The sequence below is a fragment of the Phocoena phocoena genome, chromosome 4 (genome assembly GCF_963924675.1).
Source record: "Phocoena phocoena chromosome 4, mPhoPho1.1, whole genome shotgun sequence".
NCBI lineage: Eukaryota > Metazoa > Chordata > Mammalia > Artiodactyla > Phocoenidae > Phocoena > Phocoena phocoena.
In genome coordinates, this window is record NC_089222.1 from 12,327,198 (window position 1) to 12,449,093 (window position 121,896).

Genomic DNA, 121,896 nt, shown 5'->3' on the forward strand with positions numbered 1-121,896 from the left:
GGTATACATTTCACAGAACTAGTTAACTTTTCTTTGTTACTCTAATAGAAATTAGCTCCTGAGCTCCGGTTCTGCTTGCTGTCTTACGTGTACAGCTCAGTGAATTGCTCAGTGAATTGTTATGTAGGTGTGCGTCCATGTAAGCCCTGCCCAGGTTGAGATATTTAACACTTCCCCCCAGCAATCCAGAGGGCTCCCTCCTGGCCTTTCCACCTAACCCTACATCCCCCAGAGGTAACTGTGCTCTAACTTCTTTCACCAGAGGGTAACACTCAAGTCTCCTTTGACTAAGTGCTTCCTCTCATTGAGGTTCACGCCTCTCCCCGGGCTGCTTCTTCCCTGAGGGTGATCTAGGTCTCCCATCAGAGGAGAGGTCTGCTTCAGGCATGGCTGTTCAGTAATCTATTTATGTATCACAGACCATCCCCAAATGTAGTGGGTAAACACAAGACATTCTCTCTCACAGTTTGGTGGGTTGATGGGGCTCAGCCGATTCTTCTCATCTCACCTGAGATCTCGAGCAGCTGCGGTCTGACAGCAGCTGCACCTGGGTCCCAGAGGCCCCGCTGAGCTTGAAGGTCTGGGTTGCCTTCTCTTTCTGAGAAAGTAAAAATTAGCTCTGGCTAAGAATGTAAAAATCTGCTCAGCCTTTCATTCGGCTGGAGTATGAGACACGGATTGAATGATATGCAGAACTGACAGAATATATTCCATCCAGGGACTCACTGCAAGGGGAAAGGCCTAACAACCATCTTTGTGATTCCTGAGTAACTTTGTTTTCTAAAATCATAGACTATCAGAAACTTTCATCAGTAAGAATGACACGCCCCGATTTTGCCCAGAGGAGCCAAGTCACTTGGACACAGAGAAAAAGCCTTGGTTTGTTTCTGGGCAAACCTCAGATGCACCTCCTCAGGTGCAGAGTTTCTGGACACGGCATTTTCCGTCTATCATAACCCTTTAGTGTCTGAGGAAACACGACCCTGGCATCCATCTCACAGTCCTGAGCAGATGTGGAATCCTTTACACGGAGCCTGCTTTGCTTTGAGCCTATCAAAACTTTGATTCAGTACCATAATCACCGAATTGTATACTCTAAAATGGTGAATTTTATGGTATGTGAATTTTGGGCCTGTGGAATACGGCATCTCAGTTTTAAAAATGATAGACAAGCCCTTGGCATGGAAAATTGTTGGCTCTTAATGCCACTTTACACTGAGTTTCTTTGATGACCTCAGTTTAGTAAACTGGTTTTTCAATTAAAAACAAACAAAAATCTCAGCTTCATTTGTATTCCGCTAAACCCCACCCTTCCCCCAAACCTTATGCTAACTCTGCTTTACTTTTGTTGGTGAGATGCCCCATGGTTCCTCTGGGGTGTGGTCTGTCTCTGCAGTGGCTCAATACACCTGGCTTTGTCAGGCCAGTTTGTACCTGACAGTCGTAAGCTGTCAGGAGGACAACCCTGGTGCCTTGGCACTCCTCCACATGGCCTCTCTCCACCGGTGGTGTCTTCCCCTCTAGGGCCTCTCCACGGGCTGCTCTCTCCAGCAGGGGACCTGGGCTTCTCACACGGTGGCTGACTTCCACAAAAACTAGAGTAAAAGCTGCCAGGCTTTCTTAAGACTTACGCCTGGAGCTGTTACAGCATTTCTTCGTTTGCACTCTGTCGGTTACAGGGAGTAACAGGCCAACCCAGATTCAGCGTGGGAGGGGACAGCACGGGGGCCATCTTCGGAGGCCAGCTGCCACCACTGTCCTCTCTTCTCATGGAGTTCCATCATTAGGCTTCATCTGCCTTGTGTTTCAGCCTCAGGCCCTGCTAATCTGCAGATAGCGTCCACTCTCTACAGACAGCCAGAGCTCTTCCAGTTTGCCCTCTGCTCAGTCCCTTCGGCTTCCCTCCGGGACCATGGGGAGTTTCTGGCCGCATTCCCCACACTGTGCTGGGATGCCCGGGTCTCTGCAGGCCTCTCTCAGGCCCAGCTGCCTGGGCTTCTCCCTCAGACCTTGTAATGCTACCACCAGGTGCCATGCTGGATGTGGCTTCTCATTGGGGTCTACATTCTGGGGGTTCAGGCCCCTTGTGCTGGGGATTCCCCAGGACTGGCAGACTTACCCATCCTCTGAGGTAGTGAATGCCACTGACTGAAGGAATGGGGGGCTTTGGGAAAACAAGAAAAAAATGCGCAAGAGAAAATAGATAAAATCTAAGTATTTAGTATAACTTTTCTAGGAAATCTGCAACAGTGAGGGCTGTTCTGTTTTAGTCAGCTATTAATAAGGTTTTTTTTCTTTTTAATTCAATTTTTTTTTTTTTGGCTGTACCCTGCAGCTTGTGGGATCTTAGTTCCCCAGCCAGGGATCGAACCTGGGCCCCTTGCAGTGGCAGCTCTGAGTCCTAACCACTGGACCGCCAGGGGATTCCCAGGCGGCATTAATATTGATTATCGGTATTGTTTTGATCTGAATTTGAGGTAATGATAATCAAGTTTACATAACTCTTAAGAACGTTCATACATATAATTTATTTCATCTTCACAGCAATCTTTTGAAAGGAGGGATTATTATTATTCCCATATTACAGATTATCTGTAATTCCCATATTATGGATAAGGAAACAGACTCAGGGAAATCAAGGGACTTTTCCAAGGTCGCATATTGTATGGTTTTATCTTGAAGGGACAATTTTAAAAGAAAAAAGATTTGAAAGAGAACCAATGGGCCTGTGAATTTAAATGAGAATGTTTTGATTTTTCCATTTTGATTATCTTGCAAAATACTGGGCTTTTAGGGGAGAAAAACCTCGGGATTCCTAAAGAACAATAATGGCAGAGTATGGAGAACAGTTGTGATAAAGTGAGAAAGAAATAGATCACTCAGTACCATTCAGTTCGCTAACCCTGCGTGTGGAAAACGTGAGCCTCTGGATTCCTCATCTGAGAAAAGATACGAGACGCAGCTCGAGCCCTGGACCCGCTAATGGGGCCGCCAGGCTGACTTTGGGCTGAGGTTTGAGGGTTCAGGGCCCTGAGCGACAGGCACCTGAGGATAAATCCAGCTCCTCAGCTCCTCCGCATGGCCGCGTGTTTGAGTGTGAGCAGCTGAGGCTGCTCCACAAATTCCTGTATAAAGGAACTCACCAGAACAGGACATGGCGTTCATGAGACCTGCAGACGTGGGGGAGGAAGGGCTCCTCAAAGACCTTGGCTTTGGGGCCTTTACTTGGAAAATTGCCTCCCAGTAGGTCTTTTAATACATAGTGATCCTGCCTCTAAGTCATTATGTAATAAACGCTTTACATTCATTATTCTTTCAAAGCTGGACTCCATTTTAAAAAAAAATAGACTGGAGACAAGAGAGGTCACTGACTGAAAAATAGTATATATTGGCATGGCTTTATTTTCCTTTTTCTCTAAATGTGTTTATAATTGCACACCAGGACAAACAAGTTTGAGCTCTTTGAGTATAGACCATTTAAGCTTTCTTTGACAGTGTGACTCAACTTGGGCAAATAGGGTTGAGAACGATCCACAGAAAAATAAAACAAATTGGCAACTTATGGAGCCACCTACTAATGGAAATGGAAATGCTTTTAGCACAAGTTCTTTCCAGGAATCTCCCAGACTGACTGAAATAGGGCAGGAATAAAAATGGAAAACTGGGCTTCCCTGGTGGCGCAGTGGTTGAGAGTCCGCCTGCCGATGCAGGGGTGACGGGTTCGTGCCCCGGTCCGGGAAGATCCCACATGCCGTGGAGCGGCTGGGCCCGTGAGCCATGGCCGCTGAGCCTGCACGTCCAGAGCCTGTGCTCCACAACGGGAGAGGCCACAACAGTGAGAGGCCCGCGTACCACCAAAAAAAAAAAAAAAAAGGAAAATTACTTTAGAACGTTATTTGAATATTGGATTCTACCACTTATCAGTTGCCTTGAGTTTGTGAAGTTCCTAATTCAAGAGCTGTTCACTTTTATAAAGACAATTGAAACTGATATATAAGGCGGGGGGTGGGGGGATGGTAAAAGAAATTTGGAGCATGTAAGAAAGGCCAAAAAGAAGTAATGATATATATTTTAAACTGACCTCAGTTCAAAATATGTTTTTGAATTTGCAAACCACAGGCCTCTTCCAGAGTGCCTCAATTCTGAGAATCTGTACTCTGATGAACTGAAATATAGTTACAAACGGAAATCTTAAAACATGGTTATGTATGCTTTTAAGGTGGATGTGATGTTTAAAGGGAGGGCAGGAACGTAGGGAGAAGATAAGAGACCAGAAGAAGACTGCCACAAAGTAGAATTTTCCAAGGAAGTTGTAAGTTTATCCAAATTTCCCTGTGGAAAACAGTCATCTGAGTAAGTATACCCTAATAATTCAGTCACTGAAGATACACTTATTTTGCTAACTTAACCCTTAGACCAGTGGTTCTCAAAGTGTGGTCCATGGACCAGCAGCAGCACCTGGAAACATAAGAACTGCAAATCCCCACCCAACTTCCAAGACTTCTGAGTCTTGGAAACTCAGAAATCTGTGTTTTAACAAGTCCTCTGGGTGGTCTGACGCACGCTCACGTTAGACCTGTTTACCCCAGATTCATAAGCTTTTAGTTCCAGGCATCCAAGAGAGGAAACTTGGCCCGTTTATCTGCTATTCAGGTGTGCCTCGTTTCCAAAACACAGGGTGTCAGGAGGGGGAAGACGGGTGTGAATTGGTTCTGGGCGACAATGTCACATAGTTGGAGAAAGAGTGCTAAGCTCAAGAGAAGGACCAGCTGTGTGCCCCCTGCAGATTCAGGGCGGAGAGCTGGCGAGGATGCATAAGGAACCAAGAAGCCTTCTGAGAAGGAAAGAGCAGGTTGGAAAGCACAGGCTCGACTCAAGAAGAGCAGGTAGTGGGGGAACGGACACAGTTCTTTTGGTGCTCTGCCTTCAAGAGGTGGAGCTTAACTCTCCTTCCTTTTACTGTGACCTGGACTCAGTGACTTGCTTCCAGTGACAGTGTGTCACTTCCAGGGCTAGGTCACAAAAGGCTGCGGCCTTTTCCTTTTTCTCACTCTTGTATCGCTCATTCTTGGGGAAGCCTGGTGAGGTGTCACGAAGACACAAAGCCTTGTGAAAAAGTCTGTGTGGCCAGGAACTGAGGTCTCTGAAGAGCCTCCAGCCCCAGCCAGGCCTTCAGATGACTGCAGAGACTGGGCCCCCTGCACCGCCCCGCCCTGCCCCACAGTGTGACTCAGATGGCCCTGGCCTCCGCCCTTTACCCCTCCCATCACCCACACTTGCACTCGAGCCCTCAGAAGAGGAGGACCTTAAATCACTGGGGTCTCTGTGTGTTTCCCCCTCTTTCGACTACAGCCCACCCCTGCAGGGGCAGAGGGAGGAGCGGTGGGAATAGATACACGCGTGAGCATGACAGGGGACCTCTCCTTGTGGCCTGGCACTACGGCACCAAAAATGCCTGTACTCAGAGCTGGAAGGGCAGTGGTGAGCAGGAACACATCTCCAGCCCCGTGTGAGGATGCATCAGGATTAACAGGTTAGGGCCATCTGAATATAGACTTGAACAGGCGGGGGCGGTGGTGTGAGAACACTTAAGATCTACTCCCCTAGCAAATTTCAAAAAGTATACAATATAGTATTGATAATATTAGTCACCATGCTGTACATTAGGTCTTTGGAACTTATTCATCCTGTGTAATTCTGCAGCTTTGTTCCCTTTGACTAACATCTCCCCATTTACCCCACCCACACCCCCTGGAAACCACCATTCTACTCCTTGCTTCTATGAATTTTGACTTTTTTAGGTTCCATATATAAATGAGGTCCTGTAGTATTTGTCTTTCTTTGCCTGGCTTCTTTTATTTCATTTAGCGTAATGTCCTCCAGGTTCATCTGTTGCTGTGATCTGAATGTTTTTGTTTTCCACAATGGCTGTACATTACATTCTCACCAACAGAGCACAGGATTTTTTTCTCGTCAGCACTTCATCTTTTATTATTTTGATAATAGCCATTCTGACAGGTGTGGTGTGATATCTCACTGTGGTTTGATTTGCATTTCCCTGATGATTAGTGATGTTGAACACTTTTTCATATACCTGTTGACCATTTGGGTGTCTTTGGAAAAATATCTACTCAGGTTCTTGCCCTTTTTAATATCAGATTATTTGTATTCTTGCTTGAGTTGTTTGAGTTCCCTATATATGTTGGATATTAATGCCTTATCAGATGTATGGTTGGCAGATATTTTCCCCATCCCATAGGTTGTTCCTTCACTGTTCCTTGTTTCCTTTGCTATACAGAAGCTTTTTAGTTTAATACAACCTCATTTGACTATCTTTTTTTCATTACCTATGCTTTTTGCAGTCTTATCTAATAAAGGATTGCACACACCAATGTCAAGAAGCCTTTCCCCTATGTTTTCTTCTAGTATTTTTATAGTTTCAGATCATATGTTTTAGACTTTAATCCATTTGAGCTGATTTTTGTATATGGTGTGAGATAAGGATCCAATTTTATTCTTCTGCTTGTGGCTATCCAGTTTTCCCAACACCATTTATGGAAGAGACTGTCCTTTCTCCATGTATGTTGTTGCACTTTTTTGAAATCAATTGACCATAAATGTGTGGATTTTATTTCTGGGCTCTCTGTTCTCTCTTATTTGTCTACATGTCTGTTTTTATGGTAGTCTCGTACTATTTTGATTAATATGACTTTGTAATATATTTTGAAATCAGGTAATGTAATACCTCCAGCTTTGTTCTTCCTGTTCAAGATGGCTTTGGTTATCAGGGTCTTTTGTGGTTCCATATAAATTTTAGGATTGTTTTTTCTACTCTTAAAACTGCCATTGGAATCTTGATAGGGATTGCACTGAATCTTTAGATGGCCTTGGGTAGCATGGAAATTTTAACAATATTAATTCTTCCAATCAATGAACACAGGATATATTTCCATTTATATGTGTCTTCTTCAATCTCTTTCATCAGTGTTTTATAGTTTTCAGTGTACAGATCTCTCACTTCCTTGGCTAAATTTATTCCTAAGTATTTTATTTTATTTTATGCAATTGAAAATGGAATTGTTTTCTTAATTTCTTTTTCAGATATTTCATTGTTAATTCTAAAAAGGCAACTGATTTTTCTATGTTAATTTTATATCCTGCAACTTTACTGAACGTGTTTATTAGTTTCAATAGCTTGTTTGTGTAGTCTTTAAGGTGTTCTCTATGTAATATCATGTAATCTACAAACAGAGACAATTTTATTCCTTCTTTTCCAATTTAAATGCCTTCTATTACTTTTTCTTGCCTAATTGCTCTGGCTAGGACTTCTAGTGGTATATAGAATAGAAATGATGACAGTGGGCACTCTTTTCTTGTTCCTGATAGTAGAGGGAAAACTTTCAGCTTTTCACCATTTAGTATGACATTAACTGTCGGCTTGTCATATATGGTCTTTATTTTAACACACTTTTTAAAAAGTGCTTTGTAAGAGATTTTCTGTGGAAAATTGGTAAAATCAAGTGAGATATAAGGTTTTATTCAAAGGGGAAAACTCAATTAAGAGAATGCTTTAAATTGACCCTTGTGTTGTGGGAAAAGTTGAAAGATCTGAATCTTTGGTACTTTGAGGGGTATTAAGGGACATAAGACAACAAAGATACAAGAAATAACAAGTACTAATAACCAGGTTTAAAATTTTTTTTTAATATTTATTGATTTATTTATTTGGTCGCGCCAGGTCTAGGTTGCAGCAGGTGGGCTCTTTAGTTAAGGCTCATGGGCTCCTTAGTTGCAGCTCACCAGCTCCTTAGTTGTAGCACGCAGACTCCTTAGTTGTGGCATGCGAACTCTTGGTTGGGGCATGCATATGGGATCTAGTTCCCTGACCAGGGATCGAACCTGGGCCCCCGGCATTGGGAGTGTGGAGTCTTAACCACTGCACCACCAGGGAAGCCCCTAACCAGTTTATTGAAAGATTTAAGTTCCTTTTTTTTTTTTTAATATTTATTTATGTTTTTGGCTGTGCCAGGTCTTAGCTGTGGCATATGTGATCTTAGTTGTGGCATGCGGGATCTAGTTCCCTGACCAGGGATTGAACCGAGGCCCCCTGCATTGGGAGTGCAGAGTCTTAACCACTGGACCACCAAGGAAGTCCCAGAAAGCTTTAGGTTCTTAAACAAGCTCTATCACATCCCCCTTTCACAGATCCCAGGCAATAGCTCAAACAGGAATCATAGCTTTTGCTGTCAGTTTCAGGTATAAACGAACTCTCATTTTCAGGCTTTAGAAAGTCCAGCTCAATCTATACCAAAACTTTAACCTCTCATCCAGTTCAAATGCCAAGGGGTGTTAGGTGCCCACACCTAAAGAGAGTTACTGATGCTCTCTTATATGCTTGACACCTGATCTGTTTCCTGTGCCCTGCACCATCACAGTGGTAGGAAAACGTCCTAATGCATCTGCTCTGTAGCAGCCTTCTTTCTTCATGGGGTACTACAGGGCTAAAAGAAGTCATGAGCAGTCCTCTCCTCCCACCCCACCAGGTCCATAAGCAACATGTCTTGTATATACAAGAGTCTAAACATTCCCACATATAAGCTGAGAGGGAAACCAGCATTCCTTAAGCACCCGCTGTGTGCCAGGCACTTGCCACATGGTAATTCCTTTCATTCTCACAAAACCCCGGAGCCCAGTTTGCAAATGAGGAAGCAAAAGCTCAGAGAGGCTTAGCAACTTGCCTATGATCACACAACCAGGAAATGGACTTGAATCCAGATCTTCTGAATTGTATCCACTCCCAAATTTATATCCTGAAGCTATAACCCCCAGTACTTCAAACTGTGACTGTATTTGGAGATAGGGCCTTATGGCTGGGCCCTAATTCAATCTGACTGCTATCCTTATAAGAAGAGGATATTTGGACACATAGACAACAGGGATGTCCATGCACAGAGGAAAGGCCATGTGAGGATGCAGCTGGAAGGTGGCCATCTACAAGCCAAGGAGAGAGGCCTCAGAGGAAACCAAACCTGCAGACACCTTGATCTTGGACTTCTAGCCTCCAGAACTGTGAGAAAATACGTTTGTTGTTTAAACCACCTAATCTGTGGTCTTTTGGTTATGGCCGCCCTAGCAAATGAATATACTGGACTAATGCATTTTCCAGACAGCATGTGCAGAATCACAGACTGTAATTGAGGATATGTCAGCATCTTCTCCTCTGAAGACTATTTTTCAGGAGTTGTTGACATGGCATTGAGGCCTGGAAGCCAGAGCTGGACAGAGCTAGTTGTTTTGTTCCCGGCTAGGTGCAGGCCTGATGTGGGAGGTGTCTGGCACGTGGTGGAGAGAGCCTGGGGGAGGTGGGGGGAGAATGCATTCGCCCAGCCCTCACCTTACACAGGGGGCTCTGGAACCTAACATTTATAGGCCAGACTGTGTGAAAGTGCCTTACACATGTCATTTCATTTACAGCTAAGGCCTCTGCAGCTGCAAACTTGCATTTCCCTTGGCAAGAGGCAAGTCTGTTCTGAGACTTTGCAAGGGGAATCTTGACCCAGGCTGAATTACTCTCAGGGATTTTGGACATCTTGCAATGGAGTTTACCATTTTGCGTATACCATGGAAATCTATTCATTAGTTCATTTAACGCTTATTGAACATCTACTGAGTTTCAGATTTGACACTTGGGCGGATAAAGAGAAGGACCAGTCATGGGCCTTGTGTTCAAGGAATTAATAATCTACTCAGAGAAATAAGACATGTATCAAAATAACTATATTGCAAGGTTGAAAGCACAGAGTAGAACTCCCTTTATATTAGCACATATACATACACACGAACATAAGTATTCTTCTTTTTGAATAGTTTAAATGTCTCCTCCACATGGCAAGGCATTGTATAAGGCATTTTAGAAGTGGTACATTGAGGGACTTCCCTGGCGGCCCAGTGGTTAAGAGTCCACGCTCCTAATGCAGGGGGCAAGTGTTCAATCCCTGGTTGGGGAACTAAGATCCTGCATGTTGCATGGCGTGGCCAAAAAAAAAAAAAAAGGATAGAAGTGGTATATTGAATCCATAGTGTGGAAGAGGAGACCCCTCTCCCCACACTTATACCCTGGGCCACCCCTTCTAAGGCCATGTGCCCATGCCCTCCAAAAAAAAGGAGTTATCGGTCTGATGGGTCAGAACCCAGGATCCTCACAGGGCCGTGTTGCTCATGGGTGGGCTCACTCTGCCTTAAAGATCAGCTCTGTGGCCTCCTGAGAATTCCTAGGGGCTGCTCACCAGGTCTGGCCTTGTCCCCCCAACCTCTCATTCTTGTCTCTGGAGGGGAGGGGAGCAGAAGCCCAAAGAAGGGCTGGTCGTCTCAATTCCCTGGAGAGGAAGCCTCTGTGGCTTCCAGGTCTGACCCACATTCCCCAGCTCAGCCTTTGCCAGAATCCATCTTGGTTGTTACCACAATTAACAAAGTGTCCCCAGTTCCCACTTGGGCGCTGAGACTTGCATGCAGCCCCCTAGTCAGGTCCTGAGTGGGGAGAGGTGAATCCCGAGGTTGGCTGTTCCTAGTGCAGGGAATCTCAAGGTTCATCCCCGACCCTTCCTCAGAGCCCCATAAGGGATGTTATCTCTCCTGAGCTCTGAGAAGTTTCCTCAGCTGGTGAGTGGCCAAGCCGGGATTCCAACCAGCTACCATTTGACTTGAAACCGTAGTGCTGTTGCCACCATGCACACTGCCCTCTAAGTGCAAGAATGAAAATGAGGGAACAAGCGGGGACGGTCCCAGGAGCAAATGCATCCCTCCTGGCAGAGTTTTCATGGAGGAGGGAACATTTAAACTTGGGAGATCTGGGAGGATTTGGACATGCAGGGAGGGGGCCTTTCCCAGTGGGGGGGAGAGCAGGGATTCTGGAATAGGTGGAATAGGAGAGAAACGTGAGGCCAGCTTTCCCTGCTGGCAGCTCGCAGCAGGAGCTGAAATGCCCTGCACACATGGAGAATCTTCCCCCATCGCCCAGCCGTTCACACTGGGAAGCGACCGCCTGTGTTCCAGGCCACCAAGATCTGCATCCAGCATCTTAGCTTGTTTTCTTTCCTTTGAGGACTCTCTGGCCATGAGGCCCTGCCACTGGCCCCCGAAGGGCCATGGTCACACCCACCCTGTGCCCGGGCTGGTCCCCTCAGGTGCCTCCCCATTCCCTGTGGTGTCTGAACTGGGGCTGGTGGTGTATAGAATGCAGGCTTCGGGGTACTTGTGTTCTAGCTCTGTGGCCCTGGGCAGGTCACCTAAGCTGCCTCCATTGGCCTCTGTTTCTGCATCTGTAACATGCAGGGAGTGACAGCTACCTCCCAGAGTTGCTGTGAGGCAACCTGCCGATGCAGGGGATGTGGGTTCGTGCCCCGGTCCGGGAAAATCCCACATGCCACAGAGTGGCTGGGCCCGTAAGCCATGGCCGCTGGGCCTGCGTGTCCGGAGCCTGTGCTCCGCAACAGGAGAGGCCACAACAGTGGGAGACCCGGGTATGGCAAAAAAAAAAAAAAGAAAGAAAAAGAAAGAAAAGAAAAACAGGCGTGCAAGTATAATAGGTGTTTGATGACAGGTGATTGGCATCAGTGTTTTTATCCCTTAAGATCAGAAAGGCCTCAGAGTCTTCCATGAATCCCTCCCTGAGAACTACAGTCATATCTCACCTCTTACCTTCCTCATCGGCTCTGGCACGCCTCCTGCCAAATTCCTATAATCTAGACAGTGGTGGGCCCTCCCCAGATCAACTCTGACCCCGGTTCCACAGTCCTGGTCACTCCAAGTCTCCTCAGCACTTCTGCAGATTCCGAGGAAAGGCTTTTCTATCCTGCCCAGTCTCTACTTTGTCCTACACCAGTCCAGCATCTGTGAGAAATGTGCCCTTCATCGGTTCTAGTAACTTTATAAAGACCTGGGGGGTGGGGAGGCCTTTGGCTGGGGCCAGTGTGATGTGAGAAAGATAGAGCCGTCCAGAGGGCTGAGGAGAGGCTCGGGGTCCGGGCTCAGCAGAGGTGTGGCAGCATCACACTGTAACGAGGAGGTGTAGGACGTGTGCAGATTGGTGCAGCCGCCTGGGGAAAACACAATCGGCCACACTCCACCCAATCTGGTCGTTATTCACTGTCTCCCTCATCTCCACCTTCAGGACCCTCCTAAGGGGCCTCCTGCATCCTCCCACGTCCATTTCTAAGTCCCTTTCTTGCCATTTGCCAGGGTGATCCCGTTAAAACAAGAGTCAGAGCTTGTCGCTCCTCTGTTCAAAACCCTCCACTGGCTTCTACCTTAAAACAAGCCCAGACTCTACATGACCTGGCCCCTGTGGCTTCTCCCACCCTTTCTCCCTCACCCACCCCTGCTTATCCTACTCCAGCCACAGGGGCCTCCTTTCCGCACCTGAGACACACCACGTCCCCTCGGGTCCCTGCCAAGATGTCACCTCCTCAGGGAGGCCCTCCCTGATTAGTTCTCTCTCCATTCTGCATCACACTGAACGCCTGGACTACGCCTGGACTATACTTCTTGTCTGTCTTGACACTTTCACTAGAGTGCAATTTCCTGAGGGCAAGGAATTTTATATATTCAGTTCACGTTAAATCCCTAACTCTTATATCTTTGCATGGGACACAGCAGGAGCTCAGTAATTATTTGTTGAATGAATGAACCCTCTGACCTCTCTCTTACCTTCCTGAATCATTTTTTTTCCATTTCCATCTTCTCCAGTTTAGCCTTGTCCATCCACCTCCTAAGGACACGTATGTTTGCAAAACATTCGGTAACTGTATATAAGGAAACAGGTTATCACATAATCCATGGTAACCACATGGAACATTTTTTTTTTAATCTCTCTAGTGCTTAAAAAAAAAAAAAAACCAGTGCTCTCTTAACCCAGATTGTGTAGGTATATATTTTGGCCTTGCAGTTAGCCCTTTCCCTGTGGGTGAGCATTTTTAAAGCACTTTAAGACTTTAAGAAGGGGATTAAATACGGCACGTGCTGAGGCCCCGGTTTGCACAGTTTGTTCCCACACAGCCTGCAGGATGGGGAACCTCCTGGTTGCACGAACCACAGGGCCTCACTGAACGCAAACCCCAAAGCGGCGAGGGGCTGCCATGCCTGTGTGTGTTCTGCTCTGTCTCTCAGGTTATTTTTTCCTAAAGTCTGTGGTTCTCAAACGTCCCTCAGCAGCTGCTGGTATTGCTTGCATTGGCCAAGATGTCCCTTCCCACAACAGGGGTGGGCATATGCATAATTTTACAGAGCTGGGGCCGTGCTCCTTTCCCACCCTGTGGAGTCCTGGGCAGCCCTGGCCTAGCAGTGTGTTAGGAGCGAGCCGTCCTGTTCCAGGGCCTCAGCGAACAGCACAGCCCCACGCCCTCGATCTCCACCTTCAGCTGCACAGAGACTAGATCCAAGCTTTGAGCCCGATGCTTTGCCTTTACCTTGGGCCAGGTCAGATTATGGCATGGCCTTCCTCCCTACCCCGACCAATCTCTTGGAATCCAAGGTGGGAGAGTATTGGTGCTGGGGAAGGGTGTGAGGTGAGGTCGGAGAGGTGATGGGGTTGGGAATGATAACGTTCTCGCAATAAAGGTACCATAGGCAGTACAGACAGTAAACTAGGAACATGCATTTGGTCTGGTTAGAAGACGATGAAATATGTCAGCTATGTTTTCGAGGGCTCACCCTCTGGGAAACCTCAGGCAGACTCACCACCCCACCTGCGAGAGTGGAGCTGAGGTCTGTTGTGTAGGTATGTATTTTGTTACGTGTAAGCCTTTGGCGGCTTAACAATTGTTTTGAGCTCTTTTATTTCTGTGATTCTTGAAATATGTAACATCAGGAAACTGGCTTTGCTCCGGATTCACGATGTTTTCCCTGCCTGTGGGCTTCAGTTCAAGCTCCATCCATCCTTGGTTGTCACAGACGATTTGGGGGTCTCCTCCGGCATCTCGAGCCCTCTCTGACTTCCTGTCTTAAAGCTGTGACCTTCCCATCTCCCTACCAAGCATGTGGTTTCCCCTCTTCATAGCTGAATGATTCTTGGACCCACAGCATTTCTGAGTCTGGTGGAGACGAGGTTGACTGATGATATTCCCTTGGGGAGCAAGTCTGGCCTGAGGCCTTGGAGCAACCGTGGCATCTGGCTCGGGTGTCAGCGTGAGGGGTTCAGGTCCAGTCTTGCCAGTGATCGCTCCGCCTGCCGGACAGTGGCCTGAATCTCTGCTGCTGCCCCTGAAGCCTCACAGAAGCCTCAATTTTCTCATCTGTAAAACAGGAATTATTAACTTTAGTCCTGCTGCCTTGCTCGTGACCATCAAATGAAAAAAAAAAAAACTGTAAACAAGATTTTATAAAAAGTAAATCCCTGGGACTTCCCTGGTGGCACAGTGGTTAAGAATCCGCCTGCCAATGCAGGGGTCATGGGTTCGAGCCCTGGTCCTGAGGATCCCACATGCCATGGAGCAACTAAGCCCATGCGCCACAACTACTGAGCCTGTGCTCTAGAGCCCGTGAGCCACAACTACTGAGCCCACGTGCCACAACTACTGAAGCCCACATGTCTAGAGCCCATGCTCTGCAACAAGAGAAGTCCCCACAATGAGAAGCCCACGCACCGCAACAAAGAGTAGCCCCCGCTGGCCGCAACCAGAGAAAGCCCGTGGGCAGCAACGAAGACCCAATGCAGCCAAAAATAAATAAATTTATTATAGAAACATTTATATATTCACTTTAAAAAAAAAAAAGTAAAGCCCTACATCACAATTATTTATTTAGCACACCAGTGACATGTTTATTGTATAAAACAGAAGTAAAAGGGGGGATTAAATAATAGGAATTAAATAAAAATAGATTTGGGGTCAAGGTCCTTTTAGGGGAAAAAGCAAAGTAAATGGGTTTCTTTTCTGCTGAACTTCCCAGGGGCTTTGGTATGCTAGTATATAGTATACATTGCCAAGAGGGACATACAATAGGCCGCATTTCTCAATTTATTTAAACTCGTCTGCTTTTTAAAAACGGAGTTAGAATTGGTGCACCTCCAGCTCAGCTTGGGGGAAGGCTGTGTTGTAAGGTTATTGTCACTGCTGTGACTGCACTCCAGGTTCAGTGGCTCAAGGCCCACCCAGTGCAAATCTCTTCCCTGAAAGTGAGGGCACCCACACCTCCTGCCCTGGAGAGGACCAGCGGGCTCACGGCCTGGGGGAGTCCGGCTAGGCGCCTTAGACTTACTAGCAGCTTTCTCAGCCGAGCTTTCCATTGCGCTGCGAGGCTCCATCAGTTCTGGCTCCGACTTCAGCCTTTGCTGCGGGACAGGGCTGTGAGGAAGGGCTCTCTCGGGCTTCCCAGCTGCCCTGTCTTGTCTGCCTGCTGCTGGCGCAGCTGCTGGTGGGGGTGGCTGGGACCTTGGTGTAAGTGAATCATCCTTCATGATGGGCCAGAAAGACCAGGCTCACAGCTCTGTTCTCTGCCAGGACCAGACAATAATGGTCTGTCTGCCCTGCTCAGCACATCGGCAGGGACTTCTTGGACCTTGGACATGCAGGAAAGACACCTTTTCCCTTTCTTCTTTCTTCTGTACCCCTAAGATAGCCAAGACTTTGATTTCGGGGAAAAAATCCTTTTATTTTTAAACTGCAAAGTAAGTAATGCTCACTGTAAAACTTTCCACTAATACAAATATGATTTGTATAAGGTTTAAAAGGTATAGAAGGTTAAGAAGGTGTTATTTGTATAAGATTGAAAAGGAAAGTTTCCCTCTTTTTCCCCTTAGCCCACATGCTTCCATCCCCAGGTGTGTAGTATACATTGTTCTAGGGTTTCTCTTTGCCTTTCTCTTTGCACATATACATAATTGATAAATAGATTTGCTTTTTTGGTCAGATTCACTGCAACTTTCCAGTTTCACTCAACATGGACAAGCTTCCATGTCAGTGCATAAATGGGAACTATCTTTTCCTTATTTTTTTTATTTTTATTTTTTTGCGGTATGCGGGCCTCTCACTGTTGTGGCCTCTCCCGCTGTGGAGCCCAGGCTCTGGACGCACAGCCTCAGTGGCCATGGCTCATGGGCCCAGCCACTCTGCGGCACGTGGGATCCTCCCGGACCGGGGCACGAACCCGTGTCCCCTGCATCGTCAGGTGGACTCTCAACCACTGCGTCACCAGGGAAGCCCTCTTTTTCTTATTTTTTAAAGTCACGTTTATAGAGGGAAAATTTTTTTTTTTTTTTGGCTGTGACACTTGGCTTGTGGGATCTTAGTTCCCCAACCAGGGATCGAACCCATGCCCCCTGCAGTGGAAGTGCAGAGTCTCAACCACTGGACCGCCAGGGAAGTCCCCTACTGGGGGAAAATTTACATAAAGTAAAACTTACTGTTTTTAAGAGTACAGTTTGCTGTGTTTTGACATAGGAGACAACCACTCCAATCAAGATAGAGAATACTGCTGTCATCAACAAAAGTTCCCTTTGCAGTCAACTTTCTCCTCACAACCCTAACTCCTGGCAGCCACTGATCTGTTCTCCATCCCTAGAGTTTTCTGTTTCCCAGAAGGCTGTGTACATGGAATTAAGCAGGATTAGCGTTTTGTGTTGGCTCCTTCCACTTTGCATGATGCGTCTGAGATTCAGCCATGTCCCTCGTTTCGGCAGTTCATCACATGTTACTGACTACGGTTGCCTTGTACACAGTTTGTTTATCTAGTCACCAGTTAATGGCCACTTGGGTTGTTTCTAGCTTTTGGTTATTACAAATAAAGTGGTTATGAACATGCACATACATACTAGTCTTTGGGTGGAAATATGTTTCATTTCTTTTAAACAAACACCAAAGAGTAGAATTGTTGGGTAGTGTAGTAAGTGTATATTTAACTTTATAAGAAACTGCCAAACTGTTTTCCAAAGTGGTTGTGCCATTTTGCATTTCCACTAGCAACTAGGAGTGTTCCAGTTGCTCCACAACCTCACCGACTCTTGGAATTGTCAGTCTTTTAAATTTATCCCTTCTAGTAGTATGTACTGGTATTTCACTATGGTTTTCATTTACATTTTCCTAATGACTCATGATGTTGAGTATATTTGCGTGTGCTTGTTTGCCATGCATGTATCTTCTTTGGTAAAGTATCCATTCACACCTTTGCCCATTTATTCTAATTGGGTCATTTCATTATTATTGAGTTGTAAAAGTTCTTTATGTATTTTGAATACAAGTCCCTTATCATATATGTGTTTTGCAAGTGTTCTCTTCTAGTTTTTGGCTTGTCTTTTCAATTTAACATTGTCTTTTGAAGAGCAGAAGTTTAAAAATTTTGATGAGTCCATGAAAAATTTTTGTCTTTTATTGTTTGTGCTTTTTGTGTCCTATTTAAGAACTCTTTTTTCACAGAAGCAGGGATGGTCACTAGGGGTGAGGGGGGGAATGGGAAGATATCGGTCAAAGGGAACAAAGTTTTAGTTATGTAGGATGAAAAAGTTCTAGAGTTCTAATGCACAGCATGGTGACTATAGTTAATAATACTGTAGTGTACACTTAAAATTTTCTAAGAGAGTACTTCTTAAGTGTTCTCACTAGAAAAAAAATAACCATGTGAGGTAATGAATATGTTAATTAGCTTGACTGTAGTAATCATTTCACAATGTATATGTACATCAAAAAAATCATGTTGTTTCACCTTAAATATATAGAATTTTTTTAAAAAGAGAAATATTTGCCTAATCCAAGGCCACTAAGATTTTCTCCTGTTTTCTTCTAAAAGTTTAACGATTTTAGCTTTTACGTTTAGGTCTGTGATCTACTTTGAGCTAATTTTTATGTAGGGGGCAATGTAAGGGTTATGGTTCATTCTTGTTTGTTTTGCATATGGAAGACCAATTTTCCAGTATCATTTGTTGCCGAGACTACCTTATTCTTTGTAATGACTGTATAATGTTTCACTGAATGGAGTGAAAGCCTGTTTCAAATCTGAGGCTGTGATGAATATCGTTGCATCTAAACCACTGGGCAGTTGAATGAGTATTTCTGTGGGATCTCTGGGTGAAATGGCATGTGCATGTTAAGTGTTAAGTGATGGGGACCCCAGATTGTTTCTTAGTATCCCCCCCCACCTACAAGGCTTGGGGTGGAAGGCTCTAACTTTGATTGGCTTTATTGGTGTAAACCTTTCACAAATCTCAGATAATTTCTTTCTGGAAAAATCTAATAGCTTGTGTTATTAGATTCTGAAAGGTTCAGAGCCCTTCCAGAAGGGTTTGAAGAGAGATAATAATTTCTGCCTCAGTCAGTTAAGGTCACCTGATGTGAAATAGGCTCATAAAACACATGGTCCATGGGACACGGAAATTTACAAAACACGATTTAATAAATATTGGGGGCTTATAAATACCTCTGTGCTGGGGCCTCCCCAGAGGGTAGAGGTTCCTGTCGTAACTTTACATCAGTAGTGACTTCCCCCCGGTGGCCTGAGTGTACATTCAGCCTTCTGTATGCAGGCCACTGTCCACAGTCTCCACACTCGCCCCAGCCCTCCCTGGACAAGGCCCTGGCCCACAGCTTAGTATGGCTGGAGCATAAGTTTATGTCACTTTTCCTACTTTCTTTTCATCTTACAATGGTGTGATTGGATCACATTAACTGACATTGTTGAGGATCTATTAGGTGACGAGGACGGTCCTGGGGCCTGCAGGGGTGCACAGAGCTCTGGAACAGTCCCCCATATATTTTTAAAAAATATTTATCTATTTATTTGGCTGTGCCGGGCCTTAGTTTCGGCATGCAGGGTCTTCATTGTCGCGTGCAGGATCTTTAGTTGTGGCACGTGAACTCTTAGTTGCGGCACGTGGGATCTAGTTCCCTGACCAGGGGTCAAACCCGGGCCCCCTGCATTGGGAGTGCGGAGTCTTAGCCGCTGGACCACCAGGGAAGTCCCAGTCTCTCATCTTTAGAGACGTTAACACAGGTTAAATAGCAACATACGATGGTTTAGAAGCAGTTCAAAAACAATACCAGCAGGTGTCACGGGCAGGACATAGTGACATAATCTGTGCCAACTGCACGGTCAGTGGTGAAATCTGGGCGCTGAGAGAAGGAGAAATCCCTTTGCTTCTCACAGGAGGAATCAGAGCTGGACAGTAAAAGTTCAGATTCGGGCACCAAGTTACTCAAAAGTTACCTTCCCACTACGTAGCCTGCATCTTCTCCTAGCCATCCAAAGCCCACTGCTGGGGCCAGAGGTTTCCAGAGTTAATGAGAACAAGCCTGAGAATTCCCTGGTTGGACTTGGCCAACAATCACGATCCTTCCGTTAAAAATTTTGGGAACAGTGACACGGCGTACCCCCTCTTTAAACTGCCCTGTTAATTTCGAATGTAACTCAAGTATATTCTTCATGCTTTTCTTATAAATCCTGTACCAGTTAGCTGTTGCTGCATAACAGATCACCTTATGACCTAGTGGCTTCAGGACACTGAAGGCAAAAACAACAGCCATCTCATTTGCTCATGAATCTGTAATTTGGGCTGGTTCATCTGTGTAGTTCTTCAGTTGGTCTCCCCTGGTCACTTCTGTGACTGCCATCATCTGGGGACCTGAATGAGGCCAGATGATCCAAATTGACCTCACTCTCATGTCTAGTGCCTCTTCTGAGATGACCAGACAGCCAGGGGCCTGCTGCTTCCCCCTCCCTGTGGCCTATTCAATAGTCCAGACTTTTTAATGTGGCAGCTGGTTTCTAAGAAAAGGCAAAAGCAAAATCTGCCAGACCTGTTAAGGCCTAGGCCTGGAAATGGCACAGTGTCACGTCAGCCACATTCTGTTGGTCAAAGCTAGTCACAAGGCCAGCCTAGACTGGACGGGAGGGGAAACAGACCCCGCCTCTTGTTGGGAAGAGTGGAGTATACATACAGGGATGGGAGAGATTGTTGGTGGCCATATCTGCCGCCCATTTACCGTGGCTCCGTGGGTTTCATTTTGGCTGTCTCTATACACAATTTTAAATTCATGTATGAGTCATCCCGCGTTACCTAATTTAACCTTTCCAACAAGGCTTTAAAGGGGAACGCCTCCATTGTATGAGAAAACTGAGGCTTAGAGAGATCAAGCAATTTGTCCACGGTCACAGCAGAGCTGGAATCAAGCCCCTCTGGTGCCGGCGCTGTGGGTATCGCCTCATCCTATGCTTTCACCCAACCCCACCTTCCCCCAGAGTGAGGCTCAGCTACTGGACCCCAGAGTCAGGAGCTACCACACCATTTCTGAATTAGCTCCCATGAGGCCCTGGGAGTATGTTATGTAGATCAAAGCAAAATGTGGGTTATTCTTTTAATTATTTATATAGAAAGACCTAAGGATCTCTATAACAGTCTTTATAAACTTGTAAGAGGATTCATCGAAGGATGTGACACTTTTTATTTGAAGAATTTTGTCTAGCCAAAGGTCAAGTCAATGATGCTGTTTCCCAAATGCAGCTTGATCAATAATCATTCACTTTGCAATCCATTGACTCTTTTCATTTTTCATGCACTGCTTTGCATGGGATAAAGGCTGCAAATTCTGGAGAGAGATAAACACTTTTTTATGGAGAAAGCTGTTTTGGAAACTATAAAATCTCCCCACCCACACCTCCGCGTTTTATTGGATGATTAAAGAAAAAAAAAATCCAGGGTCAGCTTTACATTTGTCCCCCAGTGGGTAAAAATGTCACAGGCTGACAGCAGAAGGAATTGTCTCCACGGAAATTCAGTTTGAATCCAGAGGTTCGAATGGATTCTGTGATGCTGCTGGACACCGCAGCTGCGAGGCGATAGGCACTGGTGAATGATCAATGAGGAAATCTGTCTGCCCTTGAGGACTGCTTCTAGTGGACATTCGAGATCTGGCTGCCTTTTTAATCACCTCTTCAATGGCCTCTTACCTCAGTCACCAAAGAAGAAAATTCAGATATCTTAATTTTAATGAGGGCATTTGATCCAGTGCTCAAGATAAATATAACCCTGTGTAGTACGGAGAAGGTTTAGTGGGAAATGGTTGGCATTCTTTCTTGGTAAAGGCATGGGGAAAAAGAGAGAGAGGGGGAGAGAGTGAGGGAGAGAGAGAGAGAGACGGAGAGAGAGAGGCAGAGAGAGTGAGGGAGAGAGAGAGGGAGAGAGAGGCAAACAGCGTGGGGAAGACAAAGCACAGATAAGCGAGGCTCCTTGCAGCCCTTCGTTGAGAACTTGACACTTTCCACACCACAGCCAGCATGGTTGTCCTGAATCCAGTGACCCTGGGAATTTATCTTCAGCTTTTCTTCCGTTTCATCGTGTCTCAGCCCACCTTCCTCACCAGCGTGCTTCCGATTTCAGCAGGTAAAGCAGGACCACAACTTCCCTGTCTCCCCAGTGTCTGGCAGGAGGAGGGAGAAGGGCTATTCTGCAGCCGTTCCCCTCGGGGTGGAGGGAGGCTGGGAGGGAGCCGGCCCCAGCAGCCTCCGGTCACCCGGCCAGCCCCCGTTGGGACGCCCCTTCTGTCCTTGTCCCCGCCCAGCTGCTCAAAGCCAGAGACCCTTGAACACACTGTTTCTTCCCCTCACTGGCTGCAGGGTTGCGTTTGGGTCGGGAATTGTGGGGAGCTTAACAGAGGCAGAGAGGAAGGCAAGTGAGTCGTCCAGACATTTCGATAAACACACCCCTGAACCCTTCGCGGCGGGCTCGGCCCACAGGGGATGCTGTGCAGTGTGCTGACCGGGAGGGAGTCCCGTTGGTTGTGCCGGGTCTGGGGGCCCCTGCAGCCTCAAGACCAGGTCTCCGTCTCTCCGGCCCCGTGGGCTTTCCTGCTGGGCTTTCTCCCCGAGGTGGGCTTCTCTTCGGCCTCAGCGAAGAGGGGAGGTGGAAGGGCTGCAGGGGGCAGGTGGGCCCGGAGCTGGGCGTAGCGCTGGGGGTGGGGAGAGGGCTCCTTCCGCCTCAGCCTGGCAACCTCTCCTGAGGGCTCCAGGCTTTGCCCTTGTCCTGCCCGACCCCGGGCAGGGGAAGTATTGGGTTACCGGCACGGCTTCTTTAAAGCTTTCTGAGGAAACTCGGATGTTTCCGGAGGGCTTGAGGGGGGCGGACAGACCCCAGGCTTGGCAGCCGGTCCCATCACAGACCCCCTCAGTTCTCCTCGGTCACCCCTGGCTCTCCCCAGAAAAAGCTGTTTCCGTCACACCCTCCAGCACGCAGCTCCGAGGTACTTGAATTGAGGCAGAAGTTTCACTCCCACCGCCTTTGCTGGGCGCAGGCTCTCCAGGAGGGAGGGCACAGCTCTGGATGCAGTCCCCAGCCCTCTCCATTCATAAGAATGGCTCAGTGTGACCTGTGGAGCTGCCAGCATCTGTGGGCCCTGAGGGAGGGACGCAGAGGAGGGCGTGGGGCTAATTATAAACGTGTGACGGGAGGGAGGAGTGCAGGCAGTTTGCGGAGAATGTTGGAGGTGGGGGGCAGGAAAGGTGGACAGTCGGCATGTCCCACCCCCGGTTCAGGCTGAGAGCGCCAAGCTTCTGGGAGTGAGTGGGTCATTATTCAGGGGGGGAGCTTCATAGTTAATTGGGTCTGCTTGGTGGTTCTTAACCTTGTTTGGGCCATAGCTTCCTTGGAGGATCTGCCAAAGGCTCAGGACTCAAAGAAACTCAGTCTTCTGGTCCCAGCCCTGCCTCTGGCGGGCTCTCTGGCTTCTGGCAGGTGGTTGGTGGTAGACTGTAAGCACCACACGGGCAGGGACTGTGTCTGTCTTGGCCATTATCACTAGTTACGTGGGGGAATATCGGGTAGATGCCCAGTAAATAGTTGGTGAATGGATGAGTGCATGAAGGAATGAAAACTTTTCTCATCTGTAGATTGGAGTCTGCCATCATTTTGTACCACTTAATTTAGATACAGCCACAATGGCTAATGAGTTCTGAAAGCTGGAGAGAAGAGGACCTCTGATTTTCTTTGAGCTCCTTGCCCTCGAGAGAGCCTCGGCATAGTTTAGACATCTCTTAGGCAAGACGTGGTACAGACTGTTCCAGTCAGGGTAACAGCAGGAAGGAGAAGTAACTCCGATGGTTCAAGAAAAGACTGGAATGAGGGGCCCGCTTTCAGGGGTGTGGGTGGGCTTAGGGGCGCCAAGAAGGAAGGTTGAGCAATGAGCAGCTGAGGGAAGACTTTACCACCCCGGGGCTTGAGGAGACAAGAGGACCAAGTGGGGAACTGGATCCTGGGGAGATTTGGGACCTTGGAGGAGGGGCGGCTGAGAGGAGCCTTGGTCCCAAAGGGACCCAAAGCAGAGAGCAAGCGCAGAAGACCGCTCTCCCCTCCAATCCGACCACCTCTTGGCAATGCCTCTCACGGCCAAACCCAATCGGAAGCCAGGGCAGGGGAGCCCCTGGATGCAGTCGTGGGGGTCAGCCCCTGGCTGAGTGAAGGGAGAGGGAACTGAGAAGAGGTGGCCCACCTGTCCATAGGCACTTCTTGGTAAACTGCTACATCCAGGTCTTCTGGTGGAGAATGTGCCCTTTAAACATTTGGTAAAACAGTGGGGTAGCTCTGGGGGGAACCACTAAGGTGGCAGCTCAACAGAGCAAAAAAGACATCTGCTTCCTCCTGCTTTCTCACTTTGCTTTGTCCCCTTCTTCTTGTCACCAGGGCTTCCTGATAGCACAGTTCAGAAATAAACTTATGCCCTGAAACGGGAACTGTTCCTTAACACGGGAGAACTTTAATCCTTTCAAAGTAGTTTCCCACAATCTGATGTGAAACAGTCTGTATTCAGAAGCTCACACATTCTTAGCTCTTCTGAAGAAGCCCAGCCCTGTGCACATAGTGAAAAGTGCCACCAGCAAGTCTTTTCATCCCACCCACCGTAGCTTAGTGAGCGCCTACTGTGTGCCTGGCACTGTGCGAAGCGGCTGCAGGGGACACAAGACAAGCAGGATGCATAGCGCAGGCCCCAGAGACGGGCTGGGACGGAGGAAGCGCTCTTACAGGCCTGTGGGCTGCTTCTTTCCTTCACTCTCTTCAGAAGAGACTGGATTCCAGCAACGCTAGACACAGCCCAGCTCTCTGGGTCAGATGTTCATTGCCTGGCAGCCTCCACTATCGGGTCCCCGAGTGGAGGAGGGAGCAAAAAGCATCATAGAGACCAAAATTGATGATAGCAATCCCAGCACTAAAGCACCTGCCCTGGATACAGAGAAAACTAGCTCAGGCCCTCACTCCAAGCCTGTGAACTCTTACGTGGGACATCGTCCTCGCAGGCTCAGTGAGCAGGCTTCTTGAGGGTGGTGACGTAGCCGCAGCACAGTAGATTGGGGAGGGGACTGCTGTTTAAGATAGACACGGTGACAACAAGAACAACAAAGGCAGCTGATAAAACTGATTACAAGAAAAATGGCAGAGAACCAGGGAATAGTTCTGAGATGGGAAAGGATAGCCGATTGGAACTACTTCTAGAGCCTCCATTCTGTGTGTATCCCCTGAAGGCACCACTGACTTACCGCTCGTTGACTGGTTTGCACTGTGATGAGCGGAAATGACCCAGTGAAGACAGACTTGTACTCACTTCATTTTGCCTAAGAAGGCAGAGATGTGTCATATATATTAATTTCTACTGAACATGGCCCTAAGATTTAAAGTGTCCGGAGCCCTAACTTTGGTGTCTTTTAACCCCTGCCGGGCGATACACCACCCTAACGCTCAGTGGCTGAGCAACAGTTGTTTATTGTTGAAGTTCATGTGTCTGTGGATCAGCTAAGGGTCAGCTGATCTGGCCTGGGTTTGGCGGGCCTGGCTGGACTCGCTGCGGTCTGTGCACTGACTCAGCCCCAGGGTCCATCCACGGATGTGGCTCCGTTTTCGTACAGTTTCTAGAATGTGGTGGCACAGACCCAAGGACAGTGATATTTATAGAATGAAAGGCCTTCTGCACACTTCAGTCTCTCACAGCACCCAGGATGGGGGTGGCCTCACTCCCGATTTTCAGATGGAGAAATGAAGGCTCAGAGAGGTTAAGTGACTTGCCCAAGATGGCACAGCTGGTGTGGGGAGAGCTGGAGACTGGAACCCTGCCCGCTGACTCTAAGTCCAGGGCTCTTACCAACGTAGACCAAATTTGCTATGGCCATGGATAAACAGTGATAGTAGCTTTTAAGATCCTGTACCCCAGCCTCCAAAAACCCAGCTTCAGGTCTTTATCCTCTGCACTCTCCTGCCTTCTCCTCAGGACATCAGTGCCTGAAGCTCTCAGCAAACGATTGAGACAAGGACTTCACACTAAAGGGTGCACGACTTGCCAGGGTACTGGTTTATCTTTCTTTGGAGGTACTTGTGTTGTAACAGGAGTTAAAGATCTAAGCTAAAGGAGGCTCTAGTGAGATGAGCTTCAACCTGCGCATTTTGGGGAATGAGGCTTCCTGGATCCAGGGGAACCCCATTTCACAGACGTTGTCTTCAGGGGTGAGAGCCAAACGACCCTATGCCCACAGACACACGTGGCTTCCCTTCTCCAACATGCGATTTCTCAGGCAGGCAGGAACTCTCCCGATGATGTTTGGGTCCAGGGCTCAGGACAGGATGGAGAGAAGACCCACCTCCAGTCCTGGAGAGTGAGATCTTGTGGAAGCTTATGAGTTCTGTCTGGGTGCCGCAATCTTCTCCTGTGGGTGCTGGGACGTGACCGGGCAGGCGTTTTGTGGCCTATAGTACGTGGTGTCCGGCCCTGCACTCCCCTGACTGGAAGCCAGCCAGGCCACTGCTTGGGACCAATCATGTTCTTGGCAGTAGATTATGGGCCATTTATTTGTGTCTGATGCTGGTCGGCTATTGTTTAATGTTCTGTAATGTACTTCCCAGCCATCTCCTCTGATTTAGCTCCCCACATTTCCTCTGGATAATATAATCAGAGAGGCTTCTTAAATTAAAGGGCCCTCCAGGGGTCCCAGCTTGCCCACTTCGCCCCACCCCAAGCCTCTGAATGAAGCAGTGGACCCCTCTCCAGCTCACAGAGGGGTGGGTATGAGAGACAAGGAATTTCTTTCCAGAGATCCAGGCCAAGCACCGACACTGTCACTCACCACACCCAAGCCTTCCTTCCTCAGACCCACGACCATACAAAAACAACACAGATCCAGAAGGAACAGAAACCCCTCTGACTTGTGTGAGTCACCAAGTAGGCTGGGGACCCGTCTTCCTGAAACGCAGTTCACGTCATAACTACTGCTCGCATTGCTCTTATAATTGGTACCAAGTGCCCCCAAACCCCTTATCTTGCCAAGCTTTTTCATAGCTGCAGTGTATTTGCTCTTCACAGTTGTCCCTGCTGTGGGAGCCCTGGGTCTAAATCCTGCCTCTGGGTGATTGTGGGACGCTCACACCGTAACTGTGGTGTGAGTCTCGACTCCCTCATCTGTAAAATGGGTATAGTAGTCTCACAGGATTGCTATGAGCACTTATTCATTCAACAAACACTTAGTAAGTCCCAACTCTGGTACCTGGAACTGGGATGCAGCAGTGAGCAGACAAAAACATCCTGCCCACATGGAGTTCCTGTCATCACCCTGAGAAGACTAGTCTGCTGGGCTCAAGGGGTGAATGAAAGACCCTTACAGTAGAGCTGGAGCTCGCAAACCAGCTGCCCAAGGACCGAGTCCAGTCTTCATGTGGAGCTGTACTCAGCCATCATGTTGCAGTACTTAAAAAAAAAAAAGAGACAGAGAAAACTTTTTAAAATTGCCTTAGTTGCTAACATTTAAAACTCAAGTGATTTAACAAATTTTTACAATATATTTCTGATGTCTCTTAAAAACCAAAAAACCTCTTGGAAAAAAGGGCAACCTGGCAGTCCTGACCCACACCACAGCGACTGTTTGGCATGGTGCAGCTCCCGAGTCCCCACTTCACGCTCCCGTCTCACATCTGGGCTGCCTTCCTCGTTACCTCTGCCTATCTGGACCATCTGGGTCAGAAGCCCTGCTGGTTTGGACCCTGCCTCCTCCTTCTTTAGCAGTCTAGACATTTTTCCAGACTTCCCAAGCTCTGCAAAGCTCAGTTTGAAACTTAATGTTCTGGATAAGTGGTTCTCAAACTACAGCACTGGTTCTCAGCTCTGGAGAGACGAGAATCACCTGGGATGCTTTACAGGAGCCCAGCGTCCAGGCTGAACAGACCAATTTCATCAGACTCTGCAGGGCATGGGATCGGGCACTGAGAGTGTTGAGAGCTCCCCAGGTGATTCTAACGCCGTGCCTTACCATTATAGCACCCCCAGACTGTGGCTTTCTTACTTTACTGTGACTCGGGGTTTCTTCAAGTGTTTGAGGAAGTATGAGGGGCCTCTATGAGGGGCCTGCCAGGAAGGTTTGTTAAGACAGACTGCTGGGCCCGCCCCCAGAATTTCTGATGCAGTGGGTCTGGAGCGGCGCCCATGAGTTTGCACGTCTAATAAGATCTCAGGCACTGCTGATGCTGCAGGTGGACGGGCCACGCTTTGAGGACCACTGCTCACGGTCACCCCTGAGTTCCTGTATTAGTTTCCTACGGCCACTCAGTGGTCACACTGTCTTCTTCTTCCGTGTCAGTCTTCCTCTGCCTCTCTCTTATAAGGACACTTGTGAGTACATTTAGGGCCCACCCAGATAATCTCCCCCTCCTAAATATCTTAATTTAATCCCACCTGCAAAGTTCTTTTTGTTGTATAAGGTAGCCTTTACAGGTTCCAGGAATTAGGGTCTGGACCTCTTTGGGGGCCATTAATCAGTTATTCTCCTACAGTTGCCTTTTGCACTGGGTCAAGTGTCCCCCGAGTGCTTTCTTTAAGGACATCAGGATCAGAGGCACAGGCATGAATACTGTCGTCATCTGGATCCCTTTCCAGAGCAGACCCTGAGACAAGGATTTGGGCGCAAGTGGTGGGCTTGGGAGGTGATCCCAGTAGGGCACTGGGAAACCGAGGCAGGGAAGGGGAGGCCATCAGTCCTGGGGGAGTTCACGAGCCGATTCCTGCTGTGGGCAGCTGGGGCTCAGATCTCCTGGGACCCCAGGGAGACAGGGGACTGGGATATTGATCCACCAGCTCCTGGGGACATGCTTCCCCAGGCAACTTCCACGACGGGGGAAGCTTTCTGGCATAGGTACAGGTGCTTGTGACCGGAGCTGGCAGCCCACGGGGCCTGGCGAGTGCAGAGGCCTATGGCAGGGAAGCAGCAACATCTCCCAGCAGCTGTGGTCCTGCTGGCCCTTTTTTTTTTTTTTGCGGTACGCGGGCCTCTCACCGTTGTGGCCTCTCCCGCTGCGGAGCACAGGCTCCGGACGCGCAGGCTCAGCGGCCATGGCTCACGGGCCCAGCCGCTCCGCGGCATGTGGGATCTTCCCAGACCGGGGCACGAACCCGTGTCCCCTGCATTGGCAGGCGGACTCTCAACCACTGCGCCACCAGGGAAGCCCTCTGCTGGCCCTTTTGCAGTTGCTTGCCCACCCACCCCTTCTGGGCAGCAGCGGTTACAGCTCGGCACCCCCCTGCTGTGATACCAGAGCTGGGGTCCAGTAGCTAAGGGAGCCCCCACTAACACTAATAAAGTTACCTTGCATAGAGCACTGCTTATTTGCTAGACTCTACGTACCTGACTTCTAATCTTCACAATTTCACAAGACATTAGTACCCCAGTTTTACCAAAGAGGGAACTACCATTCAGAGAGATGCAGTCACTTGCCTGAGGTCACATAGTACCAGGGCCAAATAGCCAAATCAGGACTCTCTGCACCCCAAATTATTGCAGAGGCAGAACAGCCTATTGATTAGAAGGGGGACCTCTGGGTTCAAGTCTTGTGTCTCCCTTAGCTTTGTGATGCTGGGCAGGCAAAGTGCCTTCTATGTGCCTCAGTTTCCCCACCTGTAAAATGGGGCTCAGAGTAGGGTTTCACTCACAAAGCAGTTGTGAAGATTAAGTGGGCTAATTATGAACACAAAGAACTGTAAAAAAGTGCCTGGTGTGTGATGTATAAACCTTTTCTCTCATTATGTTCAGGACCCCACGCTGTCTCTACACATGCCGGGAGGTCATGATTTCCCCTAAGGTGCATTGGTGTCAAAAGGCAAAAATCCCAAATACAATACAGACAGTAACTTTTTGCTTAAAATATCCAGTGGGTTAAGGCAAAAAGAGGGGCTCAGCTTTTATCCGTTTTGCATTTGTGAACCAGTCCCTAAAGCAGGGACCCATTGACCAGGGAAGGAGGCTCTTCTCGTGATGACCAGCTTTCCCAGATGGCTTTAAAAATGCACCTGGCCCTATTCCATCGCCCAGCCCAGAGCCTTCGACTCCGTTCAAGCCCGCCCTTATGTCTCCATGGCAACCAACATAAGCACAAGCAGGAGGCAGGTGCTGGGAGCTGCGACAGCTGCAGAGGAGGCCTGGTGGCTGCTGAGGGCTTGCACCGTGAACCAGCTGAGGTCTGAAAAAAGAGAGGAAAGAAAAGAAGGAACTGTGAATGGGAACTGGACAGGCTCCTCCCCTCCTGGGTCTCCCTGCTCCTTTCCTCACGCATCCTGCCACCGCTCACCTGGTCTTCTTGGTATCTTTCTGAGAAGCCTGGAGAGAGCACTGGAGCTTTCCTGCTGCAGCTGGTAGATTTCTCTTGGGACACATGCTCCAGGAAGGACCTTCTGAGACCTGGCATGGGGGTCTTGGGGACCCAGGTGGATGGGGGATGGGGTGATGGTGGCCATCCCACCTGTAGAGGCCTACCTGCCGGACTGGGGCTTTCTTACTTTACTGTGACTCGGGGTTTCTTCAAGTGTTTGAGGAGGTATGAGGGACCTGTATGAGGGGCCTCTATGAGGGGCCTGCCAGGTGCGTCGTTACTGTCGAGAGTTCAAACCAGGCTGCCCTTTTTGCCCAAACTGAACTGGCTCGGTTTCTGAGATCATCTGCATTGGGGTGGACCTCACAGGGTGGCCCCCAAAAGGCCTCCAGATCCTCTGTGGTCATCCAGAAACCAGATTCTCCACTGCTGAGGTTAGTGTTCAGGATTTAGGGGCGTTCCAAATGAGGACAACCCTTTCCCTCCTGTCCGCCTTCCTGACTGTGTTGGGCAGGTCGTGGCGGAGAAAGTCAACGGTGGGCACGAGTGTCCTGAGCGAAGGCCTTGGGTCTGGGTGGCGCTCTTCCACGCTCCGTGGCTGCCCACGAAGTGAACACCGGGAGGCCGAAAGGCGGTCTGGACGATTCAGGCCCTGGCAGTGCTTTCCCCAAAGTGTCTGAGTAAATGATTTCTTTTCTTTTTTTTCCTTCAATATCTGAGTTGACTGTCCAGCCCGCGCTTCCTCTGCTGTGCAGTCAGGAAAGCGAGAGGGCGCCTGCCTGACCGGCATGGGGCCTGCTGCTCAAGTCTAGGTCCAACTAGAAGGCGGAGGCGTGAGGACGGTTAGCCAGCGGGCTTGGCCACCTGCCTGTTTACTGATGTTCCCTGAGAGGAAACAGTGGTGGTGCTAAGGCACTGAGGTGGAACTCGGGAAACCTGGGCTCTCTCTCTGACCTGCCACTGACTCTAGGACGTGTGTACTGTTGGACCAGCCATTTGCTGTCTGTGAGACTCATTTTTCTCATCTGTAAAATGAAGGGATGGACCAGATTCCAAAAATCCTTTTAGCTGCAGACTTTCCTTGACTTTGTGGCTCGCAAGTCACTTGCTAATTTACAGAATTAGCTCCTCCACAAAGAAGGGGTCTCAGCACATGTTTCTCTTCCGAGCCTTGGCACCTGAGAACTCACGACATAGCAGGAAAAGGCGTGGGGTTCAGGTTCAGACAGCTGTGGACTTGAGTGACATCTTTGTGACCCACTAGCTGAGTGATCTTGGCCAAGTGGTCTTGGTTTGATTTCTTAACACCTCTGTTTCCACCTCTGTAGAATGGGGTTAGTAAGAGTACCTGCCTCATCAGATGGCAGTGTAGTAGGTACAGAGCTTTGCACTGTGCCTGGAACATAGTTAAGCTCTCGGTCAGTGGTTGCAACCATTATGCCAAATGGCAGTGAGAGTGTTGGAATCCAGGCTGCTTGCCTTCTCCCAGGATGATTCGTTTTTACTATAATTCCACCTGCTGTTATTCAGTGGCTGGAGAGGTTTGCTCCTGGTGCTGAAGATTTGCAGAATTCAGAGTCTCCATCGAAAGCCTGCACTGAGCGGAAACCATCACAGTGTGTGGGCTTCGGAACCGGAGGTCTGGGCTCAGAAGCCCAGCTCCATAGGACCTTAACTGTCAGAGCCTCAGTTTTCCTCATCTGGAAAAGGGGGGCACAATAGAGAGTAATTCGAGGGATTGTGCTGAGAATCAAAGGAGGAAGCATGGGAGGGCACGATCTGGAAAGCACGGGCTCACACCTGAGGATGACGCCTTAGCTACTGAGTCCTGAGCTGATGGGCAAAGTCCACCCACAGACGCCTCCCTGAGCTGTGAGGGAGAAAGCTCTCACCTCCCCAGACAGGGTGAGCACACTAGGAGCCCCCGGGGCGCTGCAGCCTGAGGGCATTCCCCCCACTGGAAGTTGTGCAACCCTGTGTGGATCCAGCTGGTAGACAAGTCACTTCCCATATCCAATTCATCCGAGTCAGGAGAACGGGGCCCTCAGTCCACGTGGCATCTGCCTTGTATGGAATAACAGTCTTGCGCCCTTCCAAATGGACAGCAATGTCAAATCACCAGGCCTGCCAGTGTGGGTCCTCCTGGGAAATCAGAGGTAGATTATTAAACATGAAAATTTCAAACAGAATGCCAGCAAATGGTGGCTGACTTGACAAAGATGCTCAGTTTTCTGGCCACATACCCATCTGCTGCCACTTTGCATTTTGTTTGATTTTTTTTTCCTACATGAGGCAATAAAATCCATTTGAATGGATTCAGACCATCCTCATCCTCATCATCATCATTAGCATGTTTCAATCTGTCTGTCTCTAAATTAATTATGACTATTACTTGATAAATGTAGCTTTTGATACACATCCCATCAATCAAATGACCAATTTCTATTGCACCTCCTACTATATACTTAACTATTATATTGAACAAGAAGATTCAGAAGACAAACTAACACAAGGAGCCCACAGTCTGTTTGTGACATTAAAATAACACAAATGGATGGGACTTCCCTGGTGGTCCAGTGGTTAAGACTTTGGCACTCTCAATGCAGGGGGCACAGTTTCGATCCCTGATCTGGGAACTAAGATCCCACATGCCTCATGGTGTAGCCAAACACACACACACACACACACACACACACACACACACACACACACACACACACAAATGAAATAATAAATGAGAAGTGAAGTGGGTCACGGTAGCAGTATCTGGGGTGCACAGGTGGTTGGCATTTGAATGAACAGAGCAGTGAAGATAAGTTGATCTGGGTTCAAGTCCCACTCTCACCGTGCATGTTACTCACGTTACCGAGTGTTGTGACACTTGAGGTTTGCAGGCTTCATAGTTTAGAGAATGTTTTTGTTTCCTGCTTTAGGTCACAGATAAAACATCTCCTGGAAAACAAGCAAACAAACAAACTTACATCTTATACCAGAATAAAGCACAAATCAATTAAGATTTAGACATAAGATATGAAAGCATAAAATTATTAGAAGAAACCTTGATGGATTTGAGGGGGTAATTTTAGTGGGGGGGGGGACACAGAAGCCATAAAAAAAGGCTTCTACAATCGATTCTACCAGATAAAAAGAAAAAATTTGTGTATGGGAAAAACAATTAAAAACACAATGTCAAAAGATCAAAACAAACTGGGGAAAATATCTGCAAGTCATCATAAAATGATGCTTTTTAAAATATATTTTAAAAAATTTATAATGGAAGACCAACAACCTAATGGAAAAATGGAATAAATACATAGGGCTCTAAAACGTGTGAAAATATCCCAGCCTCATTCACCGTAAGAGAAATGCACATTAAAACCACACTGAAGTGCCATTTTTCATCCATCAGATGGGTGAAATTCAAAAGGTCTGACATCACGTGTGCTGGTGAGGGTATGTGGAAATAGATACCCTCATCCTCTGCTTGTGGGACGGAATGTGAATTGATGGAGACTGTGGAGATGAATTAGGCATCATGTGTAAAAACTACAAATGCACACACTATTAGACCCAGCAATTCTATTCTAGAAATTCATCCAATGGACATGCTTAACAACATATACAAAGATGCATGCAAAATGTTATTCTATTGTATCATTGTTTTGTTGGGTTTTTTTTGGAAGCGTAGTTGATTTACAAGGTTGTGCCAGTCTCTGCTGTACAGCAAAGTGACTCAGTTATATACATTCAGACATTCTTTTTTCATATTCTTTTCCATTATGGCTTATCCCAGGATACTGAATATAGTTCCCTGTGCTGTACAGTAGGACCTTGTTGTTTATCCATTCTCTATATAATAGTTTGCACCTGCTAATCCCAAACTCCCAGTCCGTCCTTCCCTTCTCCCTCCCCCTTGGCAACCACAAGTCTGTTCTCTATGTCTGTGAGTCTGTTTCTGTTTCAAAGATAAGTTCATTTGTGTTATATTAAATTAAATTAAATTAATTAATTAATTTAAAATAAATGTATGCATGTATTTATTTATTTATTTATGGCTCCATTGGGTCTTCGTTGCTGCACGTGGGCTTTCTCTAGTTGTGGCGAGCGGGGGCTACTCTTCATTGTGGTGTGCGGGCTTCTCATTGCAGTGGCTTCTCTTGTTGCAGAGCAACGACTCTAGGCGTGTGGGCTTCAGCAGTTGTGGCTCGCAGGCTCAGTAGTTGTGGCACAAGGGCTTAGTTTCTCCACAGCATGTGGGATCGTCCCAGACCAGGGCTCAAACCTGTGTCCTCTGCATTGGCAGGTGGATTCTTAACCACTGCACCACCAGGGAAATCCCCATTTGTGTTATATTTTAGATTCCATATGTAAGTGATATCATATGGTATTTTTCTTTCTCTTTCTGACTTACTTCACTTAGTATGATAATCTCTAGTTGCATCCATGTTGCTGCAAATAGCATTATTTCATTCTTTTTTATGGCTGAGTAGTATCCCATTGTATATATGTACCACATCTTCTTTACCCATTCATCTGTTGATGGACGTTTAGGTAGTTTCCATGTCTTGGCTATTGTGAATAGTGCTGCTATGAACAGAGGGGTGCATGTATCTTTTTGAATTATAGTTTTGTCTGGGTATATTCCCAGGAGTGGGATTGCTGGATCATATGGTAATTCTATTTTTAATTTTCTGAGGCACCTCCATACTGTTCTCCATAGTAGCTGTACCAACTTACATTCCCACCAATAGTGTAGTAGGGTTCCCTTTTCTCCATACCCTCTCCAGCATTTGCTATTTGTAGACTTCTAAATGATGGCTATTCTGACTGGTGTGGGGTGGTACCTCACTGTAGTTTTGATTTGCATTTCTCTAATGATTAGTGATGTTGAGCAGCTTTTCATGTGCCTCTTGGCCATTTGTATGTCTTCTTTGGAGAAATGTGTATTAAGGCCTTCTGCTCATTTTTCGATTGGGTTGTTTGTTTTTCTTGTTGTTGTTGTTGAGTTGTATCAGCTGTTTGTGTATTTTGGAGATTAAGCACTTGTCTGTAGCATCATTTGCAAATATTTTCTCCCATTCCATAGGTTGTCTTTTCTTTTTTTTTTTTTTATGGTTTCCTTTGCTGTGCAAAAGCTTGTAAGTTTGATTAAGTCCCATTTGTTTATTTTTGTTTTTATTTCTATTGCCTTGGGAGACTGACCTAAGAAAACATTGGTACAATTTATGTCAGAGAATGTTTTGCCTATGTCCTCTTCTAGGAGTTTTATGCTGTCGTGTATTATGTTTAAGTCTTTAAGCCATTTTGAGTTTATTTTTGTAGGGTGTGAGGGTGTGTTCTAACTTCATTGATTTACATGCAGCTGTCCAACTTTCCCAGCACCACTTGTTTAAGAGACTGTCTTTTTCCCGTTTTATATTCTTGCCTACTTTGTCGAAGATTGACTGTAGGTGTGTGGGTTTATCTCTGGGTTCTCTATTCTGTTATGTTTATCGTTATGCCTGTTTTTGTACCAACTCCACACTGTTTTGATTACTGTAGCTTTGTAGTATTGTCTGAAGTCTGGGAGAGTTATGCCTCCCGCTTTTTTCTTTTTCCTCAGGATTGCTCTAGCAATTCTGGGTCTGTTATAATTCCATATAAATTTTTGGTGTATCATTGTTTATATCAGCAAATGTTTGCAAATCACCCAAATGCACATTAGTACAGGGCAGGGTGAACAAATTACGGTTCTTCCAAATGAAGGAATATTACATAGCCATAGGAAGGAATGTGTATGCATTTTATGCAGTAATACAGAATACTCTTAGAAATACTGTGAAGTATCACAGGTATAGTGTTATATTACAGGTAACCATTTGAGCAAGAGAGGGAAATATTATACCTACTTATTTGCTTCTGTATGCAGAAAATATTCATAGAAGAATACACAGGAGACTAATTGATAATAAATAATTGGAACTGGGACAAGGTAGGAGAGTTTTCAAGTATACGCATTTATACTTTTTGAATTTTGAATCACATGAATGTATTACCTTTTCTAAACAATTAGACAAAATCCCATATATACATACAAAACAGAGCCTCTCATCTGGAGCACAGGATGGGATTTTTCTGTCTTTAAAAGTCCGTTAGACCCAAATTAGCAAAGGTACTTGAGATCTCAGAGACTTTCCAGAATGGTAGAATCACATAATTACAGCAGTATTTATAAGGTTCCTTTTGCCAACTTGTTCAGTCAGTAAGCTCTATTGCTCAGTTGAGTTCAAGGGGGTCAACCCAAGGTCCCCCACTTTCTGGAATCCAGGGATTTCAGTGACTCATGAGACCAATGGGTAGAAGTGTTCACTGTGCCAGTGGGCAGCCACGGGCACCCAGGGACCCTGCTTCCCTCTTCCCCACCTGCTGTGGACCCTCGGATAACAATTACTGGAGGTGATGGGGCAGGGATGGAGGCTCTAGGGAAAGGGCTAAGTGAGCCACATGGTTTCGAATCACAAGTGTCCATAGAGCTAAAATGTCACCATGGATAAATGAAAGTGTGGGAACATAGCTGGTGGAAATACAGGGTCTTTCCACTCAGCCCCGGTTGTCAGCACATGTTTGAAACAGCCCACCCTTTGGGCTTAATGCAGCTGGAGGGTTTCATCTCTGACCTGTGGCCAGATCTCCCGAATAACTCTAGAAACTTGGCCTCCCCCCATCAAGCCAAAGCAGAAGAGTTAATAGGACTCGCTGATTTATCCTGGCCGCCATAATCAAATTCAGAGCCAAGGCACAGCCAGCCCTGAGGAGGTTTCTTGATGTTCCCTCAGCTCCTAATAACATTGCCTCCTTCTTCCTCTCCATTTACCACATGCCATTTGGTCAAATTAGAACTTGAACTCAGAAAAGCAGATGCCTTCCTTTAGATAACATCCAAAAAATTCTCTTGTGGGAGGAAGGAAAGATGGGTTTGTCTCCTTAGATCTACGCACAAAGCAGCCACTTCTGGTACATGACTTACTACAAATTAATGGCCAGTGTGAGGTGATTCTCCTTCATCCTTGTGGCCTGGGCAGCCTTATCGGGGGGGTGGGGTACGGAAGGGGATGTCCACCTCATGTCTTTCCTGAGGATTTGGTTACTTGCTCAAGGTCTCCTGATTAATGGCTACAGGCTCCTCCAGGCGACACTGGTGTCCTGGTTCTGTGTGCAGTTACAGAGCGCCCAGATATTTGCTAGCAAGGGTGTTGGATGGCCCACCCCCAATCCTAACCCTGTGGAGGTAACTTCTGGTTCTCTGTTGCCTACTTAAATTTTTTAAAGTTTATTCTTTTTTATTAGGGAAAATCCCAAACATTCAAAAACAAAAAGTGGAAAGAATTGTCCAGGGAACACCAGTATGCCTACTGTTATGGGCTGCCTTGCAACTCCCACCTCCCCTAAAATGCATATATTAGAGTCCCAACCCCCATTACCTCAGCATGTGACTGTATTTGGAGATAGGCCTTTAGAGAGGTGACTAAGGTTAAGTGAGGCCATAGCAGTGGCTCTGGTCCAATCTGACTGGTGTCCTTATAGGAAGAGGAGATCTGGACACACAAAGAGACACCGGGGATGCTTAAAAAGAGCAAAGGCCATGTGAGGACACAGGGAGAAGGTAGCCTTCTGCAAGCCAAGGAGAGAAGCCTTGGAAGAAACCAAACCTTCTGATACCTTTGTCTTGGATGTCTAGCTTCCCAAACTGTGAAAAATGTATTTCTGTTATTTCAGCTGCCCAGGTACTTTGCTATGGCAGCCCTAGCAAACAAATACGCCCAGCACATAGATTCTGCCGTCGTTATCATTTTGCTATATTTACTCTATCCTCTGTTTATCCACCTTATTTTATCCGATGAATTTCAAAATGAGTTGCAGATCCCTTGCCCACCTTGAAGAGTAAACTCTTCAACAGAGAAAGTAAATGCACACATGACCGAACCCGCTCTGAGGCCAGGATAGTCAGGGAGGTCGGATTGCGTTTGCCAACCAGGAAACTAGGACCCGAAGATGAGTGATCATGAGGTTTGGTTAGAAAGACATGGGACTGGGTGTTGGAAACGCCTCCAAGCCCAGCTGGCTGGGACACACCTGCGTTTGTCTGAGGTTCCCTGCTCATTCTTGCCGGCTGGTGAGGGTGTGGGGCAAGGTCACCACTTGGTGCTGGTCACCTCCAGAACTCTCCAGCGTCAGACATCTGGATTCAGCTGATGTCTTCAATTCAAGACATCTGGCCAACTTCCTACCAGCTGTGTGAGACCTCGGGCACATCCTTAGATCTTGACCATCGTCTGGAGACGAGGCTGATGGTTGATATCACCGCGTGCAGTGGCTGTGGGGACCAGGGAAGGTACCGAATGCTCACGAATGTTCCTGTGGCTGGCGCTTCACCCCCTGTTGGGGTAATGCCACCTGCTGTGACAAACAAACGCCAACATGTCCGTGACTTTGTCTAGTCAAAATTCATTTTCTGCTCGCCCAAGAGTCCAGTGGCCCTGGTTGGGAGTGGCCGGCCTCCTCACTGGCATCCAGAGATGCAGGCCCTTTCCGTCCTGGCTCCAGCATCACCCAGGGCTGGAGTCTTCTGCATCCAGGCAGAACCATCGGTGGGAAGAGTCATGTAGCCACGCGCCCCAGCTACCCTCACTGCAGGGGAGCTGGGCAGTGCCACCGCTTCTCAGGGATAGCTCTGGCCTATGGGGTGGCAGGGAGCACACATTCTGGGGGAGTCCAAGCCTTCTCCTCACAGCCTCAACTCTGAGGAGGTCCTGGGATGTAAAGTCGGAAGCTGGGGGTTAAGAGTAAAGAGAGCCAGCCACCAGGGAAGGGCCAGGTCGGAGGGCAGCCGCCTGGCCCACAAGAGCAGGGAAAGCAGCAGGAACGGGGAGGGCAGTCTGACGGGGAGCCATCCCCGGGGCTGGGGAAGCGGCCACCAGCGGCCACCTTCTCCCAGGGCTGCACGAGAGTCCTGTTGAACTCTGACCCCAGTCCCAGCCGTGTGGCCTGGACCAATCTGAAATTTACAGATTTCTCCTCTGTAAATCGAGGGTAATCGTACTCTGAGGATTCAGTGCGATAATGCGTGGGATGTGCTGAGTCTGGTGTTGTCATCGTTTCATGGTAGGGGGATCTTGCTAAAGCCACTTAACAGGATTCTCGCTGAAGGCAGGCCAGGTGATAAGGTATCAGGGGTGGGGGAGATGAGGAATTTGATCAGATATCAAGGGTGAACGGATCTCAAGGGTGGCGATTCTCTCTAAACCGACTTAGCAGGCTTCTTGCTAAAACTGGACTCAGCAAGGAAGCCCAAGGTGGGGGCCTGGTTCAGAGCCTGACCAAAGTTTGGTCAAGGAGAGTGTGTCTGGCAGTGAGAAGACAGACCCCAGGTCCTCCAGCCTACTTCTGGGGAGTCTGAGTCCTTGGGAAGGGTGCCGAGTTAGCCAGGCCACACAGCCTCTCTGGGCAGCAGGGGTGGGAGACATGGCCAGGGGAAGATGCAAAGCAGACTCCACTTTGGGAGGCTCATCAGGAAACAGGCCTGCATGTGGCAGCAGTGGGGACAGGGGTGCTGGCCTGGTGCCTGGGAGGCAGTATTCCAGAAAGGTCTTCTGGCCTGGGTGATGAATCCCAGAGCTGCGATTAAGACAAAATACTGTGAATATGACACCTGCTGACAGCTGCAGGAAGGCCCCAGAAACTTTTACTATGAATTAGATTTTGCAGGCAGCTCTGCCGGGTGAGCTAGTGCTTGGGCCAACAAGAGGCTGCGTCGAGGGCAAGGATTGCTCTCCAGGGGAGAAGAGAGGAGAGTCTCAGGAACCATCTCCTCTGGGAGAAGCCGGGGCTGGAATGGGCTTAGAGCGCATCCGGTCCAACGCTCCCATTTACATTTAGGAAAACCAACCCCCAGCACGGATGTGAGTTCTCCAAGGTCGCGCCGCAAGTTACTGGCCACACAGTACTGGAGGCCAGGACTCCTGATCTCAAGCTGGCACGCTTGGCTGAGGGGCAGTTAGGCAGTGAGCACATCTCCAGGCATTGGACTTAAGGAAATTCAACTGCTAGTGCCTGGAGAGACGGAGACAGAGAATGAGACCAAGTTAGAGACAGCAAGACAGAGAGAGAATGGGATCGAGGCAGGAAAGAGAGTCGCAGAGGGAGGGAGACAGAAAGAGACGTTGGTGAGCCTGAGACATTAGGTTGGGAGTAGAGACACGGGCACCTGCAGGGCTGGACAGGACCTCAGTGATCCTCTAGTCAGCCACCTTCATTCTGACAGTCATGACACAAAGTATAGCTGAGTGGTTTACTTGTGTAAACCTTTCGAGGAGAAGTTCTATGTGGAATGGTAAAAAAATAAATGCTTCAGGTGCTTAAAATGGCAAAACTTCCGTCTCTAAGGGTTTTTGAAATGACGCTTGAAAAATTGAAGAGCTGCAGGAACAGGCCCTGGCACCAGGGGATCTGGGTAAATGTGACGCAGAAGACCTTTCTGCCCTGGGCTGGGTTTCAGGACTCCGTGCCCTCTGTGCTGTCTTCCCTGATGTTTCTGCAAACAGAGGGAGATGCTCCAGAGAAGGAGCAGAGCCTAACCCTCTCCTCCCTCGTTCCTCCCATCACGGTACCAGCAGATATATATACAGTTTTTAATATTTATTTATTTATTTAGGCTGCACTGGGTCTTAGTTGTGGCATGCAGGATCTTTTAGCCACAGCATGAGGACTTCTTAGTTGAGGCATGTGAACTCTTAGTTGCAGCATTTAGTTGTGGCATGCATGTGGTATCTAGTTCCCCAAGCAGGGCTCGAACCCAGGCCCTCTGCATTGGGAGTGTGGAATCTTACCCACTGGACCACCAGGGAAGTTCCCCAGCAGATCTTCTCAACTTTCAAAGCACAGCTCAAATGCCACCTCTTCCAGGAAGCTTTCCCTGATTTCTCACTTGTATCCCCTGCCCCAACTGGTACCCATCACTTCTTGTAAATCCCTCCAGACACCCCAGTGCCATGTTAGCCGCTTTTATTTTTCCACCTCGTACAAGTTATCTATGAAAATGTTGATAAAAGAGCCCCTATTCTGTGCTAGGAACTCCAAAAGCCTTGCTCTAATCCTTACAACGAATGACCTATGTGAGTTTCGCCATACCCACTCGACAGGAGAGTGAGTAAGTTCCTCACGTTCAGATAGCCAGTAAGTGGCAAAAGCAGGGCTGCAGCCCAAGTTTGCCTGACTCTAGGGCTTGTACTCTTTCTACAACACTGACTGAGACGTTCCGAGGGCAGGGACTGTGTCTAGTCATTGTGTCTTGCAGGCATTTGGCACTCACTCACTGTGTATTTCTGAATGAATGAAACAGCAGATGAATGAATGAATACAAGAAGTATCCTTTCTTTTGAAGGTTGTAGCTCAGTGGTCAGCAAACTACAGCCTGGGAGCCAAATCCAGCTTGCCTCCTATTTTTGTAAATAAAGTTTCATTGCAACACAGCCACACGCGTTCCTTCCTGTGTTGTCTATGCTGCTTTCATGCACTATGGCAGAGTTGCCTTGCAGCAGAGGCCATGAGGCCCGTAGAGCCTAAAACACTATCCGGCCCTTTCCAGGAAAAGTTTGCCAACTCCTGCCATAGCTCATGGTCCTTACTAAGCTGGTTAAAACAGAAGTGCTTACTGCTTTTATGATCTAGAATATTCTGTGTGTTTGTACGCATGCTTGTGCATTGGGTGCCTATAAAGTGTCAGGTTTCCACGTGTATCTGGTATATGTCACTTAATCATTTTACAGGGAAGCTTCATCTAAAAGTTTGCCTCATGGGCCCTTTGGAAATATATATATAAATACATATTTAAAAAATTAAGTTTAGCTTTGTTGCCAGCACTGGCATAGATGTGGTGACCTTCCCTGGAGTGGAGGCAGGCAGACTCCCCCCCACCCCACGCCCACGGAGGCTGGGGTGACAGTGAGGATGGCCCTGTGAGGCTTGCCAGAGTGCAAAGCAGTCTGTTTCACGGGTTACCCTCCGTTTCCCCTCTGCTGCTGGGGCATCAGTATCCTGGGCTCCAGCCCCACCTCCTCCCCTGGGCTCTCCCTGGGGAACCCTTCCTCTCCAAAGCCACCCCCAGTGCATCGTCCTGAGAGGCCAGAGCTCTGCCTCCCGTTCCTGCTCCCAGGAGCTCAGGACTGGCCTCCGGACCCCTGGCATCTGGGGCAGAAGCGACACCAAAGCAGGGGTTGTCCAACTCCCACCCCAAATGCCCAGCAGGCCAGGCGCTGGGAGAGCTGGGGGCGTGACAAATCTCAGCCAGCCTCCAGCGGGTGTCCCCCGGCCAGTCCTCCGGGGCCTTGCCTGCGATGACGGGGCCATCCCTCAGCCTCGCTCATCTGCTCACCATTTCAGGACTGCTCTGTTACTCAGCTTGCTGCTTGGGTGAGTTGCGTGAGTGTGTGTGTGTTTGTTGTTTTGGAGAAAAGACTCTTGGAAAGCAAACTTGTTCTGGAGGTTTCAGCAGCCTTTAAATTTTAAACTCCTCCGCTGGTGTTGGAATTACAACGTAAAGGGGCTTGACATTGGAGTGGATGGGGATCTTGGCACACGTGCGTGTGTGTGTGTGTGTTTGTGTGTGTGTGCCTCTCTTGTGACCTTGAGTGGCAGGCTGGCAGCGGCTGCTCCCTTGGCTTTGAAGTAGCATGGTGTTCTGTGGTCTGGGGCCACCCTGGCACCGGGTGGCCAAGACACTCTCCATCTCTCTCCAGGCTGGCTGGCAGCTCCAGGCTGGGTCATGCAGCTCACCGTCATCCCAGGGGCAAATGTCTTCTCTGTAGGCTGTGTCCTCACCTGCCTCTCAGGCCTGCTCAGTCAAATCGCAAGACAGCAAACTCCTAACATGGTTTTTCAGAGACGTTCAAATACCTTCAGGCTCTAGGATCAGAATATTTTTCTCAAGGTGTATGTGGTATGAGTGGGGTTGGTGTGAAGAAAGTTGTAAGGTGCAGCCTTCTCTGGAATCTGTGAATCGGGGAAAACCAGGCAAACTGCCGCTGGTCAGGGTGAGAACTTGGTTGTAGCTGAGCCATCTGACTCACGGTCAGAACCCTTAGCGGTGCCACGAGCGTGTGCCCTCACCTCTCCTCTCCTCGGGCTCTTGGGAGCGCAAGTTCCAACAGGCAGGGGAGGCCCAGAGCGGAGTGGGCGGAAGTAATGAGCCCTAGCAGCTTTGGAGCAGTTAGTGCATGACTGCACCTGTAATTTTCCCAACCTGCAAGGGCAGGATGTGTGTGTCACGTCTTTCCTTTGCTGCCTTCTAATGACACATTTGCTTGATTTGAGGGGTTGCTGCTTGATGCAATAAAAGGGGGCAGAAACAGAAAAGGCTGTCTCTAGTGCCCTACTGATGGGCTGGGCTGGTGAGTGAGAGACCCAGCTGGACACAGTGGTGATCCTGGGGTCATATGTGTAAAAAAAGGACTTTGGAGGTGGCTTGGGCCAAATTCCTTGTGGTGCAGATGGGGAGCCTCAGGTTGAAGAAGGGAGTCGTGCCAGGGCCCATGGTCACTTGCACCTGGACTCACACTTTGATCCAAGTCCCTATGTTTCCAAGAGTAGGTCGGAGTGAATCACTTTCCAAGGATATGCACCAGACTCAAGTGCAAGGGCAAAAACAGCATCAACAACAGCAAAAAGAAAAAAACCCCAAATGTTTGCCGAAAGCCTGCATTACACTCAACATTGTTTCTACCTGTGATGTGGCCCTGCAGTGGCCACGCACAAAATGGCTTTGGTGTCTGTAAGTCGGGGGGGCAGTCCCGAAACTCCACGGGGGTTGGCATTTCCAAGGCAGCTGCCTGGGGCTGAGCCACGTGGGGCACCCAGGTTTCTGCAGGCGCCATGTACAGACACACACACAGGATTGTTTCCATTACAACAGAGCCTCTGGGGCTTTCCAGGCTGGACCTGAGCTCAGACACGATTCCACGGAGGCAGCCTAGTCCGGAGAGACCCGCAGGCCACTCAGATGACACCAAAATAGACATGTGAAGGCCTGTTTTAGTGATTGGGAGGAAGAGGCGAGGGGAAGCTGTTCCCAAACATGTCCACCTGATGGAAATATTCTGAGCTGGAATGAGCTGGAAATAAACTAGACGGCGCTAAAAACAAACCTCTCCAGGGAGCTGGGGGGCAGGCAGAAATAGATGGTCCTCACCTGCTGAAGATGAAGTGGGGGGAGGGGGAGGGGACAGAGGGAGGGGGAGGGGTGGACAGTGCAGTAGCTTCGGCAGGAGCAGCTGGTAGTGTGTCTTCCCTAAGGGAGCTCCAGCCTCCAGGAGGGAGTGAAGGAGGGACGGCTCTAAGGGGCCAGGGTCTTTCATCAGTGGAGGCTGCAGAGGGTGCGGACTGCAGGAAGCACCGAGGCCCTATATGGTCTGGAAACAGGGGCGATGAGCAGTGCGCCTTCGGCACGCAAACCTGCTGCCCCCCAGGTGCCCCTGGCTGGGAGAGGCCGTGCGGAGAACCACAGCTCAGCCCTTGCTGAGGCCCAACCGAGGCGGAGGAGAGGCTGCAACTGGGGCCGGGGAAGGGCTCTGGAGAGCTGCCCGCCTCTAGAGAGCTGCAGCAGCTTACACTCTAGGAGAGAAACAGGAGAGGAGTGCCATTGCTGCTGACGTCAAGTCTTGTAAAAACACAGCGACCTGGCTGCCTGCCCTCCGGCTCGGCTGCGGCTCCTCTTCTTGGACACAAACAACCTCACAGAACGACAGCCAACGGGGCCACTCTGTGACCGTGATGGATCAAGATAAAAACAAGGCTACTCTGTCACCATGCCAGACACGGACACAACAACACTATCCCCCAGCCAGCGGGCCCTCTGTCGTTGCTCACGTGGGTAACCGTGCTGCAGCTTTATGCCCACAGCTCCTGTCTCTTCTTCTTCTGGATGAGAATTAAGATGTAGCCACAGGACTTCCCTGGTGGTCCAGTGGTTAAGAATCTGCCTGCCAATGCAGGGGACATGGGTTCGAGCCCTGGTCCGGGAAGATCCCACATGCTGCAGAGCAACTAAGCCCGCGAGCCACAACTACTGAGCCCGAGTGCTGCAACTACTGAAACCCACGCACCCAGAGCCTGTGCTCTGCAACAAGAGAAGCCAGTGCAATGAGAAGCCCGCGTACTGCAACAAAGAGTAGCCCCTGCTCACCGCAACTAGAGAAAGCCCATGTGCAGCAACGAAGACCCAACACAGCCAAACAAACAAATAAATAAATAAATTTATTTAAAAAAAAAAAAAGATGAAGTCATAGACTAACCCTCATGTCCTGACAGCAGCCAGTCCAGAGCAAGGCCAGACTTGGCTTCCCCATAAGCTCCCGCCAGCATCACGTAGCAAAAGCCCAACTCCTAGAATAAATCCTTTCTCACGGCCTCTTACCGAGATGCCGATGGGTCCCCGAGTGTGCGTCCTCCCTCATGGCAATGAGGCACTTTCTATCTCAGGTGGTTGTTCCAGGAACACCCCTGGCCTTCTTCTTAGCTCCCAATCTTTATTTCCACACACATGCAGTCATAGTGTCCAGATCAACAGGAAGGACTCTGGAACCAGAGTTCAAATCCTGGCTCTGTCGCTTACTAGTTGTATGACCTTGGGCAAGTTGCTTCACCTCTTTGCCTCAGCTACCAGATCTGTAAAATGGGGATGATGATCATGGTAATAATAGTACTTAACTCTCAGGGTTTTTCTGAGGATTAGGTGAATTTATATGTGTGAAGCATTTAAATGGTGCCTGGCATGTAGTAAATTTTAAAAATTAATTCAGCAAACATTTTCGGAATATCCAGTGTATGCCAGGTGCTGTGCTAGAGCCTATGGATCAAAACTGACGCCCGTCCTCACAGAGAGCACAAGGAAACACCCCATGGATAAGAGCTAACATGGGGTAAACCTGGAGAAAGCATAGCAGGATCCCTTCGCCTTGGCCTGGGAATCAAGGAAAGCTTCTTGGTGGAGGGTGAACCTGACAGTTCTTGCTGTAGAGTAAGAGTCTCCAGGACGGGGCTGGGTGTGGGAGGGCAGAGTGGGCCCTGAGCAGAGGGCGCGGCAGCTGCCTACAGGCAGGGGCACATTTAGGCACTGCTCTGCCCCCACGAGGCCTAGTCCAGTGCCTGGCAAAGCACAAGCACAGATGAACAAATGTCTCACTCTAAAGCTGGAAGCTTTCCTCACAAACCGTGCCTTCTCTGACTATTCTATCTTAGACTCGGACCACTGTTGCCCCAGGTGCCCTGCAACATCAAAATCACCCTGATCCTTCCTCCTCTTTCACCCCTGCAGTGCACTGACTCCCAGTCTCTTTCTCCCCAGGATGTTTGTGTGGCCCCTTCCTTCCGGCCCTCACTGCTTCCATACCACCGCAGGCCCTGAGAGGATATCTCCACACCCGGCCTGCAGCCTGCTTGCTGCCTGCCATTCTCTGAGCTCTCCTTGCCCACCTTGCCTCTACACCGTCTTTCCCAGCACCGTGTTGATCCTATTACTCCTTCACTCAGCACCTTCTGTGGCTCCCTACTACATTTTTTTAAAAATTTATGTTAACCCTCTTATCTATTTATTTATTTTTGGTTGCATTAGGTCTTCGTTGCTGTGCATGGGCTTTCTCTAGTTGCGGCGAGCGGGGGCTACTCTTCGTTGCGGTGCGCGGGCTTCTCATTGTGGTGGCTTCTCTTGTTGCAGAGCACAGGCTCTAGAGCGCAGGCTCAGTAGTTGTGGCTCACGGGCTTAGCTGCTCCGCGGCATGTGGGATCTTCCTGGACCAGGGCTTGAACCCATGTCCCCTGCATCGGCAGGTGGATTCTTAACCACTGTGCCACCAGGGAAGCCCCCCTACTACATTTTGAATAAAGCCTAAACCCTTTGGTGGGGGATCCAAAACTGCACGATCTAGCCCCAAACTAACTTTCCAGCTCTTCTTTCCAGAACCTCCTCTCCCATTAGACCTACACCTTAAAACTTCTTGCTTCTGTGCTCTATTTAACTTATTTAGAAGGTCTGCCTGCCCTTGCTCCCTTCCAGAGACCCTTCTCCCATAGCCTCAGTGGAGCTGGCAACACACTGAGATGCTGCTGAAGATTGGGCCTGGTCCTGGGCGGGTCTGCACAGCCACCCCAGGGACCTGTCACTTGGCTGGAAAAAATGTGTAGGGCCATCAGAGTCCCCGTCATGGATATTTGAAACAAGAGCCACAAAGGGATGTTCCAGGCAAAACAGATGCTGGAGGTAAAAGATTTGAGGTGAGACTGGGTCAGCCACCATGCAGTGATGGGGGAGTAAAGATGCAAAAAAAGACAGGGTGAGTCAGCCTGTGGCAGTTAGTGCCCATCTTGCTCTCATAAAATAAAGGCAGAGCCACCTGAGTGAGGATGACACCAGTAAGCAGAGCCGGGAGGTCGGGAGAGACGATTCCTGCTGATGTCATTGAATTCCAGGTACAGCCCTGCCAGAAACCATCTGCCTGAGGACTTCTTAGTTACGGCCAGCAAGATGGCAGAGTAGAAGGACGTGAGCTCACCCCTTCTTACAAAAACACTGAAATCACAACTGAACAGCCATTGACAAAAAAAACCGCTGGAACCTACCAAAAAAGGTACCCTACATCCAAAGACAAAGAAGAAGCCACAACAAGATGGTAAGAGGGGTGCAATCACAATAAAATCAAATCCCATACCCACTGGGTGGGCGACCCACAAACTGGAAAACAATTATACCACAGCGGTTCTCCCACAGCAGTGAAAGTTCTGAGCCCCACGTCCGGCTTCCCAGCCTGGGGGTCTGGCAATGGGAGGAGGAGCCCCCAGAGAATCTGGCTCTGAAGGCCAATGGGATTTGATTTCAGGAGTTCCACAGGACTGGGGGAAATGGAAACTCCACTCTTGGAGGGCACACGAGGTCACGTGTCCGCCAGGACCCAGGGGAAAAAGCAGTGACCTCATAAGAGACTGGGACAGACCTACCTGCTAGTATTGGAGGGTCTCCTGTGGAGGTGGGGGGCAGCTGTGGCTCACTGTGGGGACAAAGACACTGGAAGCAGCAGCTCTGGCATGTACTCATTGGCGTGAACCCTCCTGGAGGCTGCCACTTCCTCCCCAAGACCTAGCCCCACCCAACAGCCTATAGGCCCCAGTGCTGGGATGCCTCAGGCCAGACAACCAACAGGGTGAGAACACAGCCCCACCCATCAGCAGACAGGCTGCTTAAAGTCTTCCTGAGCACAGCCCTGCCCACCAGAGGGACAAGACCCAGCTCCACCCACCAGTGGGCAGGAGCCAGCCCCTCGCATCAGGAACCCTGCACAAGCCTCTTGGATAGCCTTGTCCACCAGCAGGCAGACAGCAGAAGCAAGAAGAACTACAATCCGTGAGCCTGCAGAGCAGAAACCATAATCACAAAAAGTCAGACAGAATGAAACAGCAGAGGAATATGTCCCAGATGAAGGAAGAAGATAAAGCCCCAGAAGAACAAATAAGTAAGTGGAGACAGGCAATCTGCCAGAAAAAGAATTCAGAGTAACGATAGTGAAGATGATCCAAGATCTCAGAAAAAGAATGGAGGCACAGACTGAGAAGATGCAAGCAATGTTTAACAAAGACCTAGAAGAACTAAAGAACAAACAGAGATGAACAATGCAATAACTGAAGTGAAAAATACACTAAGAGAAATCAATAGCAGAGTAACTGAGGCAGAAGAACGGATAAGTGAGCTGCAAGACAGAATCGCGGAAATCACTGCCACAGAACAGAATAAAGGAAGAAAGAACGAAAAGAAATGAAGACAGTCTAAGAGACCTCTGGGACAACATTAAATGCACCAACATTTGCATTATAGGGGTCCCAGAAGGAGAAGAGAGAGAGAAAAGACCTGAGAAAATATTTGAAGAGTAATAGCTGAAAACTTCCCTAACATGGGACAGGAAACAGTCACCCAAGTCCAGGAAGCACAGAGAGTCCCAGGCAGGATAAACCCAAGGAGGTACATGCCAAGACACATAGTAATCAAACTGACAAAAATTAAAGACCAAGAAAGAATGTTAAAAGCAATAAGGGAAAAGCAACAGATAACATACAAGGGAACTCCCATAAGGTTATCAACTGATTTCTCAGCCGAAGCTCTGCAGGTCAGGAGGGAGGGGCACAATATATTTAAAGTGATGAAAGGCTAGGACCTACAACCAAGAATTCTCTATTCAGCAAGGCTCTCATTCAGATTCGACGGAGAAATCAAAAGCTTTACAGGCAAGCAAAAGCTAAGAGAATTCACCACCACCAGATCAGCTTTGCACCAAATGCTAAATGAACTTCTCTAAGCGGAAAAGGAAATGCCATGACTAGAAACAAGAAAATTACAAATGGAAACGCTCACCAGTAAAGGCAAACATAAAGTAAAAGAAGGAAATCATCTGTGCAAAAATATGCTATCAAAACCAGCAATCGTGAGAAGGGAGAGTACAAATGCAGGATACTGGAAATGCATTTGAAATTAAAAGACCAGCAACTTAAAACAATCTTGTTTATATACAGACTGCTATATCAAAACCTCATGGTAACTGCAAACCAAAAATCTACAGTAGATACGCACACAAAAAGGAATCCAAACACAACAGTAAAGTTAGTAGTCAAGTCACAAGAGAAGAGAATAAAAGAGGAAGGGAAGGAAAAGGACCTGCAAAAACAAATCCAAAACAATTAAGAAAATGGCACTAGGAACGTACGTATCGATAATTACCTTAAATGTAAATGGATTATATGCTCCAATCAAAAGACATAGATAGACTGGCTGAATGGATACAAAAACAAGACCTGTATATATGCTGTCTACAAGAGACCCACTTCAGATCTAGGGACACATACAGACTGAAAGTGAGGGGATGGAAAAAGGTATTCCATGCAAATGGAAATCAAAAGAAAGCTGGAATAGCAATACTTATATCAGACAAAATAGACTTTAAAATAAAGACTGTTACAAGAGACAAAGAAGGACACTGCATAATGATCAAGGGATCAATCCAAGAAGATATAACAATTGTAAATATATATGCACCCAACACACGAGCACCTCAAAATATAAGGCAGATACTAACAGCCATAAAATGAGAAATCAATAGTAACACAATAATAGTGGGGGACTTTAACACCCCACTTTCATCGATGGACAGATCATCCAGACAGAAGATCAATAAGGAAACATAGGCCTTAAATGACACATTAGACCAGCTGGACCTGATTGATATTTATTGAGCCCTCTACCCAGAAGCCACAGAATACACATTCTTCTCAAGTGCACATGAAACATTCTCCAGGATTGATCACATGCTGGGCCACAAAGGAAGCCTTGGTAAATTTAAGAAAATTGAAATCATATCAAGCATCTTTTCTGACCACAACACTATGAGATTAGAAATCAGCTACAAGAAAAAAACTGTAAAAAACACAAACACGTGGAGGCTAAACAATATGCTGCTGAACAACCACTGGATCCCCGAAGAAATCAAAGGGGAAATTAAAAAAAGACAGGGTGAACAGATGCACAGAAGGAAGCATAAGAGAGGAGAGGGGGAGAAGAGGAGGGGGAGGGGGAGAGAGAGGAGGTGGGCGGGGGGAGAGGAGAGAGGGGAGGGAGGGGAAGGAGAGGGGAAGAGAGAGGCGGGGGGAGGAGAAGAGGAGTGCCAGGAGTTTCAGTTCCTGCTCTTCCTAACATTTGGCAGCTTTATGATGAACCTCCCTTTTCTCCCACCTGAGCCGGTGTGAATGAACTTCTGCTTCTGCCAGTCAAAGTGGCCTGAATAGAACATTGTCTCTACCTGCCGTTCCTCCTTCCCCCTGGGGAGCCTTCCTCCTCCATCACGCCTGCCCCATCCAGTCCTTCAAGGCCTTGCTCTAGTGCCCCTGACTGCCCTAGACAGTTCCTGGGTCTGGAAGACTTCCTGTCTGAATCTTCCCCAATCTTCCAGAGCTAGCAGGAATGCCACCTCCTCCAGAAAGCCTCCCATGTCCCTCCCAGCTGGTCATCACCTCTTCCTTGCTTCTCTGAATTCCCTCAGTTCCTTGTTAACTTACCTGGCCTGGGGCAGATGCTGCTTTTGTGTGGGAACCAGATTCTGTGGACTGTTCATGACCAAGCCAGTCTCCAAACATGGGATAAGCCAACAGTTTCTAATGGGGCCATTTTGTTTGTTATTTTTTTTATTTTTATTGAAGTATTTTATTGAATTACAAAGTTGTGTTCGATTTTGGTATACAGCAAAGTGATTCATATATATATATGAATATGAATATATATTCATATATATGATATATACATATATATATCAGATTCTTTTCTATTACGGTTTATGACAGGATACTGAATATAGTTTCCTGTGCTATACAGAAGGACCTTGTTGTTTATCCACTTTATATATAGTACTTTATATCTGCTAATCCCAGACTCCTAATTTATCCCTCCCCCATCTTTCCCCTTTGGTAACCATAAATTTGTTTTCTGTGTCTGTGAGTCTGTTTCTGTTTTGTAAATAAGTTCACTTGTATCATTTTTTTTAGATTCCATATATAAGTGATATATTTGTCTTACTCTGACTTAACGTCACTTAGTATGATAATCTCTATGTCCACCCATGTTGCTGCAGATGGCATTATTTTATTCTCTTTTATGGCCGAGTAGTATTCCATTGTATATATGTACCACATCTTCTTTATCCATCCATCAGTGGACATTTATGTTGCTTCCATGTCTTGGCAATTGTAAATAGTGCTGCAATGAACGTAGGGGTGCATGTATTTTTTGAATTAGAGTTTTATCTAGGTATATACCCAGGAGTGGGATTGCTAGATCACATAGTAGCTCTATTTTTAGCTTTTTAAGGAAACTCCATACTGTTCTCCATAGTGGCTGTACCCATTTACATTCCCACCAACAGTGTAGGAGGGTTCCCTTTTCTCCACACCCTCTCCAGCATTTGTTATTTGTAGACTTTTTGATGATGGCCATTCTGACTGGTGTGAGGTGATACCTCATTGTAGTTTTGATTTGCATTTCTCTAATGATTAATGATGTTGAGTATTCTTTCATGTGTTTGTTGGCAGTCTGTATATCTTCTTTGGAGAAATGTCTATTTAGGTCTTCTGCCCATTTTTTGATTGGGTTGTTTGTTTTTTTGTTGTTGAGCTGTATGATTGTTTGTGTATTTTGGAAATTAATCCCTAGTTGGTTGCATCATTTGCAAATATTTTCTCCCATTCTGTAGGTTGTCTTTTTGTTTTGTTTATGGTTTCCTTCGCTGTGCAAAAGCTTATTAGTTTGATTAAGTCCCATTTGTTATTTTTGCTTTTATTTCTATTGCCTTGGGAGACTGACCTAAGAAAACATTGCTACAATTTATGTCAGAGAGTGTTTCGTGGGGCCGTGTTGGAAATTTTCGTTTTCAGTTGTCACAGTGGCTGAGGTGAGGGGTTTCCCACAGAGAGTGGGACGGAATCATACATGAAGAGTAGTTCCATGTCCCACATGACTCTGAAATGTCACATGGATAATACATACCCTGTATAATTATCTCATCCTAGAAACTAATTCTCTTTGACATCAAATTTGTTGAACAGTTGTAGTATGAAACTGAGTTTTCTGAGACTACAACTGCTGAGTAATGACTGTGCTTTGTTTGGTTGGGATTTTACCCAGTGTTTTTCATCATTTGAGAAAATCACATCGCACAGCGGGCACGTCACTTGAAGCATTTGTGTTGCCTCTACTGCACCTTGTGTTCGTAACTGTTACATTCACTGCGGTTTCACATATAGGTGCAAGCATCTAACTACATCATCATGTTTCCTGATGTGCTAATGCCTGACCACTTATAGTCAAAATATGCATTTTTATATCATAAATCACTTTTCTGAGAGTTCTCTTTTATATTATATTCAGAGCATTATATTGATTTTTTGACTGTATAGGTATGTTGTATTATTTATGAATTTCATTTTAGGATAACAAAGGTGTCTTTAAAAATATTCCTTACCAATGGGGGCATTGCGTCTGAGGGTGCTGAGGACCATTGGCCCTGCTAGTGGATGCTCTTCTGCTGGGTGTGAGGGTGTGGGTGTGCTCAGGGCGGTGATTCCCGGGGCGCTGGAGCTGACGCAAGCTGCCCCACACCGGGTGCCTTCTGGGGAGCACCTGCTGGTCGCCTGATGTGTGAGGCAAGTCCTGGATCCCAGGGTGGAAAGAGAAGGCTAGCACTGTCCCCTGGGAGACAAGACTGAAAACTGGATTCAGGGCAAGAGGAGTGCAGGGGGTGGGGGGAAACCTGCCCATGTTCTGTGAGATCAGAGGTTTGCAGAAAGGGTGGAGATGGAGGTACCATCACGAGACCAAAACTGGGAGCTGGAAAATTACAGCTTTGGGCGATTACGGATCTCACTGCTATGAATGTTCTAGTACGTGTGTTGGGTGAACACGTACTCACTTTTCCATCGGTAAACACCTAGGAGTGAGTTGCCGAGCTATCGTATGTGCCTATATTCAGCTTTAGTAGACAATGACGGGAGTTTTCCAAAGAGGTTGAAGCAATTTCCACTCCCACCAGCCAATGCACGAGCCTGAATAGGAACCCTATTCAGCAGCATAACAACGACAAGCAATGACCAGGAAGCCCCTCACAGACACTGTGTAGAGCCAAAGAAGGACACAAGAATTCACGTTCATATAAAGTTCAAATACAGGCACAAGGACTCCCCAGGGCTAGCAGCCAGGGTGGTGCACAGGGAGCAGTGCAGAGACTGGACAGGAGCTGAAAAGGCTTCTAGAGGCCGGGGAGTTCTGTGCCTCCACCCAAGTGCTGGCTTCTAGGTTGTGTCCCCTTTGCAGGAATCCAGTGGGCTGTACACTTAGGATCCGTGTCCTTCCTGCCAGGTACACTTCAACACTGAACATGCACTAACACTGAACACGGGCATGTGACAAGGAAGCTGTAAGTATCCAGGGTCCTCTCTTCATCTCCTCACACCTGTGTCTGGAGACATTAAACCTTAGCTCTCCAGTGAGCATGGGTGACCTCGAATGTCTGTGTAGAGTCTGGAGTCAAATCTATGTTTGGAATCCTGGCTCTGGGTCTGATCAGCGCTGCCCCCAGCCCTGCTGCCTCCCCCCTCAGAACAGTTCCTTCTGGGCACAGCATCAAGGGTATTAACAGACACTGCCTTCTCCCCAGCTGTTGGGGGTACCTTATGAGTAAGTTTGAACTTGGCGTTCCTTGTCCCATCTACAGAGTGACCAGTCAGGGTCTGGAGAAGCAGCCCTGGACCTCGTGATGGTCACAGTGGCCACACCATCTGTTCATTTATCCAGTGAAAGCAGGGGAGGGCTAGATCAGGTACAGGCAGGTGGTGCGCTCACACCCAACAGCCTGGAAATGAGACTTGAAAATGAGACGTAGTCTTCCCGGGCGTGGTGGACACCCAGAGGCCCTAGCACTGACCCCACGCTAATGAGCATTGTTTTCTTTGAACAGCCCTTCCCGGCCTGGATCAGAAGAAGCGTGGCGGCCACAGAGCATGCTGCCTGCTGACCCCCCCGCCACCCCCTCTGTTCCCACCACCGTTCTTCAGAGGGGGCCGAAGTCCGGTGAGTAGCTTTGGGCTCATGAGAGAGCAGAAATGCAGGTCCCAGGGCCACCACACAGCTCACCTTCTCCCCCACTGCTCAGTGGGAGTCTGTCCGGAGGGATCTAGCTCTCTGCCCTCACGTGGTACGCAGAGCCCAGATTGGACATTTAGCTGTTTCTGGTACGTGTCTCTTCTCTCACCGCCTTAAACAAGTAATGAAGGGAAATGCTTCTCAGCAGGGAATTGGACTTGGCAAGGTGTCCCATCCTCTCAAAAACATTGAGGTGAATTTATAACTTTCTGGGCTCCTATCAGTGGCTCCGACATGGAATTTTCCCTTCTGTCTTTCTTCTCCCCAAGTGCTTGCTTGTGAAATTCCCTTCCGCAGTCCGAATTGAACTTACACCATATCCATGAGGTGACACAGGAAACAGTCCTGTGAGAGGGAACGGAAGTGGGGAGAGAGGAAAAGGTGAGGAAAGAGCAGGGTCGGAGAAGCTGACCTAGAAGATAGCTGGCCAGGGCATTTCAGGGATTTGAGATGCTCAGATCTTTCCAGAACCTCTTAGACCTGTACCCCCCAGTACAGTAACCACTGGCCCTATGTGACCAGCTCCAGTTGAGATGTGCTGAGTGTAAAATACACATTGGATGCATTTTATAAGAATGTAAAATATCTCAGTAATTTTTTTACATTGAATATACATTGAAATAATAATACTTGGGATGTATTGGGTAAGATAAAATACTTATTAAAATTAATTTCACTTGTTTCCTTTTACCTTTTTCATGTGGCTACCAGGAAATTTTGAACTATATAGGATGTCTCGCATTGGTGGCTCACATTATATTTTTCTTGGACGGTGCTGTCCTGGACATTGGATAAAAGGCCCCTGAGTGAGCTTCCTAACTCCGTCTGAGAGGTCATTATCTCTCTGTAATCCATTCAAACCAGGTTTGTCTCAGAGCAGATGAGAGAATGGAAACTGGAGACCCAGAGGTCACCTTCTTGAGACGCCCACTGGGTGTCAGGGAAACGCCAGCCTCAGGGGCTGGGCTATAGAACAGGTCTGTGTCCAGGAGGTAACCATTCTTCTGTCCCCCAAGTCTGACCTGTAACCTGTGTCGCTTTGCCTTGAAGCTTCTCTCCCCAGACATGAAGAATCTCGTCCTGGAACTGGAGACCACACGGCCCCCATGCGTGCAAGGGTCGCTCAGCTCCCCCGGGCCTCCGGGGCCCCAGGTCGGTGCATCCCCCAGGCCCTACCCCGCTGTCCTCTGTTCAGAGCAGGGATGCCCTCTGGGCAGAGCTGCCCGTTTTCAGGTGACATGAGGTTGTCTTCCTGCCCTGGAGGAGCCACATGGACAGAACACTGGTTCACCTCTGGGGGATTCTGCCTCCCAGCCTTGATGTCCTCCTCCACACAATGGGGATAATAACTTCCCTTGCAGTACTGGATTTGGGGGGTGACCAAGTGAGCTGCTTGGTCGCTTGGGCACCCCCAAAGTGGTGATAATGGGTGTGGTTATTATTATAGTTATCGCCAGACAAACATTTGATGACAATGTGACCCCACCAGTGGACCCAGAGGTACCTGCATTCAGTCCAGAAAAATGGAGGTAACAGGGAACTTGTTACCCTGAGCTCAGTTTGGCCCCCAGATACTGGCACCACGTAGCTCACCTCTCCCCACCAAAGCTCAAGTAAGAGTGAGAAGCAGGCAAAATGCTAGAGAAAGGATTTTCTAGGCAGACAAAGAGTACCCTCCAGAGACCCTGTCTCACGGACTCCTGGCCCCTCTGGCCGGCCTGAGAGAGGGGGTCCATCGAGGAGGAACATCCCTCAGCCTGGGGTCTGGGCCTGCCATGGGGACGGGAAAGAGGAATTATGTCACCCTTCCTGGGGAACCCCTCCTGTGGCTTTCCATCATGGGAAGAAGACCAGACAAACTCCTCACCCTGGGAGCAAAGCCCACACGCGGGGACCCGTTATCTCCTGCATCACCTCAAACGACCACCACTGCCCACTCAATGCAGCCACAGTGCACCTGTTGAGTCCTCAAGCACCCGAAGCTTGCTCCAGCCTTAGGGCCCTGAGGCTTGTGGCTCCGGCTGTTTGGCACTTTCTGCCTTCTTATTTTCACCATGACCAGCTCCTTTGTCCCTCAGCACTCAGTGTGCCCACCACCTCCTCAGACACGTCTGCTCGACCACTCCGCCTGCAGTACCCTCCCCGTCACTCTCCACCCAATGACCTATTTTCTTTCTCAGCAGAGTTTTCTCACGTTGTTATGGTTTTCTTATTTTTTGTTCCTGGCTCCTTGGTCTCCCCTCCATAAATTGTCAGCTCTATGGCCGGGGTTGGCAAACTATGGCCAGGGGTCCAATCTGGCTTTTTTTTGTAGTTAAATATTATCGTCTCTGGCTGCTTTTGCACTAACAGGTAGAGTTGAGTAGTTGTGACAGAATTGCTATATCAGAGCCAAAGCCTAAGATACTTCCTATCTGGCTTCTTACAGAACCAGTAAACTGACCCCTGGTCTTGCGAGCAGGAACATTGTCTACCTTGCTCATGCTGTGTGCCCAGCCCACACCAGTGCCCGGGGTGTAGAGCTTCCCCATCAATATTTGTTGAATGCAATGAGGAAAACAGGTGGACCAGAGCTGCCACAGAGGGGCTGGGGAGTCCGCATAAAGGCATGGTGGGCACCCAAGGGTCAGCTCTGGGGGGATTTCTATCTTCCCAGCCTTGAAGTCCATGCTGACAGCAAGTGATAGACAGCACATGAGAAACGATGCTGAAAGCTCAGCCTCCCTGCACTGGTGCCGAATCAAATCTCAGAGACAGAGTTTTGGGTGAAGTAGAAGAGGACAGCTTTATTACTTTGCCAGGCAAAGGGGGCCACAGCGGGCTAATGCCCTCAGAACTGTGTGTCCCAACCCCAGAGGACTGGATGAAGAGTTTTATAACAGTGGTTCAAGGGTGGGGTCTCTGACAAGATTAGGGTGTGAGCAGGGCCTGCCCTCCTTCAACCTCATCTCCTCACCTTGATGAGCTTCTCTGGTCCCTTTAATCTTGCCTCAGGTGGTCTCCTGGCTGCTCGTCCTTTGTTCGAATCCACCCTTTGGAACTCAGGGAAGGTCATAGAGGCTGGAGTCTTGCCTACAAGAAACAGGGGACAGTAAGGCCAGACACTATAAAGCTCTTAGAGGAAAACATAGGCAGAACACACTATGACATAAATCACAGCAAGATCCTTTTTGACACCCTTCCTAGAGAAATGGAAATAAAACCAAAAATAAGCAAATGGGACCTAATGAAACTTCAAAGCTTTCGCACAGCAAAGGAAACCATAAACAAGATGAAAAGACAACCCTCAGAATGGGAGAAAATATTTGCATATGAAGCAACTGACAAAGGATTAATCTCCAAAATTTACAAGCAGCTCATACAGCTCAATATCAAAGAAACAAACAACCCATTCCAAAAATGGGCAGAAAACCTAAACAGACATTTCTGCAAAGAAGATATACAGATTGCCAACAAACACATGAAAGGATGCTCAACATCACTAATCATTAGAGAAATGAAAATCAAAACTACAATGAGTTATCACCTCACATCAGTCAGAATGGCCATCATCAAAAAAATCTACAAACAATAAATGCTGGAGAGGGTGTGGAGAAAAGGGAACCCTCTAGCACTGTTGGTGGGAATGTAAATTGATACAGCCACTATGGAGAACAGTATAGAGGTTCCTTAAAAAACTAAAAATAGAACTACCATATGACCCAGCAATCCCACTACTGGGCATATACCCTGAGAAAAACATAATTTGAAAAGAGTCATATACCACAATGTTCATTGCAGCTCTATTTACAATAGCCAGGACATGGAAGCAACCTAAGTGCCCATCGACAGATGAACAGATAAAGAAGATGTGGCACATATATACAATGGAATATTACTCAGCCATAAAAAGAAACGAAATTGAGTTATTTGTGGTGAGGTGGAAGGACCTACTGTCTGTCATACAGAGTGAAATAAGTCAGAAAGAGAAAAATAAAACGAATACTGTATGCTAACACATATATGTGGAATCTAAAAAAAAAGAAAAGGTTCTGAAGAACCTAGGGTCAGGACAGGAATAAAGAAGCAGACGTAGAGAATAGACTTAAGGACATGGGGAGGGGGAAGGGTAAGCTGGGACGAAGTGAGAGAGTGGCATGGACTCCCGTGGCCGGGCCGTGGGACAAAAACGCACTCTTCACATCTTAAAACAGAAGACTTTTGCTGTACCTGGTACCCATAGATCCACCATGGGAATTTCTGTGTCAGCTGCTCCTGCGAGCAAAGGCTAACTTCTGCCTTGTCTGGGCCCCAGGGAAACTTGGTAAGAGCAGCCGAAAAGACGTGAGAGGTGGTGCAGCATCTCGTTGTCAGCAAATAGCATATCTTCACGTCTCTTTAGCTGCTCTCACCAAGCACTTAGGATGTTTCGGGCAACCCAAGAATTCCAGGGAGAAAATGAAAATCACAGAGAGTAGGTGTGTGACCATTCATTACAATGGTGCTACTGGAAACAGCCTGGAGAAAGCAAGAAGAGGGGGCCTAGGGAGGAGGGTCCTGGGCTGGAGAGTGTGGAGTGTCCTTCCTGCCGTGTCTGGAGCCCTGAATCTGCAGAGAGAAGGAGGCTGCTGAGGAGCTAGGGCCCAAGGAGCGCCTCCCTGCCTTGGCTTCCTCCCACAGGCCTGCCTTGGGCTCATGCATGCTTTCTTCACTTCTTATCTTGATTGTGTAGGGCCCGCCTGGGCTTCCCGGCAAGACAGGACCAAAGGGAGAAAAGGTACGAACCACCTGTGTCTTCACCCCACCTCTCCTTGGTAGTTCCAGCCTGTTTTCTGGGGGCGCCACTGAGGGTTTGCAAGTTCAGATTTCAAAGCACGTGCTAATCCTGCCTTAAGTGCGTGAGGATGGGCTCCGGGGTGACTGGGCTGCTGAAGGTGTGGGACCCCGCCGGTGCATCTGGGGGGGCTGCCTGACATGGCGGGGGTGCTGTGAACCGCCAGGTGACCAAGCCGCATGGGCATGCCCGCTCATCAGCCCTGCTAAGCCCTCTGATTCCAGAACTTTTCCTCCAAAGCAGCCTCTGCTTACCTGTCTTCTCCATCCACAGGGGGAGCTTGGCCGACCGGGAAGGAAGGTATGGTCCATGCTGTTCTGTCAGCATTACGCGGGCAGCTGTGCTCGGTGTGCATGAGTGTGCGCACTCCTAGGGGTGGGGACCAGCCGCACACCTCCGCGGCCCTGATACCCAGATGGCTGATGACAGCGCTGCCATCCTGATGAGGACAGTAGTGACTGGCATTTGGACTTCTGCCAGAGGCTGCCAAGCCTGGCCAGATTTCCCCCAGCCTCACACCACCTCATCCTGCCATCCATCAGAGAAACCCTCCAAGGAAGGCCTCAGCCAGAGGCACCAAATGACTCTCACTGTCAATTTGATTAAAGTGGAATAAAGTGTCAGACAGAAACAAATGGCTTTGCTTTAAGGCCCAGCTGAAATAAGTGGGAGTTACTTCAGGTCACAGGGACTCAGTAAACCAAACACATGTTATTAAGGTTCTCATTAGTGTCAGGAAGGAGTCAACCCCCTGCCGCTTGCTGTAGTCAATGGATGCTGGCACTGAAATTGTAGGTCTTTGTGATATAGAAGAAGGTTCAAAACTTTGGCCAAGAAAGATGCCTCTGGTTCTAAATATAAATTACTATTTTCCCCGTTAAATGTTTTATTCAAATACTTTCACTATTTTCACTATAAGGCCTCAAACAGACCTTTGTAAGGCAAAATTCCAACCCTTGAAGGCACAGCTGACCACTCCAGTCAAGGCCCAGCGGTCGACTGAAGTGCTGGGTTGGGAGGATTCTGCCATCGTCTCCATGCTCAGGACTAACGAGGGCCGTGATTGATTAGTGATGTCTGCCGTGGATGAGGAAGGCAGGAGCAGGAACTAGCACACATGCCAGTGCCTGTGATGTCTGGGTAGGGGCTGAGCCTTCCACATCTCCAGCTTGGCTAACTGAAATGAGCCAGTGGGTGCAGAGGTCAACATAGACCCCAAGTCGCTGCTCCCATGCTCTCTTGCAGGGCTTACTCTTCCATAGCTCCTTGGCTTATGTTGGGTTCCCTAGACACAGAGATAGAGATGGTCCATGCCATGTGCAAGTGAATTAATGATTAAGGGAGCTCTCTCCAGAGGAGCCTGAGGGGAGGGGAGACCCAGATGGGGCAGGGAAAGAAACCCAGCATGGGGTGGTATCAGATGACATCCAACTTCAGTCTGATCCCTAGGGGAGCTCTGGAGTGTGAATGGCACCAGAGAATTTGTCCTGCCTTACCTTGATGTAAGGGGGCTGGGCTGTTGGCTGCAGGAAGGGGAGGTACATCAATTGCTGGGCAGCTCCAATTGCCCCCGGCAAACCCACACTTGCAGGTTGTAAGAAGGAAAGTGTTGGTACAGCAAGGAAGGTAGCCCCTGGGAAATGGGCATGCTGAGCAGGGGGGGAAGACCTTGAGGGAGTACCCCCAGCATCTGCTGCTGCTCTCCAAACATAATCCTCTCCCCTCCTACACTGCCTCCTTGGGGAGACCTATGGGAATGCAGGGGACATTTGGGTGGATGGGTAGAGATGATAACAATCGAAGAACCAAGAAGTTTAGAATCCCTTCCCTATCACCTTCCATTTCTTGAATAGAAAAATCTTGTGTGTCGACATAATGTGACACCAAGGGCTTTAACTCATACCCGAGTGGCCCAACTTTCTAGGCCATCAGTCTTTGGAGGGTGGGGATGAGGGTCCTGGGGCCATGCTTGGAGGCCCCATACTCCCCTCTAGGCCACAGAGATAAATGTGTGTTTTTAGAGGGAGGGAAACAAACCCAGTTGTCCTGACTTTTGTTCTCTGTCTTTGAAGGGCAGACCCGGCCCCCCAGGTGTTCCTGGCATGCCTGGGCCTGTTGGCTGGCCCGGCCCTGAAGGCCCCAGGGTAAGTGTGGCAGCTCTCAGGGCTCCAGTGGCATCAGAACTGGAGGGGAGAAGATGGCGGCTCCCCAGGCCCCTGGCACATAGTCGGTGAAACTCACTTCCTCCAGATGGGGAGGAAGGAGAGAGCCTGAGGACTGACCCGAGGTCCCTAAACACTTCCTCCTTTGCTTGGACAGCAAGACCTTGGTCAGTCCCACAGCTCAGCTTCTGTGAGAGGAGAAACGAGGGGCTGCCACCTCTTTCCCAGCAGCCCGGTCCTCCTTTGTCCTGAGAGTTAGTGTGCAATTCTTTGGTTCCCTGAGATGACGCAAGAGGGGCTTGTGCCTAGGAAGCTGTTGGCCTGTCATGCAGGGGGTGGAGGGTGAGGGCATGGGAGTTGGGGGCTGGAACAACGGAAATCCTATATTCACAGAGGGATTGCCAAATGCTGGTGAAATCCCCGTCCTCAGACAGGTTAGGAAAAGCTAATACATCCACACCCATGTCTTTTTACACACTTTGGTCATAGACTATTGGGTGCAGAGGCCACGACTCCGAAATTTGACCTGCAGAAGTCAGGGGTGAGCAGGTGAATGTCGCTGTCTGCTCTGACTCACTTATTGGCTGTATTTATTCTGAGAATAGAAAATTGTTCCCAGTCCTCTTAGGAAAAGTGCCAAGGATATTTCTTGAAAAATCCACTGTATAGAGCTGAGCCGTCCAATATGGCAGCCACTAGCCACATGTGGCTACTGAACCCTTGAAACATGCCTAGTGCCACTGAGGAACTGAATATTTAATTTTAATGAATTTAAGTTTGAATTTAAAAACCTGTACTCAATTCAGTTAGTTGAAAATATATAAGTATTTTGGAGTAAATTGAGTATGTGAATCTGCTTTTTTAACTATAAATTTTTTGAAATCTAAATACAGATCAAGTATTTGAGATGAAAATTTAGCACCTGAATTGAGATGTGATTTAAATGTAAAATACACAACAGATTTCAAATATTTATTATGAAAAATGGATTGTAAACCTCTCATGAATAATTTTTACATTGATGGCATGTTTAAAATGATAATTAGATTAAATTAATTAGAGTAAATAAAATATGTTGTTAAAGTTAATTCCATCTGTTTAGTTTTACTTTTAATGTGACTTCTAAAAAAAGTTTAATATTAAGCATGTGGTTCACCTTATATTTCTACCGTTTATCGCTGGTTAAAATTTTTCAGCACAAAGGGCATTGAAAGTTCCAACTGTAAACCATTCTGAGGGGTAACAGATCCCACCCATGAATCCTAGTCCCCAGCCTCCGTAGTATACACCCAGAGGCTGATGTTCACTCTGCTTGGCTGCAAACGTAGGGTAAGAGTATATGGAAACATCAGAAAGGCCCTCACTATGCAAAGAGTAGAACAGATGTAGTTTTTTGGGGGTGTGGATACCTTGTCCTTTGAGGCCCCAGTGCCTGCATGCTCTCTCCCCCTCCCTTTCCCAGCCTTCTCTGGGAGAAGATCAAACATCAATTTACAACATGTTAGTGAGCATTTAGTTGGAAGATCTGCTTTACCTTGGACAATTTCATTCTATGTTTCATGTCAAATACCAGAATGAAGTGTGGAGTCTGTAGTCTTGGGCCCCTGGGAGCCAGCAAGGGAGGATTTGGGGTCCTCAGATTCACAGGCCAGCCCCAGTGTCCCCAGTTCTATCCTGATCTTGCCCACGCCTTTCCTGGTTCAGTTTCTCTAGGAAATGTCACTGTAGGTCTTTTTCCCCCTTCTTCTGATTCCCACAGGGTGAAAAAGGTGACCTGGGGATGATGGGCTTGCCAGGGTCAAGAGGACCAATGGGCTCCAAGGTCAGTGTGTTGGTCCAGATAGATTTTTCCAGGCCTTCTTACTAAGGCTCTGGAGCAGCTGATGTCTATAAAGTGGGGACTGTGTAGCTGCCGTCCTGGGCTGGGGATTGTCACAGATATTGGAGAGCCCCTTGACAGAGTGTGCTTACCTTTACCAGCCCTTTGGGGGACATCGTGTCCTGGGACACAGGGGCAGAGGGATGCCATTCCTGCCGTTATCTTGGGCAGCGAGGGTCAAGCCCCTGGACAACAAGGCAGATGGAAACCTTTGTTTGGACCTTTGGGAGAGTAAGAAAAGCAGTGTTCTTTTTAGCCCTGGTTTAAACACAACCCTCAGGGACATCTTTGTATTTACTGCTGCAACTCCCCCACGCCCCCAAAAAAACGTGCAGCCCTATGTGGAGACACATCTCACCACCACATACAGGGATGGCTTCCACTCTTGCACCAAACCCAAAGGTCCTACAGGGCCGATTGTCAATTCACCTTCTGCTTTCTTTTAGGGCTACCCTGGATCCAGAGGGGAAAAGGTTGGTGCTTGTCTCTGATGGCTCCCCAGAGCCTGGTCTGGGCTGTTGGGTCTGGGGTCAGTGATGAGCAGAGGATGGGCCCAGGGGTCACTTTAGTCAGCGACTGCAGCCACCACTCCTAGATATTACCCTGTCCTTTGTCAGGGGGCTGCGAGACAGGAGTGAGGGGCCTCCTAGCCAGGGCAAGTGGGTTAGGGAGGAGCTCCTGGAGGAGGTGGAAGCCCCTCAGGCGGGGCAGTGAGAGCTGAAAGTTGTGCCAGGTGCAGTGTGAACACAGCTGACATGGGGTGCTGCACAAAAATAGCAGATGTGTTCTTAGAGCAAGCTTCTACCACACAACCTTCTTGTCTGTCAAAAACGGAGCAAAACCCAAATAACCCAGCCAGACCCTGGGGACAAATTTCCTAGAGGATAAGAGAAAATCTGGGACCCGGAATTTTTTGTGGGTTGTCCTTTATTAGTGTAGAGGTCTTTGAGGTCAAAATAGAAGTTTATCTCACAAAGCATGCCTTCCCTGGGCCAGTCTCCTAACCTCTGAGCCTGTTTCTTTGCCTGGGAAGTGAGGGTGCTGACCTATGGAGCTTTCAGTTTGAAATGCTCCAGTTCCCCCTCCCCCCCAGTGGAGTTAACACATTGACTCTCTCCTGTGGTTTCCTCCTAGGGATCCAGAGGTGAAAGGGGTGACTTGGGTCCCAAAGGAGAAAAGGTAATGGGCATTGCATAAAAATGATAAACTTCAACAGAAGTGGCAGCCCCTGCCCACCCCCATCTTGCAGGCTGACTGGCTGAATGAATGAATGAATGAATGGCTGACTGACTGACTGACTGTCAGAATGACTAACCAACTGACTCTCTGATTGACTAGCTGGCTGACTGACTGGCTGACTGGCTGTTTGTCTGACTGACTGACTGACTGACCGACTGGCTGACTGTCTGTCTGTCTGACTCACTGGCTAGCTAACTGGCTGACTGACCAACTGGCTGATGGCTGGCTGGCTGGCTGGCTGGCTGACTGACTGGTTGTCTGTCTGACTGACTGGCTATCTGACTGACTGACTGACTGACCGACTGTCTGACTGTCTGACTGACTGACTGGCTGACTGGCTGGCTGACTGACTGGCTGACTGACCGACTGTCTGACTGTCTGACTGACTGACTGGCTGACTGGTTGGCTGGCTGGCTGACTGACTGGCTGGCTGGCTGGCTGGCTGACCGACTGGCTGACTGACCGACTGGCTGACTGGCTGACTGACTGACTGACTGGCTGACTGGCTGGCTGACTGACTGACTGACTGGCTGACTGACTGACTGTCTGACTGGCTGGCTGGCTGGCTGGCTGACCAACTGGCTGACTGGCTGACTGACTGGCTGATCGTCTGACTGTCTGACTGACTGACTGGCTGGCTGGCTGGCTGGCTGACTGACCGACTGGCTGACTGACCGACTGGCTGACTGACTGACTGGCTGACTGGCTGACTGACTGACTGACTGGCTGACTGGCTGGCTGACTGACTGGCTGACTGGCTGACTGACTGACTGGCTGACTGACCAACTGGCTGACTGGCTGACTGACTTGCTGACTGGCTGACTAACTGGCTGACTGGCTGACTGACCGACTGGCTGACTGGCTGACTGACTGGCTGACTGACCGACTGGCTGACTGGCTGACTGACTGGCTAACTGACCGACTGGCTGACTGACTGACTGACTGACTGACCGACTGGCTGACTGGCTGGCTGGCTGACTGACAGGACTTTATCTTGAAGAGCTGACCAAACTCTTCCTCAGCCCTTTCAAGCATTATTTCAGAGGCAGTCACTGTGTTTGTTGTTCTCTTCACAGGGTTTCCCAGGACTTCCTGGAATGTTGGGGCAGAAAGTAAGTACCTAGAAGTAGTAAAAATAGGTCTCAGTAACAAATTAGACCTTCCAAGCACAGCAAAAAGAGGTCTGCCTCTGCATTCATCAGGCATGAAAAGCGGGTTTCACTGTGGAAGTTTCTGGTTTGAAAGGGGAGCAAGTTGTTGAATGCATCAGTGGGACCTCCCTCCAGCTCAGTGGGAAGAAGGGATTCCCCACCTGAGGGCAGAGAGGCGTTCCCTGCATCTTCTGTCTGTCAGAGGGCTATGGGACTGTTCAAAAGCAGAAAGCTTTGTGCCCGGGTACTCAGACTGGAGCAGCAGTGCTCAAGGACCCTGGTGTGGGTTTGAGACCACTGCTGCCTGCACCCAGCTCAGCGCTCCTTCAAGGGGGCACATGCACTGCCGGAGGCCCACAGAGTTATTTTAGTGGGTGACAGCTGAAACATTTCTTATTTGATAGGTAAATTTATTATCTATTTAAGTATTTAGTGGGATTTGCTTGGGACGAGGCTTAATAAAAAAGGAGTTAGTTTGGTTGACTTAAAGAAAAAATATTCAGTGAATAACAATAGAATGGTGTGCAGATGTGATAAAAACTGTGAAAGTGGCAACTGAGTGACAGATTTTTTTAAACTTTTACTTAAGGTTAAGGAAGAGGTATGGGGGGGCGAGGGGAGTGTCAGAGAAAGGTGCTTGAATGATCACTTAGGACAACCACCATCACAATGGTGGTTCCTCATGCTGTAAGGCACTGACATTGGAAACTTATTTTTGCCTAAGCCTCAGAGCACGATATTCTTCAAACAGGCAAATGGGATGCTTTCTTAGAACTCTAAATTGTTTTCAAGTTCGCCTTAAAATTTTATTTTCCAAACCTGAATGAACAATTTTTATCTGACTTTCTCTTGTCAGTAGATCATATTTAAATAATTTCAATCATCCGACATGATTGTAATTTATCACTGCCTAAAGCTGTCAAAACCTCTGTCTCTGCTACCTACATAGAGTGTTGGGTTAAAAATAAATTAATAAGATTAATAGATTAATTAAGATTAATTAAGTTTAATTAAGATTAATAATCTATTAATAAGATTAATAGATTAATAAGCAAGTGAAAGGAAACATTAAGAGAGACAAATAATTTTATTTTTGTTTTCAAAATAGGTTAGTCTAGGTTTTCATTCACTGCAACAGTGGACATACATTCCTGTAAAATTAAGTAGGACAGCTTCTCTGGTCTCTGCACCATTTACTAGACTTGCCATACAGAGTTCTCTCTCCCTCCCAGGGCAGCCTGTTTAAGACAGAGCTGATGTGATGACCATAATTAGGTCTTTGGAGAGAAATTAGATCAAGACATTACTGGCTGCTTCCAGCTGGTGAAGAGAAGGACCACACTTTCTTCAGATGATCTTTTCCAAAAAATGATACGTTTATGCTGCTGTTTTCTCCCAGCCAAACAAGATACCTCTCAGCCCCCTCTAAACAGCCAAGGAAAATTATGCAAACATCTCCATGGCCACAGAGAGTCCACCCTATCCTAGCAGGTCGAAGGACATGACGGACGGGAAAGAAATCGTAGGTTTAGGGACAATTCTCGGTGAGGCAAAATGTTGGTAGCTTGACAAATTCATTATACTGGCTGAGCCAACAGGTAATTTCAGAGCTTTATGCTTGGTCCTTACTGTGCATTGGTGTTCCCTGGAATTTTCCATTGTGTTGTACCTCCTCTGGCCTTCCTGGGAGAAGTCGTCCGGGCGTTTATCCTCGTCTGAGTGGCCGGGTCAGCTCTTCACGGGCACCAGCTGTGGCCTAACAGAAACTCTCATGGCCGCTGCTGCTAAGCTTAGCTGGTGTGGTGCCTTCTGGGCTCTGGAGGGGTTACTGGGGGTAGGAAGGATGCCCTGTGGGGTGGGTTCATGAGCCGAAGAAGCCACCAGTGGGCCTGGAATCCTGGAAGAGCACGGGGAAGGAGGGGATGAACCAAAATGGAGAGACGGGTTTTACAAAAGGCTGGCCTTAAACTCTGGAACTCTGCAGTTGGTACATGTGGCTCCGATGGTTCCAAATAGAGCTTTTCAATTAGGACTGTTGCTTACGCTGCTTTCTGTGCCTTTTACAATAACTAGATTGAGTATGTGAACATGTGTCTGGAACATCTCTCCCACTAAGAGTTTTTACCTGAATCAAATGGGAGTGAGGTGGAACTCAAACCAGCTTTTTACTGAAGAGTGGGGAATTATATAACGAGAGCAGAAACATCCCAAAGACGATAGTCGTCAAAACTGTGTCCAATCATCCAAAAACCCATAGATCCGAATTTGTGCTAAAAACAAAGCAAAGCACAGCATAAAATTTCAACTAAGAGAGAAGGCATTTCCCCCATCGGTGTCCCAGGCACAGGGGACTGAAATGCAGGCGCCTCCCACCCTAGCCTCTCTGGATGGGGATTTAGGAACCAAAATGTGTGCTGCCCGGCAGCTGTCTCTCTCAGATAGTGACCTCCCCACCCACGGTAACATTCTCCTTCCCGTCCTCTTCCTTGAAAAACTTCTCTCCCTTCACACAACCTCATCTCTCTCCCAACCTCCCAGAGCAGCCCGCCTGGACAAGACTGGGAGTGAGCAAGGAGAGGCCCCGTGGCCAGAGCTTGGATCGACCTGGAGCTGAGATTGCGCCTTGTTTCCTCGTTCCTCTCTTGCTTCTCTTTCTTCTTTCCAGGGTGAAATGGGACCAAAGGGCGAGCCCGGGATAGCAGGCCACCGGGGGCCCACAGGAAGACCAGGAAAACGAGGCAAGCAGGTATGGATCCCAGGGCTCACCGGACCTCCTGAGCTGGGGTGCGGGTGTAGAGAGGTGGGCAGTGCGGGGCGGACAGGTCAGGGACATTGCGGGGACACAGTCTCCAGCATCCTCTGGGCTGGGGGGCAGTAGCAGCACCCCTTCCGGGGCGCCTGGGCTCTCCACCGAGGCGGGAGTGCGAGGCGGATGGGGTAGGATGCCCGTCCAGCTGTGTCAAGGCTAGAGGCAGGAGTGGGTCTTCGGTTCATAAGAACAGGTCTGTCTTATCCAAGGCAACTGGGAGTGGAAATCAGGTCTGCTCGTTCGCCCAGAAAACCTGCTTTTTGCCTCAGTGCCCCAGACGCAGATGGAGTTCTGGAATCAGCCCAGATATTTCCTGCTGTTCAAGGACCTGCTGGGTCTCAACAATAGGGTGCTTTCTCCTCACTCAAGATCCCCATTTGTAAATGACCCCTTTATTGGCACTATTCAGGGTTTAGGGAAAGTTTTCATTCTGAATTCCCCTGGTCAGCAGGCTCTTGTGTCAAACCATGTGATGTGAGCTGTCCCCAGGGCCTCAGAGAACCTCTCCCTTTTGCTCGAATGAGACGTGTGTGACCCCTACTCTTTTGTTTGCCAGTCTGTTGGCTTTTTACCTCCTTTCCCATTATACATGTAATATATGATCATCACAGAAAACAGAAAATTCAGAAAACTAGGAAGGAAATCATCTAAATAGCTAACACCCAGGTACAACCATGTTACCATGTATGTACACTTCCTTCCAGTATTATTGCTTCCGTGGACTTTCTAGTCATTTGTTCCTTTTATATCCGATATATACTTATTGTATCCTAAACTTTTAACTTAAAAATCACAACACACACATTTTAACTTGTTACTGCATTCACTAAGCACTCTTACTCTTAAACATTTTTTTAAATCTCTGCATCGATTTTGGTAAATAAGTAACCAGAGTAGATAGCTTGGACAAAGAGAAGCCTAACCAAATTATAAATAATGCTGAGAAGTGAACGTGTTTGGGCACATTTCCATTCTTTCCTTAGGCTAGATCTGTGGCTTTCAGACTCTGGCTTCCATCAGAATCATCTTGGGGGCCGATTAAATACAGATTCCCTGCCCCTGGTGCACTGGTGGTGGTCCCAAGTGTGCCTCTCCTCTTCCCCAATGTCGAGACCTTACTTCCCAAAGACTCTGATACAACTGGGGCTGCAGCATAGGTTGTTGTTGTTTTTAAAGCCCCACATGAGTCTAATGTGCACCGGGATTCAGAACCACGGTAATACTACAAAGCCAATTCTGGTCTTTTCGAAATGAACTTAGGAAAGACATAGACTCCAACCTGATGAATCAGCTTCCATGATGACTTTTTTTTTTTTTTTTTTTGCGGTACATGGGCCTCTCACTGTTGTGTCCTCTCCCGTTGTGGAGCACAGGCTCCGGACGTGCAGGCCCAGCAGCCATGGCTCACGGGCCCAGCCGCTCCGTGGCATGTGGGATCTTCCTGGACCGGGACACGAACCCGTGTCCCCTGCATCGGCAGGCGGACTCTCAACTACTGTGCCACCAGGGAAGCCCCCATGATGACTTTTGAAGTCACAATGTTGCAGTTTAATTTTTAAAGATTTACAGTTGGTGGCATGGCCATGGGTGGCTTCACAATGATGCCACAGATACTAATTTCCTAAAAACTAGGCTCAGAAAAAGAAGAAAAAAGGAAAAATCTTTTCAAAAAAATCGTTTTCTCCACTACTGCTGCATTCCATCCGGAATGTGTTATGCTTGGGGTTTGAGAAGCCGGTTGGCTTCTGTCGTCTAGTTCTTTCCTTAGGCAGTGTTTGTCTTGTCCTGGTTAGGGCCAAAGCCAAGAAGGCTCTTTCTTGACCCTGTTGAGAATGATTTCATTGGAGCAATCTCAAAAACGACACCAGAAACACATCTGGGAGCTCAGAGAAGTTAGGGAAATGAGCTCATCTTCCTCCAGAGACGTTACAGACACCCGAGTGTGCTCCAGCCTACACTGGACTCGTCAGCCTTGGGAGCGGGCCATGATACTTTTTTTTTGTCATGAATTAATGGCCTAGTAGAGTCTTACATACAGAGTGTTTGTTGAGCCATGGTGCTAAGAGTCTCTGGAGGTTATGGAAAGTCAACCCAAATCCTGGAATCAGAAATCTGGAAGGGGATCCAGGAGTAAGAACTGCAGATCCAGAAGGACTTTAGAGACCACCGACCCAATTCCCTGCATGTAGTCACCAGAAAACCGGGGGCCAGGGAAGTGGCCTGACCACCCAGGACCCCCAGACAAGCCAGCTTCCAAGCAGGGTTAGAACCTGGAGATCTGAGACCAGCTTCTCCACAGCAATCTTCACATCACCCTCCTGCTTTAGGCCTGGCCTCCGGGCAGACCCAGGACAGCAGCTCTTGACTTTATCACACAAATCTTCAGTCACGGAGACACAACTTCCTTGACGGGAATCACCAGACTTGGTGGCAGTAAAGGAATAAAGAATGCTTTTCGCGCTTCCCTGGTGGCGCAGTGATAGAGAGTCCACCTGCTGATGCAGGGGACACGGGTTCGTGCCCCGGTCCGGGAAGATCCCACATGCCACGGAGCGGCTGGGCCCGTGAGCCATGGTCGCTGAGCCTGCGCGTCCGGAGCCTGTGCTCCGCAACGGGAGAGGCCGCACAGTGAGAGGTCCGCGTACCACAAAAAAAAAGAAAAAAGAATGCTTTTCCTGGAAAGCAGTACTCAGTGAGTCTCGCTCACAGGGACGAGGCTGTTCTGAATAGATAACTGAGCAGCAGAATATCTGATTACCGCTGAGGTCAGAACAAGGGGCGTTCCCAGCGCCTTCCAGCTGTGGCACGTCCTGTGCTCAGAGCCAGCTGATGTGGCTCTTAGAAGAACAAGCCTTCGCTGTGGCTATATTAAGACGGTGTGACTTCCTTTGCCATCTGGGACCCATCTTGGTTGCCCCACGGAATGCTAAGGCAAGGCTTAAGGCTCCCTCCATGAGGGTGGAACTGGAGACAAACTCTGACTTCACGATCCCGCAGGAAGTGTTTAAGAACTCCTTGGACATTGCCGAGAGAGCCCCCAGGGCCATGTTGACAAGGCGGCAGGGCACACATCACATGGTGGTGAAAGGCGTGCCCGGCCTGCCTGTTCCCCAGGCTTGGCGAAGGTTACGTTTCATTAGGTGGGTGAGGTAGCCACAGCACAAGGGTATGAAGGGGACCAGGCCAAAGCCATCAGGCACCAGTCACTGTCCCGGTCGGGCCCCGGGCACGAGTGGACAGTTAGCAAATAGCTTAGGGGAAGGATCTACAGGTGTGCCATCCTTGGTTTCTGGGGTCATTCCTAAGGGCAGCTCTGGGGGGAGATGTGTGCTCTTAACCCTCCCAGAGCAGACAGCAAAGAGGACATGCTGTGTGGAAAGACTATACCTGCAGGTGTGCCTTTCGTTAAGAATCAGGACTTTTCTAACTGTGGGAAAAAGATGAAACCGAGCCAGTTGCTGTGATAATCAGCTTGGCCCACAAAGCCAAGTGCAAACCACTTTTTCACCTTTGAGATCTCTGTTAGCCTCCCAGCAAACCTGTGCAGGTGTATATTGCCTGGCCCCATTTCACAGATGAGAAAATGGAGGCACAGAGCAACAACGTGAGTTACCCAGGGTCTCATGGCCAAGATGAAAACCTAGATCTCTCAACCTAGAGCCAACAAACTACATTCGCTTTGTGTGTTCAGCTTCTCCTCCTTCCCCATTTGGTCTGGGGAAAGGAGGTGAACAAAACAGATTCTGGCCCGCAGGGAGCTTCTGTCTCCTGGAGAGACACAGAGGAAATGACCACACAAACAATGGTAGTTATGATCAGGGATAAAGGCCGTGAAGGAAAAGGGCCCATGACAGGGAGAACTGACTTGGTCAGGCAAGGTCAAGGAAGGCTTTGCCGCAACTGTATTTTAGCTGGGAGTTGAAGGATGGGAGGGAGTTAGCTAGGCAGGAGGGTGGGAAGAGGGGTTTGGGGCCGAGAGAAGAGTCTGGAGAAGGGAAAGAAAAGGCATGGTGCTGTTGAAGACCAAGAACGCCAAAAGCCTGGGACACGCGTGGAAAGCCTGGCCGTGCAGGGCTGTGGAGGCTCCAGTAAGGAGCTGGGTCTTTATCCTGAGAGCAGCGAGAGGCCACGGGGTGGGAACAGCTCTTGTGCTGAGACAGAAATTGTCCTGATGAGCAGGCAGAGGCCTGATGCCAGGTGACTGGCCTAAATCCCTGCTCTTTCCTGAGCCTTTCTTTCCTCACCTGCCCAGTGAGGAGTGTGGTTTGGATTGGTTCCTACGTGTCTAGGACAGAGCAAGAAGTGATGTCTGTAGAAAGCAAATTTACTGTTACCTGAGGGGAGAGGGGTGGGGGAGGGGCATATTAGGGGTATGGGATTAACAGATACACACTACTATACATGAAATAGATAAGCAGCGAGGATTTACCGTGTAGCGCAGGGAGCTATACTCAATATTTTGTAATGACCTATAATGGAATATAATCTCCAAGAAAACCCCACCAAATCACTACGATGTACACCTGAAACTAACACAATATTGTAAATCAACTATACTTCAATTTTTTTTAAAAAAGTAATGTCTATAAACATGCATCCATCACTGTCTCAAATGTCACTTGCCCTGAGGTTTTTAGGAACTTGCTGGTCCCTCTGAGACCTCTGGGACTGCATCCTCCCCCTGGTACTTGCTCCAAAGTGCAAGGTGGCCCCTAATTTAGAGATGAATTGGGGGGGAGGTTTGCCATGTCCTGCTCTTATAATGGGCTCTGCCTTTCTCTCTGTCAGGGGCAGAAGGGAGATAGTGGAGTTGTAGGCCCACCAGGCAAACCTGGGCCTTCTGGTCAACCTGGCCGTCCGGGCGCCCCAGGACCCCCGGGTCCCCCGTCTGCAGGTAAGAGCTACACTGCTTCACCTGATCCACGCTGTTGCCCTCCTGGCCAGCCTCCCAGAGAGCACAGGGAGATGTCAGCAGAGGCCTGCCTTGTGTTCTGAGTTGGAAAATGCCTGAAGCATTTCAATATATTTCTAATTTATCCACAATTAGACCCATTCAAATTTTACATGAGAGAGATAAACACTATTCTGGCTTTGTTTTGGGATTTGGGAGAACAAATAGAGGAGTGAAAAAGAAAAAAATCACATTGGTGATGTCATTTACACTTTAAGTGAAAAATAACAGGCAAGTATTGCATCAACTAACACCCTTTTCTAGAAGAACGTTTCATGGCTCCAAGCAATGCTCTTAAACCTAGAAGTAAAGATGACATTGCAAATTTTTCTGTCTTACAGTGTTATAAGAGTCCTTACAGATGTGCATCGAATATAGAAAGAAATCACTATAAAGGAATAAAAGTCTACCATTGAAGAGGGTACAGGTACACTGCTACCTTGTTTTACCTTGCTTAATTTGAGGAGCTAAGCCTCTTACTCAGTTTGTCAGCTCAGAGGAAGGCCTTCATAACACATCATCTATATAAGCAGAGCAGCTGTAGGTCCAAGAATACTGTTTACTGACTGTGCAAGATTCTTTGTCCTCAGTTATACGAAAGGAATCAAAATTTTTATTCTAATTCTTTTCTTAAGAAAATGAAGGCATTTAAAAATCCCAAAGTCCACTTTTCCCCTCTGTGGGGAAGTGTTTACAACCACGTCATGGGAAGGTCAAGAAATGTCATTTTGTTAATCCTTTAAACCAAATGAAAACTGGCTCTGAGACTCTAACCTGCTAGGATGCCAGGGAAATTCAGTCTCGGGCATTAATGGGGTTTTCTCCACTTCTTCAACTGCCACAGAACCATGGGACAAAGATCCTGGGGAGTTATGGCAGATAAACATCACGGGAGGTGACCAGCCCTTGATCTGCCCCATTCACCTCTGAAATGCCTGTTGCCCAAGGCCACACGGTCAGACACGTGACCACCTTCCTCACGCCAGGCTTGGCTATCAGATCATCTCCAAGCCTGAGAATCCGGCTCCCCAAGGCTCAATCTTCCCAGGAAGGCCCCACAGCCCTCCCTCCTGAGACCTTGGCTCTCCTCCAGGATTTGGGGGTCCCCGTGCTCCCACATCTGGGGTGATCCTTCCTTTTCTGTCCTCCAGCCCCTCCCTCCTCACACTCCTCATACAGCGCCACCCCCTTAGGAGCTTTTCTCTTTTGAGAACAGAAGGCAGAAGTCTTCAAACAGTACCTGTTTCTCAGCAAGAGCAAGAAAGCACAAAGTCTTGCCACCTCCTTGAAGTCAGGAACGAAAAAAGAATGGAAGAACAAACATCAATTACTGTGACGAGTTATCCTGCCACCCTTATTTCTAACTGTTAGGGGAGCTGGATTGAGATGCACCTCAGGCCCTGTGTCCATGCCCAGACCCTGTTTCCCTGCATTGAATCGATGATCTGGATGAAGGTTCTTCCAGCCAGTCCTTTCCCTCCTCGGTTCGGACGCATAACGTTCCACTTGAGCCCATGACCCTGAGCTGCCGACCCCAGAGGCTGGGAGCATGGCCTGAAGCCCGGGTTTTGCCTTTGGAAGGGATGCTCTTGACCCTTGGGGTATTTAGGAGCTCACAAAACTGAGGAATAGCCAGGAGGCGTGCGGCTGGGGGGGCGTCCTCAGCAAACTAAGACCTTACTGGTCTCACTGTGTGTATCTGACTTGAATCCTGTTTCCCTCCTAGGGCCTGGGGTGGGGTGAGAAGGGCAGGGCCTGGAGACCCTCAGCAGCTCCCTCAGATGCCCGCTGTTTTGTCTTGCCAACCTCATCCCTGTAGCAGGGCCAACGTAATCCTTTTTTCTCTCCTTGGTCCTCCCGGCACCTTGTCTTTCAGCCTGGTATGCCCACCCCCTTCCCTCTCTACCACCCATCCTCTGCCAGATCCCAGCCTCAGTGCCCTCTGCCCTCCAGTGGACTCTGCTGTCTGTTGAGCTGGAGCATATTCCTACAGTCCCTCTGGGTCCACGTGGCCTGAAATAGTGTTCCCGTCATCCTCTGGTCCAGGGGTCCCCAACCCCCAGGCCTGTTAGGAGCCAGGCCGCACAGCAGGAGGTGAGTGGCGAGCAAGTGAAGCTTCATCCGCCACTCGCCATCGCTCGCATTACCGCCTGGAGCATCCCCCTACCCCTACCCGCCGGGTCCGTGGAAAAATTGTCTTCCAGGAAACCGGTCCCTGGTGCCAAAAACGTTGGGGACCGCTGCTCTGGTCCACTCCACCAACTCCTCTCCTTCCTTCAAAGCACTCTCTTCAATAAGGCCTTCTTGGTCCCTAACGGGATGAGTCTCCTTCCCTTGGGCCCCAGTCCCACGTTGCATCTGCTACGGCCCCTCCACCGTTAACTGTTTTCTGAGGATGTGTTTCCTCTTCCTTCTAGATGGCAGGTCCTTGAGGTAGGGTCTTGGCCAAGTCAGCTTTGCATCCGCATGGCGCCGGGCAGGTGGGGTGCGTGGGGCTGGCCCCTGCAGGTGCTCACACACCTGGTCTACTTTGACTCTCGGGCTGTCCCACCTGGATTATTGCATGGCAGCCAAGCAGGATGCGGGCCAGCCCTTCGACTGATGTCCCCTCCCTGTGCCTTCCTTTGGGTCATTTCCCCTCTGGGGAACCTCCCAGAGTGAGGCTGCTGAAGAAAATGGGGCAAGAATTCTGCTCTTTAGAAATGTTTTTGGGGGGATGGGTAGAGAAGGAGGGGGAGGAATTTAAAAGAGACCTTCCTGTGCCCAGGACCAGCTGGGTCATCCTCAGGAGTTGGAACAGGCCTCCATAGCGATTTCTGAGACTACCTTTGAGAGCCTGATAAAGTTCCACTCTCAGGAAAAAAATGTGTCTACCTACACCCAAGATTCTGCTCACTGCTTCCCAGAGCTCCAGACCCCCTGCCCCCGGTCCATCTTGGGATATCCTCAGGCTCTGTGGACCCCGGGTTAAACTGCCTGGTCTGGTCCATGCTTCTCTTTATAGATGAGAACTTTGAGCCTCAGAGATCACAGAGATTCCCCAAGGTCACAGAGCCGACTGGTGGCCACTCCTGGTCCAGAATTGGCCTGTGACTCCTGGTCCCGAGACCCTCCCACGTAGCCATGCAGCTTCTGCAGGGGTAGAGTGGGATGGGGGTGACACGGAGACGACTCCATGGTTCCTCTGCCTTCTCCCAGGTTACCCCTCGGACCTGCTCCCACTGCAGCGGCCAGTGGAGATGGGAGGCTCCCTGAGCAAAGATGCAGAGCTGGGTCCTCCAGCTGCCGGGGATGGGGGAGAGGCTGCCCGCTGGACAAGCTCCGAGGGGCTGAGTTGGGGAAATTTGGGTTGCTGTGCCCTTCAGTGCAGCCTGGCAGGAAGCAGGCAGGGGTAATGGATGCCCTTGGACAGCTGGGAGGAAGCAGCAGGGAAATGATGGCGGGGGGGAGGGGGGCAGGAAGCAGGCTCCCTGCCACATCCTGTCGTCCTATCTGGAGGCCACCTCTGCTTCTGGTGCCTGGTGCTGGGGGGCGGGACGGTTCTGGGGAGATGGAGGGGGCAGGAGCTTCTCATTACCCAAGTTAACCAAGAAAGAGGGGCTGGAGACGGGGGAGGGAACCACGGCAAAATGCCTTTAGGATGTAATTTGCAATAACCGAATTACAAATTTGGCTGAGTCCTTCCTGACCCCAGACAGGGCATAAGTGAATCACTGTGGTACCTGGGAATTGCCAGCTTCCTGCGAGCATCAGTATTCTTGGACACGTGTCTTTTGAATGGCATAGTGTTAAGTCAAACATGAACTCAAATCTCAGCCTCACCACTAATTAGCTGGATAATGGGACAAACTCCTGAGCCTCTCTGAGGCTGTGGTTCTGGAGGAGAAGTTGGCGGTCACAGAGCCTGCTGGAAGGCGGCTCCCATGCTCTCCCATCCTTGGTTAACTCCCCAGAACATTCCTGAGCTGGTGGGGTCTCTGTCCCTCCAAGCATGAGACTGGTGTTCCTCCCAGATTGTATTTGTATTTCTTGTTAGAACGAGCGACCATAACTTGGTGTAAGATGCTGGCAAGCCTCCCTTCCCGGCCAGCTGGCAGCATCCCCATCTTGGACACATCTGTCCACCAGCTCAGGAAGGCTCAGGGTGTGGGCATTCCTGCTGGGGTCTCCTCCTCCAGTTGCAGCTGCTTCCTCGGGGTTCTGACCAGACCTCTCCCCCCGGGGTCATTTTTTTCCCCACCCTTGTGGGATCTGCAAACCATGTCCCCAATTGCTGACTGCCCTCAATACAGTAATACAACCTGAAACCAATGACTGGCTGATCTCCAAGCTCCCCCTTATTTTCCCAGCAGGAGGGGTACTTACTTATTTCTGTTTTCAGTGCCCATCTTTTCCTCTCTTTCTTCTCTCCCTGTTGGTGGCTCTGGCTCTAGCACTTTTCTGCCAGCTGGAATGGGACCTCTAGTCTTTTCTGAAGACCTTCCCTTTCCAGTTAGTCTGCATTCATTCATTCAGTTATCAAACATGTACTGTGCCCCTACTTTGTGCCACGCCCTGATGAGTGCAAACAGGCATCCACCTGCCTTTGTGGAGCTGACGTTCTCCTGGGGGAGATCCAGCTGGCCTGGATAATCTCACAGTGAATAGAATCACAGAGATAAGTGCCAGGAAGAAAAGGCCTGGGGAACTAAGAAACTGTACTCAGTGTGAACAGGACGGAGTGTGAGGATTCAGAAAGGCTTCCCTGAGGAAGCGATGTAGGAACCCAGATCAGGAGTGAGCCAGGAGGTGCCTGGGAAGGGAGGGATGGTGGGTGAAGAGGATAGTCTGGTGGGGGGTTTTGTGCAAAGACCATTGCCCGAGACCAACGGCTCTCAACCTCAGTGCTCACTTGTGAGAGCTTTGAAAAGCACGGATGCCTGTGCTCCGTTCTCAGCAGTCCTGATGGAATTGGTCTGGAGTGTGGCCTGGGCATCAGGGGCTTTACAAGTCAAGGTGAGAACTACTACCCTAGTAGGCCTCCTACCTTTCAGGGAGTGAATTTCCTGATCATATCTTTTCCGGACACTTTTTTCAGAATCAGGTAAGAACAAATAGGCTGAGCATTTTCAAACATTCCATTTCTTCCAGAAGAAATCAAAGAAACCCACATCCAGAAATCCCTTTGTTAAACTCCTATATATAAGAACAAAATTAAATGAGTAAAAAAATGGTGAACGTTATCAGCCAGCAATGCACACATCAGGAAGAAGTCCCCATTAATAATGGTCTCAACATAAATAGGGATTGTTTCCCTCCGACAACAAAGAAGTCCAGCGGTGGACAGTGGCTGGCTTTAGTTCAGCCTCTAGGTCTCGCTCTCAGGGCCCCAGGCCCCATGAGGCCCTCGTCTTCCCTGCGATCTGGCTTCTCTTCTCACACTTGTTACTTCATTGTTGCAGCACAGCTGCTGCAGCACCAGACATCTTGTCTTGTCTTCCAGACAGGAAGAAGGAGGAGGAAGCTGTGTCTCCCTCCAGCTATGCTTCTCCCTTATCAGGATAGACTTCCCCAGACACTTACCCTTCTCCCACCACGGATCTTACATTGGCTGACACTGTGGCACACGGTCACCTCCAGGAGTGAGGGCAACTGGGAAGTAGAATGCCCACCTGTCTGGTCTCCAAAGTATAGAGAGAGGGAAGGGAGGAAGAGGGTTGGGAAAGGTGTTGTCACACCCAGTGTGGTTAAGGGACCCACACCTTGGACCAGAAATGTCTCTCTGGACCTCTCCTCCAGGCCTCCCTGAAGTCCACACTGTGGACTTCAAACTTCTTTCTGTCGTGAAGGTCGCCGACACCTCCCTGGGCTGTTTGGTTTTCTCTTCCTTTGCTCGTAACAGCAGTCTGTTGCTTCCTAGGACACCTTGTAATGGGACCCAAAGGGGAAAGAGGATTTCCCGGGCCTCCAGGAAGATGTCTCTGTGGCCCTCCCATGAATGTGAATAACCCTTCCTACGGGGAGTCTGCGTATGGACCCAGTTCCCCACGAGTTCCTGTGGTAAGACTCTTCTGGGCGGAATCTGGGGTGGTCACCCCTCAGGACTCTTCACGTGATTGATGCTCCCCGGGCTTTGTAAAAGCCTTTTAGTAAAACTTCCTCCGTTATACTGGGCATAAGCTCGTTACAGGAACTTGGAAAATAAGGGAAAATCAAAAGAAGAAAACCAAGGTTGTGGGTCTATTTTGGAGTATTTTCTTTGTCTTTTTTTTTTTTTTTTTTTGTGGCTGTGCCGTACATCTTGCAGGATCTTAGTTCCCCGACCAGGGATCGAACCCAGGCCTTGGCAGTGAGAGCGCGGAGTCCTAACCACTGGACAGCCAGGGAATTCCCTTCTTTGTCTTTTCTAAGAAAAAAAAAATTATAGAAAACTTCAAATAAATACAAAAGCAGAACAAATGGCATAAGGAACCTCTTCGTACTCTTTACCCAAGTTCAACAATTATCAACTCCCGGCTAATCTTGTTTCCTTTTTACACTTACTCACGACAACCTACCTACCTTAGATTATTTTTAAGTAAACCCGGACATCAATTCATAATTTGAATGGGTAGGTAATACTCTGTCCATCACGTGGCTGTGCTGTGATTTACTTAACCAGAGCCCAATTGTCAGATAGGTATCAGGTGCTCCCAAGCTTTTCCCTGATATAAATAACACTGTAATGAACACTTTGAGTATAGGATTTTTGTTAAGAATCATTTCCAGGTGTTGAATTATTTGATTAGATGACATCACCTTTTTATTTATGTCTTTGTAACATTTTAAAAAACATATTTATTTATTTGGCCGTGTTGGCTCTTAGTTGCGGCACGCGGGATCTTTGTTGCGGCGCGCAGGCTTAGTTGCCCCACGGCATGTGGGATTCTAGTTCCCCAAACAGGGATTCAACGTGCGTCCCCTGCCTTGGAAGGCGGATTCTTAACCACTGGACCACCAGGGAAGTCCCCAAGTCTTTGTAACATTTTAAATGTTATAAATTTTAAACCATGGTAGATATTTTTATTTCAAACTCAGACATTAGGAACTGGATTGGAAAGATGTGGGAATCAAGACATTGGTCCCCACTTCAGGAGGGATGCAGGAGTGTAAAAGCAAACCGCCCTTCCCACTGATCACCAGCCCAAGGTCAGGGATTGTTTCCTCCTCTGGCTCTTCCCCCGCCCTCCCCTCCGTAGAAGTGTTTCCTGGAATCCTCACCAATGTTTCCTCCGGCAGATATTTGTGGTCAACAACCAGGAGGAGCTTGAGAGATTGAATACCCAACATGCCATTGCCTTCCGCAGAGACCAGAGGTCTCTGTACTTCAAGGACAGCCTTGGCTGGCTCCCCATCCAGGTACGGGGCGCTCAGCACACACCCCATCAGCAGAGGGACGCATCTCCAAAGGAAGGAGAGGCCTGGCACAGAGCTTTCCATGGAAGTCTGAGCGCCCTCTCTCAGCCCGCCTCTGAGAGCATGCCATGCCCTGGCTCCCCACGTGGAGCTCTGCTCTGGGCCAAGGCTCCAGACAGGCTCCCAGCCCCGCACAGCTTTCCTGCCAACCACAGAGCTCTGGCTCTACAGGGGAGGCGTGCCCTTCCCCCACTGCCCTGCCCCCGCCCAGACCCTCTGTCCCCAGTGCCCGGCTACCTGTCCCACTGTACCGGTAACCGTGCGTGCTGTGTTTCTCTGGCCAGCTGACGCCTTTCTACCCTGTGGACTACCCTGTAGACCACCGCGGCTCCTGCGGGGACGGGGTCCTGCAGCCAGGGGAGGAGTGTGATGACGGGAACGGCGATGTGGGTGACGACTGCATCCGTGAGTGGCCCCAGCTTGAACCGCCGCCGGGTGGGGTCAGGCCAAGCCCTGGACACCAGCTGTGCTGGTTTGGGACAGTTCTAGAGCCAGAGCTGGGCTGCTCGGGGGACGACCATCCCCAATCAGGCCAAACGTGAGCCCTCCCACCGTCCAAGCAAGGCGATGGGGTTGCTGTCAAGGATCTTGGCCCCAGAGAAGCCACCAGGCCCTCCCTTTCTTTTGAATCCTACTTCTTGGCAAAAACCACGTTCTAATCCAAATTCTTATCAAAAGATAAAGGTGATGCAGGGCTGAGAGGCAGACGGGATAAGGCAAGAATCTGAATCAGGACTCACTTTTAGCAGACAGAGCCCTCATAGCAGAGCTCTGTTTGGGGGATTGGGTGGCTGGGCTACCTTCAGGCTTATGGATGCTACCGGGACAGGCAGGCAGCATAGGGCTGAAGCATCGCTTTTCTTTCTTCTTTTTTTTAAAAAAAATCAAGTGACAAAAGCAGGAGGTGAGGTGGAAAGCATGAGCTTTAGATTCAGATTGAGTTTGGACGCAGGCTCTGGAAGCCAGTGTCAACCTCAGGCTCAGAGAAGAGGCTACACGGTGAGTGGGGTGATGGAGGGCCTCACTTTCCCCAACTGAAAAATGGGTACGACCGCACCGAACGCTCAAGCCTTTAGATTCTGTGAGATTCTGTGAGCTGACGTGCGCATGGATTGTCTGGGTGCCGTGAGGGCACGACATCCCTTCACTGCGTAGTTTTTAAAGTCCTGCTATGAGAAGCCAGGGCTGGGGACGCGTAGGTGCAAAGGAGGGTTCCTCGCCAGCAAGGAGCTCAGAGGAGGGGGAGAGTGCGCAGGGCAGGCGCAGGATGAAGTGCCTGGTTCTCTCCGTGTAGCTGCACTTCCCGCGACAGTTCCTGGGCGGTGATTCCTAGGATGCTGGCTCTGCCTGGAGTCCCCCTGCCCCTCGTGGAGATGACACAGCAGGAAGGAACTAATAGCTAGTCTCAAAGCCCTATAAAAATGAGGGTGGGTTCATACTCCTGGCCCCTCCCCTGCTGTGAGAACAGAGACCCCGTGGAAGACGGTCTGGCTCCCGAGGGACACAGGAAGCTCCCTGCAGACAGACAAGCTCCACCAAGGCTGTGACGTGCCCGTCTCCCTACCCTCACCTCACAGGAACCCGCGGTGGTCTTGCGACAGAAACTGTCCTCCCGTGGGATTGGGGTCTGAAGCTTTGTGGACATCCCTGCAGGAGGGTTCAGGCTCTGTGGGATGGGGGGGGGAGCTCCTTCAGGCCACATGGTCCTGCCAGGCTGTCCCCCACCCCGCCCCCCTCTCAGGGCTTCACCTCCCGTGTCCCCTCAGGCTGTCGCCGGGCCTACTGTGGAGATGGTCACCGGCACAGGGGCGTGGAGGACTGTGACGGCTCTGACTTCGGCCACCTGACCTGCGAGACCTATCTCCCCGGGTAGGGACCACCTCGCGGGCTGTGACCACACCCCAGCCTCCCTCCCTCCTGCCTACTCCTCTTTCCTTCACAAATATTCCTGAATGCCTCTGTGTTCCTGGGGCTTTCTGGACTCTGAGGTATGGTGACATAGAACACATGCATGGTCCCTGCTCTCGCGGGGGGACAGTGCTAAACACTGAAACCCACATGCCATTCAGAGCAGTCACCCACCCCCAGCTCCGCCTGGGCCCGCAGCTCACCGTGGCCCCTGGATGAGCAGCTCCGTCGCTCCCGTGACCACACTGGTCTCCTGGGAGTGGGCCTGCTTGGGAGGGGGGCCGGTGGAGGGGGGAGGGGTCCAGGCATTTCAGAGAATCTAAGCATCTGTAACCTGAATTCTCTGGAACCACCGGGCAGGCCTGTGGGTACACATGAGATCCCACCAGCCTTAGTATCTAACTTTGGTGGCTCCAAAGTCCTCCCAGAAAACCCCAGGAATGTAGTCTTCCCTTCAAGCACCCCCTGCAGCTGTTTCTGAGACCCCTCAGTGGGTGTTCACGTGGCTCAGTATCCTGAGTGTCCTGGTCTCCACGAGGACATCTCCCAGGCCCGCTGAGGGCCTCTGCCCTGTGAGGCATGATCCCATGCCCAGAATGGGCTCTCCTGGGCTCTGTTACGCCAGTGGTTACAGGACCAGAGTTGCGTAGCTTGTAGGGAAGGTAGGGAGGCCGCTCCTCTTCCAGTCCACATCCTGCTTCTCCCTTGGCCCCAGAGTGGATCCCTGGTTCCTCAGGAGTCCATCTGTCCAGGCGTTCCCTCCAGCCCCACTCCTCTGTAGGGTTGGACCCAGGACCCAAGGCCTGTCTCTCTCCTCCAAGGAGGTCGCCTCAATGCCCACCCCCAAACGCAGGGCAACAAATCAAACCGGGCTGGGGGAGCTCAGACCCCAAACTCCAAGCACTGTAGGCTGGGCCAGAACTCCACTGCATCTGTGTGTGTGTGTGCACTGCCCCTCCCTGAAGTAGGGAGGCTCCTACCAGGCCCCTGCCAAAGAGTTGATGGAAGGACACCGCTGAGTGTAGACAGTCGGACCTGGGGTACAGGGACACGTGGAGCCCAGGGCTTACCCCGCCGCTCGCTGTGGTTACTCTTTAGTCCCGAGAAGCCTCAGGGGATGCTTGCGAATGTGGGCTTGGTGTATCAATACAGCACAGCCTCGGAATTAGCGCTTGGGCTTACAGACGTGTAGGCTGTGCTCTCCAATGTGGTAGCCCCCGGCCACACGTAGCTATTTAAATGAAGTTAAATATCCGATTCTTCATTCACACTAACCTTATTTCAAGAGTTCAACAGCCATATATGGCCAGTGGCTGCCACAGAAATAGTGCAGTGTGGTCTACTGGACAGCGCTGGAGAAAGGGCTGATTCTCTCTGAGAGGCTGTGTTCAGAGCCAGGCTACCTACAAACCCCTTTCCCCCAGATCCCTCAGATGGACTCAAGGGGAGAAGCCCCAGAGGCCTGGACTCAGCTGCCCCAAGCCCCTCACCTTGGAGCCCCTCGCCCTTAGGAGGGTGGCAGTAGGGCAGCTCTCAGATGAGGTTTGACCAGAGTTGCGAGAGGAGGCCTTTGAGAACATGGCTGTGTCCTTGGGGCTCCTGCCCACTGCCCCGTGTCTGCCCCCCTCAGGTCGTACGGAGACCTGCGGTGCACCCCGTACTGCTACATCGACTCCACACCCTGTCGCTACTTCACCTGAGGGCCGCCGGGAGGAGGCGGCTACACCCACGGAACTGGCAGCAGCTTCTCCACCCTCGGCAGACTGACCTCGCCCTGTCCTGGTCCGGTTTCCACCACCTTCATGCAACAGAAACAAGGACAAACTCTTGCTGCTAAGATGTGCTTTTAACGCAGTCCGACTGGAAGAAACTAGGACCACTGCATCCTGTCTTAACCCCGAGTACCGGGCCTCTTCCACACGCCCATCGCGACCCTCCGGCCAGACCGACGGCCTGCGGGGCCCTCCCTTCCGAATATCGTGGACTTGGCTTTGCACTGTTAGGCACACAGACTGTTGGAGATTGCTCCCGTCCGCTGGGGGCATCTGGGGCACAGGCCTCTCGTCTCCTCTGACCTCTGGAAATGTGGGCATTCTCACCTGGCAGCTGGCCGGGGCTCCCCGGGCCTGGGAACCACAGAGCAGGGAAGTGGGCTTGTTCTTTGGGGGTGGCCCCCAGATCTGGGTCCAACTAGGGAGCCCCCCACCCCGCAGCTAACCACAGCCCAACGCGGCCTCGTGTGGATGCAGCTTCCCCAGGCAGAGCCCCAACTGTGAATAAGTACTGAGACCGCCGCCAAACCCTGGGGTGCTGGGGTGCTTACCGTGTAGACGAAAGCAGAGCAGTGGCCTTCTTTTCGACGTTTCCCGAAGGGGCTGCTCTCGAGGCCTCCCCATCCCCGGTACCATCCTGACCTCCTGGCTCTGCGCACTTGGACCTCCGTCCTGTGAATGTCCCACGTGTCCATTTCTCCTTCAGGACATTGGCTAGCAGGCCAGCCACTGGTGTTTCCTGAGTCCTTAGGAAACTGCCGCCTGGTTTCCCGTCTGGGCCCCACGATTGAGTACATGCTCCGGGCAGAGACGGCATCTGTCCTGGGCGCCAGCTCCTGGCTGCCTGCTGACTCCCGTGAGCGCTGTGACCTCCCTCCCTGTCTTCATGGTGCATAGTCTTGTCCTCGTGTGCGTGCGCCCAAGCCCCCGTTTCTGCAGGATCGTTAGCCCTGCGTGTCTGTGAGCTGCCTTTCATCACCGTATTTCCTGAGTGAGGCTTAGCTTTGTTTGGGAAAGACGTCTTCCCCACGGCAGACCTCAGGTGGGATTTGCCCATTTGCTACCAGATGGAGGGACACTCCTGGGCCTGTGTACAAGGCCTGCGTCTTGGGCACTTGGCATTGTGCTGGTGGCCAGTCGTGGGCGAATCAGCCCCGGGGTAGGTGGACACATGGGTCAGTCTGGCTCCCTCCGCTTCTACTGCAAGTCCCGGGCTGATGTTCCATGGCCCACATCTGTCCCATGTGAAGCCACCACCTTCATCCTGGCATCTCCGGATGGGAAATCAAGAAATAAAGGCGGTGTTCCTCCCTACTGTGGCTCTCTCTTCCCTGGCGGTTTGGGGCTGGTGTCCCAGAACTGCTGGATGGGATAAGGGCTCTGAAATCCAGTCTGCTTCCAGACTCGACAGAGGGTTCTAGAATGGGAAGCAGTCCTGCTCCCTCAGGGATGAGGGAGGAAACTGAGGTCCAAGGTCACCAAGCCGGGTCTTGCTCACCCCCAGCCTTGCTTTATGATCTTGCATAGGACAGAGTGGAAGTCCAGTACTGCCCTTGGACCTGGCCAAGAGTGGCCCAGTCCTGGGTCCCACTCCTTGGAGGGCACTACTCTGGCCTTCCTCTGGCCATGACCCTCCCCAAGGGGCCACGGTGACACTTGCACACCCCATGCTGCAGGTCCCAGGAAACCCTAACTCTCCACCCGAGTGGTCCTGAGCCTGCTTCTGGGGCCACACAGCCCTCTCTCCGTGCCTGTCCTGACTGTGGCTCGCATACACCTGTAAGCGTGAGGGGTGGCCAGGGACAAGCTGTTTTGCAGGGGTGGTAGACGGAGCTTGGAGACACAGGCCGCACATCCTGGCGTGAGACGGGCCAGGGGCAGGGAGGCCCGCTCTCCTGGTGCTGCCACAGAAAACTTTGAGGCATCTAAAAATTCCAGTCTTCATGAAAGTGTAAGCAGAACCTATTTAATGCGTAACAGTTTGTCAGTTTGATCCTAATGTGAATACTCAGACATTTCGTGTGGGAGCCACCATCTGTGCTCTTGTCCCTGGACCCGGCAGTATTAGAGGGGGGCCGCCTCCAGCTATTTCTAGGGAGTGTTCTGAAAGGCTCAGGAAATGAAAGGATTCAAGGTCACATGTGTTGAGAATATATATAGTAATAATAGTCATTCTCCCCCTTCAGCATTCTGAAATGAAAAGATGAAAGATCGGGGAAGGTGGACCCGTGCCTCCCCTGAAACATTAACTCCGCGGCATAGGGAGCAGCTTTGCCAGGAGCACGGACACCTGTCAGCAGGCCAGGCAGCCGCAGAAACACCTCCTGGGATCATCTGCTGGTGGGAGGCCCCCCGTTCATACTTGGTTCATCACTTCCCACAGCCTCAGTTTCCTCATCTGAGAGACTTGAGACAGAGGTTGAATTTTCCAACTCTAACCGCTGGCGAGTGTGGATTCTGCCCTCCAGCTGTGACGGGGTATGTCCTTGGAGCGGTGATGGATTCTGTTGGCTACTCTCAAGCTGTCACGTGGCATGGCTGAGAATATGACAGGGCCTTCAGATATTGTCACCAAAGGAGGCAGTGTCAGTCCAGATGCTTTTGTCGGCAAGTAGCAGAAAATCCAACTTAAGTATGATATAAACCACAGGGTAGAATTTATTGGCTCATATAACTCATAAGTTCCAGGAGTGGAGTGGCGATCAGGCAAGGTTCAATCAAGGCTTCCACTCCATTTCTCGGCTTGCTTTAGCCTCTCAGCTATTTGCATCTCTCCTGTTAATTCAGTCCTTAGGGTGGTCACAAGCTGACTACTACAGTTTCAGGCTAACATCTGGACCTTGTAACGTCCCCAGGAAGAGAGAACATCTATTCCAGTGGCTCTCAAGAAGTTTTTTTCCCCCCAGGAGTCCCCAGCAAATCTTGCCTTGAGCCTTGTTGGCATGTTTTGGGTCACATGGCCATTTGTGAACCGGTTCCTGTTGTCAGAACGCTGCCTGCTGATCAGATCACAGCTGGGTTCCTGAACCCAGGGTGGCAAAGGTTTTAAGATTGCCCTTAGGCCACCCCCTGGGGATTTGCCAGAAGCATACAGGCTGTGCGGGGAAGGGGTGGCTGCTGGACCGGATATATTGGGGAGCAGGAATGGGGCAAATGTGACAAACTTGTAAGCAAAGTAAGGTCTCTGAAGGGAACTTGGTAACTGAGATATAGGAACCAGTGCCTGGGAAGATGGTAGGACAAAGTTTCTGAGCGTCTTGGGGCAGACACATGGGTCCATCCATCACCCTAATAGGTAGGGGTGTGGAGGGCACATATGGGTCAAACTGCTTAAGATTCTCCAAACCTCATTATAATCAGTGGGCCAGCTTACACCCCAGTGACTGCTTTACTTGGGTTGTCTGCCCCAGCCCTCCTCTGTAGTGGAGTGAACCAATTTAAATTTTCAACGAAACGCAGATCTTCCATTTGTGTGGTAGCAATGGGCTCACACACAGCTCGAGGCCCCTGGCGATGCACCAAGGAGATCATTACACTAGAGCAGCCCAGTTACCACCATGGGCACAGAGGGTCCAGGGTGTGGGCTGGTCCCCCACCCGCATATTCATTCTTAACCATTCTGGGAGGGGTGCAAACCACACAAGAGGGGTGAGTTAAGGATTCCCCATCCCCCCTCACCCAACCTGCCTGCCCAAGAAATAGAGGAAGAGGACTCACACTGCCTGTGTCAGAGGGGCATTCTCTCTTGTGGCTCATTTGAGTTCCTTTCAGCCCCAGGCGGCGGACTTTTAGACAAGCCTCCGAGAAACCTCACCAAAGAAAGGAAGCAGCTATTTCCCCTGCCCTCTCTTCCCCCTGCCCCACTCCCTTCACAGGAAGGTAAAGGGGCCCACGTCACAGTGAACTTCTGCCTCCAGTAACTTCTTCAAAGGCAACGATGAATTTTGTCTTTGATGTTCCAACCCATACACAGAACCACACTCCATGGGTGCCCCACCCCAAGTCACCCTCATCCAACACCTACCTAGATGGGAAGTTCAAGGCAGTCATCGTGGTCATGGGTCATCACTTGAGACTCACCAAGGGTGTTGTGTCCTGGAGCAGTGGTTCTCAAGCTTTAGGGTTCATCAGAATGACCCCGAAGGGCTTGTCATTCTGACTCAGCAGGTCTGGGGTGGGGCCTGAAAATCTGGGTTTCTAACAAGGTCCCAGGGGATGCTGATGCTGCTAGACCAGGGACCTAAGAGCCTGCCCTGGGGAGATGTCTCATCTGAGAACAACTGCAGAAGACTAGGCAAAAAACACAGGGAAGACAGTTGGGGACTTCGGGTGGGTGGCTTTTTTATACTCGTCATTAAAGCCGGGGGGAGGTCTATGTCCCTTCCTCTTGAATCTAGGTGAGCTTCTGACCAATAGAACACTGCGGTGGTGATGCCTGTGCCTTCTGGGCTAGGTCATAAAAGGCCATGCAGCTTTTCAGAACACCTGTCCTAGGGGGAGGCAGCCAGCGCGTAAGATGGCCTCCCTGAGATGGCCTTGCTACAGAGGCCATGTATGGCCCCAAATGAGCCTGCTTCCAGCCACCCACCATGCGCCAGACATGTGAGTGAGGCCAGCTTGGACTCGCCACGCCTGCCCATCTGCCAACTGAGTGACCTCAGTTGAAGCCACAAGAAGCAGGATTGCCCAGCCAATCTCTATCCTAATTCTTAATCACAAGATTCCATCAGATCAAATGGTGGTTGTTTTAAGCCACTAAGTTTCGGGGCAGTTTATCTTTTAGCGATAGGTAACTAGAGTGGTGCTTTGGGTTGGAAAGGGTAGGTTAGCAAACTACACGCAGTGTACAGAGTGAAGTGCCCGCCTAGAGGAGTCATTGGCTTGGGCTTGGCGCCCTCTGCAGGAACCACGAACACAAAGCTGTCTTTCTTACCTCTTCTGGACTTTTATCCCTCTGGCCAGGAGAAAAGCCAGAGCCCTGAGGGGCCTTAGTGATCACGCAGCCCAGGGTTCTCAACCAAGGAGGAGACATGGGGTCCATGGAGGCAGCAGATGGATTGCAGTAACTGCCCCAATTCCCACACCTCCCGGGATCCAAAGAACTTTGCCACTCCTCACATCGATTTCTGGAGTGTATCTGCCCACCAGCCCCTTGATTCTGAACTTGGCCCTGTGACTCGCTTTGGCCAATGAGATGCCAGCAATTGTGACAGGGGTAGTCTCCTCTCATCTAGCTCCTCAGCTTCTGCTGTGACAACATGCCCAGGCCAGGCTGCTGAGGGTGAGAGACATGGAGTCGACCTGAGCTGCCCTAGCTGTGAGGGCTGAGGTCATCCTAGACCAGCTAAACCTGTCAAATCCCAGGCACAGGAAGGAGCCCAGTCAAGACCAGAACTGTCCAGCCACGTCCAGCCTAAACTGCAGAATAAACGCTTATTATGTTAAGCGTCAAGCTTTGGGAGGGTTTGTTACACACTGCTGTGGTGGCAATAGTTACCTGAGGATCAACAGTCCCTTAGGTGATGGACATGCACCACTGCTTCCCCACCGAGAGTCCTGGCTCAAGTCTCCCATTTCCACCGGAAGACAAGGGAGCGGGTACAGGATAAGCAGCAGAGGATCCCTGGCCTAGTTCTCCGAACGCGTCATTGTCTTCAATCCAAATCTACTGAGCACCCAAGAGGTAAAAGACGCCACAGAGAATTTAAAAGGAACATGGTCACTTCCCACGTAGGGATTTACAGCTATCCGGGCGCCAAGACCACAGGATAGGTGTGGGCGTCGCTGTATCCAAGGTGCGGAGGGCAAGCAGGAGGCAGGACCATTTCCAGACTGTGAGTGTCGACTGGGGGTCAGAGGTGTACACGTGTCCTTCTGTGCAGCGTGGCATTCCAGGTGGAAGGACTCTAGCGAGCTAAATGACTAGGATACATGTCTAGGGATACCCCTGCATGGTTCCCGGACCCAAAGCTAAAAGCCTGCCTTTCCAGACCCAGTAAAAAGGCCTCAGGTGCCATGTGCCTTGCTAAAGCCACCCTTTAGTTTTGAACTTCACACCTTTTAAAACTGAAGTATACATCCTAATGATCATAAACACCAAATTAAAAGGGAATCAATTTAGGTAATTAGGCTTAAGCACAAAGGATTCTTAAAAGAACCCTACATTTTTCACTGATTCCTAGATTGATTTCTAGTAAGAAAATAAAACCCACCAAGACATGAAGTGTATTGCTGACCTTCATTTTTTACTTAAATATAGTGATCTTTTACGAGAATAAACCAAAAACACTTTACAGCAAATACTTTACATAAATATAAATGTGCATGTCTACCTCATAATCAAGCAAAATAAACTTTCAGGCACATAATTTTAATAATCATTAAAGAATGAGACAATGAACCCAAGACAAAGATAACAGGAGCAACAAAAAGACATTTCGTAACGCTTCAATTGGTCTTGTCATCCAGCCTACTGGTTAAGGCCTGAGTTTCATGAATCCTACCTTCCTCGCCAAATGGAAATATTCAATTTGGCTGTACCCAATGTATAGCCACATAACAGACGGTTACTCTCTCAAAATAATGTAATAAATACATCACACGCACACACACCGCACCACACCCTACTTAACCAGCCTCTCAAATAGGGAAGTAATAAGGATTTTGGAATTTTCAAGTTTTCCCACCACTGAAGCACATACATATTAATTCCACACATAGAAAAATATGACTCTGCTACAGAAATGAGTGGCATCATGAGAAACCTCTAGCTTGTTAAGTTTCCCCAAATCACATCTTTACTGTGGCTTGCTTGCCATGGCTCCTCAGGTGCTTCGGACTTAAGTCTTCACACCTCGCCGTTCGAACCACAGCGTGGCAGACGTTACACAGAACAAAGAAAAGGCAATTTTAACAACTCAGTTAGAGACTTCAAAACCACAAAAATCAGCATGGATAGCTTCCAGCTGTCTCCAAACACCTGGAATGTTTCCTCTACGTCTGCCCTCTGTGCTCCACTGGCTGGTTCTCTGCTCCCTTCCCACCAGGCTGTGAGCATCTACAGGTCTGTTCCTGGGCACCCTCCAGGGAACAGAGATGACCACGACGGTGCCTGCTTTGAAGGAGTTCACACCAACCAGACCTCAAGCAAGAGGAAGGTCCATGTGTGCACACAGTACTCCAGCTGGTGAAACCAACAGAGGAGGAGTCCATGAAGGGGGCACCCACAGAGACCCCTGAGTGGGGCTGGGGGAGGGGAGAGTGACAAGGCACAGAGGCAGGAAGAACAAGTCCAGTTTGGCTGGCAGGAGGGCACTCGTGAGAAGTAGTTTACGAGGCCAGATTCTTCATTTCCAAAAAGATAGGATTCCTTACTCTGCTGGGTAAAGCTGGAGGGCTTGGGGAGGGAACCGCCAAAGACTTTTGTGCAGAGAACAAAACGGGAGCTGTGCTAGCAGATGTTACCACTGTGCAGGGCCGGGCAGGATGGATGACGGGGAGAGGGTCTGAGCTCAGCGAGCCTAACTCACCAAGCCCACTGCCACCTGCAAGCACTTCCTATAGAAACAAACATCTTGACCCGACAGGCCCCAAACCGCAGTTTTGTCTACATATATCAAGACTCTGGGAGGGAAAAAAAAAAAAGAAAGAGAGAGGCTTAAGTAGATATTTATAGTTCAAGTTCCTGAAACCTGCCCCAGCGAGCAAGTTAAGAGCAGTGAAACAATTCTCACATCCAATAGCAATTCAAGTCTCCCAACCATGACCTTTTGGCTTCCCTGAGCTTTCATTACCAAGGAATTAAAATGTAATGATCAATTCATTATAAGTAAGCTCCTACATGCCATGAAATCCACTGATGTCTCATAACAGGCTGAGAACCCAGCACAGGGCACTGGCGTGGACCCCTGAGTGGCACCTGGCAGAGTGGCGTGAGCGTGCTGCCAGGCCCCCTTCTGCAGCTCACTGGGGTCACTGTGTGGGTCTAAAAGGTGACTCTGCAAGGCTCAACTCTAAGCCCCCACCATGGATCATCTAATTTCTTTCTAGGTCCAGACTGCTTCCCTCCACTAGCTGGGGAGGGAGAGGCCACCTCGAGGAAGAAAAATCACTCTTAATGTTCTTTATACCACTGAACCAAAGGAGACAGAAATTTCTCAGGACACAGTCATTCAAATTACAGAAATGGGCTACTCCATACTAATTATGGGACGACTTATCACACATTTGCTGCATACAGACCATTTACTAGTCACCAGTTTCCTGCAACAACAGATTCATCTGGAAACTGCACACTGCAGAAGGCAACCTGTGACTTTCTTCTAGCTGCATATAATAAATACAAATCAGTCTGGGAGTCAGGCACAAACAGTGGTACAAAAGCATGAACAGAAAAACCTTATCAAAACACGTGCTCGTTTCACACGGCACGACTCCTATCCAGATTCTGGTCTGGAAACCGGCTGCCAGCTCATTTGCTCAAAGAGGCTTCTTCACCTCACCTCTCTACCATTCCTAGTCCCCCAGTGAAACCTACTGAAAGAAACACACTCATTACGGATCCACATGGAACTAAAAGCTTCAACTTAATCGAGTCACATGCATCAGCACAGCGGCCGCTGGTTTAATCTGCTCCCCTAGCCTCATGTACTTAGGGACTGTTTGGATCTAAACTGGAGCTAGAAGTAGCCAACACTTCTTCCTTTTGGAATCCAATAAAAGCTCCAATGCACAACTGTTAAGTCCCATGTGTACTTAACTAGAATCTCTGGTTCTAGTAAGTGAGATTCAGGGGCGGGAACGGTGGGAAAAGCCCGGACTGGGGGCAAGACACTAGCCCTAAACCAGCACTGCGCAGACGAGGGGCTGAGCCAGCAGAGCTCCGAGGTCCCCCCAGCTGACCCTCTCGGACTCCCTCCTGAAGTCCGTTTCTACACAGGCTTGTCAGGCTGGGTCAGACAGAACTTCCTCACCACTTTGTGTCAATAATTGAAAGTGGTTTAAACATGCATCTATGTTGCAGTTTGAGGCTTCCCTCCCTGCCCACCCCTCAAAGACTGTGTTTCATTTCACTGGTGCAGACCATTTGGCGAAGCTGGTGGCTGCTGAGGTTTACAACTGGATCACTGGCTAGGTGAAGAAATGGCCTTTGAGTAACCTAAACCAGGGCACATTTGTCTGTTTTTCGTTAACAGTGTTAACCAAATAAGAGATATAATTCTGTTAGCTCTGCTACAGATCTACTTAAAACTTTGAAACGTGACATTGTTCAAAAATTACACGAGAAAATCACCCATCACCGCTATGTTAAAGACATGCACATCTGAGCGCTCCAGAGCCTCCAACTCCTCCTACAGTCACTGATCCTCACGTTTTCCTCTCGGTGTGGACTCCACGCTAAAGCAGCCCAGTCTCGCAGCAGATCTGTGCACAAAAAGTTGATTTCAAAAGATCCGGCTCTAGTCATCACTGTCACTGCCAGACTCACTCAACTGCAAGTCATTTCCTATAAAGAGAAAACAAAATCAAACCCAAAGTACCCAATTTAAAAATGACTTCCCCACGGTTCTTTGGTTGACTGCCTGGGCTCTCACACTACAGTAAAACCAGGCCAGTTCCATTTAATTAGGGAGGAAAACCGATTTGGCTCAGTGACAGAACTGGTGCAGTCAACGTTTTAAAGGAATTGCTATTTTTGGTATCTGCAAAGCACAGCAATACTGCTGTCTGGGATAAAACAGGGGAGGGATAGGCTAGACATACGTGTGTCAATAAATAACAAAAAATATTTATAAATGACTCACTGTCTAGTAGAATTGTTCATATTAAGTTGCTTTATAAAAGTGAAAATAATACCAAGTTGGGCTTCCTGTTAAGGAAGCTGAATACTATTTATACTGTGCATACCACTCATATACTAATCCAGTACCCCCCTGACCCCTCTGGCCAGAATCTTCACATTACCTAATACCACAAATTTGAACTAATGAGCTCTATAAAGCCTCAAAGTTTTGTCCAGTGTGTGACATTTAGGTTTTAGGAGTGAAGAATGTAAGTTTTCCCATCTAATACGATAAGAATAACAGGACCCCAGTTGATACCACTTGGAAAAGAAGAAAAGTGAACTTCTGTATTTCTGGATTACTAATCTCTAGGCCACCTCTCCTCAAAGTTTGTTCTGAGAACCCTGGGGTCCCTGAGACTCTTTCAGTAGGGTTCGACCTGAAGGCCTCTCTTTTCTAACTACACATCTATGTGATGTCACATTTTCTTCATATACTTCAACCTAAACAACTTACGGCAACAGATTGAATGCAGAAGCAGATGTAAGAATCCAGCTTTGTACTAAGCCAGATGTTAAAGAGATTGGCAAACTTTTAAAGCAATGCTACTCTTCATATTAAATATTTTTTTCATTTCGAAAATTTATTTTTCATAAAAATGTTATTTTTCTTAACAGGTGATGGTTTACTGTTGTTCTTTTAGATGAATTACTATTTTAAGTATTTCTCAGTTTTAATTTCTAATATGGTAAATATTGATAGATATAAGCTACACACACAAAAGCTCTCTGGGGTCCTCAAAAGTTTTACGACATAAAGAAGTCTGAGACCAAAAAAGGTGACATCTGCTGCTCTAGACATGGGGAAGGCGATGGGATCAACACCAGCTGACAACCTCCAATCAGCAGAGCTAAGCGCCATCACTTACAAAGAAGGTGACATGCACATAAACAGGTCAGTGTAATGGAGCTGAAATCCCAGTTCTGAAATTTCTTATGCAATCAATTTGACCCAGGTTCAAACTGATCCATTTGTTTTTTTGGGGGGGAGAAGATATAATACACATTACCATTCAGAAAAACAATATTATCATTACTCTGTATGTTTTCACATTAGGGTTTACCAAATTTGCACTATTTACTGTGATTTTAGGGCTTATAAATTGGTTCCAGTTGACGATCCTGGTTTAAATAACTCCAGTACTTTTACTGTATATGAGGTATGCAAAGATTAAGGTCTTGCCATGGAAGAGCTGCAGGCCAGGAGGACTTGGAGCTATGAAGAGCTAACAGAAGTTTAAGGCGCTGGTAGGTAGGTAAGAAGCACTGAGCCATTTTTGGCTCTTTTATTCTAAGGAATAGTTTAGTACTGACTGGGCAAAATGAAGATGCTGAGTTATAGCCAAGTAGCTGTCTGGTCGTTCTCCACTGTGAATTCCAAACTCGCAGTGTGAAACTTACTCTCCCAAGCCAACTGAGAAGAGCATCAAGTATACCCTGCTATCCAGAAGCTGGGCCTGTGTTAACAGGATAGCAGATAACAGCCTTAACTGACGTCACAAAAGTGTTGAACTCACTCAGATAGTAGAGCAAGGCCCAGCACAGTGGTTCTCCACTGGCACTGATTCCAACGCCACAGGGGCACTTGGCAATGCCGGGAGACATTCTGGGTTGACACACTGGAGGAAAGCAGGAGGTGCTCCGACACCTAAGTGGGTAGAGGCCAGGGATGCTCTTTACCGCCCTACAAGGCTGGGGCCGGGCCTCACCTCAGGGGTTTACATGACGTCTACAGTGCGGAGCTGAGAGTGACCTCTGCCCGGCCCACAGGAGCAGGGTTACCTAGGCTAGCTTCCCTGCCACTGCCTCCTGACCTTCCAGCCTCCTCACAGAAGTAAGACCGGAAGAGAACATCCAACTCCAGGGAGTCGGGAGAGAGGAGGGCGCAGAGAACCTGCACTCTCCCCACCTCCAAGACAAAGACATTTGTTTTTGTTCTCCCCCACTTTGCTTTACCACCAACTGCGCTCAAAGCCACCAGATGCTATAATGTCCCTCCCTTCCCTCCTGCGAAGGCTAGCTGGTCGCCAAACACCTTCTAAGGGCACAGTTTCCCAACTCTGTGGGCTGTGGGATACCGCACTCTGATGGCACTGGGCTCTCAGGACTGTATAAAACCTGGAGGTGGGGGACTGGGTGGGGGCAGGCGGCACCCCTAAAGCCTGGTATATGCAAAAGTACAGAGCCCTGCAGCTCACGTTTCAACACTTTCCAGAATTCACAAAACCTAATTTGTGCCAATAAGGAAAAGAAAAGAGATGGAACAGATTTCTAGTTTTGTGCTTTTTCTTTTTTTACTGTTCGGTAACTTACTCTTTTCTGCTTCAAATTGCCTTTGTCAGGACCCTTTCTTATGCCTTAAGTACCGTCAGGTTTATAGACTCTGGTGTAAGATGAAAAGAAGTTCCAGCTCTGACCTGACATTCCCTCTCCGACCCCTAAGCCCCTGCCTCGGCCCAGAAGCGGGAGCGTGCACTTACTGAGGGTGCACATGAGCTGGTTGCTTCCTTGCAGCCGGCCGGTTCCGTTGGCGACGGCCGGCCTGCTGTTGTAGGGCTGCTGGTGTGACGGCTGCGGAGGGGACACGGGGCCGCTGTCCTCGCCTCCACTGCTGGAGCTGTCGTCATCGCTTCCTGACGAGCTCTCCGAGTCTGAGGAGCTGCTTGCACTGCTGCTGCTCATCTGTTCGATGATGTCCACCTCGGCCCTCAGCTCTGGAATAAATGACGGGACGGGGGTCAGTGCATCCAGCCTCTGTAAACAGTAAGCTGGCAAAACCAAGAGCAACGAGGAATAACTGAAAATGAACTACTGCTTCTTGAGTCTTCAAAGCAAAACCAACAAACAAAAACATCTAACACATCTCCAGAGAGACAATGGAAACATTTAATTCACCCAAAATAACCAAAAAGCAGACTGCTCCAGGATAATGATTCTTCTGAGAAATGAATTAAGTCTATTTTGCCTTTATCTACTTTAAAAAAAAAGAGTTATGAATTATGGGATTAAACACCAAATAAGAGAAGAGCAACATTCTGCTCGTGGGCTCAAAAATACCTGACCAGGAACTGGAAGGTCTGAGCTCTTGCTCTGGATCCACCTCTAACCAGCAGGGAGACCCAGGTGGAAGGCAATGAATTTTCCAAGATGCTCCGGAAAAAGGAAGGGCCACAGCAGACAGCCTCTGGGGGCCTTTCCAGCGTTCACGTTCCACAGGTAAACAAGGCTTGCAGGAGGAGCCGTGGTGGCTGAAGAAAGATGGCGGGACGACACCCCTCCTCTGTGCTTTACACATTTGACTTACAGCATGCCTTCAGGTACCGCAATGTTAATAAATGTAAAGCAGGGAAGGAAACACATGTTCTACCTGACTATTTTAATGTGAGTGAGTACATTAACGATTCACCATAGGCCACATCAAGGAAGATGCCAGATTTTCCTGTCCAAACCTACCATGAGGCCTTAAATGACTATGGTTTCTTTAAGCATAACTGGCAACAACAACCTGTCATGGTCCAATTCCTGTTCGACTAAAGTGAAAACTTCCATAGACAGCATTCCAATATCCATGAGAAAAAAAAAAAATCCAGAGGCTTAAGAACTGTGTACCACACAGAGAGTGATCTCGTTTGTGAAAAGACAGTATTTCCACAGGGTGGAAAAGGCAAACTTCCCAAGGGCAACTTTTTATCTTTTCCTGTTTACTACTGTTATGGGTTTAACTTTGTTTCACAGAACTTCACAAATATGAAATATAACACTTACTTTCATAACTTTCTAAGTGTCTGGACTAAAACCATCCACTGTGTGGGGGAGACAGCCAAGGTGAGTGCCTCTGTCTTGGTTTTACCTTGGAGAGTCTGACCAGACCTCCAAGTCCTTCTAGGCCAGCGTCCCCAGTGTCCCAGGCGCTATCATATTTATGCACTTTTGTTAATACAAAGCAGTGGTCGTGGAACTTAACCTAGACACTATACTAACATTGGCACACTTGGTTTTTACCCCCAGTACCTTGTAATTCTCTTCTTTCAAAGCCTTAAAAGGTGTGCTGTATGGACCTTTAGATGGCAGGCAGGCTTGTTTAAGCCTCAGGCCTCTAAGCAGAAAGCTGCAAAGACAGCCACAGCTCAGGTCACTGTCCCGGACTCTCCCTTGTCAAACGAGCCAAGTGGTAAACCTTGCCTCCATGGCCCGCCCCACCCCGCCCACCATCACCTGTGGAACGGCGGGCCCTGCAGAAACTGTTACGATGGTGGAGAATGCCCACGCTGCCGTGTACGTGGTCTCGTGATCTCCACAAAAACATCAATACCCTCCTCCAAGTTGCAACCATGGCTCCAGAAAATGCTCACTACCTCTTTTGATATCATCCAGCTGAGGTTCAGGTGAGGGGTTATCCTTCAAAGGAGAGGTTTTGGGTCCAACCAGAGGCTTTGTTGGAGCTCTGAATGGCACAGGTGGCGGAGGCGGTGGTGGCTGTGGTGGCTGTGGGGGACGCGCAGGCTGCTGTTCCATTCGGGCTTGGATTCTACTGCTCCCCTCAGCTCTGAAATGAGATATGGACTTTAAACTGGAGGGGCAAGAACAGTGGTTCTCAGGTTTGCCTCGTTTACCAAGCACCTGGAAGTCTCTGCAGAAGCCCAGGCTCTTTACAGCTTCAAAATACTGGTATTGGTTAATTTTATCACACAAACTACTCATTCTACTGCATTTCAGTTCTGCACCGTGCACCAGAGACACAGAGACGAATAAAACAGACTCGCTGCCCTCACGGAGCTCACATTTTATATCAAGCAGCAGGTAAGACACAGAGGTGGGATATAGTGCAATTACGAGAACCCATTTTAATAACGGAAAATGTAACTATTCACCTTGTGTGCAGTATAAAGTTACAAATACACGTGAGTTATTAAACTAGCTCTTGAAATACTGGCCTGTTAGCAATTTTTTCCATTACCTATTTACTGCTTGCTCATTTTATCACAGTCCAGCTCTTGCTGGCAGGTAGGCAGAGCACTCCACCTCAGACCAAGGAAATGCTACCTATTAACAATTTCTTTTGTAAATGGACTAGCTCAGCATTTTTCAAACTTTGGTGTCCACACAGATCACCTGGGGATCTTGTTAAAAGTGCAGATTCTGACTTAGTATGTCCTGAAATCCTGCACTTCTAACAAACACCTAAGTGATAAAATACTGCTAGTTCCCAGATGACACTGAGTAGCAAGTCAAACTCCCACAATCATCAGCTCTCAGAGGCCTAAGAGCAGCACCTGGTTGGTGGAGGTAATCAACACAAACACACTGTGAGTCACAATCTCACTGATCCTCAGTCTCGTCGTGTGTGTGTGTGTGTGTGTGTGTGTGTGTGTGTGTGTGTGTGTGTGAGAAAGGGTAACAACACTACTTTTTCAAAAGTTATTTGTAAAGATTAGATAATGCACGTAAAACATCTAGCACAGTGCCTGGCACGTGGTAATAAATAAATAAAGTACCCTCAATAAATGGTAGGTACTTTTACTTTTTGTGGAATGAGTAAAGAAAAATGGCTTGAGGAAGCATAAACAGAAAAACATTAAACACTCTCTTTAAAATTTAATTACTCTATGACAATAATTATTGTATCACGATATAAATAGAACCACTGGGTTACTTCTATTTACAGAATGAAACTTGACTTTAAAATAAAATCTAATTGGCTTCACATGACACGTGTAATGTCTGTTGAATTAAAGATTAAAGAGAGCTCATTGTTAAAAAAAAATAGACAAAGCTTTACTTTGGTGTAATAATGACCTCAAATGTACCTTGTAAAAATTTAATGTTTTCACTCTAATAAAGAATATATATTATTATTTTTTAAATTTTTATTTATTTATTTTTTTGCTGTATGCGGGCCTCTCATTGCAGAGCACAGGCTCCGGACGCGCAGGCTCAGCGGCCATGGCTCACGAGCCCAGCCGCTCTGCGGCACGTGGGATCTTCCCGGACCAGGGCACGAACCCGTGTCCCCTGCATCGGCAGGCGGACTCTCAACCACTGCGCCACCAGGGAAGCCCAAGAATATATATTATTAAATTATTCTTTCATAACTTTAAGTCTGTAAACTTAAACCTTATCCCTTTGGTGGTACTATATCAACCATCATGAAATTAATAAAACTGATTTAATCATACAGTACACTCCTTTCCGCAATGTTTTCTATGTTTCAGGTCTTAAAAGCATTATCTCTCTTTATTGCCTTTGAGGAAAAAATATTTTATTGACTTATCTGAGAAGAGAGAGGTGGAGCTGCTGAGACTGCCAACAACACGAAGCACCCAGGTTCTCACATCCTTATAAAATAACTGAATAGATAATGTAAATCTATAGAAACGGCACATTGATCTGTATCTGCTTCTTCACATACCTTGTTTTCTTGACCTGGATGCTGCTGCTGAGCTTTTCCAGCACATATTCTCCAGTGTCATGATTGATAATAAGCACACAGTCCTTCTGGTAAGGCCGCTTGTTCCCCTTGAACACAGTCATCGGTGGTGTGGATCCCTACACGCCACAAAAGTACAATTCAGACAATCAAACCAAACACACCAGTTATGCATATCAAAACTGAATTTACAGGTGGCTTTACCTCATCACATCTTTTATCAGAGTTACTCAAAAAGGAACAGAATGAACCGATTTGTATTTTAACTCCTGCTGGCTTCCCAAGCAAAAATAAAGAGGAAATAACAATACGGCAAGAATCTATGACTGTGCAACTGGCTCTAAGTAATCAAGAAATAAATATAAAAATTTTAAATTACTGTACATTTTTCCAGGGATTTGGGAAATGTTACAAATAATGGTAAAATGTGAACTGAGAAACATAAATTACGCATTATGTGTCTGACACTGAGAAGAGCTCTCACTATGAGTAGTAAAGCTAGTGAGTGACCTCCGTACTTCCTTGTAATAGGAGAGTCCAGGCTTCCCCCCATGCCAAGTAACCACAGAGCATTCTCCAATGGCAGCTTGTTATTCTGGCTGGTTCACAGTAAGTACATCATTCCATTCACCCGCTTAAGCCCTTGAATCACTACCCATCACTCTAAGGCCAAAGAAGAAAATCTTTAAACGAGCCACCTGGCCCTTCCACCATGCCCGGCTCCACTCGCCGCAGGCTCTGCAGGCTCCAGAGCAGAAGGAGCTGGCCTTCTCTCAGACCCAAGCTCTTTCTTGCAGGGATTTAACAGGGCTTCTGCCTGCAACATCCCACCCTCTCCTTCCCTTTTAATTATTCAACATTCAAATCTGCTCAAAGGTCACTTCCTCAGGGAAGCCTTCCCAGATTTTCCAAAATAAGTGCTACGCTTTCTTATATTTATTTAAACTCCCTAAGGGCAAGAAACGTGCTTGTTTTGTTCAAGCCTGTATTCTCAGTACCTAGTAGTGAGCCAGCACCCAGTAGGTGGTCATTAATATTTGCCAAATATAGCGTTTAATCCTCTGTATGGAATCAGAAACTGCTTGGCTGCTTGACTCCTTATTCATACAGTAAAAATTAAGAGTTGGAAGAGACCTTAGGGACCACTGATGTAACCTATTCATTTTACATTTGGGAAACTAAGGTCCAAAGGGAGATGATGGAACTTGCCAAAGGCAACAAGTAATGAGATAGCAGTTTGAACTAGCAGACAATAAGTTTTCCCCAGCACAAAACTTCCCAGGTCTCCCTGTCCAGAGCCTTTTCATTCTATCACTGGTTACCGAGAACTGATGTTCCAGGACAGGGCTGGGACATGCACTGACCCATGGTCATTAAGAGTATTTTTCTGATCCTTTGGGCTTTGGGATCAGAGCACCGCCTCGGGCAAGGCTTCTCTATTCAGCTTTTAACTGGGTTCCTCAGCCCTAAATGGGCTGAAGGCTCTGCACCTCTGGTTTCTGGCTGAAACCACCAGCCTGCACATCACCCCTTGCCGGACTCACGACCCGTGTCGACCCAGCTCCTGCCCTCTGCACTCCCAAGCTGCTGCTTTACATCCGCAGGGCACCTGGGCCTTTCTCTCTGTAGCTGCTGGGGGGAAGCTACGTGTGTCTAAGGGAGGGGCCAGGTGTCCACACAGGAACCTTGTCTACTTTGGGACAAATGGGGGAAAAGGGAGCTTGGGGAAAATGACAAAGAATTATGTTTACTCAAGTACCTGGGAAGCATGAATTCTACCCTGCCCTACCCCCCAAATTCCTTTTTCCCTTATACTGGCACTTCAGAAATCTAGAAATATTTAAATAGGAGAAAAATCAAATTGCAATAACAGAGAATATGAGGGTTCACTGTGATTCCACATTAAAAAAAACAACAGTGGGATAAAACCTACAGGGATATGCGGCAGCGTAATTGTGACTTCATCTCCTTTGCCGACCTGAAGCTCTCCTTCACAGGAAGTGTCTATAGATGCCGGCTTAAAGTCATCTAAAGGGAAAGGAAAAAAGCATTTATCCACCAGGTTACTTTTGCTAAGGGTTTGCAGGCCATTCCCATGTAAGAACTGAAACTTTTTATAACTCAAATAAATGGAAAATACACACCACTTAGAATTTTTCAGAAAGCTATTTCATTGTGGACAGCTTCTCATATACAACAGCAGACAGAATAATACCATGAGCTGTGTGTACCATCGCCCAGCTTCAATAATTACCAGCTCTGGGACAATCTTGTCTCATCTATACCTCCACATACTTTTCTTCTCATTCCCAGTGGATTATTTTGAAGAAAAAAGGCTAGAATTTACACAACATTTTATTAAGCAAAGCTATCCCCTTCTGCCAAGTGACAGATGAAAAATTAATGTTTTATTATCCACAATGAGGTGTTTTACTAGGGTTATTATAACGATCAAAAGGAACAGAGCATATTTTTAAAATCCTGTGACTGTAAAACCCAATATGAAATATGAAAAGCCATAGCACAATATAAGCTGATTTCATTTTGATAGGAACTGGCAAAGTTAGGATCTGCCACACTCCAGTTCCATAGCTTTAACAAGGATTACTCCTGTAGATGTTTGGAGCAGAAGGTTGAACTGTATTTCCAAAGGTTAATCCTGCCCATGTTTCTGAATTGCAGTTAAAGCACAGCATGAACAGCCACCTTACTCCCTTTTAACACAAACCTGCCTCAAACCACAGGCCAGGTGCTTCTGTGAAGTGTCTTATTTACATTCCACATTGCCCTTCACTCTGCTAAAACATCAAATCAGTAACCTGCTCAGTAAATGACGCTCTTATCATATTCCCAATACCCTTCCTCTGAAAGGGCTGACCTGTTGTCAGTAGGAAGCAGAGTAATGGCCCCGCAAGTGACCACAGGAAGATAGAACTGCATTATCTAACACACCCTCTTCCAAGGTGTTGAGTCACGTGTAGGAGGAGCTCCTCTGACAAAAACAAGTCTTAACCAGCACTGGGGCTACCAGGAAGGGAAACCAGGAGCCTGTGAATCACAGCGGGATGCTCAGTCAGCCAATTCTTCACCCAGGACACAGAGTGGAAGGGCCCTCTCTCAATAGGGTCTGTAATCATGGAGAAAAAGGAGGTCCAGCATAATGACTATCTCCACATTCCTTAGGCCTGCTCGCTCCTGCTTCCAAACACAGATCAAGCGCTAACTTATTCCTGGCTCTCAAATCCTAATTTTATTCTTCACCCACAAGGGACTTGGTCCCGAGGAAAAGTTGGGGTAGTCTAGGTGACCTCAAAAGACATCAAAATCACACGAAAAGCTAGCATGGAGACATTGAGGAGGGAGACTGATGAGGCACAGAGAGGAGGTGGATTCTGGGGCTGCAAAGGGGATGAAGCACTGCGTCAGGGAGGGCAGAACCAAATCGGACGAGGGAAGAACAGTGAGGAAAACAGGGAAGAAGAGAATGGAATAGTAGGGAGTGGACGCGGATCCCGAGGAAACAACAAGCGTTTCCTTGAAGCGTGGCGACCCCCAGTGGGGTCATGGCGGAAAGGCGGCTACAGAGAAGAGCTGGAGCCTGATGTGGTGTCGCAGCCTCTCAGGAATAAGAGGAGGAGCGTCAGTGCGCGGGAAGGCTGGACGCGGCAGGAAAAGGGGCCAATGGTCTTCGGAATAGGAGTTCGGTACCACGAGGCAGAGGAATAGTGGGAAGGTAGTAAAGTTCTGGTTTGGGAGTGAGCTGGGAAAAACCCGAGGTTCCGGCGGATCCGGGCTGAGAGGAAGGGAGCTGACGCTGGCAGGGCTCCCTGGACACCGGAGGGGCTAAGGGCGGCCAGGGGCGACCGTGGGGGCGCGGACTCACAGCGGATGGTGTGGAAGGAGGTCCGCGGCCGCTTCTCGAAGCTCTCCCCGAGCCGCAGACAATGCTCCTCGCGGTCCAGCAGCGGGTTGGCCGTCCCGTTCATGGCCCCCCCGGGCCTCGCGCCCGCACCGGAGCCCTGCTGGCGCGCCCGCGGCCCGAGCTGCCGGTACCAGCGTCCGGGGGAGCCGCGCTCCCGGGACAGCGCTCCGGGTCGCGCGGGGAACCGAGCCGGAACCCACCCGCGGCCGGAAGCAAATCCTGAGCCCCGCGTCCGGAAGGTGGGCGACTCTGAGGAAGCGGGGCTCCGGAACTTCCGGCGCCGAGGAGGGACTTCTGGGCCCGGAGCGGAAATGGTGGGGGCGGTGTCAGGGTAGAAGGACTCCGCCTGAGAAACCCGATTCGAGGCCTTGAGGGGCGGTTTGTCCACACGAAGGGTCATTCCGCTGTAGCTCCCAAATTTTGCTTCCGAGGCTGGCCTGGCTGAGGGCTCAGCGCGCCCGGCCCCACCCTCCAGGTGAACCTAGGAACTGATGACGGGGCCCCAGCGCGCGAGGGACTAGGTTCACGCCGTCCTCTCAGGCCCTCGCGGCTGGGCGGCCCGGTTTATCCCGAGTATCCTGGGCACCCCACGCCACGCGTCTCTGAGTCTCTTCTTCCCCTTCGCGTGCCGACGGCGACGCGAGGGCCTTAGTCCCTGGGAAGTGACGCCCCCTCTGGTTCGTAAGACTCAGAGTCTCAGGCCACCCGGGCTTAGCTCTGTTTTCCCCGAAAAACACTGAGTCTCCGGTCCTTGGAAACGGTGACCGTCCTTACAGTTCTGTGCGTGAGAGCCCTGGCCGCTGAATGTCAGCCCTCTGAAGGCAGCGGCTGTGTCTTGGTCTTTGTGACATATTCAATAGCGGATCAGGGATTTGTGTAAGGTCAGCACGTAGTAAACGTTTGCTGAGTTGAACTGTTAGGTGAAAGAACTGTTGTAGGACCACTAACTCAGCATCTTTAAAAAAGTGTTCTAGAACCCCCCAACCGGAGTCTCTTTTTCCTGCGAAACACCCGATGCTGCCTGAGGCTTGGACCCAACCTGAGGGACCACATCTGAGAAAACCCTGCCTGTGTCTGCAGTATCGGCTTGAATTCCTCAGGTTGTTCAGGAATGGAGAATCTCCAGCGGTGTTAAATATATTACCATCAACTTAGGAGATGGCTGCTTTGCAAAGGAAAGGGCTTCAGGCAAGGATTCTCAGCTCTGAAGAAGAGGAGAAACTGACAAGAGACCAAGCTTTAGTGTCTGATTATAAACAGCAAAAACTGGAAAAAGAGGCTCAGAAGAACTGGGACCTTTTTTACAAAAGAAATAGCACTAATTTCTTCAAAGATAGACACTGGACCACCAGAGAGTTTGAGGAGCTCAGATCATGTAGAGAGGTAAACTAATATTACACCTTATTTGAGCTGTTCTTCATTTAGAATGTGTAGAAGAGGGGGTGCTTTATTGCATTCCCAGGGGGAGTGTGAGATAATTTATGAAACCTCTCAGAGGCTTCATAAATTTTTGTACCTTAGATATACACTGTTTGTCTCAAGTAGTTTTAGCAGTCGCTGAGTTGTATAATACAGAGGAGAAAAGACGCTGTAACTGCAGTCCTGTTGTCTAACAAAGGCCAGTCACAGAATTTTGAAATCAACCACTTCACACCGACATATCAGGCCATCAGCATCATCCTTCTGTATTATGGCAAGAGAAGGAAAAGTAGATAAATATATGCTTTTTTTGTAAGTTTTAAAAAAAGGGGGCATTTTCTGTTTTTTAAAGCTAATCTGAAAGTTGTAAATATTAAATTCATGATGAATGATTTCAGTGACAGGTTCATAATAATAATAATGATGAACACTTTATCATGCCCGTTTTCTAGAACTTTACATGTGTTCTGTAACTTAAGCCTTATAATAACGTGGTGAAGTTTGGCGTTAGTATTATCCCCACTTGCTGATGAAATTGAGGCACAAAGCTGTTTAAGTGATTTGTTCAGTGATAGAACCCGGGGCGAGGGGAGGAGTCCAGATTTGAGTGCATGTGGTTTAACCTCAGAGCCTATTCTGTTAACCATTATGCTTTGTTTTCTCCACACCAAACTGCCCAATGTTGGACGAGGTATCAGTGGCTTTGGGTTATCAGTTCACTTAATTGTCTACTCCATGGGGGCAGAGACCTTGTCTCGTGTTATGGACCTTTTAGTTTTTTCTTCATTCTGTAGATGTAGTGTACTGTAACTTTGGGTTCTCTTTCCTCAGTTTGAAGATCAAAAATTGACTATGCTTGAAGCTGGTTGTGGGGTTGGGAACTGTTTATTCCCGCTTTTAGAAGATCCGAATATCTTTGCCTATGCCTGTGATTTTTCTCCAAGAGCAGTTGAATATGTCAAGGTTGGTGCCCCAGCTGTGTGTTTTGTTGTATTTTCCTAGACTTGTTGGACCTGCCTTCTACACCCATTTGCCCAATTTCAGTCCTCTCCCTGAAGCTAACCAGCTATGATCCCTGTGAACCTAGTTTTCCTGTTTACATGCATGTATAATACATACAGAAACATAGCAGTATTCAGAAAAGTAGAAAGAAATATCAAACAACATCCTTATCCTTGTATCCAGATTTAATGATTGCCAGCATTTTGCTATTTTTGCTTTATAGACTTGCTGAACTGTTTTAAAGTAAGTTACAAATGTTGACACGCTTCACTCCTATATATGTATGCCTACATCTTAAAAAAAAAAATGAGGACTTTTTCTACATGACTACAATATACTTATCATGTCTGACAAAAATAACTGTAATTCCCTAATGTCATTAATACCCAGTCTGGATTCAGATTTCCCCCAATAGCCCCAGGTGTCTTTAGTAGCTATATTTAATTAAGGACTACATCTTACACTTTATTATGTACCTTAGATCTCCTTAGCCTACAACATTCCTGCCCTTCCCCTTGACCTTTTCCCCACTGACATTAAATTTTCGGAGAGCAAGCCATTTTCTATAATGAGGTCCCACATGCCAAATTGGGTCTGATTGTTTCTTTTAATCATTGTTTAACTTGTTTCTGTATTTCCTGTAAACTAGAAGTTAGATTTAAATCAGGTAAAATACTTTGGGCAAAAATACTTTAATAGCTGATGTTGTTTCTTTCATACTGCATCCTATCAGGAGGCAGTAGTGTAATCTCGCTGTAAGTGATGCTAGTTTTGATCGCTGGGTTAAGGTAGTAACTACCTAATTCCTTTGTTGCACAGGTATTTTCTTTTTGTCACTAACAGATATGTGGGGGATACTTTGGCAACATGCAGATATGTAGTTTTCCACCAACCTTTCACAGTTTTAGCATCTATTAGACTTTTTAAATAGTGTCATCACATTGTACTATAACCTGCTTTCTTCACTCTATGTTATATCTTGCCGAGTTTTTCATCCTAGTACATGTAGGTCCACTGTATTTCATTTACCTGTTGTAGTATCCCATAGAACGGATATGCCATACTGTAACAATTGCCTTGTTGGTAATTGTTCGAATTGTTTCTAATTTTTTGCTCTTACAAGTAGGGTTAATGTGATCAAAATTGTACACATGCCCCAAAATACATGTATGCACTTATTTCTGTGGTAAATAATAGAATAGAATTCCTTGGAGAAAGGATACATGTTGAAATTTAAGTAGATAATGCCAGGCTTCCATCCAGAAAATTATACCAATTTATAATTTCACCAATAATATAAAGATATTTTTTCCTCTATGCCCTTAACATTTGACATCAGTCTTCTTTATATCTTCCAATCTTATGAGCAAAAAGTACTGTCTGCAATTATTTATTTATTTATGTTTGGCTGTGTCACGTCTTAGTTGTGGCATGCGGGCTCTTCGTTGCAGTGAACAGGCTTCTCTGTAGTTGTGGTGCGCAGGCTCCAGAGCACGCAGGCTCAGTAGTTGCGGTGTGCGGGCTCTCTAGTTGTGGTGCTCCAGCGCGGTAGTTGTGGTGTGTGGGCTTAGTTGCCCCACGGCGTGTGGGATCTTAGTTCCCTCACCAGGGATCAAGCCCACATCCCCTGCTTGATCTGTGACCCAGGATGTGATTTATCCTGGAGAATGTTCCATGGGCACTTGAGAAGAAAGTGTAGTCTGCTGTTTTTGGATGGAATGTCCTATAAATATCAATTAAATCTATCTGGTCTGTTATGTCATTTAAAGCCTGTGTTTCCTTATTAATTTTCTGTCTGGATGATCTGTCCATTGGTGTAAGTGAGGTGTTGAAGTCCCCCACTATTATTGTGTTACTGTCAGTTTCCTCTTTTATAGCTGTTAGCAGTTGCCTTATGTATTGAGGTGCTCCTATGTTGGGTGCATATATATTTATAATTGTTATATCTTCTTCTTGGATTGATCCCTTCATCATTATGTAGTGTCCTTCCTTGTCTCTTGTAACATTCTTTATTTTAAAGTCTATTTTATCTGATATGAGTATTGCTACTCCAGCTTTCTTTTGATTTCCATTTGCATGGCATATCTTTTTCCATCCCCTCACTTTCAGTCAGTATGTGTCCCTAGGTCTCAAGTGGGTCTCTTGTAGACAGCATATTTATAGGTCTTGTTTTTGTATCCATTCAGCGAGCCTGTGTCTTTTGGTTGGAGCATTTAATCCATTCACGTTTAAGGTAATTATCGGTATATATGTTCCTATTACCATTTTCTTAATTGTTATTGGTTTGTTTTTGTAGGTCTTTTTCTTCTCTTGTGTTTCCCACTTAGAGAAGTTCCTTTAGCATTTGTTGTAGAGCTGGTTTGGTGGTGCTGAATTCTCTTAGCTTTTGCTTGTTTGTAAAGCTTTTGATTTCTCCGTCAAATCTGAATGAGATCTTTGCTGGGTAGAGTAATCTTGGTTGTAGGTTCTTCCCTTTGATCACTTTAAATATATCATGCCACTCCCTTCTGGCTTGTAGAGTTACTGAGAAATCAGCTGTTAACCTTGTGGGAGTTCCCTTGTATGTTATTTGTCTTTTTTCCCTTGTTGCTTTCAATAATTTTTCTTTGTCTTTAATTTTTGTCAATTTGATTACTGTGTGTCTCGGTGTGTTTCTCCTTGGGTTTATCCTGCCTGGGACTCTCTGCCCTGCCTGGATTTGGATGGCTATTTCCTTTCTCATGTTAGGGAAGTTTTCGACTCTAATCTCTTCATATATTTTCTGTCGATGATTGTTCAGCAGTTAGTTGTGATTCCGGTGCTCTCGCAAGAGGGAGTGAGTGCACGTCCTTCTACTCTGCCATCTTGAACCAATCTGATAATCTTTTCCTTTTAAGGTACGAAGGTTTTATGTCTTGTTTATAAGTTCTGTAATCACATAGATATGCTTTTTAAAATTTTGGTTATGGTTTTCAATCAATCTGGAAAAAGTTTGGCCATTGTATCTTCAAGTATTTCTTCAGCTCTGTTTCCTCTTCTCTTTCTAGGATTCCAATTACTTGTATGTTATACCATTTGTATTGTCTCACAGCTCTTGGATGCTGGTTTTTTGTTTGTTTTTAACTTTTTTTCCCTTTCTTCCGTTTGTGTAATTTATTGTCCTATCATCAAGTTCACTGGTTCCTCTTTAGGCAGTAGGCATTCCTATTGATGAGTCTGTCAAAAGCATTCTTCATTTCTGTAACTAAGTTTTTTGTTTTTAGCATTTCCAGTTGATTTGTTTTGTAGTTTCTATCTCTTTGTGAAATTACCTATCTGATCTTGCATGTTGTCTTCCTTTTCCTTTAGAGCCTTTAATATGTTAATCACAGTTATTTTAAATGTCCAAACCTGTAGTTTCAACATCTGTGTCATATTTGAGTCTGGTTCTCATGATTGATTGTCTCTTCAGAGCATATTTTTTCTTGCCTTTTGGTACGCCTTGTTCTTTTTTGTTGAAAGCTGGGCATGTTATATAGGGCAGTGGATACTGAGGTAATAAGGATTTGTAATAATCTAGACAGGAGTTGGGCTCTATTTGAAGTCTCTTGTTGCTGTAGTTACCTGTGAGGTTTGTTGTTGCTATTGGCCTCAGAGACTTCAAACTCCTCTGGTGACTTTGTTTTTGTTGCTCCTCTTGGCTTTGGGTCTTCCCTTTGTGCTGTTCACCATGAAGAGTCTGTCTCTTGCAGCTTTCCCAGCAATCCACTGTTGTTATTACTGGAGATTTGTTGGTAGTATGTGGGGAAAGAGACTGTTCTCTAATGTTCTGATTCTCAGTTTTTGAACTGCATAATGGACCTGTGTCTTAGGGGTGTGACCCTCACAAGTGTTTCTGCTTCTCCAGGAATAGAGCTTTTCTCCCCCATCGCTTCCCGCCTCTGTCATCCTCTGTGGTCTTGAGGCCATTCGCTCTGCAGATTAAGACTAGGTCTGGGAAGAGTAGGGCCCTCCCCCAGTGGTAGTGGTACTCCACCAGTGCCCTAAGGATACAGGCTTCAGATGGCTTTTCCCCTGCAGGTTAAACCTTTCCTCCCTTAAAGGAGGTGAGAAAGTCCAGCACCAGAAAGAGCACCATTGTCTCTGTGAGAGCCTGGTGATGTCCTTGGTGGAAACACCTGCAAAGGGTGGGAACATCCCGGAGGCTTCAGCTGTTTGTCACATTTCTAATTTTCTCTTTCCAGGCTGAAGGCTACTGCCTCAGGTAAGCAAATGCTTGGGTCCTGCGTCTCCCTGAAGGCACCTGTCCCTCTCCAGATTTGGGGATGGCTGGTGGTTCTTTGACCTCTGTTCTTTCATGGGTTCACATAAAGTTGCTGTCTGTCCAGCTTGTTTCCTATAAGGATGGGACCTACATCTCTCCACCTCTCTACGTCTCTGCACTGGAGCTGCAAGTCTTTTATTACTCCAAGCGGTCTGCTGTCCTCTAACACAAGTGGATAGAGCTAGCTGTTCAAACAGTGAATTGAGTGAGAAATTCGTTTTCCATTCCTGATAATTGTCACCTGTATTATCTCCTTTTTTTTTTTAATTTATTTTTGGCCACATTGGGTCTTTGTTGCTGTGCGCAGGCTTTCTCTAGTTGTGGAGAGAGGGGGCTACTCTTTGTTGCGGTGCACAGGCTTCTCATTGCACTGGCTTCTCTTGTTGCGGAGTACGGGCTCTAGGCACGCGGGCTTCAGTAGTTGTGGCACGTGGGCTCAGTAGCTATGGCTTGTGGACTCTAGAGCACAGTCTCAGTAGTTTTGGTGCACGAGTTTAGTTGCTCCGCAGCATGTGGGATCTTCCCGGACCAGGGCTCGAACCCATGTCCCCTGCATTGGCAGGTGGATTCTTAATCACTGCGCCACCAGGGAAGTCCCTATCATCTACCTTTTTTTAAATCTAATTGTCATTTTTGTCATCTCTCTTCTGTCATATACACTACTGATCCCTCTTTATACATGGGTCTATTTGGGGACTCTGTTCTGTCTCAGTGATCTATTTGTCCCCATTCTCAAACCACACTGTTTTAGTACTTCATTTTGTAATGTGTTTTGATGTCCAGTAGTGCGCCTCCTCTTCCATTGTTCTTCATTTAAAAATCGTCTTGGCAGGCTTCCCTGTTGGCACAGTGGTTAAGAATCCACCTGCCAATGCAGGGGACACAGGTTCAAGCCCTGGTCTGGGAAGATCCCACATGCCGCAGAGCAGCTAAGCCCGTGCGCCACAACTACTGAGCTTGTGCTCTAGAGCCCGCGAGCCACAACTACTGAGCCTGCATGCTGCAACTACTGAAGCCTACGCGCCTAGAGCCCTTACTCTGCAACAAGAGAAGCCACCATGATGAGAAGCCTGCGCACCGCAACGAAGAGTAGCCCCCGCTCACTGCAACTAGAGAAAGCCCATGCACAGCAACGAAGACCCAACACAGCCAAAAAAAATAAATCAATAAAATAAATAAATTAAAACAAACAAAAAAACAAAACCCCACAATGTGATATCACCTCACAGCCATTAGGATGGCCACTATCAAAAAAAAAAATCATCTTGGCTATTCCTCAAGATTTTCACTTCCAGATGAATAAAATTTACCTTGTCAAGTTTCTAGAAATCTGTGGAGATTCAGTTGAGATTGCATTGGATTTATAAGAGGAGTTATAGGTAGAACTGACATCTTTTCAACATTGAACCTTCCCATCCAATAACTTTGTATATCTCTCAATTTATTAAAGTCCTTATTTCCATTAAAGAAAAGTTTGATATTTTTTTCCATAATGCTCTTATACATGTGTTGAAACAATGAACCAAAATGTACCGGGAACACACTTGTAGTTAAAAAAAAAAAAAGTTAGGTTTTATTAGCTTGCTGCATCAAGGGAAAATATACCCAGAAGAACTGTGGGAGCATCTCAATAAAGGAAGCTGGAAGGACTTCTCATAGGGTTAAGGGAGCAGAGGCTGGTTTTGGATTATCATCCCTCTGGAGTTACATGCTTCTAAAATGCTCAATTTAGAATATGTGATAGACTGTGTACACAGTTAAAAATGATTGGTTAATATATATAAAACAGGTAACCAACAAGGACCTGCTGTATAGCACAGGGAACTCTGCTCAATACTCTGTAATAACCTAAATGGGAAAAGAATTTGAAAAAGAATAGGTACGTGTATATGTGTAACTGAATCACTCTGCTGTACACCTGAAACTAACAACATTGTTAATCAAATATACTCCAATATAAAATAAAATTTTTTTAAAAGGAAAAAAATGATTTGTTGAAATCTTGTCTGTTGTAGCAGTATTGAACATTACATGCTTTAATGTGCAAATGGTTCATTACTGTTTTACCCAGTTACAAAGTGATCATTGATTTCTGTGCAGCAGTGTACACGTAGAAGTAGGATCTCCTTTTGATGCTGTGTTTTTCTCCTCTCTAGCAAAATCCTTTATATGACACAGAACGATGCAAGGTATTCCAGTGTGATCTGACTAAAGATGACCTTCTGGAACACGTGCCCCCGGAGTCTGTGGATGTTGTCATGTTGATATTTGTGCTCTCTGCGGTTCACCCTGATAAAATGCACCTTGTCTTACAAAACATTTACAAGGTTAGTAATTGGGAGCCTGCACTTGAGGGTTAGATGTCCTGATCTTTTCACTTACCTTCCCTCTGAGGCTCACGTGCTGTCTCGATTGACAGAGTCTCGTGGCTTCAGTCAGTTTACAGAGAGAATGGAAAGTGTCCAGCAAGCTGAGGAAGTGGACATTAGCTGAGAGCCTCTGTATATGTAGAGCTGTACATTAAAATTTAACCCTGGTTCGTGATGTTTTAAAAGAGTAGCGAGGTAGAAATTTCAAGATGCTGGAAACCTGTTAGGGAATAACTATTCTCACTGAAAACAATTTTTTTAAAAATTCAGATGGTTTTAGCCCTCTGATTGTGAGGTTTTGTAAGGTTTTTTCCTCCTTACCTCTCCTTTCCCTGCCCTGGCATATGAACAGATGAGAACCCAGTGTATATCCACAGATAGGCATGGGACTTAAGCCAGGTAAAGAGGGAAGAGGGGACCGATGGGAGGATCCCTGATTTGATGACTCAGGTGAAGGTGAAGGTTTATGAAAGATGGGGAGTTAGAGAAAGAGCTGGAAAAATGGTGGAGGGGGTGGTCGGAGAGTTACTTGTGTGACATTGAGAGTATGAAGGGGTTATACTTTACAGTGTTGACAAGACCTTAGGACATTACTGCGGGAGCGAGTGATTAAGGCAGGGTGGAAGACGAGATCTTTGGAAGAGAGAAGCTCAAATCATTGAGGCCAGCATATTTGGAAGCATAGTCCACATGCATGTTGAAATTGTTGGGAATTAAGAATGGAGTAGTATGAGGATAAAAGCATAAACCAGGAGACGCGTTCATCATGAAATGGAGGGAAATGACCCTGGAACTAATAGATGACTAACAATAAGGGATAGTGGGTGATATGATCTGATGACAGGAGATTCAGACATGAGGCTTGGGGAGGAGAAAGGGGAATGCACAGAAAGTAGCAATGGGGCAAGGAGAACCCCAGACCCATTCCCACGCCCAGTGATACAAGGACCATGGGAGAAAACACAGCCTGACTTGAGAGGTTGCAGGGAAAACTGCTTCCTCAGGGGACAGTCAGGTTTTTGTTAGCACAAAAAAGAAGGGGACGTTCAGGATACCGTGATTTGATGGAGGGTTTTGGGGATTAGGAAGGAGTCGGAGGTAATAGGGGCAGAGTAAGGAGTGTCTGGAACTTTGCTGGGGACGAGAGTGCCCACTGTCAATATTCTATCCATCATTATACTGGAGGTCCTAGTCAGCTGGAAAAGACCAGAAAAAGGAATAAAGGGTTTTAGAATGAGAAAGAAACAGAACTCATTATTTGCAGATAATACAATTGTCTAATGAGAAAATATGAACAGAATTACATAAGTATAAGATGAATGTACTCAGTGCCACAGAACTGTACACTTAAAAAAGAATAACACGCATTGTGCAATCTTACTTTTCCTCTTCATGTTACCTGTTTTGTTTTACTTCTTTGTTTGATTTTGAGTTTTTTGGTAGACTTTTTTTTTTTTTGAGGAAATTGACAGCTGATTTTAAATTTACATGAAGGAACAAAGAGTCAAAACACTCTTGAAGAAGAAGGCAATGGGGAGATTTATACCCTACCAGATATAAAGGCTTGTTACAACTACAATTATTAAGACACAGTGGTATTGGCAGAGGGACAGACAAATTGACAAATGGAATGTGATAGCTTAAAAGCAGATCCATATATATATGGAAATTTGATAGTTGATAGAGGTGACATTGAAGATCCCTGGGAAAAGGACTGCTCAGCAAATGATTCTGGGACTGTTGGTAGGCCATGTGAGAGAAAACCAAAATTGTATTCCTACTTCACATCCTATTCAAGAGTCATTCCAGGTGGATTTAAAGACAAATGGAAAAGACAAAAGTTTAAGCCTTTCAGAAGAAAATATAGGAGAAAATCTTTGACTTCAGAGTAGGGAAAATTTTCTCAAAGATTCAGAAACATTCTATGCATAAAGATGATGGTAAAAAATTAAGAGTTTCTGTTCTTCAAAAGACAGTATAGTACAAAGAAATTGAAAAGACAAGGTGGGAAAAGTAACTTAAAATCTACTCAACTGAGGGACTTCCTTGGCGGTCTAGTGGTTAAGATTCCGAGCTTCCACTGTAGGGGGCATGGCTTCGATCCCTGGTCGGCCTAGTATCCAGAATGTATAAGGAATTCCTGAGTAACAGTAAGAATGACAATAGAAAAATGAGCAAACAGTCATGTTACAGAAGAGAACACACAAATAGTTAACATATGAAAAGATAACCTCAATAACCCAGGAAATGGAAAATAAAACCATAATGAGACACAATTAGATTAATAAAGTTAAGTCTGACAGAGCCGGGTGTTAATGAGGATATGCCTATTCTTGATTTAAATGGAAACATACAGCATGTTATCTATATTTAGTATATAATGAAGTGTTGTATTAAAAGAAAAGTTAACTTGAGCTGTCCCAGTCCATACCTGGCCCCTTTCTTATAGTAACAAATTCCATTTCAGCAGTCTTCCTGTTTTTACCCCCCAATAGAAATCCTTTTTCAGCTGACCTGGAATGAGTTCACGGCAGCAGTGTGATGCTGTCATGCATAGTCAGTCACTGGTTCATTAATTTGAGACCATGTGCTTCATTAGGAAATTACTGGAAGAAGCGAGCTCTCAGCCTCTTGACAATCAGGCACCCTTTGGGCAGCTCTGCAGTCTTGCTTGATCAGCTACAGTAATAAGCTATTGTACGGTAGAGATAATTACTCTAGGATGTTAACACCTGAGAAATTTTAAAACCACATAATTTTACACTGAAAGGCAGCCTTAAAGTTGAATTCCCTCAGTTTTCGAATAGAACGGTAAAATAAAAATAGACCAAATTTGTCATCAGAAGACGAGATTTTGGTTTTCCTGTGCCACTGACTTGCCTTGAAAGCCCAGGTGAGTCACTTGTACTCTGAGCCTCACTCAACGTGGAGTGGGTCTGGTCGACCTCACCTGCTTTCTTCCTGGAGCTGTTGGGAGGGCGAGGAAAGCCGGTGGCTGTACAGCCCCGCCATCAAAGGAGGTGTTATACCATAATTACTGTCTTACGGACGAGAAAATACATTCAGAGGGATGCAATGTTGTCCATGGTCATTGAACCAGTTAACAGAAAAGCTGGGATATGGACCAGGATTTCCCAAATTCCTGAGCAAGGGTCCCATGCAGGCTTTCCTTCCCTCTGAAATTAAGAATGATTTCTTTCTCACGCAGACTAAAATTTTCAGACTTTTTCCTTCTCAATTATTCACATTTTAAAATTTAGCACTTCTGACCAAGGTATGAATGTTTTTATCGAAGAGGCACTTTACTGACAATATTTTAAATGCATGCTAGCGTTGATAAGAATTCGCTAAATGATGGAATTCCCTGGCAGTCCAGTGGTTAGGACTCCGTGCTTTCAGTTCCAAGGGCGTGGGTTTGCTCCCTGGATGGGGAACTAAGATCCCACAAGCCATGGGGCGTGGCCAAAAAAAAAGAATTTGCTAAATGAGAAAATCTGCAGCACACTTGGAAGTATTATGGGCAATCTTTCCTATTCTATTCAGGAAGAGGAAACATCAAATTACATCAAAAATCTATAAAAGGTGCTACATGTCATGTCTTAAAAATCATCTTGTTGATGTGATGGGGCAGAATATATTTAATAAAATCAATGCCCCCTTTTGAAGTCCACTCTTATTTGGTAAAGTTACGCAGTTTGAAAGAATCCCCGCATAAAAAGCAAGTGTCACAGCAAGTACCACTTTCTTTTCATTCTGAAAAGCTTATGGCTATTTGCTGTGTAAGAGAGGGGCAGTTATACCACTCCCGGCGGATTTTACCTTCCAATTTTTGAGACATCTGCTCTGTGACAGCTATTTCTGAAAGGCTGTAGTGAGGGACTCCCACCGGAGCCTGACACTGGTCCCTTCTCTACACACTGCACTAGCGTGAGGATGCTTCGCTTCAAATCAAGAAGTGCAGCAGTGTGGGAAGAATACTCAAGTTACCCCTGCCCTCACTGCCTCTCTTGTCTTGTCAGTAGTGAGCACAGAATTGGAATGACACCCCCCCCCCCCGCCCCTACTCTGCCCAGGGCTAACAAACATCCCTGATCCTGCAGTGTGATGCCTTTAACCCCAGCTTGAGTCCTGCCCCCCCCTCCTTAGTAGCTTTTGTATGATTGTGGGCAAATCACTTCCCTCTTCTGCTACCAGTTTCCTTGTCTCACAGAGGATAATCACACTCCTTCCTTCCTTCCTCCCAGAATTGTGTGAAGACCCAATGAGAAAATGTCTGGTAAGCTATAGAGGGCCGTCCACTGTTAGCGTGGTGGGCAAACCATACAGAATTGTAGCGTGGGAGACCAGAGCTGAGACTCAGGATGAGGAAGCCCAAAAAATCTGTAAAAAGTGAAAATGACATAGTATTTTTTTAAAGAAACAATTTGACTGCAGGGTCATGGATTAGGAGATGGCTAATAAAATGGTGGGAGAACGTGTTTTAGTGAGGGTATGATTGTTTCTTCTGATGTCTTTAACACTTTAATTGTGTGACACTGGACCTTCCACAGAGCTCTCATTAGTGCTCAGGAAGTACCCCTCCAGTGCACAGGACACTGCCAAGTCTTAGCACACCTTTGCTTATCAGGCCCTTTTCCTTCATAGTATGGGTATTGCAGTCTGGCCCCTTTCATAACTGTCACAAATGCAAGGTATTTTAATCCCTAAATTAATCAGGTTTTATTTTATAGTAAGCTCTGTTTGACTGGGTCCTTGAATTACGTGCAGCCTGTTTTGTTTCGTAGGTATTAAAACCAGGCAAAAGTGTCTTGTTTCGCGACTATGGGCTGTATGATCATGCCATGCTTAGGTTTAAAGCCGGCAGCAAACTTGCAGAAAACTTTTATGTTAGACAAGATGGAACCAGATCGTATTTTTTCACTGATGGTAAGATTGCTGGAATCTGTCTTGACTGCTGTTTCCTTGATTGCATTGTCACTGTGGTACCAGTTGGAGTGGGGGTGACTGTACCCCCCTTACAAGCACAAGGTCCCAGAACAAGCCCGCTCACGTGCACCACTTACCAGCCCTGGCTGTGAGCTCACGGGCCGCCTCTGGTGACCGTGTCCAGTTAGTGAGCCTGATCAGTGGACAGGCTCTGATGCGCCGCCATGTGGATGACGCCAGGAGCTGCGCTGGAAAGAGGGGAGAGCAAACCAGAATCTTCACTTCGTTCACTCAGGCATAAAGCAAATAGGACAGGGTAGTGCCTTGAGATTACTTGAGTCTCACAAAGGTAAGAAACCTTTTTCTATAAAAGTGATTGAGGGACTTCCCTGGCGGTCCAGTGGTTAAGACTTTATCTTTCAATGCAGAGGGTGCAGGTTCGATCCCTGGTTGGGGAGCTAAGACCCCACATGCCTCGAGGCCAAAACATCAAAACAAAAAACAAGCAATATTGTAACAAATTCAATAAAGATTTCAAAAATAGTCCACATCAGGAAAAATCTTTAAGGAAAAAAGTGATTGAAACTTTTTACACAAATTTGCTATAGAGGGGCCTTTAAAAGGTCTTTTTTGATAAGAAAACCATCCAAACACCGAACATGATTTTAGTCTTTTAGGTAGTTTTTTTTTTTGGTACGCGGGCCTCTCACTGTTGTGGCCTCTCCCGTTGCGGAGCACAGGCTTCGGACGCGCAGACTCAGCGACCATGGCTCACGGGCCCAGCCGCTCCGCGGCATGTGGGATCTTCCCGGACCAGGGCACGAACCTGTGTCCCCTGCATCGGCAGGCGGACTCTAAACCACTGCGCCACCAGGGAAGCCCTCTTTTAGGTATTTTGAACGTTAGTTTTAAGCCTGTTAAATACAGGTATACCTCGTTTTATTGTGCTTCGTGGATATTGCATTTTTCGTAAATGGGATGTTTCTGACAACCCTGTGTCGAACAAGTCTATTGGCACCATTTTTCTCACAGCATTTGCTCACTTCATGCCTCTATGTCAGATTTTGGTAATTCTCGCAATATTTTGAACTATTATAAATTATTATATTTCCTATGGTGATCTGTGATCAGTGATCTTGGACGTTACTACTAAGACTCACTATAGGCTCACGTGATGGTTAGCAATTTTTAGCAATACAGTATTTTTAAATTAAGGTATACACATTGTTTTTTTAGACACAGTGCTACTGCACACTTAATAGACTACAGTATACTGTAAACATAACTTCATATGCACTGAGAAACCAGAAAATTCGTGTGGCTCGCTTTATTGCAATATTTGCCTTTATTGTGGTGGTCTGGAACCGAACCCACAATATCTCTGAGGTATGCCTGTAATCTGAACCATAAGATAATTACCTTCTTAAGCTCTAATTTTTACAACATTTGTATTTCTTGAAGTGAAATAGTCTCTTAAAGCTAAAAATGAGTGATTACCATTAAAACTACAAAACCATTAAAAATCTACGGTGAAAATTAAAAATTTGTTTTAATGTTTTGGATTCATGAAATCTGATTAAACCAATTATAAATGAGAAGATGCAATAATATCTGCAGAGTGCTTCAGAGCACATTCTTTGGAGTAATGCCCTCGATAAGAGTCTTTGTTTTTGCTACGTAGCCATTCTGTTTGTTTCACTTAATGTGTAGTGATGTATTACTTGGATTAACTTTTCCTTAGGGTATGTCACTATCAGATGATTTTTTTTCTCCCCAGTTTGGTCACTGATTTTCCTCCTTCATGTTAGCATAGATGAGGTGCTTGATGTAAACAAATAGAGCACACACGCACTTTGCATGAGTACAGCCAGTCTGGAATTGTGTTTCTTTTTACTCAGACTCTTGTCCTTGGGGAATCACAGTAGGGCAAGGAGGACGTACTCCAGGTTGTTCTTAAACTTTTTTGCTTATTGTTTATTTGGGAGTTTTTGTTTGACAGGGAGAAGTAGGAGTTTGTTAACTTTCCAGAACAAAACCTTCTTTACCTTTTAGTGTTGAGGTTCTCCTTCCATTAAGGATGCCCTGTCTCAGCCTCCCGCCCCCCTCACCACTGCTCAGCGGTGCAGTGGAGTCCAGACTGCGAGCGCTGTCGATCTGCTTGTCTTCTAGAATTCCTGGCACGGCTCTTTATGGACACAGGTTACGAAGAAGAGGTGAACGAGTATGTGTTTCGTGAGACGGTGAATAAAAAAGAAGGCCTGTGTGTACCGAGGGTTTTCCTTCAGAGCAAGTTCCGAAAGTCTCTGAAGAACCCAACTCCTGTGACCCCGTGCCTGGGCCACGAGTCCTGACCTTTCACGAAGTTGATGTCTGTGCCTCCCCTTGAAGAGGAAAGTTTAAAGTCACTCTTTATTTTGTGTACTTTTATATTTTAACTTTTTAAAATGAATATATATACTTTTTATATTAAAAGGTAGCAAGTGTGTGTGTGTTACAGAATTGTAAATAAAATTGCAAGACCTGAAGAGGAAAGTTTTATGGTATAAAGTGATTTAGCCGTGTTGTCTTAAGATTCCACAGAGGAAAGCACGAGGGCCCTGTAGCACTTAGAGAGACCCGTGTCATTCATTACTCCTGAAGTCTGTAAATGTGTCTCTAGGCAGCATGTCAGACAACCCTGTGGAAAAATGAGGCCAAATAGACTAAAATAACACAGCCCTGTGTATTTTTAGCTTGAAGGATTGTTCTCTTCTCTTCTTTCTCCAGTGTCTCATGTTTGCCCATTTCCCTCTGCTTTGGTTCATTTTATGTGCCTCCTTAGGACCAGTGTCCACAAATGCCACTTTTGCATTGGAAGTCTCAGGAACACCCCATGGCTCCCTGCTTCGTTCTTGAGACCGTCTGTAATTGGGCCAGTCCCTGGCCACAGTGCCCTGAGGGAGACGGGAAGGCCATCCCCTGTCCCAGCTCCCCACTGGGAAATGAGGCGGCAGCAGCTAAGAGGCAATGACTGCCATGGCTAGTTGCTGAGGTGGCATATGGGAAAATCCTCAGATTGGTCTGCTGACCTGTTTCCCAAGCATTCCTGTGTAATGACTTTCACTTTATAAAATGAAATCAGAGTTCTTTTGGCCTGCTAACAAAGCTGATCCTGTAGGCCATGATGTTTCCTGTTCATGAGAATGGTTGTCTTGACTGTACTGCCTGGACCACACACAGCCAGCTAGGGCCCTTCAACGCCAAACACATTTGAAG

General features: G+C 47.9%; 3 protein-coding genes across 6 annotated transcripts; 2 read left to right on the top strand and 1 right to left on the bottom strand.

Moving 5' to 3' along the window:
• The first annotated feature begins 21,255 nt into the window (after window positions 1–21,255).
• COLQ (collagen like tail subunit of asymmetric acetylcholinesterase) lies at window positions 21,256–84,381 on the top strand. Of its 3 annotated transcripts, none has more exons than XM_065876594.1 (17): window positions 21,256–21,361; window positions 54,151–54,263; window positions 55,386–55,487; window positions 59,047–59,091; window positions 59,422–59,448; window positions 61,221–61,292; window positions 63,070–63,132; window positions 63,636–63,662; window positions 64,324–64,368; window positions 65,505–65,540; window positions 68,245–68,325; window positions 73,177–73,282; window positions 79,239–79,378; window positions 80,597–80,716; window positions 81,058–81,178; window positions 82,540–82,642; window positions 84,312–84,381. In XM_065876594.1, the coding sequence occupies exons 1-17, from the start codon at window positions 21,256–21,258 to the stop codon at window positions 84,379–84,381; spliced, it is 1,377 nt and encodes a 458-aa protein (XP_065732666.1). The 3 variants fall into 3 exon arrangements, with proteins under 3 accessions (XP_065732666.1, XP_065732668.1, XP_065732667.1); XM_065876595.1 differs by lacking the exon at window positions 21,256–21,361 and adding an exon at window positions 41,956–42,031; XM_065876596.1 differs by lacking the exon at window positions 55,386–55,487.
• A 9,310-nt stretch (window positions 84,382–93,691) lies between these two features.
• On the bottom strand, window positions 93,692–104,966 carry EAF1 (ELL associated factor 1). Its single transcript, XM_065876410.1, has 6 exons — window positions 104,605–104,966; window positions 102,655–102,749; window positions 100,704–100,840; window positions 98,650–98,840; window positions 96,775–97,008; window positions 93,692–93,958 (listed from the first exon to the last, which is right to left on the bottom strand). The coding sequence occupies exons 1-6, from the start codon at window positions 104,705–104,707 to the stop codon at window positions 93,912–93,914; spliced, it is 807 nt and encodes a 268-aa protein (XP_065732482.1). The 5' UTR covers window positions 104,708–104,966; the 3' UTR covers window positions 93,692–93,911.
• A 447-nt stretch (window positions 104,967–105,413) lies between these two features.
• Window positions 105,414–121,173, top strand: METTL6 (methyltransferase 6, tRNA N3-cytidine). 2 transcript variants are annotated; one of them, XM_065876361.1, is made up of 5 exons: window positions 105,414–106,026; window positions 106,894–107,025; window positions 113,503–113,673; window positions 118,500–118,641; window positions 120,811–121,173. In XM_065876361.1, exons 1-5 carry the CDS (start codon window positions 105,802–105,804, stop codon window positions 120,990–120,992), a joined length of 852 nt encoding a protein of 283 aa, XP_065732433.1. In that variant the 5' UTR covers window positions 105,414–105,801; the 3' UTR covers window positions 120,993–121,173. The 2 variants fall into 2 exon arrangements, with proteins under 2 accessions (XP_065732433.1, XP_065732434.1); XM_065876362.1 differs by having other exon boundaries at window positions 105,415–106,026; window positions 120,841–121,173.
• The last annotated feature ends 723 nt before the right edge of the window (window positions 121,174–121,896 follow it).

Bases quoted from the DNA above. Each gene is read 5' to 3' on its own strand.
- EAF1 (XM_065876410.1), bottom strand. From the start codon at position 104,707: ATGAACGGGACGGCCAACCCGCTGCTGGACCGCGAGGAGCATTGTCTG. The intron at 102,750-104,604 runs GTGAGTCCGCGC...CTTTCCCTTTAG, and splicing joins CTCCTTCCACACCATCCGCT to ATGACTTTAAGCCGGCATCT. The intron at 100,841-102,654 runs GTAGGTTTTATC...TGTGGCGTGTAG, and splicing joins TTACGCTGCCGCATATCCCT to GGATCCACACCACCGATGAC.
- COLQ (XM_065876594.1), top strand. From the start codon at position 21,256: ATGGTTGTCCTGAATCCAGTGACCCTGGGAATTTATCTTCAGCTTTTC. The intron at 65,541-68,244 runs GTAAGTACCTAG...TCTTCTTTCCAG, and splicing joins CTGGAATGTTGGGGCAGAAA to GGTGAAATGGGACCAAAGGG. The intron at 82,643-84,311 runs GTAGGGACCACC...TGCCCCCCTCAG, and splicing joins TGCGAGACCTATCTCCCCGG to GTCGTACGGAGACCTGCGGT.
- METTL6 (XM_065876361.1), top strand. From the start codon at position 105,802: ATGGCTGCTTTGCAAAGGAAAGGGCTTCAGGCAAGGATTCTCAGCTCT. The intron at 113,674-118,499 runs GTTAGTAATTGG...TTTGTTTCGTAG, and splicing joins TCTTACAAAACATTTACAAG to GTATTAAAACCAGGCAAAAG. The intron at 118,642-120,810 runs GTAAGATTGCTG...CTTGTCTTCTAG, and splicing joins ATCGTATTTTTTCACTGATG to AATTCCTGGCACGGCTCTTT.